Source organism: Hibiscus syriacus, unplaced genomic scaffold (genome assembly GCF_006381635.1).
Source record: "Hibiscus syriacus cultivar Baekdansim isolate YM2019G1 unplaced genomic scaffold, ASM638163v2 tig00110503_pilon, whole genome shotgun sequence".
Lineage (NCBI taxonomy): Eukaryota > Viridiplantae > Streptophyta > Magnoliopsida > Malvales > Malvaceae > Hibiscus > Hibiscus syriacus.
In genome coordinates this window covers 1026905-1171083 of record NW_024062764.1, presented here as the reverse complement: position 1 = coordinate 1171083, position 144179 = coordinate 1026905, and the positions used below count along the sequence as shown (strand labels likewise).

The window sequence follows — 144179 nt, the reverse complement described above, 5'->3', positions numbered from 1 at the left end:
GATGATGGTATCTTGTTAGTTGAACTTCAAGTTAAACCTAACTTGGCAATAAGATCAAGTAGAAGCAACTTCTCGATGTATCCTTACTTCCATTTGTGAAGAGAACTAAGCAGATTTTTTATTTTGAGTAAACCTTTGATGAGGATAATGTATTGTGCTTTCGAGGATGTTCTTTTATACCAAATGTTTGTAAGTTGCGATATGTTATTTTATGATAAACTTATGATAGTCCTTATTCTATACATCCTAGTGAGAATAAAATGTACCAAAATCTTAAAGAAATATGCTATTGGTATGGTTTAAAGAAATTAGTTTATGTCCAGTTTACTTCAATCTGGGTTATTAGTGATCGTCTCACGAAATCATTCTACTCAATACTAGTTCAAACTAATTATACTTTGGACAAATTAGCTCGGTTATATATTTATGAGATTGTTCGCCTTCATGGGGTTTCTTTGTATATTATTTTTATCAAGATTTGAGGTTTACATCATAGTTTTAAAGGGCTTTTTATGATGTTTTAGATACTCGATTGAATTTCATTACGACCTTTCACTTGCAGTCTGAGCGAGTTATTCAGATTTTGAAAGATATACTGAGAGGATGAATTACAGATTTTTGAAGTAGTTGGGAGGATCACATGTTGTTAGCTAAGTCTGTTTACAAAATAGTTATCAGACTAGTATTTAGATGGAACCATATGAGGCCTTGTATGGTCATAGGTTTCATACTCTATTATGTTGGACTTATTTATCTAAAATGTGAGTTATGAGACCTAATCTTATTCAGGGGATCGAAGGTACAATTAAGTTGATTCAAGACAAGCTTAAAGATGTTTTTGATAAACAAAGATCTTATGCTAATCTAAAGAGATGGGATATTGAGTTCAATGCATGTGACTGAGTCTTTCTAAAGGTATCTCATTGGAAGAAGATACTTCGGTTTAGATATAAAAGCAAGCTGAGCTCAAGATTTATTAGATCTTATTAGATTTTTCTTCGAGTTGGATCAGTTACATATCATTTTGAGTTACCACATAATCTTGAGCGCATTCACAATGCCTTTCATGTTTCTATGTTAAGGCGTTATCGTTATGATTCATCTCATATCATTTCTGTTGAGGATGTTGAGCTGAGACTTGATCTTAGTTATGAGGACGAGGTTATTCAGATTCTTGTCTATGAAGATTGAGTTTTGAGAAGCTGACGTATACAAATGATTAAGGTTCTGAAGAGTAGTGTAGCCTTGTGGAGACCACTTGAGAGACAAAACAGTCTATAGGGGAGTAGTTTCCTCATCTTTTTTCATATGGTAAAATTTTGAGGTTAAAATTTTCTTAAGGGGAAAAAGTTACCACACCCTAAAATTTAAGGTTAAATTAAACTACTTATAACATTTTAGTGTTTGTTCATAAATTTCTAAAATTTAGGGTTAAATTAAACTACTTATAAAATTTAGGGTTAACTTGTTTTTTTAAACATTTTTGTCTTTTTTTTCATCGTTTCATCGTCATTTGTTCCGTCGTGTTTCTCATTTCTAGTACCATTGTGTTTGTCTCGTCGTCCTCATCCATTCAATATTATTGGTTTGTCGTTCGCCACCGCCATTAGTAAAACGTAAAGTAGAAATATTCGAGTTTCACAAGAAACCCATATCCATCATTCTTTTTCGTAAATTGACTCCGGTAAGTGACTTGTCGTGTCTTAAAACATAAATCTAAAACTTTTCATTCAATTCTAGCCATAGTAGCATGTTTCATGAGAAACACATGTCACTATGCATGTATGGAGTGTTTTAATAGTCAAACCAGTTTAACTAGCCATGGATCGATCTAACTAAACCAGTTCTTAATCGATCTACTCAAATTGAACCATTTGACCGAACTGAACTGCTGACCGAACTATTGATCGTTAACCATTGACCATTGACTTTGATCGTTGACTTTTTTCATTGACCCCTACCTTTATGTTTTTTGATGTCCTGAGTCTGTTTTCGTAGTTCGTTTTGTCAAATTCTGACCCAAAAGCCCCGTTTTGTATCATTTACCACTTTAAGTTATGATTGTGTTAAGTAAATTATGAGATTTTGTACTCGTTTTTAGTATTATGTTCTGAAGGTGAACATGTGTCTCTGCATCATTCTTTGAAAGGTCTCGACCATCATCGCTTAACTCAGTTTGATTTCGCACGTTCAAATCGAGATACACGTGAGTGTTTTTTAGTGAGTTATTAGTCTATTTTTGTGTATATATATTGTTTCAATACTCATATAGTAGTGTGTTATTTTTAGTTCCTCATTTCGCAAGACCTACTACTACTGATCATGGAAGCGTCAGGCTTAGCTGGTATTATTTAGCTGATATAAGTGTCTCCCCTTGACCCTATAATAAGTTTAATAATTTATACTATTATGATACATATGTTCATATTCTTGTTATATTTATCAATTACGTGTCCAATTTCTAATTATTGTTGTATTAATTTTAATAGTATATTAATGAATTTCTACCATATATATGGGATCCTCTGCGAAGACAATATCCTCATCTTGTTTCTATTTGAGATCATTTTTAGAAGATAATATCTACATTCTGATTTATATTTTTGATCGGGATCCTTTTCAGAGTATAATATCTCCAGCATGATTTTTGTATTCTGATTTGGATACCTCTTCGGAGAGTAACATCCTCATTTTGCATTATTCATGATGAAATGTAAAATTATGTGAATTTTTTATTATAATATTTCAATAATGTCAATATTTTATTGTTGCTTGAGTTTTAATTTGCACTTTATGACATGTATGAATTACTTATGATTTGATATCGATATATGTTGCACTTAGAGGACACATTGAACCTTATATCTCATTTTTAGTTTATGTATTTTTAGATTCCTCAAACCTTTAGGGTTCTGAATGGTACTTGGAGGACCAACTAGAAGCACATTGTCGTAGATATCATATGGACATTTTTGAGCTATACTTTTATTTTTATTTTCACTAATTGTGTGTATGAATGCTCGCATGTGCGTGCATACACGCGTGTGTGAGTGTTAGGGTCAACTTACACTATGTAAAACTAATAAGTTTTACACTAATTTATAGTCATTAGATTTAAATAAATAAATGTATTAGATTTAATTAAAATTTATAACCCATAAATAAATATTTCTTTATCTCACAATAAAATAATGTTATTTTTCTTTTTAGGGTTAGTGTTTTGGGTTTAGAGTTTAAGATTACGATTTTAGGTTTAGTGTTTTGGCTTTGTGCTTTAGGGTTTGTGGCTTAAAGTTTAGGATTTATAGTTTGAGTTTTAGGGTTTGATATTTTATGGTTTAAGATTGAGGATTTAGGTTTAGGGTAAAAAGAGATATTATTTTACTGCAAGTTAAAAGATGTTTGTTTATGAGTTATATATTTTAATTAAATCCAAGTCACTATTATAGTTTTGTAAGCAGCAATCCTCCTCTACATAGAATAACACAAGGAATGGTTTTGATTATGGATCCATTGATGACGTTATTGATCCCACTGATGTAATTATTTAACACCCGTATAAGGTACACTTTTAACAAACCCAATCTCCCACTAATATGATCAAACATGCGAATGTTTTCCGATCCCGATAGTCGCATGGATTTGTTATCGTTCCCGTTGTGGGGCATCAGATCGTAGCTATGTTCGTTATATATGATATTGATTATCGTTTTCGACGCTTTCTTTCGAAAAACAAACTTCAAAAATAGGTTTCCAAGATGAGAACACTAGTGGAACACTTTATTATTCCCACTGAAGCTAGTATGCAATGAAGACAAATTCACAAGCTAACCTATGACATCCAATAGCAGAAACAAAAAGAAGGATAGCAACTGAAGCATAGGAGAACCAATATTGATAAGAAGAATTGCTTATACACTAAACAGTCGCTTATATACGCTTACTAAAATATTGAGTTTCATTCATTCATTAGGCCAGCGTGTCACTAAGAAAGAAAGATGTGCCTAAGATTGCATGCAAGCAAACTATGCACGCTAAGAGAAAGGAGAGATGTTCACAATTACTACCACAAGAGAGCCACCCCTATCCTATCTCTAAAGGGGCTCGTCACTTCTTTTGTACCTTGTTGGCTAAGAGAAACACATGTTATAATCTGAAAATTTCATAATTTATGTTAATTCAAATTATTTTGATCTATGAGATTCGGTAGTAACGTCCAGGCTGAGTTTAGAGGGTTATAGTAAGTCTCGGATCAAGCCATTTTACGTAATTCCCTCGACCAAGGGAGACAAGTGTTGTACCTCCTCCAAATCTCCTCTACTGCTATTCTTATGCCTATCGAACCTTGAAGTCTTTGAGTTTCTCATAGCGTCTAAATCTTCATATCTTTTGGTCATTTATAGTACTTGATATGACCATTCACATAATCTATTGGTTGAATATATTATCAAATCTATTTATCGTATTAACCTATAAATAACCATATATATAATCTTCTTCAACTTTTTTTTGAAAGATGAGTACTTTGTATTGATAAGGATACAAGGTACACCACCCATGGACCTCATTAAAAAACCTCCCTAAACCTATTTGGAGGAAAAAGAGTGAATCATGAGGTGGAAAGAACATGAAGCCAGAGGCAAGCTCCTGAGAAAGCAAACACTGCCTGCGATACAAGAACCTACAAAGACACATCTAACCTGTTGTTATTAAAACAGCTACAAATAGAGACGAAAACCAACAGAAAAGACCACCTAATGAAGAGCAGCAATACAACTTAGCACTTAACCTCCTGCAGAGAGACACCAAAACAGAATTACAACAATAACAACCTAAAAATAGAACGACCTCGAACTTCAAACTAAAACCCAAAAATCAAGGGAGCTACTCCAATATGCTACTCAGGCCACGAATAGATCGACCAAAGCTCCAACATGCTATTCCAACATCTCCAGAACGAACAACAATCGGTCCAGACCCCCTAAGCCAATCGAACAAAGACAGAAACTAAGATGATCTCCAAGACCGAAAGCAATCACCTAAACAACCCCAATAATACTCTGAAAAACGTCAATACGTGACAAACGGCAAAAGCTTCTAAAGAACCACCATTTCAGGACTACCGACCATAAGTCCAAGTTGCCTACCTACAGACACTGCCTCCTGCGCTTCAATAAAAGCTTCACCCCACCTTTGCTTTAAAACAGAATCTGAAATAGATGTACCCGATAATTCAGATAAAAGATCCAATTTATTCAAATTTAATTTCTTCAGCGCTCGATCTCATCTTCTTCTCTCCTCTTTAGATAGTACTTTGCCCTGAATTTCCAGCATTGATCCAAATTTCTTCAACTTTAATTTTTTGGTAAAGGACCGACACGATAATACCAACGACTCCTCAGAATCACGCCTAACATGAGACTTAGAAAAAGTCCCCTTATTTAACGAGCTGTCCAAAGGCATAAAAGGACCCTCGAAAGCATTTTCATCGTGAACAACATCCAAAGCCAATACTGAACCGACATGCATATCCTTAAATTCCTACGCCACGTATGTGTTTCCCTTGTTAACCGACCTGTCGAAAGGTGTGAAAGGTTCCTCGAAAGCATTTACCTCTGGATTCTTCAATAATATTTTACTAATGGAAAGAGATAGTGTCTGACTACGATCAACATCTCTAATAAAATCCAAGCACCTAATACTATCATAAAAAACCTTGAGTTTTATCCCATCACGAGGCGTGTACGGCACATCATGCACCTGCACGATACCTTCGATATCATCACACACTGCCACCTCAGTCCCACCATGCGCCCTATTTCTATCTTCCAGAGCAATTGAAAACCCGTTCCTCAAACAAAAAGAGTCGTGCACAGCTGTCCCACTAGCCAAAGGTGGGAAATTAGAATTAAAAATGAATTCATTTGCCCATAACTCTTCAATATTGGAAACAGCGTGGACATTCTCCTCACGTGGAGACCGCTTTTCACCTTCATCGTGTAAGCCAACAAGAATAGTGGACGACACTTCATGCACCTTCTCATTAGATTCGAGAGTATCACATAATTCCACCATAGACCCAACGTGCTCCCTGTTAACATCCACTAAATCAATATGCGTGCCACTCCCTTGACAAACTAAACCATGCGCATCTACCCCACTATGCAATGTCGAGAAATCAATAACCCCAGCCCATACCTCTTCGAAACAAGGATCTACGCCAACTTTCTCAGCACCACCACCAGCAAACATTCCATCCCTAAACGTTCGATTTTCTACATGATCTACCTCCATTTGAGAAGACAAACCAACACATGCCACCAACTCAAAAGATTTAACTGGCGAGACACCGACGAGGCCCCCACCATGGAAGACGGGGCTGCTACATCCTTTTCCATCAAAGGCAAATCTACCCAAATAGATTCTGGGCTAAAACGAGGTTCAAACTCAGAAACATAAACAGTAAACATTTGTTCCCCTACTTTCAAATTAAAAGATTCTTCCACTCGAGTTTGTAAATTCGTAATAATCTGAATCAACGTCCTATCAAAGGATCCGGGATTTAAAGTCCCTTCATCAATGGAGATAAGAGTTCCCCATTTTTCTGCAATATTTCTGAAAGTTGAATGACTCCATACAAAAGGTGGGATCCCTTTGCATGATAACCATGTCCGACGGCTGCTGTACTGAAAGTTTTCCGACAACACTTCCACTTTATCAAAGCAGTTTTTCAACGCCCCCATCTGATTATTTAGAGTAAAATCCCTACTCTGTTCATCTTCAAAGATGATTAAAATAGCTAAACCACTTAACCTCATAATTCTCAAACCTTAAATGCCTTCTTTATGCATAAAAGCAGCAAACTCTTTTAGTTTTGTAAATTTTCTGCACCAACCAACCAAGCTATCTCTAAGAGTTATTAGCTTATCCTCGTCAACGACACCGACAGTGAAGACCTCTGATAGACAAACATCCTCCTCTCTACGTTTGACCTCAGCTGATTTTGCAACAACACACTTCTTTCTCTAATATGCCTCCCGAGGTTGAAATCTTGCCATGAAAACTCTAACCTTATTTCCTTGAATCCTAGATCTATCAGCACAAGTAATAGCCTTCTTCGCGTCTTCCTTTCTATTGAAACGAACAAAACCGAATCTACTTCCTCCCTTACTTCTTTTTTTAGGGATAAAAGAATCTACCTCCTCGTCATATTTATCGAATATTAACCAAAGACCTTGATAATGAAGGAACTCTGGAATATTGAAAATGATCACCGAAACGCAACTTCTCTCCCTGACATCTCACCTTACTCGCCATAAGATCTATAGATGCCATAATCTTCTTCAACTTGTATATGCTCTTTTTCCTCTCCACTGAATAATTGTATGTGATTATCCGCTTAAACTAGAAGAATAAACAGCCAAATAAAATAACACAATTCTATTTCTCCTATCAATAGACATAATTTGTCTACACCCAAAAAAAAAAAAAAAACTAATTTGTCTGCATGCTTCTATGTTGGAAATATGCATTTGAGTACAGACTGAGGGCCGAATTTTCCATATCTGTCCAGTTCGGGGTTAATTACTTGATAAGATGCAAAGGTATTAGGGAAAATCCCTCCAAAACAGATTTAGACATAAGATTTGAACATTCGAAAAATTAGGTGAATGTTGGTAGTTTTTGTCGGTTTCATAAAAATTGAGCTGTCAATATATGATCAAAACAATGTATGGTTGAATCGATTGCGTCCTTCTCTATTCCAAATAAATATATATATTTAAAGCATAATGTTATCTGTGGAACCTTATTCACTTGAATTCTTTCATATTCACAATTTCACTAAATCTTTTCAAAATGAAAACCGACTAATCACTCACCTCTGCTCTCTTTAGCCACATCATTCTTTGAAGGGGTATGTGTATCATTTAAATTGGAATTGGAATTTTAATTTAATTAACTCGTACAATTATTTTTAAAAATAATATTTATTATAATTAAAAATTATAGTAATATTTTATTCTTATAGATTTAGATTTATTAAACATCAAATGTATAATTATCAGGAGGAAATGCACTAAATCCTTTTAAGAGAATAGGTAATATTTGTTATTTTTTTAAAAAATATTAAATTTAATTTAGTTTGCTGAAGGAAAGAGAATATATATATATATACACCTATTTAAAAATATTTATTTAAATTTTATAACATTTTTTTTAATTTTTGAATTCACCATTATAAAATATATATATTTTCTCTACTAAGAATTACGCATGCAATACGAATGACTATCAAAAGTGACTTTAGACCTATATCTAATAAGTTAATGGTCTAATGACTATTTTAAGTGGGTTTTAAAATTGCGACGCTATATCTAAATATTTGAATTTGGGATGGATATTTGCTAGGACCTGAAGCATTTTGATGTGATTTAATCTTATAGGATCCATTTATGTTTTGAAAATTCGATTTTGGATAAGTTCAGATTGAGGTTTTTATGAAAGATTGAATTAGGTCAGATCAAATTCAGGTTTAGTTGAAAAATATATAACTCGAGCCAATCCGAGAATAATAGTATAATTAATCTTTATATTATAATTACTATAATAACCTTGTTTTATTATTTTTTTCAATTAGATCTCTATTTTATCTATTAAAAATAAGAATTATATATATTTGTATCGGATCAGATCGAGTCGAATGCAAGTTTTTACCTTAAAATTTATGTCGGATGAAGCTTTTCTAAATTTGAATCAGATCAGATAACAAATGAAATATTTTATATTAAAAATCGAATTCGGATGAACTAAAAAATTGATCCAACCAATAATAATCTTTAATCTGAATGTTGTGCGTAATCTCTTTCCCTTTTCTTGAATAGTAGTACCACTTAATTTATAATAGAAGTCAAGAAAATAACTAACAAGCACACTTTGCCACATATAGTTTCTTAATGCATACAAACTATAAGTCTAGTAGGGGTAAGAAAAAGCCCTTAGAAAGTACATTCTGATTGTTAAAAATGCTTGAAAGCAAAGCGTTTCAATTTGTTGTTGTTTTTTAATGTAAACTTCACGTTTAGTACTTAAATCATCAGTTTTGGTTCGTTTTAAAACCTAAACTTTTATTTTTTTTAAATCATACATAAAATTTAGTTTCTGTTTACCCAGTTAAGAACTTAACATCTAGTTTTGAAAAGAAATTGAAAGTTTAGACTCTAAAATAGACCAAAACTAATAGTTTAGGTGTGAAATGTGTTAAGCTTTTACGGCATAATACTAAAATGAAACAAAAACTAATATGACGTTAGGTATGATTCTGAAAAATTGAAAGTTTAGGTACTAAAATAGATCAAAACTGACTGTTTAGGTGCTAAACACATTGTTTAGCCCTTTTTTTAATATAAGTAAACCCAATACTTTAACGTAAAAAATGATACCTTCCCCGATTGGTAGGCAAGAGACAGCTTTCAATAGTTGATGGAAAACAAAACAATTTACCAAATAAACTTTGGTTTCATCTAATAAGTAATCCATTTACCAAAAGACACTAAATATCATCTTCAACCCTAAGTAAAGGAAAAGTCAAAACTTATCTTCTTCTTTTTATTGGATTTGTTTTTAGATATCTTTTTGGCAAATAATGATGAAGCTAAATGATTTTGCCATGTTAATTTGTTGGATTACTTCATAATCCATTTATGTTGCTCCATTATTACTATTATTCATAATCCATTTTGTTGTCATTGGAATGATAACAACCTCTTGGATGAATGAGTGAATAACCCCACAACACATTCTAAGAGTTTAAATAGATTTTAACAAAATAAATATTATGTAGTGATTGATAATTCAAATAATTCTATTGTGTTTCAAAATAAGTAGAGATAACAAATAGATTTTAACAAAATAAATTTAATGTTGATTATCCTTTTGGTTTCATCAAATGATCTCAGTAGTAAAAGTAATATTGTTCTCCTTAAAGGTTTTGGATTCGAACAACTACGTTCGTGTATGTACACGCTGTTAATTTAATTTTTTTTTGAATCAATACTATCTTATAATCACTCAAGATTATTTTAAAAAAATAAGTAGCGATAACTTTATGAAAAATTATTGAGTTACATATTGGGTATAGTTTACATAATTTTATCTATTTTAATGTTATTTATTTTATTCAAGATTTAAAACTAAGTTTTAAATTTTAAGATTTAGAGGTCAAAGTTTAGAGTTTTAAATTTGGCGCAATGTAAAAAAAATGACATAACATTTGATTAAATTTCGGTCCCAACATTTCATTTTAGAAAGAAAAGAACTCTTAATGTTTGAATAAATAGTCAGTTATTATTTTGTTTTTGTTTTTGTTTTAACATTTTGGCTTCTAACGTTTCATTTTAGGATAAAATGAGTGTCTACAATTTTGGAGCGTTAACAATTTGTTACGAATGATTTTTATTCATGAAAAAATCTTTTTACCCTAAAATAAAACGTTGATGATTAAAATATTTAAAAAAAAAAGGAATATGAACTAAAACCATAGTCTAGTCAAAAGTCAAAAAGATTTTATCATTATGCATTTAAATTTTAGGATTTAGAATTAAAATGTATAATATTGTACAAACTAAAGTTTTAAAACTTAATAAAATAATTCCCCTAACTTTATTTTAATAAAATAGTGTTAATATCAAACTATCTATTTCTTGCTCTCGCCTAAAACCAGTATGAGAAAGATTTGTCTTAATATAGTAATTTGGAAATCTTCTTTTAGATAGTAATAATTTCATTTTGGCAACGTCGATTTTTTTCTATAAAGTAATTGCAACAATATTCAAAATTTTGGGGAAAAACTATTTCTTTAAAAAAGAAAAAAATACTTTTAGGCAGAAAGCATATAGTATACTTAAAACAATCATTCTCCCATAGCCAGAGAATTCAACGTTCAAAAAATTCAAATCCTAGGTTCGGTAACCAAACCAATTAGGTTCGTCATCGATCCGGGCCCACATAGGAGCAGCCTTATCGGGTCCCATTGGCCGGCGTTTTTACAATTTATCTATTTTTCAAAATGATCGGAGCTCCTGCTAAAATAACGTCCATCTTAGCTTTGTTTCAAAGACAGACGAATTAGGCGTCGCCGTGTATAGTGTGCGAGCAACGTGGCATGATAATGTTGGCACTTTTTAAAGAAACTCATTTACCTTTTGTTCTTCACGCTTTAACTCGCACCTTTAAGCGCGTGCGGTTCACATTGTTTCGACTTGGACGGCTCGATCATGACCCATAAGCATTCCCACAGTATAAGACGTTAAGCACGGACGGCTTAAATATATATATATTTGATTAGTCACTATTTTGGGTAAATTACATATTTAGTACTCTAATTATTAATTTTGTTCCATTTTAATCACTAAACTATTTTTTAAATCATATCTAATGTTATGTTTTAATCTCATTTTGATCACTCATTGTTAAAAAATAACAGAACTGCTAACGCGATATTTTTCATTTTTCAATGATAATGTGGCATCAGCTTATGGTGACACGTCAACATCACCGTTATTTTTTTAATAACGAGTGACCAAAATAAAACTTAAACTAAATGTTAGGTATGATTTAAAAAAATAGTTGGATGACCAAAATGAAATAAAAGTAATAGTTGGTGTACTAAACATGTAATTTACCAAAATTTAAATTTATATTAAAAATATTATTTAAATTTATCGTAAATTTTATAATTAATAACATCATTTAGTTTACTAGAACCTGAGACCGGTTATTAATAAGAACTTCAGTCATAAAAAAAATTTAGCATTAGACCAATAATTTAATTGAAAATTGAAGGAATTGCTAAAAAATTCAAGCAAATTCAACTCACTGGCAAGAAGGAGAATCATTAATGTGCATCCATTCTAAGTAATAAGAAAAAGGTTCATCTCATTTGGTCCTCTCAAATTGCTTATAACTAATTAAGAAAACTTTCCTAAAAAAGAAACAAAACCTAATTAGGATTAAATTTATAAAAAAATCTTCTATTTATAGAAACAAAACAAATTAATTAAATCTTAGCTGAATTTTTATTATTTTTTAATAGTCTAAGTGATTTCAATGTAATATATGTTCATAACCTTTCTTAACGATTATCAATACACACACACTTTGCTAACATATATACTCGAACCTGAGATCTCAAAAAAGAATAATATTTCATTTGACCATTGAGATTACTCAATGAGTAAGTTGAGAGTTATTGACTCAACATATTTTCTCCAATTTAAGGGATTTACGAATAATTTATTAAATGAGTAAAAGTTATATTTAATATTAGGACATTTCATAATGTAGTCAATAATTTTTTTTTATCTATTGATCCACTAATATATATCGATTATTGTTTAAGTTTTCAATATTTTTTTATTTAACACAAATATTTATTTATTGACCAACTAATCTGCATCAAATATTATAGAGACTCATTTGTGAGGACGATCATTTCAATCTAATTTATTTTATTCATAATATAAGGATTCGAACTTTTAATCTAATTGAATGATGAAATATTTCATCCCATTAAATTACTTTTTGTATGTTGTCAATAAATTGATTACAATAATAACTGATAAAATTTAATATACTTTTAAAGAAAGAATTTAGGTCCAAAATTTTAAAAATAATATCGTTAATCGGACACACTGATAAAATATCTCGACCATAAAATTTTTCGGGGGACGATAAATACAATAAAGGTTCTGACAAAGGTGATGGAAACTGAAAACAATACCATTTGAGGGCCCAATAACTGGACAAAAATGCGAGTATTTTGCAGATTTCAAAGCAAAGTTTTTATCTAATAACAATGCAAAACAAATGATTAATGATTCCAAATTAATAGGTAAACTTAGGGTAAAGTACACAAATGATCCCTAACTATAGGGTATTATTTTATTGAGTCATCTGAGTATTAAAAGTTATAAAATGATCATCTAACTATTCATATGTTCCAAACACGTCCTTTTCCATAAAAAATTGACGGTTGTCTGAGCTAGATATTAACATGTTGATTGAGATATGATAATATCTTATCTCATAAGTTGTACTCTATTAATTGAATCTCCATTTATATTATGTCGTCGAGCCAGTGTTTGAAGCATGATGTCATCGAGCTAGTGCTTGAAACATGATGCCGTCGAGCTAGTGCTTGAAACATGATGTCGTCAAGCTAGTGCTTGAAACATTATGTCGTTGAGCTAGTGCTTGAAAGCAATGTCGGTACCGATAGGCATCATTAAAATATGATTTATAATAGCTCAGTAAACATGTTAACATCCAGCTCATACCACTGTCAACTTTTTAATAGAAAATAACGAGCTTGGAACATATAAATAATCAAATGATCATTTTATAACTTTTAATAGTCATAGGACTTAATAAAATAATACCCTATATTCAGAGATCGTTTTATAAATTTTAATAGTCAGAGACTAAATAAGCAACGCCCAGGGACTAACGTAAGATTTTATGTTAGGGGGGCAAGGTTATAAAATTTTAAGAGGATACGAACTTATAAAATTTCAGGGGATAAAAATAGATTCTCGATAAAAAAATATAAAGAAAATATGTAAAATATATATAATTTTGAAATTTTCATGGATATCTCCACTAGTCCCTCGGTCCATCTCTAAAATATAGATGAAATTTTCTGAAGTTGTGATATTTTCGAGGCCAGTGAATGCCTTTGAACACCTTGAGGTTCACATGGTAAGTGAACCCTACAAAGAGAATGGTGGGATGATTTACATTGATGGGCAGCACCTTTCTGTTGCTGTGAAGATGGGAAGCCACATCATATAATGCACCCACATGCCTCACCTTATCCTCTATGCCCTTAACTTAATTCTTCCATTGATATTTCATGAAATATAAAACTTTTTTTCTCAATCATTTCTTGAGATTTTTTTTTAAAAAAATCTTAAATTCTTCCTTTTGGGGTCGTCTCTTCATCCATGTCCAAAAAGCTGTGAAAAAAGCCTCTTATACAGCTCTAATAATAACACACTCAACTTTTTCAAGAGTAAATTTTAGGGTATCTCTTCCATTGGATGAGAATATATTGAGGTACTTGTAGATTTATGGGTTTATTGTATGAACTGTTGTCAAACCATGGTTTAAGTTTAAATTGGTACAAAAACTTCTGAAAGTTTCAATTAAATTCTTAAATGCGAGCACCATCAGGTTCTTTTATTAGATTAATCATCAATTTAAGTTACTATCATACTTTTAGAGATTATGATCTGAATTTCGTTTGGTGATCCAAAAATCTTGAGGTGAGGTCCATTTGATGTACAAATAAATCAGGAGAAAAAAGATATATAGAATATGATGGCACAATTGAACTAATCTAGGGTTTTGGTGTTTTTATATAACTAGGATTTTTGGGTTTGATATACTTTACAAATTTCTCTTGTATTTCTCGATCACATAGTGAAATTTCTCACTCATTTAGATTTTTTTTACATAATTTTGTGTGTTCTTATTTTACTATCTTGTTTTTTTATTCATTATCTTCTCCATTTATTCGTAACATACATCTGTGTAACAATTACAACTATTAACTATTATGAAGTAATATATCCATACATGACCTACACAGTGACAAATCCAAAAATTTAAAAATGAATGTCTAAACTTTTAATTTTCTTTTTTTTAAACAATGGGTATACAAATTTTTTTTCTTAACATATTAAACTAAATTTAATTATATTTTTAAAATAATGAAATGCATTGGGTTTAGTGCATCCGCCACTGGACCCACATATTGTGAGATTTAGACTAGTAAAACTTGGACTAAATAGAAAAAAATGATATAATTCAAATGGAACATTATTTTGAGGACTCAATCGAAACATTTTGAAATTTAGAAATAAATTTAAAAATTTAGCCCATTATTTTAGAAACCCATAGTGCACCTAGTAAAGGATAAATTGCACCTAGTAAAGGATAAATTAGTCCCCATGTTGTCGGAAAAGTTGAAGTAGGCATGGCCATGGTGATCATCAATATAATGATTGTGGTTGGGTGGACATTGATAATTAATTAAAGACTCTTTTCATTTGGATCAGAAATCCCATCCGGAAAGCAAAATGCAAAACCCTGATTTCTAACCACACAGTAAAAAAAAACTCCATTGGATGGTAAGACTTTAGTTTTAAGAAAAAGGCATAAGTTTGTTATAAAATAAGTGCTTCTTGGTGTTTTTACAAAACATGTTGGGGTTATTAACCTTAATCAATCGAGAAACAAATTATTTTTAGGGTAAATTATATATTTAGTACTTAAACTATCAGTTTTTATTCGTTTTAATACTTAAACTTTTAATTTTTTTTCAATATCATATCTAACGTTTAGTTTTTGTTTCATTTTAGTATCTTGCATTTAAAACTTAACTGCAATTTTTATGGGTAAATTACATCATTCATCACTCAACAATCTTCTCACTCCTATTTTTATGCTAAAGTTTAAAAAAATTCAATTTAACTACTCATCTTTCAAATTTCTCTTATTTTAATCACTCTCATTTATTTTATTAATAATTTTGTGATATGACATTTTTATTATTATTTTCTTAATATATAATTAAAAAAAATTAAATTTGAAAGTTAGTGTGATTAAATTAGGAGTAATTTGAAATTTAAGTATTTAAATTTAAAAAAAACTTTAGTGACCACAATAAGAATGAGAAGATAGTTGATTGATGAATGATGCAATTTAAGTATTTTAATCCCTCTTCTTTTTATTCGGGTGGGGCAGACAATAGTCTGAAAAAAATCATGAAAGCATTACACTCCTATTATATGTGATTTTAATGTCCCAAATACTTTTGATGGAAACGGAAATGATGATAGGTTAAAGTACTGTAGTTGTTTTGTCCTCGTATTCCCTTCCCCTTACATCCATGGTGATGTCTTTAATTAATAGGCATAATGTCAAAAGGTTTTTCATTTAACAGTTATTTTAACTTTATTCTTTTTTTTATTTTGATTTTTTTTGTTCTAATGTTTCATTTTAGATCAAAATAATCATTGGATGGAAGAAAATTATTAATTGACTAACTATCAACGTTTGTCGTTAATATGCTATTGTCACGTGTATATATATGAGGGACAACATGACACATGCATATGTTTAAAGCGATGATATGACAGATGCCATCAATGATAGATTTACATGTACTCGAGTTGAAGTCCAATTTTTCTTCAGTTAGTTACTTATTTTAGTGATGGTACCTACTCTAAAATATTATTTATGTCCTCCTCATTCAAAAATTGTATTATTAAACCTATATGTGTCAACCCTAAAAAAAATATTTCTAGATCTGTCACTACATGCTATATATACATAAGTAATGACATGACTTTTGTCACGTATCCAAATTTATCACGTTAGCGACATGTATTAACCATTAGTTAATTAATTATTTTTATCCAACTAAGTAAAATTTGGTCTTAAAAAATATTAGGGTCAAAATATTTAAAAATATATATATAAGAATTAAAGTGACTATCTTTATCTTATTCAACATTAGAGGTAAATTTTAGGATTATACTTAAATAATAGCATGGATATTGGATAGTGGTGCTTGGTGCGACATTTTTCTGCAGATACAATTTGCAGCTCAAATGTAAAAAAGGAAGTGCTAATCCCACTACACATAAGGCCCCCAATAATCAAAGGAAAAAACTAGAAGGGGGGGGGGATATCTAGAGAGGATTGTAGAAGAAGAAAGTGAGGTCCATGTCCTGGCACCTATCAGAAGTAGGGATTGGGGTATGTTCTTTTGTGTTTTTTGAACCGGAACCGCATGTGTTAAAAGTGATGTGATGAACTGTGTAAATGGCATAAAATGATTTGTCTTGACTTTTTTTTTTGGAGTTATGAATTGTGTTAATGACATAAAGAAAAGAATATGCATGCATGTTAAAAAAAGGTTGTCTTAACCTTTTTTTGTTATGAGAAGATGGAGTTCTTGGGGTTGCTTGTGTTAGGCTAATGGGTTGTCAAATTATGCCCACTTTATGCTTTATTTTACTACACAGTTATAAGTGGCATTGAGATGGAGATGTAAGAGGCGATTGATCATATCAAACACATCATAGTTCTAAAATTGTAGAGTGCGGGGTTATATTTTAAGAGCATTTCCACCATTTCAATCAATAAAATAATATAGATGCTACTATATTTTCTGAGTGATTAGACACATTTATCATCAAGGATAAAACGAAGTAATCAGATCATTGATTAGAATCTTGGCTATGCTAAAACCAAAATCAATTGTTAGTAGTCGGAATTTAAAGCCAAGATTTTTCATTTTGCTTGTGTTGTACTCGGAATTGGGCAGGAGCGTCCATGGCACCATTGCATGCAAATTTAAAGACAAATTTCTGTCGTACTTAAATCTGATTGAACTCTCTCACAACACATACGTATAGGTAAAATATTTAAATCCGGATAGAACAATCTTTTCTTAATCATTTCGGGTTCCGATTTCAAGTCAGCCTCAATTTTAATTTTGGAAATTCATGTTATTATTAGTTTGTATTACTTTGAATTTAACTCATTCAAACAATACCATTACGGTGAAATCCTAATGATAAACTAGAGTTAATTGTATCACATTACGACTCTCATTTTAAGTTAATTTATAAGGTTTTAAATATTTTAATTTCATCCCTAAACTATGACTATCATTCTAAATCTAATTTTTGAATATTTCAATTTCATCCCCAATGTATAACCTTCATCCAAAATTAGTCCCCAAACTTGTTGAACATTCCAATTTTATCCAAACTATATGTATATAGTAATTACATCCCTTGTTAATAAAATCATTAGACCAAGTTATATTATTAAAAGTTTGAAAAAAAGAAGAAATTTAGGTTAAACTATGATTGAAACTAATAACATATATGGATGAATTTGGGGATGAAATTGAAAGATTCAAAACTTTTGAGACCAATTTAAAAATATCATATTTTAAGGATGAAATTCGAATGTTTAAAAGCTTAAAGATCAATTTCAAATGAGAATCATAATTTGAAGATGAAATTAAAATATTCAAAAGTTTAAAGACCAATTAAAAATGAGCATTATTATTTCAGGACATATGATGAAACTAACTATATAAAATAAATAGAAGTTTAACCTCAAATCAAGCCAAACCAAGTCATTGGAAGTTAGCTGTGGAATGATAAAAAAAAAGGCAATAACCAGCAAGGCAAGTAGGGCATGGCAAATAAAGATAAATAATTGTACTTGGCAGCCTATGTTCTTTTTTTATGAATGTATTAATTTAAGCTCACATATATCATTTTCGACATTATCACTGTGAGTATAATTCGTCCACACCTTCCTCGGAAGTCAGAGCCTTTGATCTCACCGGACTAAGATGAGAAGATGAAGGAATGAATTTTGCTAAAACTCTACCAGAAAAAATACAAACTGTGACAATGTATCACTACCAAGATGACGGAATGCTTCCCGGTCTTATGCGGGAGACTGGCTATATCCTTGGTTGAGCATGACGCACCTCATAACGGGTGAGGCTCTGGATCAGAAGGAAAAAGATTGATAAGAAATCGATGAATCATCTCAAAACTGGTGAAGGTGATCACAGCTGCAGGCGTGGTCTGAAAAAATAGAAAACAAATTAACCCACAACTACTATACTATTTTCCAAATGATTTTGTATTTCTTTTTGTTGTATATAAATGAAATCAACAAGGTCCTTTATATAGGCACTAGGTACTACTCTTCCAAAAACAAAAAATAAATTCTATTAAAACTCATAAAAGACAATTAATCTCCTATATCACCCCTTGGCCTTTCACCTACTAAAACTCATAGACCTTTTATTTTCCCATTAACTTCTAAATTTAAAGAAAAACATTAAGGATTACATTTAAGTTTATTCAACAAAACTCCCCCTTAAAACTTAAATGTTTCTACCATCCATCATGCCAATCATCTTCTTGCATTTGTCAAGAAGTACTTTCGGTAGCGGTTTTGTGAAGATATCCGCAACTTGATCCTGACTTGCCACATGCACCAATTCCACACTTCCTTCCTTCACATGATCTCGGATAAAGTGAAAACGAACATCGATGTGTTTGCTTCTTTCATGGTTCACTGGGTTCTTTGCCAACTCAATTGCTGATTTGTTGTCAACATGAATCACAGTTACACCTAGTTGCTTTAGCTCCATCTTGCTCAACAAATTTCTAAGCCATATCGCATGACATACACACCAAGATGCTGCCACATATTCTGCTTCACACGTCGAGAGCGTCACGATCGGCTGCTTCTTTGAAAGCCAAGTAAACGCAGTATCTCCCATAAAAAAACACATATCCCGATGTGCTTTTCCGATCGTCTATGTCTCCGCACCAATCGCTGTCGGAGTACCCAACCAATTTGTAATCTTCTGCTTTCGAGTAGAACAACCCGAGTGACACTGTTCCTTGGATGTATCATAGGATTCGCTTCAACGCCTTCCAATGTGAATAAACCGGCTCCTCCATGAACCGACTTACAATGCCGACACTTAACGAAAGATCCGGCCTTGTGCATGTGAGATATCGAAGGCTTCCTACCAAACTCCGGTATCTACTCGCATCGACACGTTCCCCTCCATCGAACTTTGATAATTTTGCACCTGGTTCCATTGGTGTTGATACCGGGTTGCAATTTTCCATATTGTATTTCTTCAAAATCTCTTTTGCATATGTCTCCTGCGATACAAAAATACCTGTCTCTACTTGTCTAACCTCCAAACCAAGAAAAAACTTCATTAAGCCCAAATCTGTCATCTCAAATTCCCGTGTCATTGTGCCCTTAAACTCTTCTATCATCTCATCATTGTTACCCATAAAAATGAGATCATCAACATAAAGAGCAACAAATAACACGTTACCTCCATTCTTCTTTGCGTAAAGGGCATGCTCGTAGGGACATTTCTTGAACCCGTTCTCCATGAAATATGTATCGATACGTGTATTCCATGCCCGTGGTGCTTGCTTCAACCCGTAAAGAGCCTTCTTCAATTTTAACACCTTTTTATCTTCTTCAACTTTTACGTACCCGGGTGGTTGTTCGATGTAGATATCTTCTTCAAGCACACCATTCAAGAATGCCGACTTGACATCCATTTGAAATATCGGCCATTTGAATTGAGCAGCTTGTGAAATGAGTAATCGAATTGTCTTCATTCTTGCAATAGGAGCAAACACCTCGTCATAGTCAATTCCTGCCTTTTGCTTGTATCCTTTCGCAACAAGTCGCGCTTTGTATCGTTCTATCTCGCCTTGAGCATTCATCTTTTTCTTGAACACCCACTTCACACCAATAGGCTGACTTCCTTTCGGCAATTCTGCTAGCTCCCATGTGTTGTTACGGTCAATCGCTTCAATCTCCTCGTTCATGGCAGTTCGCCACTTCTTGTCTCGCAACGCCTCTTCAAAGCTGATATTTTCAGCATCTGCCAAAAGACATACAAGGTTTACTTCATTTGTCGAATCATACAAATCTTGTAAACTTCGTATTTTGGGTTGTCTTGGTTCATCTTCATCATTGGTAGTTTCAGAGTTTGTTGGTATGCTTTTTGGTGAAACGATTGATGATTCTCCAACTTCGATGATAGCCTCTGTCGAATTGTTCCAGTCCCACTCGCTTGCTTCGTTTATTCGCACATCACGACTCACCATCACCTTCTTGCTTATCGGATCGAATAGCTTGTACCCTTTTGTCTTCTCATCATACCCAATAAAAATATACTTTTTACTTTTGTCTTCGAGCTTCGTTCTTCGTTGATCCGGTACGTGTGCATAAGCAACACTACCGAACACTTTGAGATGAGAAACTGTCGGCTTTTGTCCGCTCCATGTCTCTTGTGGTGTTTGATCATCTAACTTTACATGTGGACATCGATTTTGTACATAGATGGCACATTGCACGGCTTCTACCCAGAATTCCTTCGGCATCTTCTTGCTCTTGAGCATTGATCGAACCATGTCGAGAATGGTCCGGTTCTTCCTCTCGGCCACACCGTTTTGTTGAGGAGAGTATGGTGCAGTTAGAAATCTCCTTATGCCTTGCTCCTCGCAATACTCCATGAAAGCTGTCGAAGTATACTCGCCACCTCTATCGGATCATACGGCTTTGATGTGTCTACCAGTTGCCTTCTCCACCATCACTTTGAACTTTTTGAACACCTCAAATGCCTCGGATTTTTCTTTCAAAAAATGAACCCAAGTTTTTCATGAGAAATCATCGATAAAGGAAATGAAATACCTTTTACTGCTGAAAGATTCGGGGATGATTGGTCCACATATGTCGGTATGAATCAACTCGAGAGGGTGTTTAGCTCGATATTCTGCCTTCTTTTGAAACGAGGTTCTCGATTGCTTGCCAAGCACACATTCTTCACAAAATTTGCCCTCATAATCTATATCCGGCAGCCCGTGCACCATGTTCTTCTTTGCTAACTCTTTTAGACCACCATGATGTAAGTGACCAAAGCGAAGATGCCACAGTGATGCTTTGTCTTCTACGTCGATTCGCAAACATTTTTCTCGCACGCTTCTCAAATTTAGTTTGTACATCCGATTTTTGCCCATCTCGACTCGAGCAACTATACGCCCTTGCTTGTCCTTCAAGTGTAGTATCCGATCTTTCAAAAGTGCCGAGTAACCTTTCTCTGTGAGTTACCCCATACTCAAAATGTTTGTCTTGAGATCTGGTACATAAAAAACATCTTGGATTGACCCTATCAAGCCATCCTTTTGTAAGTAACAAATCGTACCTCGGCCTTTGACCTCCACTTTTGATGCATCTCCAAAAGACACATGACCATCTTCAATCTTTTTCATCTCTTTGAATAGGTACTTGTGACCACACATATATTTGCTTGCGCCCGAGTCGAGGTACCACAGAGTGTCATTGTTGATGTTGAATTCATTTTGAGCCATCAAGAGAAAGCCTTCATTCGCTTCATATTCCAAGGCTAGGTTGATTGTTTCTTCCACCTTTTTATCGTCTCGACAATCTTTTGCAAAATGCCCCACTTTACCACAGTTATAACATTTGTCAGAGTTGCAATCCTTCGCGTAGTGACCATACTTGTAACACTTGTAGCACTCGATATTGGAATAATTTGATCGGCCACCTCTTCCTCGTCCGTGTCCTCTTCCACGCCAATTTGGTTGGCTTGACTGTCCATTCTCCTTATAGTACCCTTCATGACTGTCGCCTTGACCACCGCGACCATATCCACGACCTCCACGGCCACGACCTTTACCTCGAAAATTTTGAGAATAAAATACCTTTTCGTCTTTGATTAACGCCTTGGTTTGAAGTGCTTGCTCAAGTGTCTCCTCCTTCTTTTTCTTTTTACGTTGTTCTTGTGCCTCGAGTGAACCAGTAAGCTCGTTGACTGTGAGTGTCGCAAGGTCTTTTGACTCTTCTATTGCGCACACAACATTCTCAAAATTGTCGGTTAATGATCTCAAAATCTTCTCCACAACTCGTGCCTCGGTTAACGCTTCGCCATTACGATTGAGTTGGTTCACCACGGTTTGTACACGTGTGATGTAGTCGGATACACTTTCCAACTCCTTCATCTTTATGCTTTCCAACTCGCCACGAAGAGTTTGGAGACGCACTTGCTTGACTCGGTCGGCTCCTTTGAAAACTTTTCCTAAAATGTCCCACGCTTCTTTTGAAGTAGCTGCACCAGCAATCTTCTCAAAGCCCGACTCGTCAACGGCTCAGAATAACATGTATAGTGCCGCCTTATCCTTCGATCGCGCCTCTTTCAACGCCTTGGTTTGAGCCGCCGTATATCCCGTGGTTGTTGTTGGTTCTTCGAAACCTTCTTCGACCACCTCCCATGCATCTTGAGATCCGAGAAGAGCTTTCATTTGAATGCTCCAGTTCTCGTAGTTCGCCTTCGTTAGTCGTGGTAGCGACATTTGACCCGTCACATTTGCCATTGACTCTGATACCAATTTGAAAAAATAGAAAACAAATTAACCCACAACTACTATACTATTTTCCAAATGATTTTGTATTTCTTTTTGTTGTATATAAATGAAATCAACAAGGTCCTTTATATAGGCACTAGGTACTACTCTTCCAAAAACAAAAAATAAATTCTATTAAAACTCATAAAAGACAATTAATCTCCTATATCACCCTTTGGCCTTTCACCTACTAAAACTCATAGACCTTTTATTTTCCCATTAACTTCTAAATTTAAAGAAAAACATTAAGGATTACATTTAAGTTTATTCAACATGGTCTTGGTAAGATTCGTTGCGCACCCACGGTAGAATCCAGCAAACCCTTCTTGCTGAAACACTTTTCGGATACAATCCGCCACACCAGAATAGCATTTCTCCGAGTGATGTCCCCGTTCCTGAAACCTTGAACGTACCCACCTATATCGTCCAAGAATAAATAACTAAATGACACTAATGATAAGAAGCACTTTTAAATGCAGTTCTCAAACAATGTTTACGGCTCTGGACAAAATGAAAGCAGTAGGAGAAAAGATACTGGCAAATCCCACATCTTTTACATGTCAAGTGCAATGCAACCTTATTCATAAGAAATTAGTTGCAAACAATTATCCATCATACCTCATGTGGATAAGTCAATGTGGATGCAAATATTTTAGAAACTGATGATGCAACAGTAACGTCCCGTGCACCGAGTTTATCCACCGGAGTGTTATCTGCCAAGGCCCCATTAAGTTAAAATATCTTCAATGAGTAAAAATCTATAGGTTATTAAATTTTTTTTATTATTAACCTTGATTAGCTAAATAGAATTTGATCTTCTTGTATGTTAGAAACTGAATGGCAACATGACTAATACCTGCTAATGCAGGGACGAGTCCACTGTTCATAAGGCAAAAAATGACATCCAGTTCCAGTAAAAAAACTTGGTTCGAAAAACAGAAGAATTTATCAATTTCTTATGAATGGTGCTACAATACCTGTATAGACCCCGAATACCCTCCTCATGAGCTATTATCCTAAAAGCAGAAAGCGTACTCCTATAGGGAACCACTCCTGCTCTCATTCCTGGAGTCTATAAAAAGGTGGCAGATGTCAACGCACAACAGCTCTAAATCTTTTTTTTTTTACAAATAAAAACAAAATGCGGCATCAGAGTACAGTTACAAATAAAAAACCTCAGACCGCATACACGGCACACCTAGACTATAGATACAGAATATATCAGCACAATACAATCTAACAAAATATATCACCCATAAAAGCAAACCAAACAACCTAACAGTAATTAGTCATCCATACACTTAACTATTTACTCTATGTAGACACCTATTCTTGTCCGACTCTAAAAAATATTATTAATTAATATTATTATTATTATTAATAATTTACATTACAGGTCCTAAACCTGAGGCCCAAACTGAGGCCAACCACAAGCCCAACAACAGTACAACCCAATTACAAGTTCCAAGATTCGACTCGGATCTAGACCCGACCCGACCGGGCCAGGATTCAACTTAAAATAGATTAGGTTTCTAAACCCTAATCCATCCGCCATCGCCATTAGCTCAAGCGTCCATCACCGGCGCGTGTGACACATGCGCCCAACGTTCCAGCTCCCCATTGCCGTGTGGACTCCACCGCTCGATTCTCCCACTGCGTGAGCTGTCGACGATTACTCCCGAGCCGCTGTCGTCATCCATAGTGCACCAACAACCCCAAATCAATCAGAAAATCATTCAAAATCCATATACATTTTAAAAGTCAATAAATCCTGAAAAAATCTGGATTTTCACCAACTCATACCAGAGAAATCATGCCTATGCTAGAGGTAATGATATCATCTAAACATGTATGGGAGATAAGAGAGAAGAAGATAACATAAGATAATTCGGGGGGGGGGAGAAAAAAAAAGAAAAAACAAAAACGAACACTCGAAAAACAAAGAAAAAAAACCAATCAAGAAACTAAAAAGGATTTACCTGTTTGAGCAGCTGTCGTCGTGGACTTCGCCGAGACAAACAAGCCACCATCCAGAAGGTAAAATTCTTTTTTCTTTTTGCAAAAGGGGGTGTTTCGTGAGTTTTTTCGGGCTTCAAGTGGAGAGTTTGAGTGGTCTTTGGGGTTTTTAGGATAAATGAGTAAGAAAAAAGGTTTGTTTTGGCCTTTTAGCTGATGCTGGACCACCGACTTGCGGTGGTCGGACGATTTGTTGGGTCCTTGCTCGGCGGAGAAAGGGATGAAAGTTGGGGAAAGGAAGAGAAATTTTGAGAGCATTTTTTGCTCTCGTAGTTTGAGGGGAGAGAGTGAAAAATAACAAATGGGGAGGGTTGGTCAATTTTTGGTACCGTTTTGGTTTTAAATATAGGGCGAAACGGTGACGACAAGGGGAGTAATTATGAGTTTTTAGAAAGGGTATATTAGCAGTTCCGGTCCTTCTCGTGTTTTTCAATTTTTTGGGCAAATTATAGTTTCGATCCTCCTTTGTTTGTAATATATTATTTTAGTCATTAATGAAACTTTGCTTTTCTTTGATTTTGGGCTCTCTATTTGACTTGCATTTTATTATCCTTATTATGTAAAGAACATATTTATGCGTATATTCTTGATTTAACCCCTGTATTTTAATTTGTTTATGTTTGGGTATTACATGTTTGTTTTAATGCGTTCTAGTCATGTTTTATTGGTTGTAGTCTCTTGGTTAAATTGATGTTGGGGGCATGATGTTTTATATCTTTTCATTTTAGTCATATATGTTGACTTGGGTTTTATTTCCAATTTAGTCCTTTCTATTTTGACCACATTAAGTTTTAATTCCTATAATTATTACATAATAGGGTCTGTAATTTATATTTCATTATGTTTTAATCCTTGATGCTGTTATATGTGAAATTTGATTGTTTTTTATTGGCTCTCATATTTTTATGTTTTATATTTCGATCCTTTATTTATGTGCACATTGGTATTATTGCTTCCACCTTATTTTTATATTTCATTTTGTTTTCTAAAATGTGTAAATGGGAAAATTTCGTTGTGAGGGAAATCTAGGAAGACATCTCCCAACTACAAGAGAAGGTGTCTTTACGAGGATTTTTCGCATAAATGTTTGTGTTGTATTCGATAACTTTCTTTGTTTCACGTTTATCTATTTTGATTATTTTTCACCTCTTTTCACTTTTATTTTGTTTTATTTTATCTTTGCAAAAAATTGTAAAATAACGTCTTTTGTGAGGGGAATATATGAAAAAGTCTCCTATCTACAAAGGAAGTGCATTTTCAAGGATTGTTCATACAAAATGAAGTATTTTCTCTTATAAAAATAATATTATAATATATTTTATTCTATAAAAATATTTTTTGGGCCATTTAATCTTTTTGATCCATTGCATTCCTTATTTTAAGTTGTTTTTTTAAATTAACACTTGTTTAAATAAATTTGAATAAATAGAATGATCATAATTTAAATATATTTTTCAAAGTTTGTATTTCCCAATAATTAAACAACATATAATCGTTTAGGTACCAAATTTTGGGCGTTGTGGGGGTGCTTACCCTTCCCTACCCGTAATCGACTCCCAAACTCTAAAAAATGAATCTTTGGTAAAACACATACCATTTTTTGTCGTTTAAGGTTTTCAACCTACCTAACTTAAAGGTTGGTGGCAACTCCAAAACCGAATTGTTTTCGAAAATGAATTTCATCGCCTTACCCGAATCCCAATTTTTCAAGTCTAACGGATCCTCGAGGGAGACGTTATGACAGCTTGGCGACTCCGCTGGGGACTTCGAGAGTCAGGCCATAAACGATTATACGTTGTTTTTATTCTTAAGAATTACAAACTTAAATTGTATTTAATTTATGATCCTTTTGTTTATTTTGAGTTTTAAGATATCATGCATTATTCTATATTTTTAACTAATTGATTTTTGATGTTAGTGGTCTTCAGATTTGAACAGCTTTTTGAAACTTGTGAAAGTGTCATTTTTTGATGTGTTTTCAAAGGTTTGTGAATTTCTCCTCACACACAAAACTTGCATTTACATACCATAAGCTCACTTACGAGCTTCATCCCTTTTAATTTGAGGTGAAAGCTTAGCCTACGTGAGATTATTTGTTTCTCTGTACGGTTTTAGCAAGTAACCTTTGGGGTTCATATACCTTATGTCTACGTGAGATAAATTATTTCTCCGCATGGACGTAAGGGAATGTATCCTCTCGAATTGAACTCGATCAGCATGAGCCTATAATGGGCTAGGATTGAGGGTTTGGCAGCCTAAGGAGGCACCAACATGGACAATTCAAGTACCTTTTCTTTAGAACCCAATATTACTTATAGTGAGCCCTAGTAACCCACCCTAATAAAATTCATATCGAAACTCTGTTCGTTGTTAGACATCCAAATAAGCATACACAAAGGAGAAATGACACTAAGCCTCATTTCTTTCTTTACTCACATTATTTTATTTTCTGAATAAAGCATGTGAATTAGATACCATGCGGTTAGGATCATTTTTTTTAAATAAATTACTTGAGTAGAAAGCATGTCTAGGTAAGAGTACTATTTAATGAAAGCATGCTTGGGTAGATACCGTGATTGGGTAGGTGTTGTATTTATTTTTATATAGCATTTTTTTATTTTATTGATTATCTTGCCGTATTAACTTATTTTGTTTCTTTTGCTTGTGTCATTTTTCATCATTCTTTGCATTACATTTACGGATCAACATTTTTTTTGCATCTGCTTTGCATCATTACATTTTGCATGGCATTCATTTAAGCATTTTACTTGCATTAATCATGGATTCATGGATTTATCTAGTGGAGGACTCTGAGGAAGTGTTTTTAACTGTGCAACATCAATCACACAGTACTAAGCATGGAAGCAAAATTTGAGAAACTAAAGAAAGAATTGGAAGAGAATTTGCAAAGGATGCAAACAGAGTGGGAAGCTAAAATGGAGCAAGCGCAAAAGGCCATTGTGGATCACATCTTCCAAAGACAAAACGACCTAGTTGACCAAATCATAGAATAACTGACTAGACTCAACCAAGAAAGAGGCAAAGAAAATATTTCTTCGACCAGAGAAACCTCTGAATATGTGATGGCACATGCTAATCCACTAATACTCGTTTCTCCCAACAAACTTCCAAGCCACCCAGTAGGCTTCTCCGCCACTAAACTCAAGCAACCTTGTTACATCCTCGAGATAATTATACTGATCCCCACATGTCAAATCCTGATGAGATGAAAAGAGCCAAGAATGAGATCCTGAAGAATTTGAAACAGTGGTACAGAGAGACATTCAAGGGAATGAGAGGAAAAAGCTCTCATAATGAAATGGATGCAAGGGAACTAGTCTTAGTTCCTGAATTGGTCCTCCCACCTAAATTTAAGATGCCTGACTTTGAAAAGTATAATGGAACCAGTTGCCCTAGTGCCCATCTCAAGATGTTTATTCGAAGGATGACTGGAAACACCAACAATGATTAGATGTTGATCCATTTATTTCAAGACAGTTTGACTGGACCTGCTTCTAAGTGGTATAATCAACTGAGTCATACTCAAATCCGCTCTTGGAAGGATTTGGCTTATGCCTTTTTGGGTCAATACAAACACATAACTGATATGGTCCTTGATCGAACAATGCTGTAAAATATGGAGATGAAGAATGATGAGAGCTTTTGACAATATGCGCAACGATGAAGGGATATTGCATCTCAAGTACATCCACCAATGACTAAAAGAGAGTTTATCACTGTATTCATCGACACATTGGAATCACCATATATCAACTACATGATAGGAGCTATAACTATGAGTTTCTCTGACATCATCATATGTGGAGAAATGGTTGAAAGGGCTTTCAAGAATGGTAGGGTAAAAGGCACTAGTAGTACCGATATTGAGGAAAGAGCTGAGATTAACATGGTGGGATCTTATCTAGCTAATCAGGGGACTAAACCTCATAGGGTGTTATGTGAAAGGACTCACATCGATCCAATTCCAATGACGTATGAGGAATTACTTCCAACGTTAGTTGAGATCAACCTTGTGACTCTGGTTCAATCCAAACCAAGGGAGGCCCCATATCCTGAAGGCCATGATATTAATTCCATATGCATCTATCATATTAGGAGCTTAGGGCACATCACTGAGAATTGTGGGGCATTGAAGTGAAATGTCCAAGATATGATCGATTCAGGGGCATTGACCTTCAATGTGTGATGGGGCATCCTGATCGAGAGTCAGTTGGGGCATCCATCAGGAGTTTTGTTGCATTATTATGCATGTCATCTTGTTTGAACTTGTTTTTCTTTTGTACTTCTTATGTTTAAATGTTTGTAACTCACTTGACGTTCAAACATTTTAAATAAAATGCTTCATTCTGAGGAAATGAACAATGAGCAAATTTTAGTCTTGAAATTCCTTGAATATCATTTTAATTAAAAGCTTTTTAATAATTGAGGTTGTAAATATTTGACAAATGAAAGGATTGAACCCTGCAAAACAATGACCCCTTGATCTAAATCTAAGTGTACACCAGACTATATACCCTTCTCTTGTAGGGACTGAGCTAACCCTCTCCTCGTATGTACAACCAATCAAAGGCTTGGCTTTCAGGTATGTGTTAGGAGCGGATAAAATGGGGCAACTAGCCCTTGAGATTACAAAACTAATTGGTTTCTATTTCTGTGGATGACGTTTAATGATGATCATGATATTCACAAATGGGTGAATCTAGTTTGGGTCAGTTGCTTGGGAATTGAACTCTAACGATGAGATTTTTTGACATACAATAAACACCGAGACTATAACAGGTTATCCTTGGCAAGCTTAAGAAATGGAATCTGTATACCCAATATATATATATATATATATATATATATATATATATGTATAAAATAAAGCTGAGTTATTCTGCTAAAGCAATTGGTTATAGAGGAAACTCGAAAGCCCTGACTTTATGAATAGATTATATTCAAACCATGACATTGATTGGGTACTTGGCAATTTGATGTTTGTTCCACTGTGGTTATCAAGTCGAAGACTTTACGATGACATGAATCCTTAAGCTAGCCGAAAAAAGGAAATTATAAAATATATATGTACAATAAAGATGAATTCAGCTAGCCAAACAATAGCAAATTAAATTAAATTTACTAAATATGAAGTTTTAGTGACTATGGACTAAGGGTGTTGAGGAACAACTGTTATAGTTGAATTCACACGAGTACTCAGAAATCTCATTTTTAGACCGATATTTTTGCACTGCCTTGGCTAGAGGAGCCTACGAAGCTTGACCAAATAAAAGATTTTAGAGAACTAAAACAAAAGTGTCCTAAAGAGTTTAGCAATTGACTATGCTAGGTGCGTCATTTTACCCTCCTCTGATCAAAATGCCAACCCAAGAAAGAGAGGCATGCCATGATCTTCACGATGACCGAATCGATGAAACAAACCTTAGACTTTACATAGCTAACCTCAAAACCAACCTTTTGATCTTGATATTTGTCAAAGATTTGCAGCTATGAAAGATTAAAAGAGCAATTGATTCTTTTGATATCCAGTGAACTCCTGTTTTATGATTTGTTTCAATTGTGAAACTTAAAAGGAGATAACCTTTTTTTTTCAAAATTCCTTTTGATAAAATTTTGAAAAAAAAGAAAATATTTTCAAATAAGATAATCTCTTTGGAGGCATAGTTTGGAATTCAACGAATATCTCAGAAGCTCGTGATCGAAATTGGGGAAAAGGAAACCAATTTTTGGGGGCAAATTTTAATGGGGCAAGGAAAATAAATTGTCTCAGGTCGAGGTTTGCAAGAGTACACCCTAGTGGAAATGAAGACAAACTGAATTAGGGATAGAATGAAGACTACTCACACAACCATTCCCCTCACAAATCGAAAATAATACATCAACACATACATACATGATACATGAAATTTGCATCTTTGCATCAAACATTCATCATCATGTGCATTAAAGACATTTTTTCCTTTCTTAAGGACAAACTCAATAATTCATCAAATCAAACACATAAAATAAACTTCATCATGACACCCATTAACATCCAAGATAATCATCCATAAATACATCATCGATTTTTCAGGAAATAAAGGTTTGGAAATGACCAAATGTCTCTAGCTTGAATAAACAATGCCATGTAAAGATTCAACATCCTGAGACGAACGACCAGATCTTCTAAAGCCAGCTAGATCTCATCAACATGCAGGAACAAGCAAACTATCTATCTCCTTTGATGTTGTTTCTCTCGAAACAAAGTGTCTTCTCGCTAGAGACATTTTTTTTCTTAAAAATAAAAGTTGTCTCGCTTGAGACAAGTCCGCTCTAAAAACAAATTTTGTCTCACTTGAAACACTTTCTTTCAAACAATTTTTGTCTCGCTTGAGAAATTTTTCCTTTTAAATGCAAATTTCAAATTTGTTTTTCTTGAAACAAAGTTAATCTCACTTCAGAGTGTTTCTTTTAAAATAGATTCGTCTCGCTTGAGACAATCTTTCCTCAAAACACAAAATTTGGAAATTGTTTCACTTGAAACATAAAACTTCGAGTATGTTTCCTTGAAAACAAAATTTTGTCTCCCTTGAGACAGTTTCTTATGAAACACTAATCTTTGAGTATGTTTCTCTTGAATAAATCCCTAAAGTTGGCCAGTTGTCCTCATCGCGTAGGAACCGTGTCATCCACCGACCATATCTTCTCATCACGTAGGAGCCATGTCACTCTTAAACGACTAGAACTCTTCATCACGTATGAGCAGTATCGTCCCCAACAACAAACATATCAAATCTCAAACCAAAAAAAGAGAACCAGACAAAAAATGACTGTCTTTTTTATCTTTGCCCTATTCTTGTTAACACAAGATGTGCAAAGAGGGGCAGTTGTAGACACCTATTTTTGTCCGGGTCTAAAAACTTATTATTATTATTATTATTTCTAATTACAATTAATTTAAATTACAGGTCCTAAACCCGAGGCCCAACTAAGGCCAACCAAAAGCCCAGCAATAGTACAACCCAATTACAAGACCCAAGATCACCTGACCCGAACTGACCCAGATCAACCCAAAATAGATTAGGGTTTTAAAACCCTAATCCATCCACCACCACCATTAGCTCAAGCGTCCATCATCAGCACGTATGACACATGCGCCCAACGTTTCAGCTCCCCATTGGCGCGTGGACTCCACCGCTCGTTTCCCCCGTCGCATGAGCTGCCCCCGATTACTCTCGAGCCATTATCATCATCCACAGTGCACCAATAACCCCAAATCAATCAAAAAATCATTCAAAATCCAAAAACAATTTAAAAGTCAATAAATCCCATTTTTTTCGGTATTTTCACCAGCTCATACCAGAGAAATCATGCTTATGCTAGAGGTAATGATATCATCTAAACATGCATGAGAGATATAAGAGAGAAGAAGATAACATAAGATCATTCGCGGGGGAGGGGGGAGAAAAAAAGAAAAGAAAAACCAAAAACAAACACTTGAAAAACAAAGAAAAAATAATCAAGAAACTAAAAAGGATTTACCTTTTTGAGCAGCCATCGTCATGGACTTCGTCGAGATAGACAAGCCACCATCCAGAAGGTAAAACTCCTTTTTCTTTTTGGAAAAAAGGGTGTTTCGTGAGTTTTTTCGGGCTTCATGTGGAGAGATTGAGCGGTCTTTGGGGTTTTTAGGATAGATGAGTAAAAAAAGGGTTTGTTTTGGCCTTTTAGCTGTTGTCAAACCATCAACTTATGGTGGCCGGACGGTTTGTTGGGTCCTCGCTCTCCGGAGGAAGGGAGGAAAGTTGGGGAAAGGAATATAAATTTTGAGAGCTTTTTTTGCTCTCTTAGTTTGAGGAGGGAGAGTGTAAAATAACAAATGGGAAGGGTTGGTTAATTTTCGATCCTGTTTTGGTTTTAAATATAGGGCGAAACATCTCCGTTTTGCTAAGGGGAGTAGTTGTGTGTTTTTAGAAAGGGTATACTAGCAGTTTTGGTCCTTCACTCTTTGTAATCTTTTCCCTGTGTTTTTCAAATTTTTTGGGCAAATTATAGTTTCAATCCTCCTTTGTTTGTAATATATTATTTTATTCATTAATGAAACTTTGTTTTTCTTTGATTTTGGGCTCTCTATTTGACTTACATTTTATTATTATCCTTATTATGTAAAGAACATATTTACGCGTATATTCTTGATTTAGCCCATGTATTTTAATTTGTTTATGTTTGGGTATTACATGTTTGTTTTAATGCGTTCTAGTCATGTTTTATTGGTTGTAGTATCTTGGTTAAATTGATGTTGGGGGCATGATATTTTATTTCTTTTCATTTTAGTCATACATGTTGACTTGGGTTTTATTTCTAGTTTAGTCCTTTCTGTTTTGACCACATTAAGTTTTAATTCTGGTAATAATTACATAATAGGGTCTGCAATTTTTATTTCATTATGTTTTAATCCTTAATGCTGCTATATGTGAAATTTGATTTTTTTTTGTTATTGGCTCTCATATTTTTTATGTTTTATATTTTGATCCTTTATTTATGTGCACATTGGTATTATTGCTTCTACCTTATTTTTATATTTCATTTTGTTTTCTAAAATGTGTAAATAGAAAATTTAATTGTGAGAGAAATCTACGAAGACATCTCCCAACTACAAGGGAATGTGTCTTTACGAGGATTTTTCGCATAAATGTTTGTGTTGTATTCGATAATTTTCTTTATTCCACGTTTATTTATTTTGATTATTTTCACCTCTTTTCACTTTTATTTTGTTTTATTTTATTTTATCTTTGAGAAAAATTACGAAATAACATCTTTTGTGAGGGGAATCTATGAAAAAATCTCCTAACTACAAAGGAAGTGCATTTTCAAGGATTGTTCGTACAAAATGAGGTATTTTCTCTTATAAAAATAATTATAATATATTTTATTCTACAAAAATATTTTTTGGTTCATTTAATCTTTTTGATCCATTGCTTTCCTTATTTTAAGTTTTTTTTTAAATTGACACTTATTTAAATAAATAGAATGCTCATAATTTAAATATATTTTCAAAGTTTGTAATTCTCAATAATTAAACAACATATAATAGTTTAGGTACCACAATTTTGGGCGTTGTGGGGGTGCTCTCCATTCCCACACGTAATCGACTGCCCAACTCTTAAAAATGTATCTTTGGTAAAACACATACCATTTTTTTTCGTTTAAGGTTTTCAACCTACCTAACTTAAAGGTTGGTGGCGACTCCAAAATTGAATTGTTTTCGAAATTGAATTTCATCGCCTTCCCCGAATCCCAATTTTTCAAGTCTAACGGATCCTCGAGGGAGACGTTATGACACTCTCTATGATCTTCTTATTCTATTTTTTTCCTTCCGCGTTTTATTTCTGCTGCTAAAATTTTATTACTTGATTCTGGTATGGGCTTCCCAATTCCTTTACATGTTTTAGGGTTGGCGAGCCTTATCAGAACCAACCAAAGCGACAACACAGATGAAATTTTCTATATCCTGTAACAAACTATAGATAGAACAAAATAACAGGCAATATAACTACGAAATTTAATATAAGTCACTATTGTAGTATAAAGCATGCCAATGCTATCTAGAATTTTAATCTTTACCATATGTTAGTACATTAGAAAAATATAAAGTATAAACTTGAGAAACGCACTTGAAGTCTAGTCTTCACAGCCCAAAGAGGATTTGTAAAACAGGTTGTAGCAGCTCCAGCACCAGAAGCAGCTAGCATGTTAGCGCCTACTGAGAGATGTTGCTTCTGATCTACACATGCACACAAAAGGAGAAATATGCCAGAAGCTATAAAGAAAATATTCAGGAAGGTAGTATATAAAAGAAAATCTAATAGGAACAAAAAAGGGTCTAAAATTAAGAGTGAAATTGCAAATCCTATGCACTTGGAACTGACCATTAAAACAAAGATAGTTTTTGAGCTGCTCATACACTGTAAAATATACCTGCAACATCAATTCAAGCAAGCACCAAAAAGTGTGAAAAAGAGAACAAGAAAATACCGAAACTCAACAAACAAGACATGTGTTTCACACTTGTATCAAAAGGAATACTTTAATACATAACAAAAAAAAGCATCCATGGAAATTTAAACAAGTAGCTAGGTTTCCTGTATGTATTACATTAAACCATAAAATCCTAAAAAACCAAATTTGAACCTCTCCAGAAAAGTCTTCTGCATAGTTGGGAACTTGGGATTGGAACCGCAAGTACTAACACATATGCAATAATATCGCCTGGTGGATGAAAACTATGAATGGAGAAGGAATCCATGATTTTTTATTTTGTAACTCAACCTTTTGATTGGATACTGTCATGATGGAAGAGGAATTAGGGTTGGAAAAAGGGGAAATTGAGAGGAATTTATCTTAATTAGGGATTTTGAACGGGGAAGCATTGAGAAATGAGAGGTCTGGGGAGAAAAGAGAGATAATTACCATTGGGGCCAGAGTTGAAGAGGATCTTGGGTCTGCTGAGGAGAAACACGGGTCTGGTTAATGGTGGGCCTCTGGGTGTAATATGCTGAGATGCCCAATATGATACACCTGCATGAGTCAGCAATAAATTAGTTATTTTGTTAGATTTCCAGTATGCTAGCTGTGGTACTTGTAATTATATAAAACGGTACTTGATTCCTTTTGGAATCATCTCTTATGAATGAATCAAATCATTTTCTCCTAAATTCCTTTCTATTCTTTTCTGAAACCTAAATTCTTCATCATAATTCATAACAATTGGTAACCACAGCCTATTTTTGATCCAACTCAAGATGGGTAAGCAGAAAACAACATGGTGGAAAATAAACCTCCAGAAATTCAAGAAACGAGCAGTTGAGAACCATCCAAGACTGCAATGAAATGGTAGGAAGAACAGAAAACTATTTGGGAAAAAAGACTCAGCCAATTGGAAGCCAGATCAGAAGAAACCAGATGGTTCTGAGTGATTCCTGAGTGTCATTCTTGTTTTTCTAGGTTGTAGTATTAAAAATATTCATGTAGTATCGATATTGTTCACAGAGTGTAACCCCCTCAGACCGATGCGGGTAACCTGATCCGATCTGGAGTGTCACATTAGGGCCATCGGAGCGACCCATTGTAAAAATAGTGGAAAATTTAAAACTTTTATTAAAAAATGTAACTTATAAAATCATTTATCAATATTCAGAAATAAAATAGATTTTCTGTCTCGTATTTAAAATAAAATACAATTACATGCTCCCTAATCACATGTACCATACTCTGCAACAACGTCGAAAGAACTCCTTTACTGAAGTCGATAGATGCACTGGTTTAATTCTTCTAACCTGCAACGGTGAGTAATAGAGTGAGCTTCGAAAAAGCTTAGTAATACAGAACTACCAGATGATGCTGAAGAACGTGCAGATACCGATAAACATATATTTCCTTATTAGTTTAGACATCTACAGATCTTTATAGTGAGCAGAGATCTTACGGATATTTCAGGAAGTAACAAATAATAAGCGTTTAGTTCAGGGAAATATATTTCAAATGTTTAGGTTCAGGAGATCAGAATAGGTTATCTAGTGTGTTCCCGTAAAACTAGTGAAAAGATACATATCTTTTAAAACAGTAGCAGTTTAAAACATATTTACCCTGTGCACAAAGTAGAGGAGCATGCAAAAACGATAAGGTCTTATACTTGCACATAGCAAAAGAGCCTGGGGAAACTGTAAGGCTTACCCTTGCACACATTACCCTTGCACACAACAAAGGGACCTGGGGGAACTGTAAGGCTTACCCTTGCACACAGCAAAGGAACCTAGGGGAACTGTAAGGCTTACCCTTGCACACAGCAAAGGGACCTGGGGGAACTGTAAGGCTTACCCTTGCACACAACAAAGGGACCTGGGGGAACTGTAAGGCTTACCCTTGCACACAACAAAAGGACCTGGGGGAACTGTAAGGCTTACCCTTGCACACAGCAAAGGGACCTGGGGGAACTATAAGGCTTACCCTTGTACACAGCAAAGGGACCTGGGAGAACTGTAACGATAATTAATCCATATTTAGAAATCGTGTACAAAAATACTGTAACCAGAAACCATATCAAAATATATGGTAAATCAGATATCAAAATAAACTGTATTCAGAACATCGGGTATTGTCTCATAAAAATATTCAGTATGTGATTTATCAAGATCATATTTTCCAATGAAAATAGAAAACCCGATAACATATTTCAAGTAAACATAGTTCATAAAACCAGTAGATTCCATGATGTCATAAATAAGGAATAATTCATATTTTTCGGTAAAACCCGTAATCGGAAAACATATAACATGTTGTCATGGTTCATAAACCAGTAAATCAATAGTTTCGGTGAAACTCATTTAAAAATATATAAAATCGTCATGTGGTACATGTGGAACACACTAGGATATCCAAGTATTTCTCAGAGACACTTAGTAGTTATCAGAATGAATAACATGAAACTGATGTAATTTGATCAGATTCTAAAAATGAGGTCCTATTGAAGGGAATCGATTGCTAACCAATCTAATCCGACATTTAAGGTTGATACTTTAGAATTCTGATATGATTCATGTGCATCAGGAAAGTGTTCAGAAATCTGTATACAAAATATGTCGTTTGATCTGATTATCGAACAACTCTTAGATGAATAGTTCCTAGAACTAATGCTTATCGATTGGTCAATTCATTGTTCTTCCAGGATATTTACTCTTTAATACCATTATTTCTAGTCCATATATCATCTTCGGAATCATCGCTAAATAAATCTTCCAATGTCTTTATTTCATGTTCACGCTTTCACTATATCATGAAATACTAACGTGCTTGATTTGTAATTCATGATCCATAAGAACATTACATCATGTATGTTCATTAACATTTCCAGATTCATCCAAATCACTTATTTAATCCTCATTCATTGAGGTTACTTGATTTATTTAGCATTCAAGTCCATTCCAGTTACTTCGGGATTTTCCAAAGTAATTCAAATGTTCTTGAATTTCAGATAAATGTTGTACTTCCGTTCCACTCAATCTGGTCTTCGTGGTTGATTTGTCGAACAAACGTCCAATTCTTAGTACTGAATGCGATCTAGAGTTGAGCTGAGCTGAATACTTCCAAAATTTATCATAGAGCCAAACTTGAGAAGATGAACACACATTCCAGTAATATCTATGCCATTCAGGTATTGACATAGCTTTAGGGTTGATTGGCTCACTTAAGTTGTGTTCTATAACTTTTAAAGGTAGTCCCACACTTATGCTTATTTGGATTCCTTAATTAATCCAAGACATTTACTTAGTATATGCTATAAGGATATTTTGGTAATTTTGGAGTTCAGTTTTATTCCATTCATTTCAGAGCTCGAGGATATCCAATCATTCCTGAGCTTGGTGATATTCTTGGATCATTTTCATTACAGGGGTATTTTGGTCATTCTACAGATTCAGTGTATTCTAATCATTTTCTTCCGTCCGATCTTACTATTAAATTCAATCTTATAATTTATTTCAGTTCTTTCGAACAATTCTGACAGTAGAATACCCCCCGATAAATTATTCTTCAGGTATTTACTCATTACTTGAATATTTTCGGCTCAAGTTCCTTCTCAGATTTTACAAACGGAATATCATGAATTTTTCTGCACTAAGTCAGAATCTTAACAAACAATTTCGTACTTAATCAAGTTAAGTACAAATCTTCAAAGTACTTTCTCATTCAAGGTTAACTCAGACTATTTTACCTCTCAAGGGCATTTCCGTAATTTCTTAGCCAGATAATTTCAATATTAACTCTTAACAAAAATAATATAATTTAGAGATTCTATGATTAATTGCTTTCTTGAACATTCTCTGATCTTGAAATGATTCTCTTAACAGACTTATAGTATCATTAACAAACCCTCATAGGATTAAAAACCGGTTATCCATAATTTCCAAGTAAAACTAACATTTCTTATGCACATCAATATTTATATCGGATCAACATGTCTTTTTAGAGTTATTAACCAACTTCCAGGGACAATTCTTGTCATCCTACAACATAAGCGTATTTTTGTAATTTTACCCTACCGAAATATTCTCATAATTTCCCATCCAAGTACCTTTAACATTTAACCTTTGATGATATAAAATATAAGTTACAAATCTATGGTTGATTTCTTTATCACTAATCACAAATTTGTAATTTAATTCTAACAATTCCTAAATCTCTTATATTAGTCATTCGATTCGTATTCAATTACAGAATTTATACCACATTCATATCGAGTTTATAAATTATTCAACTTCACAAAAGTTACCAACATTATCTTATTCATGCATTTATCAATATCAACATATTCTATAAAGCATAAAGAGGTAGTAAAGTATTACCTCGATTTTCGTGTAATACTGATCGACCATATAAAATTCCATTCGAACGCCATCGATCTTGAAATCATCTTCCAATAATTCCTCAAATACATATCAACATAAATTATATAAAAACGGAGCTTAATTGCGATAAACGAATCGAATCGGGTGATAAATCAGTCAAAAACAACTTATCGGGTTCGAGTTTGGCGAAACAGACCCCAAAAGCAGATTCGAGACGTCGAAAACATAAAATATGACTTTTCAAAAATTTGGAATTTTCGGTCAAAATCAAAGTCAACGGGGTTGACTGGAAATTTCAAGGCCTTTGGGTCTGAATTTTGAAAAACGGACTGCGGAATCAGATTCAGAACGTCGAAAAACGTCAGGATAGGTATACTCGGTCAAAGTCAAAGGTCGTTTAATGCTCGGTCAACGCCGGTCAAAGTTCTAGTCAACTGTGGTCAATGCCGGTCAACGGTCAACAGTCGACCATTTTAAACAAATATCACCCTATCAAAAATTAATTACAAAATTAGTCATCTTCTATAAATATTTACGAAACTAACACCTGAATTTTACACAAATAGCACCCAAATAGAAATTAATTACAAAATTATCATCCAGACGATGCCCACTCTCGAGGGTAGTGCATGCAGCGCGTGAACAGTGCTATGGTGTGTCAGAAAATTCCCGGAAAAATTCTTAAAAATTATTTTAAGCAATTTCAAGGCACTTATAGAGCTTGGTTCACAATTTTGAACGACGGAGAGCTCGATTCTGAAACGTCAGAAATTTTGACGGTCTCACCCCTCCAAGCGCCGGCGACGGCAGAGAAATGGAGAACACCGGTGGACTCAGAACGATGCAAGGAACACGATGGTGCGGGAGGTGTCGTAAACGGATGACCGCATCGTCGTGAATCGACGAAAAACCAACTGAAATCGAGTTATTACTGACGATACTTCCGACTGAAATTAACGACAAACGACGACGATTCACGACGAAAGGTTTGAGGGGTTTTGTTGCTCGGTCGACAACGAACACGATGGTGGTTTCGGTTCGTCGAACGGAGGTCGGACGGTGAGTAGATCGGAGTTGAAAGTGGGTTGAGGGGAAGAGGAAAACTGAGAAAATCTCTCTGGAAAACTAACGGGGGAGAGTTTATAATTCTCTCCTATAGGAAATTAGCTAAATTAATAGTTTAGTCACTAAATTTCATGCACTTTATAAAAATGTCTTCCAACTTTGAAATTTTATAATTTAATCCTTAATTTCTTCCAAAAATACCAATTAAATTCACCACTCTATAATTTCTTAAATTTAGCCCGTAAATTGGGGTGTTACAATTCTCCCCTCCTTAAAAGAATTTCGTCCTCGAAATTCATTCATGTCACATAATTGCAGAAATGGAACTTCCATCAGTTCTTCCATATCTTCAAGTAGCTTTTACAGAAGTACGGATCCTCCACTAATCCTTAACCAGTTGAGTACACATTCTTATCAGAACTCTCCCTCATTCCAATAAAAGAATCAGAACAGAAATATCCTTGTAGAATCAATTCAGCCTTGGTTACTAGAATAGGCTCATAATGCAGTAGCATATCCCAATTTCATTTCCGGAGTCGAGTCAGAATTTTTCAGATAAATAACTCTCACATGGCTCGTGAGGTACTTTACAGCGTTTAGACAGATGTTACTCGTATTCCTTTTTATACAAGTATAGCCTTAACGAATAGAAACTTTGGTTTACTCGTTACAGATAGGGACTCAGCCCTGGAGTTCCGACTCAGAGAGATACGATTGTATTCTAGGGACATGTACTGATCAAACATCTTTTTGAAATTCGACCGGCCGGTCTAACTTGAAAATTTTGACTCAAACCATAGCTCTGATACCACTAAATTCTACCCCCTTAGACCAATGTGGGTAACCCGATTCGATCTGGAGTGTCACATTAGAGCCACCAGAGTGACCCATTGTAAAAATAGTGGAAAATTTAAAACTTTTATTAAAAAATGTAACTTATAAAATCATTTATCAATATTCAAAAATAAAATAGATTTTCTGTCTCGTATTTAAAATAAAATACAATTACATGCTCCCTAATCACATGTACCATACTCTGCAACAACGTCGGAAGAACTCCTTTACTGAAGTCGATAGATGCACTGATTTAATTCTTCTAACCTGCAATGGTGAGTAATAGAGTAAGCTTCGAAAAAGCTCAGTAATACAGAACTACCATATGATGCTAAAGAACGTGCAGATACCGATAAACATATATTTTCTTATTAGTTCAGAGATCTACATATCTTTATACTGAGCAGAGATCTTACGGATATTTTAGGTAGTAACAGATAATAAGGGTTTAGTTCAGGAAAATATATTTCGAATGTTTAGGTTCAGGAGATCAGAATAGATTATCTAGTGTGTTCCCGTAAAACTAGTGAAAAGATACATATCTTTTAAAACAGTAGCAATTTAAAACATATTTACCCTGTGCACAAAGTAGAAGAGCATGCAAAAATGATAAGGTCTTATACTTGCACATAGCAAAAGAGTCTGGGGAACGGGGTTGACTGGAAATTCCGAGGCCTTCGGGTATGAATTTTGAAAAACAGACTGCGGAATCAGATTCGGAACGTCGAAAAACATCAGAATAGGTATACTCGATAAAGTCCAAGGTCGTTTAATGCCCGATCAACGCCGATCAAAGTTCTGGTCAACTGTGGTCAACGGTCTACAGTCGACCATTTTACAAAAATATCACCCTAACAGAAATTAATTACAAAATTAGTCACCTTCTGCAAATATTTACGAAACTAACACCTGAATTTTACACAAATAGCACCCAAACAGAATTTAATTACAAAATTAACACCCAGACGATGCCCACTCTCGGGGGTGGCGCGTGCGATGCGTGAACAGTGCTATGGTGTCGGAAAATTTCCGAAAAAATTCCTTAAAATTATTTTAAGCGATTTCAAGGCACTTACAAAGCTTGGTTCATAATTTTGAACAGCGGAGAGCTCGATTCCGAATCGTCAGAAATTTTGACGATCTCACCCCACCACGCACCGGCGACGACGGAGAAACAGAGAACACCGGTGGACTCAGAACGATGCAAGGAACACGATGGTGCGGGAGGTGTCGTAAACGGATGATCGGATCGTCGTGAATCGATGAAAAACAATTGAAATCGAGTTATTACCGACGATACTTCCGACTGAAATTAACGATGAACGGCGACGATTCACGACGAAAGGTTTGAGGGGTTTTGTTCCTCGGTCGACAATGAACACGATGGTGGTTTTGGTTTGTCGATCGGAGGTCAGACAGCGAGTAGATCGGAGTTGAAAGTGGGTTAAGGGAAAGAGGAAAACTGAGAAAATCTCTCTGGAAAACTAACGGGGGAGAGTTTATAATTCTCTCCTATAGGAAATTGGATAAATTAATAGTTTAGTCACTAAATTTCATGCACTTTATAAAACTATCTTCCAAATTTGAAATTTTATAATTTAATCCTTAATTTCTTCCAAAAATACCAATTAAATTCACCACTTTATAATTTCTTAAATTTTGCTCCTAAATTGGGGTGTTACACAGAGTATCGATATGCCCTTTAGTAGTTTTGATACCACTCACTTTGAAGCATTTTGTAGTACCTATGCTCGCCTTTGAGTATATTTACTACTTGATGGAGTACTTATACTACCTGATGGAGTATGTATACTACCTAGTGGAGTATTAATACTCCCTTACATCAAAAGATTTGAAACATCTCTCGTTGCACCTACATGTTTATAGATTGCTATGAAATGTGTAACCAAGATTGAAGAGAGGTCATAATTTATGAAATGACCAAAATACCCTTAACTGACATAAATTATCGAAATGCCCTTGCTGGGTAAGATACTTTAAAGTACCCGTAAACGAACATGTAATGAACAATTATAAAAGATGGATCGTAACAAAGGATATGCCTGCAAGCGAGATGATACACTGTGCAGATAATGATACAATCCAAACTAACTCCAACTTTCTCCATGACTTGAACACACCATGGATGTTATTCAAAGTTGATTATAAAGGAGTTCTTTCTTATCTTATCTTATATTATATCATTTATACATTCTATTCTATCATAATCATGCATTCACATGTTAGTGTAAAGTATCATATTATTCATACCATCCTATGTTTAGTTCATCATGTTTTTCATATCATTCATATCTATGCTATGATTACAAATCATTTCTTGGGATATTATTATTACATGTTTCCATTTATCATTTATTATGAATACCATGATATTCATGCATATAACATATCCACATGTTTATATTAATTACTACACAATGATACTTCAAGCATGTTAAGTATGCTATAATAGTCTTATAATCATATTAAGCATGATTATCACATATACATCAAGGAAGCATAATTATCATTCATTTTATCAGCTCCTAATACATATTATAAGATGATATATTTAGCTCATGATCTTCAATCATAGCTCACATTACCATATTCATGCAAGGCAGCAAGGTATTTAGCTCATATCAACTCAATGCCATGGACTTACCTTGTTTCTTTGCACATGTAGGTACATTGGATCATGGCACACGTTGGGGTAGCTTGGTGGATTATTTGGACATCAAATGCAGCTCAAAAACAGCTCACAAGGTACATGGAAGCTCAAGAAACACTAAGGAAAGCTCAATTCAGCTGGAGGAGCTCAAGGCTAGCTAAACTCAACTAGTTGGACTATTTGAAGCTGAGTTGCCAAAAGTAATATAAATGGTAGCTGAATGTAGCTGAACATACTGATATGAAGGTCACAAGGACTTGGCTAGGAAGCTCATTCACAAACAACCCCTTGCTTGCTAGCTAGCTCCACACTCAAGCTAGCTTGGAGGAGACACATGCATGCCCAAGATGGAGCACATGACCAACCATCATCCCATGCACAAGGTTGCACCACAAGGCTCCCTAGATCACCCATGTGCGTGCCATATTACCAGCCCCCATGTGCCTTGCATGTGGTATCATTTAGGCGCCAATATGAAGAACTCTTTCACTATTCGGCCAAGCAACATCTCTCATCCAATTTAGCGCCAACTTGAATGGACAGAAGAGCTATTCGGCCAAGGGATATTTCCCTCCATTTAAACCGAACCATCATCTTTATTTAGCATTAAATTATGTCATTTTAAAAAGGCACAAGGCCTAGCCGAAACCCCTTGTAATCATTCGGCCATACCCCCTCCATTTCCTATAAATAGAAAAGCATAATTCATTTGTAAGTAGACCTTTTGATTAATTAAAGTGAGATTATTCTCTTTTCTTAAGTCTTGGTGACTTTTATCGACTTATCAAGTATTTTTAATACTTGTGGCATCAACCCCTTCCCCTTGATACTTCTGGTTCCTAGTTCTTATAATTAGTGGGTCAAAGTCCTTCATACCACCCCTTAAAGAAGCAATATAAAGTCTGGGTCTTTGCTCTCTATAGCATTGGTTCTTCTTTGAGACTTCTTTAAGATACTATCCTCACAACCATCCCTTTGTTTCATTAACCATAACCCATAGCCATATCAATCATCTTTTGCTTCCATATCTCATTTATTGAACAACCCACCTATTCAGCTTTACGTCTACCACCCTTAACCATTTCTTTTGATCCATTCACTTGTGCAGGTTGTTTTGCTTCCTTCCTAGATCCATAATCAATTGAAGAGGTACAAGTTTCTTACATCAAGCTGTAATCAGAGCTTTGGTGGAAGAATAACGTGCAATAACAACAACAACAAAAATATCAAAAAGAAGTGCAAGTGAAAGAAAATAAAAAATTAGCAAAGAAAAGTCAAGCACTCCAAAAGAAGAAAAGTCAAGCACTCAAAAAGAAGAAAAAGAAAAAAAAAAGAAATTTTAAGCACTCATCAACAATTCTCATCACCAAGCCATTTAAGTAAGCCTTTAAATTGATTGTGGTGATAGAAGGTTGTAAAGTGACTTTGTGTAAGTAACCCCTTTTGTTCTATTTTTTCTATTTCTAAGCCACCATTTCATTATATTTTGTTTTTCCATTCCTACTAACCCATTTGCAGCCGACGCACAACAAGTAAAATTTACTTGATACGGTTTTGAGTAAAGTCCTCTAGAACTTGGGATAAGAGAATCGAGAGGAAAAATGCTAGATCGTGTGTGAGATCAGAAGAGGACAAGTAAAAGCCATTAAATTCCTAGAGTGCAAACACGAACGGATTGAGTGACATTCAAGTTTCCTTGGAGTGACTCGTGAGGCTTTGAGAAAGTATATTATGGTAAGGTCCTACACACATTTCGTTTTTCCTTATTTGCTAACATGTCTCTTCCATCAAACATCTTTATAGTCAAAAGGACTTTGAACATTAAAAGTCAAGAAGATGAACAAATAGAGAATATGGTGGGAGATAAAGTTTGTGTGGTGATCATTGATGGAGGAAGTTGTACAAACGTAGCAAGTACTCACATGGTGGAAAATTTGGGTCTCAAGACTTCCAAGCATCCTCATCCTTACAAACTTCAGTGGCTCAACGATGTGGGTGAAGCCAAGGTAACCAAACCAGTTGTTGTACCTTTCTCAATTAGAAGATACAATGATGAAGTCCTTTGTGATGTGGTGCCCATGAGTGCAAGCCACCTTATACTAGGACATCCTTGGCAGTTTGACAAGAAGGCTACCCATGACGGATTTTCTAACAAGTATTCTTTCTAACATCAAGGAAAGAAAATCATATTGGCGCCTATACTTCCAAGTCAAGTGTATGAATGCCAAGTGACCCTTAAGTCACGTATAGAGGAATGGGAGAAAACTAAAGCCATGAAGAAAGTTAAAAGAGAAGTCTTGCAAGAGCAACAAGTAGAATGAGTGGAAAATCATATTGATATGAGAAACATTGGAGTTGATGGTTGTAGAAAAGAGCATGATTCACCTAACAATTCTTTTTCCTCCAATTATTTTTTTTGCTTTGCAGGGTAATCCAAGAGACATGTCACTTCAAGTTAAAGATTCAAGAAACATGTCTATTGAGGAACCAATAGTCATGACCTTTGGTGATCCACACGACATGTCTTTTGAAGATCCAATAGTTATGTCCCTTGACGTTCCAAAGGATATACCACTTGAAGTGACAAGGAATGGGATCATTGATAATCCAAGTACATTGCACATATTGAAGGGAATTCAACAACCAATGGAAATTTCCATCATTAAGCAACCAACGCCCATTAAACAGCGTCCCTGGTTTGCTAATTTTATTCATTTTGTTATTAGTTTTTCAATTTATAACTTTGATTCATTTTGCAGCAATATGATAAGTATAAGTGGTGTTATCCAATCAATCTGTGATGGCCATATCATTTTTCATTTTGAGTTTCATTGGTGCATCAAATTCAGCCAGTACGATGGTGTGAAACAAGCAATGTCCACATTTTTAAACGCCATCATCTAGAAGAGCACAAAGCTTAAAGATGTTAACTTTATCCACTTGCTTGAAGGAGATCAAAAGTCAAATTTCTTCACCAACCATCATAATGATTCAAGGAGTAAAACTGAAAAGATACAATGTTTTGAAAGGATACAACCTTTGGAGTACAAGAAACAATTTTTGAATCAAAGGACATGTGATGGTTTCCAAACAATGTGTCATCCTATTAAAGGACGTGAAGTTACCAGATTTGAAGCCAAGAGGTTGAACATTTTTTGTGAATCGTCTATTGGAGGAAAACATAAGGATTCAATCCTTCCTACATCAAGACGGTATTCAATGAGAAACTGCTTCGATTTGAGGACAAATCACAAAAAAGAAGGGGAGGATGATACGATCCAAACTAGCTCCAACTTTCTCCATGACTTGAACACACCATGGATGTTATTCAAAGTTGATTATAAGGGAGTTCTTTCTTATCTTTATATTATCATTTATACATTCTATTCTATCATAATCATGCATTCACATGTTAGTGTAAAGTATCATATCATTCATACCATCCTATGTTTAGTTCATCATGTTTTTCATATCATTCATATCTATGCTATGATTACAAATCATTTCTTGGGATATTATTACAGTTTCCATTTATCATTTATTATGAATACCATGATATTCATGCTAAACATATCCACATGTTTAAATTAATTACTACACAATGATACTTCAAGCATGTTAAGTATGCTATAATAGTCTTATAATCATATTAAGCATGATTATCACATATACATCAAGGCAGCATAATTATCATTCATTTTATCAGCTCCTAATACATATTATAAGATGATATATTTAGCTCATGACATTCAATCATAGCTCACATTACCATATTCATGCAAAGCAGCAAGGTATTTAGCTCATATCAGCTCAATGCCATGGACTTACCTTGTTTCCTTGTACATGTAGGTACATTGGATCATGGCACACGTTGGGGTAGCTTGGTGGATTATTTGGACATCAAATGCAGCTCAAAAAAAGATCACAAGGTACGTGGAAGCTCAAGAAACACTAAGGAAAGATCAATTCAGCTGGAGGAGCTCAAGGCTAGCTAAACTCAGCTAGTTGGACTATTTGAAGCTGAGTTGCCAAAAGTAATATCAATGGTAGCTGAATGTAGCTGAACATACTGATATGAAGATCACAAGGACTTGGCTAGGAAGCTCATTCACAAACAACCCCTTGCTTGCTAGCTAGCTCCACACTAAAGCTAGCTTGGAGGAGACACATGCATGCCCAAGATGGAGCACATGACCAACCATCATCCCATGCACAAGGTTGCACCACAAGGCTCCCTAGATCACCCATGTGCGTGCCATATGACCAGCCCCCATTTTCCTTGCATGCGGTATCATTTAGGCGCCAATATGAGGAACTCTCTCACTAATGGCCAAGCAACATCTCTCATCCAATTTGGCGCCAACTTGAAGGGACACAAGAGCTATTCGGTCAAGGGATATTGCCCTCCATTTAAACCGAACCATCATCTTTATTTAGCATTAAATTATGTCATTTTAAAAAGGCACAAGGCCTGGCCGAAACCCCTTGTAATCATTTCGGCCATACCCCTCCATTTCCTATAAATAGAAAAGTATAATTCATTTGTAAGTAGACCTTTTGATTAATTAAAGTGAGATTATTCTCTTTTCTTAAGTCCTGGTGACTTTTATCGACTTATCAAGTATTTTTAATACTTGTGGCATCAACCCCTTCCCCTTGATACTTCTGGTTCCTAGTTCTTATAACTAGTGGGTCAAAGTCCTTCATACCACCCCTTAAAGAAGCAATATAAAGTATGGGTCTTTTCTCTCTATAGCATTGGTTCTTCTTTGAGTCTTCTTTAAGATATTATCCTCACAATCATCCCTTTGTTTCATTAACCATAACTCATAGCCATATCAATAATCTTTCGCTTCCATCTCTCATTTATTAAACAACCGACCTATTTACCCTTACGTCTACCACCCTTAACCATTTCTTTTGAGTCATTCACCTGTGCAGGTTGTTTTGCTTCCTTCCTAGATCCACAATCAATTGAAGAGGTACAAGTTCCTTACATCAGATAATATGCTAGAGAACCTAGTGCCATGCAAATATTGATAAATTGATGATGTGCAAGTCATCATTTTAATTTAAGGGTGAATTGAGAGAAAATGTGATGAGAGTGACTAATGAATAATTAAATTCGAGTCAAATATCGGGCTAGTAATGATTTACTATGTGGGTAATGATAATGTTAAAGGACTTAATGTTATAAATTAATAAAATTCTATTAGAAGGCTAAAATTATTGAATTAGCCTTATTAGCTTAGGTAAATGAAATTACTTGAACTAGTAAGAGTTTGGGATACAACACAATTGAATAATGATGCTCGAATAATAATATAAACGATAATAATAAGAACATTATGAGGTTATATAATATAAGACTTATACATTTGTATGTCACTTAAAAAAATGAGGACACCCGAGTTTACTTGTGTATGACGATCATCACGTTTGTATGAGATATATCCAAATATATCAAAGTCAATACTAAGGTACTTAAAATGCTAGTATGGTATTGCTATGATGTTGTGTGACCTAGAGACGTCCATAATACTCTAGAGGAGTAGACTAGTGAAGTGTTTGTTTCTGATGCTGAGTGACCCAGATTTTACCCTAGGTACTTAGTAATGAGTGTCATTTGTATAGAAGATTCTAATGTTGTGTGATCTAGATCTTATCCATATTACATATATTATAAACTAAAGGGGAGTAAGTATCATATACTATGTGACCCCCGAACTACATCATGATGCTTACTTATTTTGTATGCTTGGCTTGACACTTATTGTGACACCAAGTCAATTCTATATATTTCGTAAGAATTTTATCGATGTATATGGGACACCAGGTTCTCCAATTATGGTTAGTACCCAACAACTATGGTGACACCATGTGCTATCATCGTGTTGTGCGATGATTATATATTGCATATGATAATGTATGAATTATATGATATTAAGGTTAGAGACCAAATATATTTTCATGTCTAGGCTCTTAATTACAGACTAGGGAAGCCCGAGGCTATTTTACATTGATAGAATTATAGAACCTTAAGAATGTAGCACGATTATGATCATGCATGCATATGCTTCTTATAACCATATCTACTAGCATGCCTATGTTTGTGAGATTCATAATGTTGCTCTAGATTAGTGATTATACTACTAAGCTTTGTAAGCTCAACGCTCTAATATATTTGCTCATAGGTTAGTATCTTGAGCCGTTCGGGGAGCACCATCACAATAGAATTTCTAGCATTTTTAAGAGTATTGAACTGATACTTTTCGAGGGCTTGTGTATTCATAGGAAACTTATGTACTATCTTTATAAACTCTGAGATTATATTATTTTGGTTTAATATATGTCACAGAGTTCTAATTTGTAAAAGTGTTTTGTAAATGTTATGTTTATCTTTCACTAAATATATTGTGTTTCAAATGGAAATATTAAATTTTTAGTGGTTACCTTAGCAGTCCAATGTGTCACTTTAGGCCCATTCAAGTTTAGGGTATTACATTTAATGGTATTGAAGCTTAGGTTAAGTCGGTCATAGGACCCAAAAACTAGTTAGATTAAGGTGTCACTAAATACATGCCCTTAAGTTATGAAAGTACTCATATAAGTATGAAATTATGATGGTGCTTCCCCTTTTTACTGTGTTTACATAAAGTAATATGGTTAATGGTTTTGAACTTAGTCTTGATGGTAGGATAAAGAGTTTTATCTCTCATTCTAATGATGTTAACGATGAGTTCCTACTTAGGGTAGAGGATTTTGGGGTCTTAATAGATGCAAGAGCCATTGAGATGACCTTTTTTTAGATATTTTACTTCTAATCTAAATGAGATAGTGAATGCTATACTTAGAGCACTAATTGCTTAGTTAGATGCTCTGATTGTGACATCGTCGATAGAGTCTCCGGTAGAGAAACTAAGGGATTACAAGATAGTTGAATACAATGGTTTGAGTGATGATGACCCAATTTTAGCTAATTAGTGGTTGAGGGAGACCATAAGGATTCTGAAGCAACTCCACTTTACCCTCGAGGGTAAGTTAGAGTGTGCCATAACTTTGCTCAAGGGTGACACTATCGACTAGTAAGATAATGTGAAAATGGCTTGATAACTCGAGATACATGTGTAGGATCATTTCTTGAGTGAATTAATAGGCAATTATATTGATAATGTGCGTATGAATGGCTTGAGGATGTAGTTCTCCCAGCTAGTCTAGGAAGATCGCACTATGTAAGAGAACAAGAAAAGTTTTCTTCAATTGAGTCGATATGCTTCAGAGCTGGTTCTAATCAAGTCCACGAGGTATTGGTTCCTATATAGGCTTCATATCAATATCTATGTACAATTGGCGACTGGAATTCCTAGAGTATTTTTAGAGTTGACATGACATACCAAGGCCGTTGAGAGGGTGTATAGCACGCGGAAGAGTTTGATGTGCAATACTAGTGTTAATTCACCCCCACCCCAAAAAATATTATTTAGTTTCATTCATTCCAATTCAGGATTCATTTTTGTTCCAAATCATTAAGGAACACGTTCTAAAATAATAAAATTGGCGTACCAAAAACACGTAGTAGAAAAACATAATATAGAAGGAGATAAGGGGAAAATTCAGTTGGAAAAAGAGTGGAAGGAGGGTTCACCGCAAAAGCAACAAAAAAGTAGATAAGGGAAAATTTTAGTGGAAGAAATGGTGGAAAGAGGTAATGAAGACGATGTAAGGGTCAATGTTGAAGATTATAGACAGTGAAATCAATAGATCTCTTTTTGTCGATTTTTTGATATATGAAAGGAAACAAAGATAGGAGTATTGAAATATATTAAGAGAGAAAACATCAGCAGAGAAAGATCAAATTAAATCAAGAAGGACACATAGCAAAGAAGAAGATGAAAGCAATATTGAAACAACGCAATCAAATGAATTCTTTATAACGAAGAATGAGCATGCTAGCAACTATAATGTAGTAATGCATAGATAGATGTGTTGTGCATTTAACAACAAGAGTAAATGCAATGAATCAGACGAGGAACCATCTCACATATCCATATTATGCAAAAAAATGAGCATAATAACAATAAAGAGAATGTAGGCTTTAGACGTTGGGCCTTTCCAACTTAATGCACTTTATATATCCATGTCAATTAATTAAATGTATAAATAAATTATTAAAAAAATTAACAATTAACTATACAAAATATCATCACAAATCATGACCCTAAAATTTGTTCCAAACAAGTCCACCCCCAATGAATTGCAAACGATAAAATTAACGAATTACGATTTCTTACTTGTTTCATAAATCAAAGCAAACCACGAATTAGGTATCACTAAGCTATACCAATCGTCACACCCTGATTTAGGGGTACTTTTTAAATTTTAAAAGTGGGACTAAATTGGTTTTCTTGTGAAACTTTACTGTTTGGTTGCAAGTCTTCAATAATTTAAGGACTTATTATGTAATTAACCCAAGGGTTTGGGTTTTGAATACCCATTTTCTTTTCTTTCTTTTCCTTCTTTTCCTCAGTCGCTAATTGCTCCCATTTCCCTTCTTTTTCTTCATTCACCCATATCATCGGTTGTATATCATTTCATCAATGGCCAAGTCATCACAGAGTGCACCATCGATTCCAACGAGTTCTTCTTGTCATTTCAGTCCAGACGAGCCCTGCAACGTGTCCTAAATCATTATTATTTGAAAGTTGTGGATGAAAAAGCTTTTGACTGATTTCGTGCTCTTCTTTGCCTTATTTCTGTCATTTTTCTCCATGAAATACTGTTGGTAAGTGATTTCTTATCCTCTAAATTAGAAATTTCGAAGTTTTTTTAAGGTTCTAGCCACCAGAAGGGCATTCATGTTCCATACACACCACCGTTCCATGTGTGTGTGTGGGGGGGGGGGGGTTCTAACAGTTCAAACTATTGAACTAGCATCGAACTATATTGATTTGAAGAACCAGTCTAACCATACCGACCCATTGACAAATTAACTCGACCCATTGAATTTGACCATTGACTGTTGAACATTAACTTTGTATATAGACCAATGATTTTGATCGTTGACCATTGACTGTTGACTTTTACCGTAAACTGTTTCTGGTGACCACTATCTTTATGTTTTTCAATGTCCAAAGTCTATTTTCTTGGTCTATTTTGCCAAATTATGATCCAAAAGCCCTATTTTTTTATGTATCACTTTAAGTCATAAATATGTTAAGTAAATTATGGGATTTGGACTCATTTTTTGGTGTTATGTTCTATAGGTGATTGAGTGTCTCCGTATTCCTCTACAGTAGATCCAAACTACTCTCGCTCAGCTCAACTTGATTATGCATGATTGTCTCGAGATACACATAAGTGTTGTTTAGTGTCTTAATATTTTATTTATTTCTAGATATATGTTTTATGTACTTATATAGTAGTGCATTATTGTTAGGTACCCATTCTATAGGATCTAGTACTACCAATCGTAGGAGCCATAAGTCTTAGGTGATATCGTTTAACTGATATAGGTGTGTTCTCTTGACTCGTATGATACATTTAATATTTTTCTACTATTTTGTTAGATGATGTTATCTGTAAGAATGTTCATATTCTGGTTATATATATATATATATATATATATGGATATGACTAATTTCTGGTTATGGTTGTATCATTTTAATCTATGTATTGATGTATTTTTTCATCTGCATGGGGTCTTCTAAATAGGGTAATATCCTTGTTCTATTTTTGCATGTGATCTTTTACGGAGGGCAATATCCCCATTCTATTTATACATGGGATCCTTCGTTGAGGGTAATATACTCATATTGTTTCTATTTGGGATCCTCTGCGGAGGGCTATATTCACATTCTTATTTCTATTCTTCTTGGGATCCTCTCTAAGCGATATTATTTTCCTGTTTTTTACTGGGATCCTCTACGGAGGGTTATATCCCTATCTTAATTTATGTTTTCTATTATAGGCCATCTTCAGAGGTTTCTAGTTCATCTTCGAATGGTAGCATGTTGTATTCTTAATCCAGCACGAAATGTAAGGTTGTGAACTTCTATTGTGACATTCTATTAGTAAAATATTTGAATTTTAATATTGTCTAATTATTATTATTTATTATACTATGCTTGAATTATATGTCTTTTAATATTATTTGATTACATCTACAGGACACATTGAGCTTTATATCTCACTTTGTTTCTATTTTCCTTTTTTGGATTATTTAATGATATGACCAATTTGGCTATCGGAGGTGTAGTCTCGAATGTATACTATAAGAGGTTAAATATTTATTTTAAATCTCTTTAAAATGTGGCATGAGTTAATATTTGATATTTTATTTGGTAAATGTTTTTAAAATGATTTATTAAACAAAATTCGTTTGTGGACTATTTATGTGATTAACGTGGTCACCCTGATTTAGTTGTAACTTTTATTCAGGTCTAGGTTATACATTTCCTATTTTTGCATGGGATCCTCGACGGAGGGTAATATCCTTGTCATGTTTCTATTTGGGATCCTCTTTGGAGGGCTATATTCCTATCTTTTTTTTACTTGGGATCCTCTACGGTAGGCGATACTTCCATCCTATTTCTGACTAGGATCATAAACAAAGGGCTACATCCTTATCTTGTTTTTGACTAGGATCCTCTGTGGAGGGCTACATCCTCATCCTTATTTCTATTTTTTGTTCTAGGTCATCTTCAGAGGTTTCTAGTTCCTCTCCAGATGGTAATGTTCTTTTTTGTTAATCCATAATGAAAGGTAAGGTTGTCAACTTTTGTTACGACATTCTATTGGTAAAATATTCAGATTTTAATATTTTCTTCTTCTTCTTCTTCTTCTTCTTATTATTATTACATTATGATTGAATTATTTAAGTTATAATATTATATGATTATATGTATAGGACATACTAAGCTTTGCAGCTCTTTCTGTTTATGTTTTTACTTTTCAGATTTTCTATTGATAGGAACAATTTAACTATTGGAGACGTAGTCTCAAATGTATACTATAAGAGGTTAAATATTTATTTTCAACCTCTTGAAAATGTGACATGAATTTATTTTTGATATTATATTTGATAAATATTTTAAAAGTTTTATTAAATAGATTACGTTCGCTGACCATATATGTGTTTAATTTGGTTACCCTGATTCAGTTGTAACTTCTAGTCTAAGTTCAGAGGGTTTCATTTAGTGGTATCAGAATCAAATTAAACTCTCAGATTGTGTAGCCCACTATAATTATGAAATTGTTTTAAATAATTTACAAAATGATTTCCAGACAAGTGTGAAAAATTATTTATGAAAAATCATGCTACAAAATTTTCAAGTATTTTTCCTAAACTCTTAAGATTCTGATGTCGTTCTGGATAGTTACTACATTTTTGTAATCTTAGTTTAATATTTGATATGTAGTCATAAGTTTGGTGTGCATATATGAGTCGTTGAGACACCTTAATTGATTACTTCAGTTGTAAGATCTGAACTTTAGTGACTAATCGTTAGTAATTAACGATCGTCATTCAATGTTACAGAATTTTCTTAAGTCGATTTAAGTAAATCAAATTGATAATTATAATTCGACTGATGTGATTTGGTATATCTTAGGTCATCTATTTTACTTAGAAGATGATTTCTTATTCTAATTGATTATTTTTCTAAAAGTTTTTTTGCTTCAAAAGTATGATTTATTTCAGAGCCTGAGTTTGTCAACTAATAAAGACAACAGTCAATATTTTTTAATAGAGGCAACATAATCAACTCCTGAATTAGAAAAGAAATTTATGTATTTTCCTGATATGTTTTTAGCATTCTTTAATCCTTCTCGAATAAACGTTATCAGGTGTTTTGAATTTAATCTTGATTAAACTTTAGTAAAATTTATCATTGGCAGTTTGATGGTCAGTCTGAGTGAGTTATTTTGGTTTTGGGATATATGTTGAGATGTTGTATTCTAGATTTCTGACATAGTAAAAAGGGTTACTTACCATTGGTTGAGGTTTGTTAGCTCTTACGGAATTCAACATTGTGTGAGGCTAGTTGCATTTTAGCTTGAATTACTACTAAAGCTCGACCACATTAGTGGTTCCGTTACGTTTTCTTGTTGAGATTCTACCGTTCAGTCTCATTCCGTATTATTTATGCTAAGGATATTGAGTTAAGGCCTAATGTAACCTATAAGAAGGAGCATATTCGGATTTTGCAAATAAATATCAAGTTTTGGGTTAGTTCTAGCTTGATTAAGGCTATTTCTGGGATTCAAGAGTCAGTATGGATGTTTTCGCCATCTTTTTTTTAGGTCAATTTCGAGGTTGAAATTTTCTTATGGGGAGAGTTGTCACACTTTAATTTTGGGGTAATTTTTTAATTTTAAAAGTGAGACTAAATTCGTGTCCTTGTGAAACTTAGGCGCTTGGCTGCAACTCTTCAAGAATTTGAGGACTTATTCTATAATTAACCCAAGGGTTTGGGTTTTGAAACCCATTTCCTTTCTTTATTTCCCCCAACTACTCTCATTTTTCTTCCCTTTTATTCTTTCACCCATATCATTGGTTTTATGTCATTTCATAAATGGCCAGGTTTTAGTGGAGTGCATTGTCGGTTCTAGCGAGTTCCTCTTGTCATTCTGGTCCAAACGAGCCCTACAAAGCCTCCTACGACATTGATGTTTGCAAGTTGTGGATGAGAAGGATTTCGGATGATTTTATGCTCTTCCCCACCTCATATTTGTCACTTTTCTCCATAAACTAACGTTATTAAGTGATTTCTTATTCTCTAAATTAAAAATCTTGAAGTTTTTGTATGATTCCAACCACTAGAAGAGCCTCCACGCACCACACGCGTTGTCGTTGTGTGTGGGAGGGTTCCAGCAGTTCAAACTGTTGAACCAACACCGAAATGATCTGATTTAAACTGGTCCTAAATCAGTCTGACCGTATCAACTCGTTGACTAGCCCGTAACTTTAATCGTTGATCGTTAATCATTGACTTTGACTATTGAGCGCTGACCGTCGAATTTGACCATTGACCTTTGAATTTTATTGTTGACTTTTTTTTGTTACTTTTTTCAATGATCATCACCTCTATCTTTTTGACATCCTTGAATCCATTTTCGCGGTCTATTTTGCCAAATTTTGATCGAGAAGCCATATTTTGTGTCATTTATTGCTTTAATTCATAAATATTTTATGAACATTATGGGATTTTGGTGTTATGTTTTGAAGTTGTGACAAAGGTCACCCTAACTCCAACGAATATTGTTATTGAAGATAAGACTGCCCTTTGATTGTTTCGATCTAGGAAGACAAGAAGGATCCCTACATAAGAAAGATGGCTTAAAGAGAATGGTTAAATGGAGGTTAATGAATTGGATATAAAGATAAGGTAATAGAATTAAAGAATTGGTTGTGGAGAGATAGATGATATGTTTGATAGGAAATGGTGAAGTATGGTGATGGAAGTAAGATAATGGTAATGTTGATGGAAATGGAATTTGAAGATCATATCTCAAAGTATCCAAGGAAGAACCAAATATATATATTAAAGCTGAGATCTAGACCTTATAAGGTTTTTTTGAGGGGTGGTGTTTAAGGACTTTGACCCACTAGATATAAAGTTCTAGGAACTAGAAGTATCAGGGTGGAAATAGATAGGTTGATACCACAAGCTAACCTTGATAAGTCGATAAAGTTCACATAAAAACTAAAGAGAGAAATTCTCAAATAAATTTGTTAAAACAAAGTTGATTGATTTGTTACAAATGAAGGCTTTATTTATAAGCCTTAGAATGCCTAGGATACATGCCTTAATGAGTGAACATTTATGGATGAATGTTCATCCTTTAATTTTATGCAATGCACACCTAATATGAACAAGGATAATGTTTTGAATGAATGCATGTTTTATCCTTTAGATGAATTAAGTCACCTTGGTCGAATTCATTCCCTCTTGGTGTGAACAAGATGTTTCGACTTCTTTGCATGAATTAGGCTCCCATGTGAACATTATGGTTGGGTTACCTTCATGAATTTGGCTCCCATGTGAACTTGATGGTTTGATTACCTTCATGAGCTTGATCTACACATTTTGGATGAATGTACTTGAATTAAAGAAAATTAATCCTCCTTGTTTTTACATGCCATTCATGCTTGATTCTTGATTGTTCATACATGAATGATGATATTCATTTCTCTTAGAGTGTGAACAAGACTCTTGAGTTTCATTGGATGAATGTGTTTCTTATTTATAAATATGTTGAATCGTTTAAATTATCTTTTCTGGTCCATGCATATATTCATCAATTTCCATCCATTCGTAAATTTAAGGAAGGTGATGAATGATGTTAAATCCCGTATGAATTTATAGACTGCACTGTCTTTGTTAATCTAGGCATATCTCGAGATCCAGATGTCGAACAGTTAAGAGACGAGGGATTAAATGTCAAGAAGACTTCATAACCCAAAGATGTTTGGAGCCTGTTCAAAATGGGCGATCAATCTAACTGACGTGAATTGTCACTTGGATTGCCTTAAATTGTACCTTGCACAAAACACATATTTATATAAATCATAGTTCTTGAATATTTAACATTTAAAGAAAATAAGTAACATTCTAATGCAACACATGATTCCATGCCTAATATAATAATGCAAATGATATGATAACATAAGTAAGGAATGTGTAACATAGCATATGCATGAATTAAGCTTAGTAAAGATGTGATTTAATAAGTTATGCATGAACATCATATGTTACACAGTACATGATAGCATATAATACTCAAGCATAGTCTAAAGCATATTCACGATAATGACATCCTACTATTGATATGATTTCTAGTTGACATGTATACTTACAATAAGTTTCTGCAATATCTTAATATGGTTATATTATGAAATGGGTTAGAAAAGCTCTATAATATTTTTATTTCTTAAAAGGATTGTTATAACTTATACGTGTGAATTTTAGTAAGTAATATGTACAGTTATAAAAGTGGTTTTTGAATATATGTTATGATAAAATTTCATATGTTAATTTTATTAAATAAAATATGATTGTAAATCTAGATTTTTATTTTTATGTTTTTAATAAAGTTATATTTTATTAGCGTAAAGATGAATTTTAATTGAAGTAATTTTCAGGCAGTTTCATTATTAATATGAAATAGTGTTGAACTACCAAGTTGCTGCCAGAAATCGAACTCGATGTGAATATTAAAATATTATATTTTTATTTTTACGCGATTAAATATTTTACCGGTTTCGAATAAGAAATGTTTTACAAGTGTTGTGTGACATCTCTAACTCGTATTCGGGTACGGATACGAGAAAAGGGTGTTACATTTATTATTAGCATTAGTTCCAATGAGTGAATTGAGAGGCCACTATGAACTTCAGCAAGCAACATCAATGCTATCACGCATTGTCCGAGAGGAACTCCTACGTAGTTATTATATCCAATATTTGATTGAAAACTCGCTTGGTTTTAACTTTGATTTAATTTGAATGTTTAGTTCATTTATTTCTTTTGTTGTGAAAGTTTCTGCTTCTATTGATTGTATCGAGCTGATGGCGTGCACTTTTATTTGTTGAAGCATTTACTAAGAGATTAGACTTGCTTTAGCTCAGTTCTGTATCGAGAGATCGTTGGTACATTAGGAGAACATCAGTTGTAACGAGAGTTACTTGATAGTGTAAAGATCTAACTTTCCCGAGTGTTTTGACAATCGCTAGGTTAAACATTACTGAGGCTAGGTATTTTTTATTGAGATGGCATCGAGAGAGTCATTTCCCTAGATAGTTTGTTGAGATCATTGGTTCTGCAGATGTCGATAAGTTAGATCCTTTCTTGGAACTATTAGATTCATTTTATTTCCAACTCTTTAGCCGTTGTGAGTTACAAATTAGGTACTGAAATCATGTTATCTTTCGATTACCACTTATTTTGTTTGTTACAAAGAATCTATCCCGATCTATTAATGTTACTATTGCAAAGGCGTTATCGATGTCTAATCCAATGTGATTTTATTACGATGAAGTTGATTGTATCAAAAACAATGTATTACTTGATTTTTTGATATTTAAATGATTTGTATTAATTTAAAAAAAAATAATATAATACTTTTATTTTCCGTGTGATACAATACTCGATACACATATGTATATCCATTTTATTACTTGAGCACCACAATGTATGCTTCCACTTTTGTCCATACTTTTCCATCACATCAAAATTCTAAGAAAGTAACTTAGATTTTAGAGGATATTCTCTAATGTTGTATCATTGATTTTAAGAGCAGAAGAGAAAGATAATCTTTCATATATAAAGTTTTCCTATAATAATAGCTATAATAATAGTTATTAGTTGAGTATTATTAAACTAACTTTTGATTTTGATGTAACATGAACTTTTAAATGATTTAAGTTGTTAAAATTTTCGTTTCACAATTTTATAAAGAATTTGTCATAATAGATTTTAATGTGTTTTTAAGTTGAAAAATAATCATAAGTGTTCTTGGGTATTTTCAAAATTTGTAAGTTTTGTTTTAAAGCTTAAAACACTTGTATTCTAGTCAAAACCCCTCCAAGTCTCGAGACTAGTGTGATAGTCTCGATACCAAAGTCCCAGAAGGATTCTTAATCTCGAGACCATGGTCCTATTATCGAGACTGGTGGTTGAGTATCAATACTCATTCAAACAGTATCGATATCAAGGGTTCAACAACTATAAATTTGACTATTAGGATACTTGATCTCGATACCAACTTCTCAGTATCAATACCAAATGTACAATTGAGTATTAAATATTCAAAATTAATTATTCTAACGGCTCAAATCAATCCCCAACGGCTTCAAACAGCTAGATTGATGTTAAAAGACATAAAAGGGATCAAGATTCAATTGGAGAATAATAAGAAAATCAATTGCAAAATCAAACCAACATCAATAGAGTTTTATAGAAAAATTGCCAAATTCATTTATAACACACTTATGAGCTACATTGTTAAATTTGCTCAAGTGTGATTTTTGGTGAGTGCTTAATTTGTGCAAACATATTTTCCTTTGTGAGATTTCTCTTTTGTTTGCAAAATTTGTAACTACTCTTAGGGAGAGTGTGTATTCAAGGTTTTGGGGGTATAAACCTTGGAGTGTTTGTAAGGTTACACCTTGTCCTTAAAGGTTTGCAAATCTAGTGGATTCGAGAAATCCTTAGTGTGAATGCTAAGGTATTGGATGTAGACTATAGTTTAGAAAGTCAAGCCACTCTAAATTCCTTGTGCATAAGTTTAATTTTTGATAGCTTCCATCACAAAGTTTTTAAAGGAAAATTAACCCCATTTGTACAAAAAAAATAACAATTAGTATCAGAGTGGGTCCCAATCAACTGTTTAACAACCTTATGAAGATCTAGAAGAGTTCTATCAACTTATTCTATCAACCAATAAAGATGGCTTCAACTTTCAACTCCTACATTGTTGAAGACTCCCAATCCATTTCAAGACCTTCATACTTCAATAGTGTAAACTACTCATATTGGAATAATAGGACGAGTTTGTTCATTCAAGCCACTGATCTTGATGTTTGTGATGCAATCATCGACGGTTCTCTTAACCCTAAAAAAATTGATCAGAGTGGACCAACGAAGATAAAAAGCTCACCCAACTCAATGTTAAAGTCATGGACATTCTCTTTTATGCACTTGGCCCAGATGAATATAGTAGAGTATCCTCATGCTCTAATGCTAAGGAGATAAGTTGGAGGTGACTCATGAAGGAACAAACCAAGTTAAGAAATCCAAGATTGACATTCACACTCTCAATTACGAGAACTTCAAGATGAAGCCCGATGAAGACATAAAGACGATGTCTGATAGATTCACTTTAATAATCAACAATTTTGAAGAACTTGGGGAAGGTTTATCCCAATGAATAAGTAGTGAGAAGATGTTTGCCTCATTGCCTACATCTTGGGAAGGTAAAGCAACTACTATCGAAGAAGCAAAGGATTTGGAGTTGTATACCCTCGATGAGCTAATTGGGTCCTTGCTTACTCATGAAATGAAACTTCAAAGAAAAGAAGAAGAGGGAGAAAAGGAGAATAAGAAAAAGGATGTTGACATTTCTTTCAAATCCACCAATGAACACAAAGAAGATTCAAGTGAAGAGGTCGATGATGAAGATGAAGAGATGGCCAAACTCTTCAAGAAATTCATTTCATCCAAACAAAAAGAAATGAAGCATGAATCGAAAAAGGAGGATCCTATCATATGCTACTATTACCAAAAACTGGGAAACTTTAAGTATGATTATCCCCACTTAAAGAAGAAAGGACCAAGCAAGCCAAAGAATAAGGCATTTGTGGCTACATGGAGTGGTGAAGATGATGAAGTAGCCAATCTTTGCCTCATGGCCATCCAAGAAGATTCAAAGGTATCATCTAACTCATCTAATTCAAATTCATATACATTTTATTAGTTGCAAGATACCTATGATGAGTTATTTTTAGAATGTGAAGTTGTGATCTCAAAACACAAAAAGATTCATTCAAAATTGAAAATCGAAAAAGAACTCACATTCTAAGACTAATAGTGAACTTGAATGCCAAGTCGATGATTTGCAAGAAAAAATAAATGCTTTTTAGAAAAAGATTTTAGACTTGCAAAACTTGCTTTCCAAAGTTCATTAGGATCATCAAAGGAAAATTGATGATCTTAAGAAAGAAAATGCTAATTTTGACGAAATTATTAAAAGTAAATTTGAAAGAGGAGATTGCTCCAAATGAAATTTTGTCAATAATGGATTTTACAATAAATATACTTATTCCCTCAAATTTTATAAAGAAAAAATGGTTAGGAGTAAATGGGTCCCTAAAGAACTCATTACTATCGAAAATTTGGATATCCTATCTTTATGGATACATAAGGGGACTAGATTGTTCAAAACTAACATGAATGAACCCAAAAAGATTTGGGTACCAAAAATTGCATAATTTTCTATTGTAGGTGTGTTGCAACTATGGTGAGAAAAGTCAAGCTATTTTAGAGCCCCAAAACACACTATGGAAGAAAACTTTAAGAAAGCAAGACTTAGCCAATCAACCTTACTTCAAGTGATAAAATGTTTCAATTTCATGCAATTTTATATTTTTATGTGATTATACTTATTTTGTGCTTGATTGTATGTCTCCTCCCGGTGACTTATTACAGTTAATATTGCATGAAGTGGATTATTGTGGCATTATATGATTAATTTGATATCTTATGGCCTTAAATTCTTTTTGGTATGTTTTGGACCTTGTTTAATATAGCTAATAATTTCTTCAAAAATCCATAACATACACTTTAGTAAAATACCTAGTAAAACATTAAATTTAGTATCAAATCTTTATCTATATTGCCTAAATAAGTTTCTAGTACTTTTTATAGTCTTAAAATCAGTAGGTGCTTATTCCGGAATGTCTTAAAGGTTTAAAATGTCATTTTTGGCATTTCCAGGCTGTTGGTATCGAGACCATTCTATTGGTATCGAGACCACAATTCCAATAGCCAAAATTAGTATCGATATCATTTTTCAGTATCGATACCCATCGAAGAGTATCGAGACCTCTTGTCTCAGTATCGATACTAGGGCCCCTGTACGCGCGTAATCAAGTTTTTTATTTAAAAAATGGCCAAATTCTTCATTATTTTTTAAAACCTTAACCACCCTTTATCAAAATCCTCTCAAATCAACCTTATAAAATTTCAATTTCACTCAAATTTTCACTCGCATTCATCATCCTTGCATAGTATTAAGTGGATTTGCATCAAGGGACTTATCAAAATCCATTTTTGGTCAAAATTTTGAGGTATTTTCGAATGAACTAATTTACACAATTTTTTGAATTAGTTTATTTTTTAATGGCTCTAATTGTCACACACCCGAATGTCAACTTAAAATTTATTAGATAAATTAATTGATTTTAGGGATTAAATTGTAAGTTTTCAAAGTTTTTGGGATAGTTTCAAAAATATAGAAAGTTTAAGGACTTAACCCTAAATTTTCCCAATTTTCTGGTTAGTTAATACCCAATCTCCCCCCGGTTCGGAAGTAAAACCCCCCAATTTCCAAACCTATATGTCTCCCCACCGCAATTCACCCTGCTCCGACCAGCATTGTGGTGTTTCTCCCAGCTAGTCGAACCGGCATCCTCTGACTACTATCCCCAATTGTCAACGACCCCAATCAATCGTCAAGCGTTGTTAATTGAAGAGAGGAAACTCATTGCATCACCACTACTTTTCTCTTCGATTCTGGTTGTTCCAGTTGTCGGCTCGCCTCACTGCCACCACGGTTGAGATCCCTATGCACTTCCGGTCAGAACCCAGGTAGAATCGTTGCTCCACCATTGCCCATTCTCCGTCCATCATGGTAAACACACCGATTTCATTTCTTGCTCAACTTTTATCGTTTTGAATCGTATTTTATGTTGTTTTGGACTATTTTGTGTTAGGCTACCTTGTAAGTAATCGACCGACCGCCCCGAGCCCGTTCATCATCGTAACGCACTGTCGTATACATGTGGGGATCATCCCCCAGCTCTGGTTTCTTCTAGTAACGATCCAGGTGGACTGAACCGGCTTAACCCGGTCTGAACCGGGTATGTTTGACCTGATTGAGTCAACCAGAACCGATCAAGTTGAGCCAACTCGTCCGAGTAAAATCATTTGAGTCAACTCATTTGAGTCAACCCTTTGACTTTGACCCGTTAACATTGACTGTTGACCTTTGATTTTGACCAGAGTCGACTGTTGACTGTTAACTATGACCTAGAAAGTAAATTTTTTTTAAAATTCATATTTTATTTTTTTCGACGTCTTGAGTCTGAATTCGAAGCCTATTTCCCCAAATTCAAACTTAGTAAGTTGTTTTTCAGCATTTTACCTTCCGAATCAATCAGTTTTCTGCAATTAAGCCATGTTTCTGATGTAATTTCTATTTATATGTATATGAGATACTATTGGACGTTTGATTCAAGTTCAAAAGTGATTGAATGGAGTTTAAATGTTCAATCAATGGAGCACAAAAATTGAGGTAATATATTACTATCTTATGTATGCTTTATGGAACATGTTGGCATTGGTTAATGCATAGATGAATAAGTTTGGTTACATGTGTTTAATTAATACATGTCTAAACTCGTTCCAAATGCGATGAAAAGTAATTAAACTGAATAATACTCATATTACACGTATAGGACACTAGAAGACTGATAAGAAATCATTTCAGGTTCAGTGATTAACCAATAATACAATCAACCTCAAATTTTTTAAATTCTAATTATTTTCGTTGAAAGGTTTAATACTAGAATCATTGGTTAAGAAATTATAAAATTACCCCTATGGGGTAAAAATGGGTCGGACTGACCCTGATAGTGATAATACCCTGAGAACTCATATTTAATATCACAAACTACTGATTCACCTATTAAATTCCTGATATGTTCGAAAGTCGTTGATAATCAGATCTTAACATCCGATAAGGTACAAGACCTTGAATTATTTATTCATCAACAAACATCTAAAGACTAAAACATCGGGAGCATTATTTATGTTTGAATTGTTTAGAAAATTGAATTAAATGGAAAGATTGGATTGAAGGAAATGACCAAAATGCCTCCGAAGTGTAAAATGACCCAAAGTACCTACAAGCCCTTAAATGACTAAATAATCTCAAGCTTCGAAATTAATAAATCAACCTTGAATACCAAAATGGCCTAGAATTTCTATTTCCTGAGCTAACACCCAGAGACTAAATTACCAAAGGTACTTTACACGTTTAAATTTCTCAAAATGACTATATTATATGACCAAGTTGAACTGAATGAAAGTACTATATGTATATGAATTGTGAAAACGAATGAATTACTCTGGAAACTCCGAAGTGACAGGGATAAATTTGACTACTAAATGACCTAAGTACCCTAAATGATCTAGAATTAAGCGAATGACTTGGATAAGTCTCGAAATGCTGATGAACTTATATGTTGTATCGTCCATAAGGCTTTTGAACCACGAATAGAGCACGTCGATATTTCTTGATACCTTTGCAATATAGAAATGAAATAAATACCATTGGAATACCTATTTGTATCCCTAAGATCCATTCAACGATGATTCTGAAGATGATCAGTTCGACTAGTGATATCAGTATTAAAGTGTGAATATCCTTGAAGTGCATCGATTTGAATGATTGACATGTATCATAGTGTTGGGATTTGTTCAGTTTGAGTTGACTCGATATCCTAATAAATCAACATGAATCTTAAATACAATGAATCATTGTTTCACTCTTACTAGATTAAATTACTAAGAATTCTACAAAAACCAAATGTCCAAAATGCCCCTGATTTATTGAATAATGGAATCACTCCTGTCATACCTGAAATCTCAAGTATCTCTGATGCAAAAGATTATGAATACCTTCCTGATTACTTAGTGTCTCTGAAAAATATCTGAATAATATATGATCTTGATAAATCACTTCTCGAATGATTGATGAATCCGTTAGCTATCAAACTCCCTTTTTAAAGGGATTTTGATTCTGAAATCCTATTAAATTACAAAAGTTTCATTGTTCCGTACCTAATAAATACCAAGTACCTCTGAAGAATAACTGGATCCTCTAGTGTGTTACCCGTGTGACATGTAATTGTTTTACCTGTTTTAAAACATGATTTTCTGAAATTATGGATTTGTTGATGTTTTGATTTTCTGTTAATGAACCATGGCTACATGATATGTGTTCTCTGATTTCTTATTTTCACTAGAAAATATAATTGTTCCTGATTTGTGGATCATAAGATCTACTGGGTACTACTTGAACTGTTTTATTGGGACATTATCTAGGTAGGCTAGAGTATGGAGGTTCAGCTCTGATCAAGCTGGTAATTCCTTACAGACCTAACGTGACCTTGGGTAGGCATTAATGCCCCAAGACACTCCCTTGGGTAAATCATGGGGTTGTATATGTTGTATGGGTGGAGGGCAATTATGTGTTATAAATAGCTTCATTGTCACTCTTACGATATTATACTGGATCATGATTTTGATATTAAAGTTACTGATCAATCTGATTTCTACTGGATACTATGGTAGGATTATGGAGTTTAGAGGTTCATCTATGATCAAGCTGGTAATTCCTTACGGACCTAAAGAGACCCTTGGGTAGGCCCATAGGCCCCAAGGTATTCCCTTAGGGTGGCTCCTTTGCTATGTACTTATGGTAAGTCCTTATGGATGCAGTTATGAGGAAAAGTGCATAAAGGTGTTTGGTTGGAGGGTATTACTGTGGTTTTAAATTATGTTTTAAACTACTATGTTTTTAAAGGATCTATATACATTACTTTGTTTTGTTGGAACACACTAGACATCCTATTTCGATCTCCTAAACTTGGTCCTCTGAATGTTTCCTCTAAACTAAAATCTCCATGTCTTTTACTCGAAGAAATATCAGTGGAACCTCAGCTCTTCCCGAAAACCTGTAGATGTCTGAATTAATACTGAAAATTTATGTTTTTCCATTTATCTGCATGTCCTTTAACATCACTTGGTAGTTCTGTATTACTGAGCTTCCCAAAGCTCACTATTTTACTCTTTATTTCAGGTTAAAAGAATTTATCCAGTGCATATATCGACATCTGTAATGGGAGTTCATTTGGCTTGGGTTGAAGAGTATAGTAGAAGTGTAATTATGGGGCATATATGTCACATTTGATTTTTTTTATACTTGGTATTAACTTGTATGATTTTAATTCTGTCTGTAATACATGAATGGTTTTTTGAACTTTTTTTTTAATTATAAATTGTTTTATGATTTTATGCGCTTTAACAAAAATTTTAATTTTTTTTTCTGGAATTTTTACTATGGGTTGCTTTGGTGGCCTTTGTGACATCTCGAATCAGATCGGATCACCCGCATTGGTCCGAGGGTTTTACACTAATCATGCTTTTATGATGATTCTTGCTACTAATAATTATTACATATCGTTTGATCACATTTTCCCGCTAAGCATGATTGTGAAATATATGAAACAACATCAAAGGAAAACATTAAAAGCATCAAAGGAATAAAATTATAAGCTCAATCATTGAGTCTTGCCCAAAGATATTACGCTACCAATAGAAAGAAACAAGGGGTTTATTTTTGCTTAGCCACATAATTTACTTTTCCAATTGACATGAAATCTATTACTTTACAATGCAAAAGAGAACATATAATTTACATAAAAGTAATTGATGGTAAAACATTTTTGTTTTTGAGGTAAAATGCTGCTAGCACCACCTTTAGAAGCCTTTCTTAGCACGACAATCATTTTATTACTATTAAAATTACCACATGATTATGCATTTACAAACAGAGTTCGTCAAGTCCCATTCATTTATAGCCCTAGAAGGAATGAGGTTGTGCAAGATGCAGCATCACGAAGGAACAAATAGAGTTATAACAGAAACTTTAAAGCCATAACTTTAACTTACTTGTCCACAATTACTAAATAAGCCAGCGAGTTGCTCTTCAGTAACTTGAAAGAAATGATTTTCAAAAGTTACTTCACCAAATCATAATGAAACCCGAAAAAAGAAATGATGTCACTAGTTAAACTTACATTCTGATCAATATCAGAAACATATATTGTTACCTAATACTATCATCTCCTTAAGCTCGAAAAGCTTTACCATTAAGCGTTCTCCTACCTTGGCTGGAGTTGTTTCTTCTCCAAATGCAAGCATTTTAATTTTGACAAAAATAAAAAAAACCCACATACTAAAACACCACAAGAATTCAAATCATGTGGAGATTAAAAAATTGACTAAAAAAGGAAATCAGATTTACAAAGAGCCTTAGGACCGAGGAAGAAAAATGTAGACCGACTGCTTTTATCCTTCAATAACGCAAACGAAAATGATGCTAGAGTTGAGGATAGCTGGATTGATTCAGAATAGTATTGAGATCTTGATGGGCGTGACGGTGAAGGCCACAATGATGTCAAATAGGGTCAAGCTACGACTTCATGAAAGAGAGATAGAGTTTTGAGGAAAATAAACATATTGGGGAAAAATAATTGAAAAAGGGATTAGAAGTTTAGGGAAATAGAAAATTAAACCTTTGACTTACAAAACCCACTAAGGTAATCAAAATTACAATGATTTTAATTTAAATGCCATTAAAGTACAAGTTTATCGTAGGGTTTTTATACAAACACCACCATTTAACAATCTATAGTGACATTTTTACCATAAACGCCACTATATGAAAAAACTTAACAACATTTAATATTAAACGCTGCTAAAAGTGCCGCTATGTCTATTTTGTTGTAGTGGTAATTCAAAGAAGATTACACAACACTTAGAATCCTTGAAATGTTTACTTATATGTAGGAGATTATAGGCGAGTTTGGGAACATGAAGAACATATATAAGACCTATTCTTCTAGAAATTTTAATTGAATCTTTGCCTGCAATATGAGAAAAAGTTAATTATGCCATTCTAACTTTTTTATTACCTTGATAAAGAGAATATTATCCAAATAATTTTGAGAAATTCGTTATATGATCAAATGCTCCTGAATCTATTATCCATGGAGTAGAGGAATTTAGGAAACAAGATAAAGCATTTATTTCCTTACCAGCTTATGCCACAAACACACTAGGAGTACCATAAGACGTCGAATTATACTTTAGCATAGTGAGAATATGATGAACGCATTATTTGGTGAAATGACTGCTTGCTTCAACATCATTTGTGGTAGGAACAATCCAACCAAACTTATTATTCTTCAAATTGGTTAGTTTCACATCGATTTTCCAACATGTCTCCCAAATATGGTGGGGTTTTATTGTGGAATACGACTATCGGATAGAGCAAAATCACAACTGATAATTTGAGAAAATAAAAATATAGATAAAGAAGACACAAATTTTACATGGAAAACCCCTAAATAATATAGGGTAAAAACCACGGGCAACGATAGAAGAATTTCACTATAAGAAAATAGGAAGTACAACTTCTCTCGATCTAACAAGGAGAAAACAATAACAATTCTATCTTGATAAAAAAGAGAAAACAACTCTCAAGAAAACTCTCTAAATTCTCTAGTATTGAGAGAAAGCTAGAATGATTTGGGATGGTTTTGAAGTTTAATGGGTTTGGGTATTTATAGTTGAAGGTTAAGGACTAATCTTATAAATACCCTAAAGTATAGGGACTAAATTTACAATTTTCCCATTACCAAATTGTCAACAAAAGTTGGTTGCTTTTGACCATGCACCATTCGGTGCCAAACTTTTATTTTCATGCACCATTTGGTGCCAACCTTTGATTTTCAACAATTGTTCTTTCAAACAAGGTTTTATTCATCCGCTCTGCCACTCCATTTTGTTAATGAGTGTTCGCCACTGTGAACTGTCTTTTGATGCCTTTTTTCCAACAAAAGTCATCAAATTCTTCACTTGCGTATTCTCTTCCATTATCTTTTCTGAAACACTTGATTTTATTTCCAGAATCAAGTTTCACCCGAGCTTTGAAGTTTATGAAAGTTGAAAGCACATCTAACTTCTTCTTAATAGGATACACCCAACATCTCCTGGAGTAGTCATCGATAAATGTGACAAAGTATTTTGCTCCGCCTAGGGATTTAACTGGTGCTTGCCATACGTCAGAATGAACCAATTCTAGAACACTTTTTCCTCTAGAATTTAAAGTGTTGAATTTCATCTGGTGCTACTTACTTGTTATACAATGCTCACACAAAGTAAGTGATACCTTTGTTAAGCCTGTAAGTAGCTTTTGCTCCACAAGGACTTTCATTCCTTGTTCTGACATGTGTCCAAGTTTCTGATGCCATAACATTGCAGAATCTGAACTACAAGAGGCAATAGAGGCTTCAGCTTCTAGCAAAGTCTCTCCCTTCAGCATGTACAATTTTGCTACTATCTTTTCGCCTTTCATCACCATAAGCGCTCCACGGAACACCTTCATGATTCCTTTCCGTGTTTTAATCTTGATTGTATTATTATCCAACAATCCGTAGGATAATAAATTTTTATTTAGGCCTTTCACGTGCCGCACATCTCGAACAACTTTAACTGTTCCATCATACATCTTCAATTTGATGGTTTCAATGCCAACGATCTCTAAGGCATAATCATTGTAACTATACATAGATACTCCTGATACAGGTTCATAATGATGGAACCATTCTCTTCTTGAGGTCATGTGATATGTTGCTCCTGAATCAATGAGCCATATATTTACAAATCTTTTTCTGCCTTCCATGGTGGTTGACGCTTCACAACATAGAGCATCTCTATCATCTGAAGTGTCTACGGTATTGCCTTGCGGATTAGAGTTTTTACCTAGACTCCAAAAATACTTCTTCAAGTGACCCTTCTTTCCATAGTTGTAGCACTTTAAATTATTTTTGCTTCTCATCTTTTATCTACCATGTTTGTGACTGCTACTTTGGCCACGTTCTGTTGATCTCCATCTCATCGTTGTCAACGCTTCTGCTTGTTGAAGATTTACTTGTCTGTTTTCCTTGCTCTTGCTCCGATTTTCTTCTTGTAGAACAGCAGCTGCAACGTCATCAAAGACTAGACTGGTGACATTACTGTTTGTCAAGTTGATGATAAGTTGATCATACGGATCAGGCAGACTTTGAAGTAGAAGTTCAGCACGTTCTTGTTCTCCTATTGTACATCTTAAATATGTAAGCTGAGAAAATAAAGTGTTCAATGTGTTTAAGTGCTCCATCAGTGAAGTAGATTCTTTCATCTGGAGAGTATACAATTTCATCTTAAGGAAAATTTTATTATGTAACGATGTGGCCTCGTACAGTTTAGTGAGATGATCTCATATCTCCTTAGGTGTCTTCTTCTCCTTGATGCTTGACAATACTTCATCTTCTAATGCTAGATGAAAGTTTGTCACAGCATTCTCGTCTATCTCGTTCCATTTGTTGTCATCGTGAATAGTTTTTTGGAACCTTCAAAGAATGGGTAATAACTTCTTACTTTCTTGTGTTAGAGGATCCACCTTTTGGTGACAACAACAAAGATAATAAATAGATATTACACACTCTAATCTGGCTCTTGATACCAATTGTTGTGGAATATGACTATCGGATAGAGCAAAATCGCAATTGATAATTTGAGAAAATAAAAATGAAGATAAAGAAGATACAAATTTTACGTGGAAAACCCCTAAATAATATAGGGTAAAAACCACGAGCAACGATAGAAGAATTTTAATATGAGAAAATAATAATTACAACTTCTCTCGATCTAACAAGGAGAAAATAACAACAATTCTCTCTTGATAAAAAGGAGAAAACAACTCTCAAGAAAACTCTCTAAAGTCTCTAGTATTGGGAGAAAGCTAGAATGATTTGGGATAGTTTTGAAGCTTAATGGGTTAGGGTATTTATAGTTGAAGCTTAAGGACTAATCTTATAAATACCCTAAAGTATAGGGACTAAATTTACAATTTTCCCATTACCAAATTGTCAACAAAAGTTGGCTGCTTTTGACCATGCACCATTCTGTGCCAACCTTTGATTTTCATGCACCATTCGGTGCCAACCTTTTATTTTCAACAAGTTTTTTGTAGTAGTCACATAAAATCTGAAAGTTCCCATCATTATGATGATGGTTCTCATTATTCTATTTATGGTTTGAGAAATTTTTTTCCAGCACCTGATCTTGCAGTGAGAGCTGAGCTTTCAACGACCGTGCTTTGCCCTTTTTTGTCGAGCATTACATTCCTCCAACTTTCCTCTCTTTTAACCTTTGAAAACACTTCTTCAATTGAGGGAAAAAGTTATCTTTCGATTATTATCCCACTCACCTCATCAAATTCCACGCCTACGAGGAATTTGAAAATTCAGTTATCCTCTACTAGCTTCACGTGATATTGAGCATCATTTGCACACTTTTATTCATAGGTATATAACAGATCCAAGTCTTGCCATACATGCTTGAAGAGTTGAAGTATTTTGTGACATTTTCATCTCATTGTCAGATTTCACCGAGCTTCATGATCAGTTTTAATATTCGCGATTGATTTCCCAAATTATAATACATTTGATTGATGTTATCCCACAATTCTTTTGTTGTTGGATAGCACATGCATTTAGAACTGATATACTCCTCCATAGAATTTACTAACAAGGTCATAACCTTCGAATTTTTGGCATCCCAAGTGACATACGCAACATCATCTTCTACTGAAGGCTTCTTTTCACCAGTAAGATAGCCTATCTTCTCAACCCCCCGAATATACATATGAACAACTTGAGACCATCGCAAAAAATTATCACCATTTAAGCGAATAGTAGTAATCTAAACAGAGTGAGATTTAGTGTTGCTTTCACTTATTTTTAATGGAGCAATTACAGAGGTATTGTCTGAGTTGGGTTATGGGTAGAAGTCTTATTTGATACTTCTGGCATGGTGCTTGGAGAGGTCAAACAAAAATAGAGGTAGAATGACTCTGATACCAAGTTGAAAGAAATAAATGTCAAAATAAATGCCTTTGTTCTATTTCTGAATGATTTATACACGATACAAAGACTCTAAACTAGGAAAAATGTCTAAATTTCAAGAAATAATTACTAATTTTTAGTTTACATATTTGAAAATTATTAGCATAATTGACAACCAATGTACCAAAAATATATACACCTATATTTGGTGAAAAACACTCCCCTTGATTTCTGTAATATTTCTAACACTTTCATTTTACTGATATGACTGACCGTCATAATCTAAAGTTGAAGATTTATACATGGAAAATGGTTGATATGCTTAAGATTTCTTCCCAATTTCCTTGGTTTGTTAGGGGTGACTCAATGCTATTATGTTAGATAGTAAGAAATATGAGGGTTGTCATAAACCTAGTGTTCAGCTCGATGATTTTAGAATTTCTCTGGATAGAAACAAACTCTTTGATTGTAAGCCTTTGCGAAGGTGGTTTACGTGGATTTTTTACTCTTATGATAACTCTTCTATTTGTGAAAGGTTGGAGAGATACGTTGCTACCCGAGATCGGTTGTTAGTTATGCGAACACTTTTGACCATTACTATTTGCTAACGAACACTAATTGGCAGCAAATGGATGTTTCTACTAAGCATTATGGTGGTTATTTCAGGTTTGATAGCTGTTGGTTTCGAGAAGATGATTGCATTTATCGGGCTAAATATGCATGGTGCTACACGAGGGGAAATGCTCTTGATAAGATAACAGTTGTTAGTTCCTCTCTGAAAGATTGACAGGTCAACTGTACTGCTAACTTTTGTGCTGAGTTTGTGGAACTTCGAAAGATAATCAACGAGTGCCTTTCTAAGAATCCTAATGGGTTTGATATGGATAGTTTCCTTACTTCTATATTTGAGTTGTAGAAACTTTTGAAAAAAGAATATATGTTTTGGGCCTAAAAATCGATAGTAAACTGGTTAGTCTTTGGAGATCGTAATACCGTCTTTTTCTATGTTCGTTCGAGTGATAAAAGGAAGAAAAACAAGCTTAAAGATTTGTTTAATAGTATGGGAACTTGGAATGAAAAATGTGAGGATCTTAATAATACTATGGATTGTGGTTGAGTTCTTTGAAGACTTATTTTGTTCTTCACATCCTTCCCTTGATGCTCGCATTCTCGGTGCCATTGATTTGGTAGTGTCTCCTGCTATTAACAACAAACTCTCTAATCCACTTAAGGTTGCTTTGTTTCCAGGAGTTCTATTTAAAAAAAAAATTGTTTCCAAGAGTTGGATCTTCTAACCGGTGAATTTGATTGTGCAAGCCCCCTAAAAAGAAAGAAAGAAGAGTTTGGAGATCATCTAAATTACATTGTCATTCGATACCCATCTCATATGTGAAACTGTCAATGAGCCATTGTCCATCACCGATATGATCAGGGATGAGCATAGAAATTTATGTTCGGGGTGAACTTGAACTTATAAAAGTTTAGAGGGTAGATTTTAATAGAAAATATATATAAAAAAATCTAAAATATATGGTAATTTTATATTTTAGGGGGTGACCACTTTCACTCGCCCCGCCTAGGTCCATCCCTGGGTAAGATGGTGAGATTGTCAAGGGTGAAGATATGATAGGGTTGTAATTTGAGGTTTAGGGGTATAATTTAAAATTTCAAGGTTTGAATCTAAATTTTAAGGGTGTTATTTAAAACTTTAAATTTTTATTTTTTTAGTATGATCTTTAAGTGTTATTAAAATATTAATAATATATGACATGTCATATAAAAGCAGTAATGAAATAATTAATGTTATCGTGAAGTAATAGAAATTAATGTATTAAATTTAATTATTAAATTTTAAAAATAAAAAAATATAATGAGTAATTTTAAAGATTAAAATTACAACGAGGGAAGTAAGAGAAAAATAAAATTCAGCAAAGAAATTTATACATTGTTAAGTAATTTACCCAAAGATTGCATATCTATTAATACAAACTTACAAAGATTGCATATTTATTACGTTGTTTGATCTTGTTAAGTAAATTTAAATTCTACGACATCGGAATGGTAATGTTGTTTTATCCAATAATTTTACCTTGTTATTACCAATTGTTTACTGGGTATTCACTTCTTATCCAAGTTTATGCTTCAGCTTTGCCTTTCGTATTTTTTGTTATAGATATTTTTGAAACTGGCAAATTCCCCAACGAAATACCCTAAAAAGACAAAGCACAAAGCCGAAAGATTCTCTGAAATCCTACATGGAGAAGATAGAGCACTCCACGGTGACCACCAACGGCATAAAAATGCACGTGGCATCGCTCGGCTCCGGCCCCGAAATCCTCTTCTTGCACGGCTTCCCTGAGCTCTGGTACTCGTGGCAGCACCAGCTCGTATCGCAGGTATCCCTCGGCTACCTTTGCTTGGCTCCCGACCTCCGTGGCTACGCTGACACCGCTGCGCCTCCCTAGGCGGATTCCTACACCGTTCTCCACATCGTGGGGGATCTGATGGGCCTCCTCGACGCCCTTGGCGTGGAAAAGGTGTTCTTGGTCGGGAAAGGTTAGGGTGCGATCATCGCTTGGCATTTTTGCCAGTTGAGGCCTGATAAAGTCAAAGCTTTGGTCAACATGAGCGTCGGTTATCGTCCTCGGCACCCCATGGTGAAGCCTGTGGAAGGGATGAGGGCTCTGTTTGGTGACGATTTTTATGTTTGCAGGTTTCAGGTAATCTTTTAACTGGCTTTCTGAATTGATGACGGAATTGCTTGAATTATTGGGAATTTGGTCTTCTTGTTAGTAGTTGAGAAGCATCGATTTTCTGATTTTGGAATAATTGGGGTCCCCTTTCTGTTTCTGGGTAATGGAGATCTTAGCATTTAAGTGACCACCAACCAACAACGAAGTGATTTAAATAGTAAAATAGTTATTATTAGGTATTAGGTTTAACTCATCCATAAGAGTAGAGGTGGGTATACGGGCTACCCGCCCGTTTAGTCCGCGGGTTTTGACGGTGCGGGCTTAAACGGTACGGGCTAAAAAGCCCGCATTCATAAACGGTTTTGAATTTTAAGGCCCGCGGCCCGTCCATTTAACCCGCGGGCTAAACGGGCTTACCCGAGGCCCGTTTAATAAAAATAATTTTAAATGCTTTAAATACAATAAAAAATAATGTTTTAACTTACTACACCTTTAAAAATGATCGAGCAACTTGAAAAGGAAGGTAGCACTGTCAAAATAATAAATAATATTTAAATTTTATTTTAAATAGCCGGAAATGATTATAAAATAATATTTTTTTTAATTTTTTAATCATTAATATATATATATATATATAATGATATAATTACTTAAACTCGAATTAAAAAAACAATATTCACTTATATCACCAAATTGAAAAACAAATAAAACAATAACCACATTATACTTTTATAAAACACAATTATTCAAGGCTATACTATGAATACACAGAAGTGTCTGAAAGTAGAAATTCAAACTTAAAAATTTAACAAAGTCAAACATTATACAAATCTAACAAGAAAGTTGTCAAGTGTTTCTAATAATTGTATTTTATGGATACTTTAGAGAAATACTAAAACATAATATGAAAATATAAAATAAAATACTTACAGTATAAGAGCAAATTTGAAAGATACAATTATACTAAAATTGATAAAATATAAGTATTAATTTGTTAAAATATATTTATTTTGTAAAAGTCTTTAAAAGTTGAAAAGTATATTTTTAATTTTTAATTTTACTTTTCTTTCTTATTTTTAATCCAAATATTACGTGTCATGTGATATATTATTAGAATATCACGTGACTTTTTATAATTAAAGAACAAAATGGATAACATACTTCATGAAAAAAAATAAAGGTCATAATTAAATAAAAAAACTTTAAATACCAAAATGATAATGTATATTTAAATGAAAAAAATATCAAGCAACGGTAAAATTATGACAAACACCCTAATAAATTTAAGAACTACAATAGTTATAAGTAACATCATATTTATAAGTAATTTATTTTCTTTTTCTATAAAATTCTTTAAGTTTATTTTTTCTAAAATTTTATAAATTTTAAATTAAGCGGGCTTTAGCGGGTTTAACGGGTAGCCCGCGGTTATACCCATTAAACCCGCGGGTTTAACGGTCCGGGCTAAAAAGCCCGCAATTTAAACGGTCTTCAATTTTTGAGACCCGAAGCCCGCACGGGTCGCGGGTTAAATGGGTAGCCCGCGGGCCTTAGCCCATATACCCAGCTCTACATAAGAGCATTAATTGTTAAATAATTGAGTATCACATTTAAATATATAGTATCTTATGATCATCTCAAAATAATTAAAAAAAAATGACTTTATGCAACTCCAATTAATTTTACCTTATAGATTGTTGGTGTGGTATCTTTTTCAATTTTGTTGTGTGTATCTTGATTACGATCTTAGTTTTAAAAGGTGTGCATCGGGTGCGCTTAGGCGCGAGGCGTAGCCAGGCACTGAATATGACGCTCGCCTGGGACGAGGCGAGACGAGATACAAGAGGCGCGCGCCTCTGGGCGTTAGGAACAAGGAGCAACGTCTTTGTGCCTTTCGCATTTTTTTAAAGATATTAATAGCAAGTAGAACAGATTAAAGAAAAAAAAAGAATTACAGTAGCAAGAAAGGAAGAAGATGGTTAAAGAAGAATTGAAAACTCTTTCTTTTATCATATATACCTTATAGCCTAGTAACTCTAATATTTATTTATTTATAACAAATTATTATAAATTCTTCCTCCATTTGTTGCTTTTAACCCAAAATATATGTTTTTTTAAATTAATTATTTAATAATACATTATTAATTTTAATTTTTAAAGTAATAAAATATTAAATTAAATATTAATTAGTTAATAAATTTTTTTAAATATAAAATTTATTTTTTTTATAATAATTACAAATTTTAAATTGATAATAAAATAAATTTGTATCATTTAAAAATAAATGAAATAATAGTTTTAAATATTAAAAACATTAAGTATAAATCAATAACAATTTAGATTTTGGTGAAAGAGAATTAAAATATATTTATAAAAATAAATAAAATAATAGTTTTAAATATTAAAAACTTTAAGTATAAATCAATACATTGTAGACAAGTATTTTGGGAGTTAATCGATGGGTAATGAGTATAAATATACTCATACAATTAATTTATAAACTTTTTAACATAGATATGTTTATAATATTGTTTTAAGTATAAAATATGTTTCATAACTAATTTGTAGGTTTTTTAGTATAAAAGTGCGCCTCGTTTAGGAAAGGCGTATGCCTGCGCCTTGTGCCTAGGATCCAGAGACCTTTTGCGCCTAGGCTCCAGAGACCTTTTGCGCCTGGTGCGTCTTTTAAAACCAAGATTACGATAATAGAAGGTGCTGCTACGATCACTGCAGGTATCATGGTGGTATAATAATAATTTCGAGTGACACCTTTACTATTTATAACAATCACTATTCCTATAACGGATCAATATTTAAATCCTTGATTGGAAGTTAAATGTAACATGTCGTAACCGGTTTTTTGTTCAAGCACGCATTTTTTTTACTTGGCGGGAAAATTAAAATGAATGAATAAATGATTTTGATTTAAAAAATGTTTTGGGAGTCGCCATCGACCTTTTTGGTTTAGGTAGGTCGAATACCTAAAAATTATCTTTTAAAAGAGTTTTTAAGAAAACACCAATTAAAAGATAAACTGATCTGCGTTTAACCAAAAATTCATTCTTTTTAGAAATAAAAAGGGATTCGTGGTCGATTACGTTTAGGGAAGGATTAGCACTCTTATAATGCCCAAAATTGGTACTTATTAATTATAACTTGTCTCTATTATTGAAAATTGAAAAATTGAAAAATATATTTAATTTATAATAATGATATTTCAAATTTGTTAATATAATAAAAATATATATTAATATATATATATCTTTATTTTTATAAATAATATATTTATATGCTTAAAAATATCAGAAAATGACTTCTAGGTGGTTTAAGACAGCCCATTTCTTAATATTAAAAAATAAATAAATAGTAATAAAACATTAAAATAAATTAGTATATATAATTTATAAAAATATGATATTTATTTATCAGAAAAAGACTTCTAGGTGCTTTAAGAAATCCCATTTTTTAATATTAAAAAATATATAAATATTAAAATATGATTATTTTTCTAAGAAAATAATTTAAATAAAACAATATGTATTTTCTGGTTTTTATAAGTAAGATATTAATTTATTTAAAATACTAGAATATGACATCTACTTGCTTTAAGACTGTCATTTTCTTTGATATTAAAAATAAATAAATATTATTATTTAAACATATATATATATTTATAAGACTAAGATAATAATAATAAAATAATAATTAAAGTAATAATTAAAATATAAAAGTAATAATAAAATAATATTGTAATTAAATAATGATTAAAATAAAAGAAATTAAAAGAAATAATACTAACTTGCAAAATATAAAAAAAATCAGGGTCAAAATGAAAAGAAACAAAATATTGGTGAATAAAAAGTAAAATATCAAAATTAAAGGACATAATTCAAATTATTATAAAATATAATTACTAATAGTGTAATTAACCCTAATTATTAATAGGTGATTAAAATAAAAATAAATAAAATTATGAGGGACTAAATATGGTATTTAACCTAAAATGTATATAATTAGGTCAAGGACTAAATTATAAATAAATAAAATTTGAAGACTAAATTAAATATGCAAAAATGTAATTCCAGTGACTAAAATGGAAGTTTATAAAATCTGAAGGACCGCGGATAGGATTTGACCATTGGTGAAATTACACACATACCTCTCCCCAAAACGATGTCATTTGGGAAGGGGTATTTAAACCCCAAATGGCCAGCCCTCATGGCCATTTTCTCATTTGTTTCTTTTCTTCTTCTCTCTCTAGACGAGAGAGATATAAATCTCTCTCGCTTCTCTCTTGATTCGCTCGTCGGAGATATGCCAGCGAACGACCTACCACCACCGTCGAAGTCTTCCGCCGTCGTCGGCCACCAGGTATAGAGGCCGAAAATTACAAAACTTCCCCAAATTAAAGCCTATTCCACCCTAAACACAAATCCAAACTTATTTTCTTCTAAAAACTCACCGAAATCGCTAGATCTACAATTTTTACCTTTGAACCAACGGTGGTTCGTCATCAGTTTAGCTTCCAACGAAGCTTAGTAAGTCACTTCCCTCTTCTCTCGGTTGTTTTTCGTTATTTTCTGTCGTTGGTGTTGCTGTGGTTGTGCTTGTTGCTGTGTGGTTTTGGTGGTTGTCGATGTTGCTGTTTATTTTTGGTTCTCCGTTCTTGCCTTCTCTGTTCTTTTTCTCCTCCTCTTTGCAGGTGTGGTCATATAGCCTCGATGAGGCTCTCGTCAGACCGGTCAATAGAGGAGGCTTTGGTGAGTCACCAAACTATGGTGGTGACTCACCATATAGCAGAGACGTGGACGACCGACGTAGAGCTTCTGGAGACTTCGGTTGGGCGGCAACAGCTGGAACGTCGGCGTGGAGACAACAGAAGCAGCGGCTGGGACGTGGCTCTAGGGTATCATACCCTAGGGTTTGCATTTGGAAGCATCAAGATCGTTGGATCAGGGTAGATCCAATGGTTGTTAATTGATGACGGTTGGAGAAGATGTTGTAACCTTAGGAGGGTGTTCTAGATCGGGTCAAGTGTCTGGACCGAGTTGTAATTGGGTCTGGGCTTGTAATAGTATTAATAATATTAATAATATAAAAATAAAAATAACAGTATAATTAAAATAATATTAATAATAATATAATAATAAAAAAACAAATGGATAAAAAAATTAGTATCTTCAGTTGCCCCTCTTTTCTCATTCTTGTGTTAACAAGAATAGGGCAAAGACGAAAAGATAATAATTTTTTTTATCCATTTGACTTCACTTGATTATGATGGCAATGTTGAAAAAATTCTTCTTTGGGATTAGTTCTTCTCATTATGAACTTTTCCACTGGGGATGACAATTTATCTCATTCTGTGATGTAATCTAGCAAAAAGTTGAACAAATTCTTCTCATTAGGAACTTCTTCTTCTTTTTCAGATGAGTTCTTCTCATTATGAACTTCTTCTGTAAATATCGATCTTCAAAAGAGGGGTTGTTAATTTGGCTTCATATGTGATGAATTAAGGCAAGGTTGAACAAGTTCTTCTCATTATGAACTTCTTCTCCTTCTTCAGATGAGTTTTTCTCATTATGAACACTTCTGGAAATGTTGATGTTGATCTATCCCCTTCTGTGATAGAGTCATGCAAAAGGTTGAACAAGTTTTTCTCATTATGAACTTCTTCTTCCTCTTCATATAAGTTCTTCTCATTATGAACTCTTCTGGAAATGTTGAAAACATTCTGCCCAAAGGTCTTATGAATGGCCTTGAGGTCTTATCATTTTTCACTGTAAGTCTTACAGATGACCCTGGGGCTTTAGATATCAAAAAGTTCCCGAAGGATTTTTGAAAACATCATGCACTGTAGGTCTTACAGATGACCCAGAGACTTTAAAAACATCAAAAAGCTCCCGGAGGTTTTTTGAAAACATCCTACACTGCAGGTCTTACAGATGTGGGGAATAGTTTACTAAGTAAGAAACTATGGAAATTATTTTCTTACTATTCAACAATTTCATTTTTAGAAAAGATTAAATGAGAAACTTTAAAAATTGTTTTCTCATTATTTTTCCAAAGAACATGTTGATTGGGTAACATGCCCCAATCTCAAGATAATGCTCATTCTTGTGGATTGCGTCCATCTCTTCTTCAGATGTTTGTGTGATTCATGTATTTGAGGTTTTAAATTCTACCTTCTTCTTGTAAGGTATTGTTCATCATGAATCTTCTTTTTTCATATGAAAATCTGCAAAACCTTATGTTTGAATGCAATTAAATGTAGCAATGTAATGCATTTTCTATTATGCAAATGATGTTCTTATGAATGCATGAATGTTGATGCAATCTTCATTTGACTTCAAAGTAGTGAACTTGGTCTTCCTTCACTTCATTATTTATTTCCAGGGTTACCTTCGGATAACAACTTATTCTATAAAGCTTGCATTTCTGAAGAACCATCTGATCAACTTGTATCTTTGTATCTTCTTTGCTTGCATGAAAGTCTCAGAATAAATGTTTCATTTATAGAACTCTTGCAGTAATCATAATTATGACCTTGATGCCCCATTTTTATCTTTGATAACATCAACTTTCTTCGTCTGGACTTGTGTAGAAATCCAATAAAGCTTTCATCTTTGAAAAGAGAATCTATCATCTTTGAAGAGAGAATCTATCATCTTTGGAAGAATGTAGATGTAGATGTGCCTAATTCAGCAGTAATTAATTAGGAGAGTAAAGTTTGTTTTGATTTTACTCTTGAAACACATCACAAGGAGGATTTATCCTGATTATTTTCATGTCTCCATATATAATTGGATCTCGAACAAAGCAACTCAGACTATATCATGTCGAGATGCTTAACAACAACCTGTCGTTCAACCTTAGTTGGATCCACTAGTTTCTTGTTCTTAAAATTTCTGCTTCCCTTCTGTGAAAATAAATCTTCATCATATCTCATTTCTAACCTTGAGGTTGAAGAAGACAGACTTCATCTTGGATTGATAAATAGAAATACCATATGATTGCAATATTGGTTCAGTACTAGAATAACTGGTTCGTAAAACATTTGACAACACTATCATCTTTTCCTATGGCTTCTGCCCAGATGTTCGTAAAGCATTTGACAAACATTCATCCTTTCCTGTGAATTCTGCACAGATTTCTAGTTAATGAAGCTCTTTTCATAGTGTTCAGAACTTTTGTATGATGTCATAAGACCACTTGAGAACAAAACTTAATGGGATTACAAGTGATATGTCGATATGACCAAAAAGTTGGTCAAATTCACGAGATATGCTAGTGTCGAATTGAATAAGAGATACCAACTGCTTTTGATATCATCTCTGCCAAGGTCAAGTGTGATATGGATCACATTTTCTTCCATAATGAGTGTTGTAGGAAGTAGAAACACATCAGCTATAGGAGCCATGTACATAAGGGAGTTCATGGAATTCTTGCTGATAAACCAAATAGATGAAAACTCAGTTCACCCTGACTAGCAATGATAACCCCAGTAACAACGGGAATAAGGGTAATATACATAAGTCAAGCCTCCCTCTTCAATGTCATCAAGTAAGTAAAAACTGATGTGAAAAACGATTTTGTAGCCTCAACAGCATGACCTTGAAACTAATTGCCATGAATCTTAAAGAAATATTTCCAATCATCACCGACACACATAATACAAAATTCAAAGCCGAGATTTTGAGGAACTGAACTCTGGATCGAGTAGTCTGCCTGAGGACCATCTTTATCCATGCAACCATGATGTATCTTAACAAAGAACACGCTGTCATATGGCACATGGTTAAGAAGATTGGGTTTTTGAAACCATACTTGCTGAGTAGGCATTTGTTCAACAATATGATCATAATGTAACTGCCTGATGAACGAAGCAATTATGTATAGTCAGCTCGACTGTCACTGTTTCACCATTTTCATTCTTCATATCTTTCTGTCTTATTGGAAATATTTGCTCAAGTCAATGATCTTTTCATATAATATGGGCCTTCAGCATGCCCCAGCGTTTGTTGATACAAGCATTCAGAATACATTCAAAATTGTTGATTCTTATTGAAATGGGTTTCAGCATGCCCCAGCATTCAAATGCGTTAACATTCCTGATTCTGATTGAAATGGGCTTTCAGTGTGCCCCAGCATTTGCTGATACAAATGTTCAAAATGCATTAATATTCCAATTTCTGATTGAAATGAGCTTTCAGCATGCCCCATCATTTGCTTCTTGTTGATGTGAGCTTTCAAAATGCCCAAATATTCATTTTGACTCGGGCCTTCAAAATGCCCCACATGGATCATTTTTGTCTGAAATGGGCTTTCGAGATGCCCTGATATTCTATTTCTGGTTCACTCTCAATGTCTGCTTGACTTGAATATCATGATCCCCACGAGGTCCAATTTTGATAATGCACTATTGTGGGTACTTGTGGCTTTATTCGTGCCCCAAATCTGTTTATCTTGAATACTCTTATTCTGGTGTTACAAAACAACAATGTTGTCAAGTAATTTGAGAAATTCTCTTAATGTTGTCACATACTTAAGGAGTAATCAATCATTCTGACAGAAACGTCTGAGATATGTGCCTCTTCTGAATGAGGTGCCCATTTTATTGGATCTGGAGGGATCTAGTCGGACAGAGTGGTATAAATCACTTGGTAATTCATTCCAGGCTGACACAGTGAACCTTGTTTTCAGTGAACGCTATTTCTAGAATATACTTTTCTCTGATTATGAAGCAATCTTTCAGGATGATTTCACATATATTAATAGTTCTTCTGATACAGAGGAAATCCTGAATTCTGATTCTGATGAGGAGAATAAACTGTTATACTTGACAAACATGGGGTACTTAGAGGCGAGGCTTCAATAGCCATGGAGAGATGTGGTCCGGATTCATCAATTGCAGAGTTGAAAGATTTTATATATGCTGCTCAAATGGCTAAGGTTGCTGATGTACTTCTTCCGGTAGAAGATAGGAAGTCATTATGTAATGACCCAAATTACAAGAAAATGAGAAACTCGGGCTATGATTTTTGGAAAAAGGAAGAAGTAGAGGAAGCTTGAAAACAAGCTTCTTAATGAAGACGATCATGCAATTCATCTTCCAAATCCAATGATTGGTTTTGGGGTTCTTACCGAACCAGATCAGATAACTCAAAGAACACTTCCAGAAGATGCTATTGGGCCTCCTTATTTCTACTACGAGAACATGGAACTTGCTCTAGTTGGTATTTGGACTGAAATGTCACGGTACTTATACCATGTAGAGCCATAATTTGTATATTCGAAGTATTTTTGTGCTGTTGCATGGAAAAAGGACTATATTCATAATCTACCTATTGAGAACATATTTCCTCTTATTCCGCTTCCTCCACGCACCATACATGATGCTTTTCCATTGACAACAAAATGGTGGCCTTCCTGGGATCCAATAACAAAGTTGAACTATTTATGTACAGGAAGTGCCAAATTGACAGAAAGGATTCATAAGGCTCTTGAAGCTTATGACGATGAGCCACCTTTGAGTGTCCAGAAGTATGTTTGTGATGAGTACCGAATTAGAATCTGGTATGGGTTGGAAGGAATAAAGTTGTTCCACTTGAACCTGATGAGGTGGAAATGCTTATAGGTTTCCCTAAAAACCATACATGAGGAGGAGGATCTACTAGAGACATGTTCCCCGGTGGTATCAATGTCATGTCTCTTTTCTTTGAGATCAGTAATGCAGAGGTCGCCTTCTACTGTCTTGGCATACCTTTGGAGATAGATGCGCAAGAACTGAATGGCGATTGGTTAGAGTAATTAATGAGTAGATTTGGCGAATTCAACCCTGTTTTCAGTGGCATCCAGTGTAACAACCTTATCGGAAGAAATAAACATCACTGGGATGGACTTGAAGATATTTGTTGGTGCATTTACTTGGAATGACTGCTACAACGACTGTCTCTTCTGCTGCTCCAAGATATATCACTCTCTTACCGAACCATGGAAAGGTTTAATTGATGGTAAAACTGATTATCTTTACTTTTGGAATCTTGTAACCAATGTTACCCCATATGAAAGGCCTACAAATGTATAATCTGTTCCAATATCTTATTCTGTGCCATAAGTTCTCAAATTCAAGTTCCGCAGTCTTCTGAAAGACATAATGGATATAATCCTGACAAGGAAAATGATTGACGTGGAAGAAGCAACAATGATGTATTAAAACTTGAGCCAGTATCACGGTATAACCAGAGTTCAGATGGGGGACTTGTTCATTCCCATAATACACTTAATGGGACTTATAGCTATGTGATGTAATCTTCTAGAGAACATGGATTGATGGTTGGGGAAAATAATTTGTTTGGTGATTCTTACTGCCCTCAACATGAGATAAGTGATAATCTTTCTTGATAAATTACCAATAATGTCACAGAGGAGTGTCACAAGTTCAATTCTCCAAACTTTCTGATTTCTTGGACCACTTGCTTTTGTGAAATGCTTCATCATTCTGGTCTCGTTTATTCTTTTTCTATAATAGAGGTAGAATAAACAACTTGCTTCAAGTACTTTCCTCATTTGAGACTGTCCTGTTTGAAAATGTTTTTCTTCCTTTCTTTATCGAAGAATGAAAGAATTTTGTAAAATGTTGCTTATCACAGGTTAACAATAAAATCAAATCATAAGCATGAATTTAAAGAATATCAAAAGAATCAACAACTCAGAAATGTTTGAGAAGTATAGCTCTTTGATAAGTATCAAAATTTGGTTTAGTTTCAGGATGACTTTCCTATTTTCTATGGTTACATCTATTTAAAATGTCACTCCTCTCTCGCTCTTTGTGAACTTTGTCACATGCCTCACTTTAAAGACTTGGTAATTTAACTGGATGCGTACAAAATGACACAATCTAGCATAACGATTACTAGACCTTCTAGAATACTTCAATTTCAATTCTCTGAAATCCCTGATAAAGCAATGTGAAAACACCGATCTAAAAATGAAATTTCTGAGTGCTTGTGTGAAGGTGACTATAACAGGTGTTTCGCAACTCCCTTAGTCCATTTTTTATTTAGTGACTTTTTTGTCAATTTGGCTAGCTGAATTCAACTTTATTGTATATAATAATATAATCACCTTTATCAGGTTAATTGAAACTTATCTATAAAGCCGGGGCGATTAACCAATTGCTCTAGAGGGACAGTTTTATTGCATATAATATAATAGGTTAGCTGAATATTATCCATAAAGTCGGGGCGATTAACCAATTGCTTTAGGGGGACAACTCAAGCATAACAAACTAGCTGAATATTATCCATAAAGTTGGGGCTATTAACCAATTGCTTTAGGGGGATAATTCAAGCTTTATTGTATATATAATAATATAAACACGGGTATCCAAATCCAATTTCTTAAGCTTGTTAAGAAGAACCTGTTATAATCTAGGTGTTTTGGTGGAATTCAGAAAATCTCATTATCAAATGACTTTAGACTAGATTTGTCAAAGTTTCATCGTCGAACTTCATTAATAGAAAAGTAATCTAGTCAGTTTTGCAATGTTACACCAACGATGCCCCACGTAAGTCTTTTTGTAATTTCTTTCAATAGGAGAAGGCTATCTCATATTTGTGGAAAGGGTAATGTTTGGGTTTATTTCTTCTGAGGTAAGGTCAAGGGTCCATGTTTTTCTGGTTTTCAATCTTGATATTCTGTCAAAGATTATAACTCTAATCATGAAGAGCTTTTTAATCTAGTTGATATACAAAGAACTACAAGATTGCAAAATTGATTCAATGCTCATAACATTAAAAGCAACACAAATATATTTATTGCACAAAAGGCGGAGAAATGAACAAAAAACATGTGCAATCAAGATGCTGAAAAAGAAAGGTACTACATTGGTAGATAATAACTTCCACTTGTTTTGTTTAGTCTACCCCATCATTCCAGTAATGTTGGGTGTGTACTTGACCTAGGATTTTCATCTTTTATTTGCCCCCCATTTCTTGATCATTTATTGTGTCAAGACTCCCTTGTCAACAAGCGACTCTATTTCTTTTAACAGAGGCCAATAACTCCCTATTGAATGCCCCATCACCCCCAAGTGAAAATTACATAAGCTATTTTGATCATAGCAATGGGCAGAAGGGTTTGGTGGTACTTTTGTTGGTCTTGGCGTGATGTATCGACCTTTAACAAAATGACGGTACAAGTCTGAAATGGAAGTTTGGAACACTTCCAAAGTTTTTCTTGATCGTATGACTTTCTTTGATCGATCCGAACAACTACTTGCTCTTTTTCTTTTGCAATGGTGGGGATTTTGGATACGACGTTCATTCACATCATCTACTTTCGCTTTTTGATCCGTTGGGCTTTTAAATGTGACTTTGGAGTTTCCTTTGTTGATTACATTTTCAATTAATTCTCCATTTGTCACAAGATTCTCAAATTCTTTCGTCGGATTTTCCAGCATTAACTCGAAGAAATGAGCGGGTAGGGAATCCCAAAACATACGTGATATCTCTTTTTCTAACATGGGAGGTTGAACTTGTGCTACCACTCTTCTCCATCTTAAAGCATACTTCTTAAACCCTTCATTGGCTTTCATTTTTACTCCATGAAGATCCATACATGTTGGAGCTAAGCCTTTAACATACCGATATTGTCCTAAAAATATATCAACTAGATCAGCCCATCTCTTGATCTATTCTTGGGTTAACTGATTGTACCAGACTACTGTTGGGCCAATGAGGCAATCATGGAAAGAGTAAATTAAAAAATCATCAAAACTTAAATATCCTTCCATTTTTCTGCAAAACATTCTCAGGTAGATGAGGGGACAACTGGTGCCATCATATTTCTCAAAATCAGGCATTTTGAATTCATAGGGAATAACCAAGTCTGGAACCAAGCTGAGATCTCTTGCTTCTAATTCTTTGTGGTAGGTATTAACACCTTTCATATTTCTGATTGCTGCATCCATCCTCTTGAATCTCTCCTCATATTGTGAATAATTATAAATGTTATTCTTTGAGTTCGAGTAGGATGCCACAGGGTATGTTATCATTCTCGACTCTTCAATCTGACAGCATGGTTGCTCTTTATTAGTTATCTCTTCTTTATCAGATGCCATCATCTAACTAATTTGATTTGATCCATCTGGTACTTCTTTCCTTGTATACTGAGGTAACCATGTCAATTGTTCTAACCACTGATCTTGTAGTCCCTCAAAAGATTGCTCCATTGTTTTCATGATGATGATATAATAATATAAATAAATGATCTCATTTTACTGTTACAGAAACCTTTCATGAATTATTTCCATGTTTTTATAATTAATGTATATAACAATACTTAAATAAAACTGTAATGTAAATGTGAAAATGCATAAATGCAAAAATAAGAATGCAAACTGTGCAATACAAAAGTAAACATAAAAGTATGAATACAAAATGAAGTTAAAAATGCAAAGATGCAAAATGAAAATGCATGTATGAAAAGGTGTTACTCAAGAGTGATCATCTTAGAACAGATTTCATTAAACACAAAAGTTTCAGTGCATCAAACAAAACTTTTACATGTAGGGGATAGCTTTTACTCCTAATTTCTCTATTTCCCTTAAAAGCCAAATTAACTTCCACTCACGCTCAGGTGTGGAGTTATCAATCTCCTTTAATTCTCTCGTGAAGCCAGCTAAATCTACCAGCTTATGAGACACATTCCTTGCTTGAGCAGCAACTTTCTTTATGACATTGTCTTCTTCCTTCATCTTCTGTGTCAATTCTCGAAATTATAGACAATGTTGTTCATTTTTTCTTGTGAAAGAATCTTTATGTTCAAGAAGTTCTCGTACAAGATCTCCATAATCATCTGAACATTTCATCAATGTCTTGTTTCTGGTCTTAGTGACATCTATCTAACATTGATGAATCTGATATGATGTTTCCTTGTTGGCTATGACCCTTCTTAACATTTGATTTTCAGCTTGATATTTTCTCGATTCAAAGACAGATGTATTGTATCTTTCTTTTGCAACTCGTGAATCATGATAAAACTTTTTGGCTCGACCTTCATATATGTTACAGTTCTTTTTCAGTTTGGTGACCCCTGCTATCCACTCTTCTGGGGTGTTTCCTATGCTAGTATTTTGAAAGACTTGACTGACCTTCTGGAAATCTTCATTCACGGTTTCCATTTTGGTGCTTAATTTATTGTTTTCAATCTTTAAATGACATATTTGAGCCTCAGACCTCAGCAAATCGTCTTCCTTCTGGACGCCCCTACTAATGTTCTTACCTTTGACCACTTTTGGTATTAATCTAGCAGGATCTTCAGTTACCAAACTAGATTGACCATTTATCATAAATTGTAAGGTTCCATGATCCAAAATACTTTGGACTCAACGTTTGAAGGCAAGACAATTCTCAATGGTATGTCCTTGAGCTCCGACATGATATTCACAATAAGCGTTGATGTAATACCAAATCAGATACGGGGGTTGGAACGGTTTTATGTAGTACAGAACCATTTCTCGCGCTTCTAGTAGCTTTTCATACAACTCTTTATATGATTTAGGGATAGCATTAAAATGAGAACTGCCTTTTGTCTTGGATTGAAACTAAGTTTTAGACGTCGGGAGCAGACTAAACTTCGACGATTTCTGATTACATGATTTCGTCTCATCTCTGGGAGCTTTTACAGTTGTCATTATTTCTTTAGTATCTCCAGACAATTTGTGAATACGAATGATGACTGTCTGTAATTTCTCAAATTAGTTAGGATCAGAAGTCTCTTGAATATATGAGATTACAGATTTATCTTCATTGAGCTCTCTCTCTTTCTGTGCATGAATCTCTTTTCCTTTGGCTAAAACAGATATTCTAACCATCATCTTGGACATATGCCCTCTTATTTCTAGTATCTCTTTTTACTCTTTAATTTGCATATGATCTTTGGGTGCATAGCTCCCCTCTATCCTTAGAGTTCCCTCAGGATGCCATTCCATGATTGCGTCATGTTTTGTTCGATCCTAAAACTTTTTGTCCATTTATGATTTCTTTCCAATTTGATGAACAATCTTTCAAGTCAACACCTTTTAGATTATGCTATGATCATGCAATGCAAACAAAAGAAATCAATATAAACGAATTAGAGCAAAATGTATGAAAAATGAAAATGAGAAAGGAAAAACTAAATTGGTTGGTACCAAGAAAAGGTTCTATCTATCATGGTATATAATATATCTTAACCTCATGCTTTCTAGTTCCATGATTTGTTTGGAAAAATTAACCTAACTGCATGATTTCTAGTTCGCATGCATTTATTCAGGAAAAGGGGAAAATCAAATAAATTAAAAAGACAAAAAGTTAGAACTTATTTCTCCTTTGTGTACACCTATAGAGGTTCAGTGTTGTCTTAGATCGGGTGAATTGCTTTGGTTTATTATATGTAGGATTTCAGTTCTAGAAGTCAAGGTACTCGAACTATCCTTGTTGGTGCCCCCTTGGGTTGCCAAACCCTCAATCTTAGTCCACCACAGACTTAAGCGGATTGAGTTCAATTCGAGGGGACACATTTCTCTATGCCTGACACGGAGAATAAATTCTCATGAAGACATAGAGAATATAAACCCCGAAAGTTACTTGCTAGGTCTAACACGGAGAATAAATTCTCACGAAGACGTCGCTTTCACTCCCACTTAACAAGGACAAGCTTGATTATAAAGCTTATGTTATGCAAATGCAAGTGTTGTGTGTAAGGAGAAATGTTCAAACCTCTGACAAACAAATAAATAATGAAATTTAAATACTTGAAAATAAAATAAAAACATTAATAAAATATAAAATAATACATATATAAATATTATAAAAATAATAAGTATATATAAAAATTTTGAAAGAAAAGAATTATAAATTAAATATATGAATTTTAAATTTCTAATTAATAGAGACAATTTATAATTGATTTTAAAGCTTGACTAGGTCCCCAGCGGAGTCGCCAAGCTGTCGTAACCGGTTTTCGCCCGGGCACGAAATTTTTTTACTTGGCGGAAAAACTAAAATGAATAAATAAATGATTTTGATTTAAAAAATATTTTGGGAGTCGCGATCGACCTTTTTTGTTTAGGTAGGTCGAATACCTAAAAATTATATTTTAAAAGAGTTTTTAAGAAAACATAAATTAAAAGATAAACCGATATGCGTTTAACCAAAAATTCATTCTTTTTAGAAATAAAAAAGGATTTGTGGTCGATTACGTTTAGGGAATGATTAGCACCACTATAACGCCCAAAATTGGTACTTATTAATTATAACTTGTCTCTATTATTGGAAATTTAAAAATTTGAAAATATATTTAATTTATAATATTGTTATTTCAAATTTGTTAATAATAAAAAATATATTAATATATATATATATATATATATATATATATATATATATATATATATATATATATATATCTTTATTTTTATAAATAAGATATTTATTTACTTAGAAATATCAAAAAATGACTTCTAGGTGCTTTAAGACAGTCTATTTCTTAATATTAAAAAATAAATAAATATTAATAAAAAATTAAAATAAATTAGTATATATAATTTATAAAAATAGGATATTTATTTATCAGAAAATGACTTCTAGGTTCTTTAAGAGAGCTCATTTCTTAATATTAAAAAATATATAAATATTAAAATATGATTATTTTTCTAAGAAAATAATTTAAATAAAACAATATGTATTTTCTGCTTTTTATAAGTAAGATAATTATTTATTTAAAATACCAGAATAGAACATCTAGTTGCTTTAAGACTGCCATTTTCTTTGATATTAAAAATAAAAAAAATATTATTATTTAAACAAATATATATATATATATATATGACTAAGATAATAATAATAAAATAATAATTAAAGAAATAATTAAAATATAAAAGTAATAATAAAATAATATTGTAAATAAATAATAATTAAAATAATAATTAAAATATAAAAGTAATAACAAAATATTGGTGAATAAAAAGTAAAATATCAAAAATTAAAGGACATAATTCAAATTATTATAAAATATAATTACTAATAGTGTAATTGACCTTAATTATTAATAGGTGATTAAAATAAAAATAAATAAAATTATGAGGGACTAAATATGGTATTTAACCTAAAATGTATATAATTAGGTCAAGGACTAAATTATAAATAAATAAAATTAGAAGACTAAATTAAATATGCAGAAATGTAATTCCAGTGACTAAAATGGAAGTTTATAAAATCTGAAAGACCGCGGACAGGATTTGACCATTGGTGAAATTACACACATACCCCTCCCCAAAACGACATCGTTTGGGAATGGGTATTTAAACCCCAAATGGCCGGCCCTCATGGCCATTTTCTCATTTGTTTCTTTTTTTCTTCTCTCTCTAGACGAGAGAGATATAAATCTCTCTCGCTTCTCTCTTACTTCGCTCGCCGGAGAGATGCCGGCGACCGACCTACCACCGCCGTCGAAGTCTTCCGCCGTCGCCGACCACCAGGTATGGTGGCCGAAAATTACAAAACTTCCCCAAATTAAAGTCTATTCCACCCTAAACACAAATCCAAACTTATTTTCTTCTAAAAACTCACCAAAATCGCTAGATCTACAATTTTTACCTTCGAACCAACGGTGGTTTGACATTGATTTGGCTTCCAACGAAGCTTAGTAAGTCACTTCCCTCTTCTCTCGATTGTTTTTCGTTGTTTTCTTTCGTTGATATTGCTGTGGTTGTGCTTGCTGATGTGTGGTTTTGGTGGCTGTCGATGTTGCTGTTTATTTTTGGTTCTCCGTTCTTGCCTTCTCTGTTCTTTTTCTCCTCCTCTTTGCAGGTGTGGTCATATAGCCTCGATGAGGCTCTCGTCGGACCGGTCAATAGAGGAAGCTTTGGTGAGTCACCAAACTATGGTGGTGACTCACCATATAGAAGAGACGTGGACGACCGACATAGAGCTTCTGGAGACTTTGGTTGGGCGGCAACAGCTGGAACGTCGGCGTGGAGACAACAGAAGCGGCGGCTGGGACTTGGCCCTAGGGTATCATACCCTAGGGTTTGCATCTGGAAGCATCAAGATCGTTGGATCAGGGTAGATCCAACGGCTGTTAATTGACGACGGCTGGAGAAGGTGTTGTAACCCTAGGAGGGTGTTCTAGACCGGGTCAAGTGTCTGGACCAGGTTGTAATTGGGTCTGGGCTTGTAATAGTATTAATAATATTAATAATAATATTAATAATATAAAAATAAAAATAACAGTATAATTAAAATAATATTAATAATATAAAAATAAAAATAACAGTATAATTAAAATAATATTAATAATAATGTAATAAAAAAACAAATGGATAAAAAAAATTAGTATCTTCATAACACATCTTGTTTCCCTACAAACTTAAATGAAAATCAAATGCTCTCTTTTCGTATTTTCATTTAATAAAGGAACTCTTATATGTTATATATCTGTTCAATTTGATTTTCATCTTTTCTTTCTTTTTTGCTGTAGGAACCCGGTGAGATGGAAGAGGATTTTGCGCAGATGGATACTGCAAAACTGTTCCAGATAACTCTCGGATCTCGCGATCCACGACCACCTTGTATACCAAAAGAAATAGGGTTTATATGGATGCCTGTTTCTCCATTGCCCTCTTGTCTTTTACAAGATGACATCAATTACTTTGCCTCCAAATTCAATCACAAGGGATTTACTGGACCACTCAACTACTATCGAGCTTTGAATCTGTACGTGTACATTGTGCAGCCTTTGATTGTTGAACTCTTTTACTTCTTTTTCCTTTCCTTCGAATCTGTAGTTGAAGGTAGTGACGATACTCCGATATTTTCTTGTTGCAGAAACTGGGAATTGATGGCACCATGGAGTGGAGTACAAATCCGAGTAGCAGTTAAATTCATCGTCAGCCACCTGGACATTACCTACAACCTCCCCGCATGAAGGACTACCTACAGAACGGTGGGTTCAAGCAAGATGTGCCTTTCTTGGAGGAATTAGTTGTGATGGAAGTAGTAGCCCATTTTATGAACCAAGAGAAACCTGAGGAGATTAGCATGCACATTTATGACTTCATTAGAAGTTCTGACTATTATAAGGTAGGGTGTAAAGCAATTACACGGAGAAATTATTTCATGAACCCTCGTTATATCTATAATCTCATCCAGTAAAAATCACTCACCTCACCCTTTTTTTCATGTCATTAATTTAAATGAGTGGTTTTTAGTGGGTGGGATCGTGAATGGCGTGATGAGAATGGTTCATATAATAATTTTTTCATTGCGAGGAACCTACTTTTGCTACATTTGATGCTTTCCATGCTTTCCTTGAATTACCATTTCTGCAATGCTTTGTTTATGCTTATATGCTTATGGAACTCGATGTTGGTTTTGATTAAATATAAGCATGGTTTAGGTTCAGCTAATAACGAAATAAATGAAACAGTTTATTGATCTCTATTTAGTTTAAAAGAGATCAAAATGTCGTTGCGGACATTTTGGCCAAAATGAGTTATGGTGAACCTATTGGTGAAGATTGATTATTGTCATCCCGTCAGAAGTTACAGCTATGGTTCTTAAAGGGAAAAACTCTAGTGATTAATTTGTAATTCATGTCCCCTATTAAAAAATGTAAAATATTTAATACTTTAACTATCACTTTATTTCTGTTTTGGTCACCTAACTGTTTCTTTTTCTTTAAAATCATACCAATGTTATGTTACGGCTTCATTTTGGTCATCTATGTTAAAAAATTAACAACGATTCTAACATGTAACCATAAAGTAATACCATATCATCAATAAAAAAAATTAAAAAAGTTGACACACCAGCAATTTTACTACTTTAAAAAAAAATTGACACACCAACAATTATACCAATTTCAAAATGAAATGAAAACATAAAGTTACGTATAATTTAAAAAAATAATTAGGTGAGCAAAATGAAATAAAAGTGTTACTTGAGATACTAAAGGTGTAGTTTACCCAAAAAGTTCTCGCTTTAGATTATCAAATATGAAATTCATTCTTGCGCAAATTAAATTCTCGGAAAAATAATCACTTTCCACAAGCGTTCCTAGATTGGAAGTGTAGTCGTGACCAACCACGTCATAGAAATATCAACTCATCATTACATGATTCATTGCAGTAATGAGGCAATGCATCTCTTTGATATTTAATCTTCATACATATCCAACCACAAAAACCGACGTTCAATCACTCTAAAATATCCATAAAAATTTACAAAAGAATCCCAACTACAACCATGGATGAGAAAAGTGAGGGAAAATTTCTCATTTTCATGATGATAGGTTGAAAAGTCCTATTCAGGGCATTTGGAATCTCAAACCCTGAAGCCTTTGCTGTTTCTTCTTCCTCTAGCCCTCTCGAATTTCCTTCCCTTTGACCGCACATAGGGCTTGGTGTGGCCGTGTGGCACACCGGGAGCTGGTCCGAAGTGCTTCACAGCCTCACGACCATTCTTAGGACCTCGGAGGAGAACCTGCAGATTTTCAGCATATAATTGAAGTCAATTTTCACCATTCAGGTATGTTTAATCAGTATATGAAAGCAATTCTTTTTTGTCAAAACCTCGGTGAAAATGTTAAACCAAAAGAGAAGCAGAGAAATGGTTTTGAACTAAATCAAAGGGTAGTCTTGAAAAAACAAAGCATGCTATAAAGGAGGATTGCATATATAAAAAGTTCACAAAAACAGTTCTTCAACCTAACCAATATGGTCTATGCCACTATGACCATAATTATAAAGCACAGATCGATTAATAATCGCTGGTAAAAGAAACAAAAAAAAGTAATATAGATTGAGCATACCAATGATTTTAAAATGTTTTCTAAGTAAAATGTTTTCTAAGTAAAATTGACATATATAAAAAGTTCACAAAAACAGTTCATACCAATGATTTTAAAATGTTTTCTAAGTAAAATTGACATATATATAATATAGTTTAACCAAATAGTTTTTCTTTGTCTAATTTCAGTTTCACTTTTCATCTTCCATGAAATGAGCATCTATATTTATGATAGTTTTTCTAGTTTGCACTTGATATACGTTATAAATTTTTGTAGTTGTGTAATTGCCGATAGAAACATATGTAAGTGTTTTTTTACTTAATTTATCTCTCTTGATTTACGAAACACGAGTGAATCACAAATAATCAAATATTTTAACAAAAAATAAATAAAGATGGTTTATGACCATGCCAAGTCTTAGGGTGTCTGGCCCTTGACTTTTTTTTGTGGGCAATCTATTGTAGAAGAAAACCATAATATGACATGCCTCTGCCTATAATTGTTTGGATAAATTCTTCTTTGTAACGTAAACTTATTCATTTCTAAGATTCATTTGTTTCTTGTTTTACTAACTTCATTTGTTGTGGAGTGTTAGGTTGTTAATTGATGCTTAATGTCAAATTCTTCGTAAAATGCATTAAAAGATTTTAAGGTATACTACTTATCATGATCAGATCTCAATATTTAAATTGGGTTCCCACTTTGATTTTCACAATGTTTTTTAATATTTGGAATACTCTAGTCACTTTTGACTTAAACTTTAAGAAAAATCTCAACACATTCTTGTAAAATAATTAATAAAAATAACATAACATCGACTAATGAGGAAGTTTTTTAAGGTACATAAATGTTTGTGTGGACTAAACAAACTTACATTTGGCTCTTCATATTGTCTTTTGAAATGGCTTTATCATTTTCTTTCCAAAATCACAAGCCTTACAGGTTGATACGTGATCATCAAACTCTAGAATATTAATTTTCATCCTTTTGTACTTCATATACAATATATCTTGATAGTGATAATGTCTGAGCCTTTTGTTCCATGCCAGTGAGAGGGTTCTGTTCTTAGAAAAACTAATTGCTCTTCCTATGATGAATTTATTGAAAAAATCCTCTCAGCCATCTTAACTTTAAACATCTTCTAACATGTAGCATTCTCTATCACACATGCTTTCTTCATAAACTTCATTTTGACTATGATGTAGTCGTTCCCAATTCTTTGAACAATTCTTGGTCATGTATTATAAGTGTAACATCCATAACCGTATACGTACTCAAATACGAGTTAAAAATATCACATTGACCTTTTATAACATTTCATACTCAAAAACTTGTAAAATTGTGTTTCTTTTAAAAAACATCAAATTTATTTTAATCACTAAAACATTTAATCGTGTAAAAATCAAAAAGAAATATTTTATCATTCATTTCAACCAGACTTTAGGCAATAATATAGCCATTCGATGTTGTTTCATATAACGTTTAAAACTATCTAAAATCTGCAAAGTATAAAATCCATACTAATAACATTTTAAACATAACTTAGTAGACTACTATTCATGCATCTACTCATTATTATACTTAGCAGTGTCCATTTGTAATCTATATTTTTAAAAGTTTACTTTCCAGTTTATAACTATCATTTCATATCAACATAATACTCATACAATATACATGCCAACTAGAAAATTCAAATCATTAGAAAATAACATATTGATACTAGAGAGCTAATACGATCTTCAAATATGATGCCAAACCACGCTCCTTACAAAAACAATCACACGCTAATTTTCCACTTAGTGAGGCATATAAACTAAGGTAAGACATTTTAAATTTTGAAAAGATCATAAATAACCAGAGTGTTACTACCATCATATAAAAATATATAAAACTGATAATTCAAACCTTTTTCCTTTTAATGAAATTAAACCTGAAAAATAATTCTTTAGCACATGTATAAACATATAGTTCTAAATCCGAATACTCAGTAAACAATTGTTTTCTTTCGACTCATATCACATATATGAACACTTTATTACATAAAAGGCATATTATGCCAAAAATCACCATATCATGATTTTATAAAAATCAATATCAATCACAATAATCATTTCATATTCTTTTCCATTCAATCACATTTCATTTTCATAGCCCGATGTATATTTTAAGAGAATGCAATGTATACGAGTCAGAAGAGTGCGCAAGAAGCACTCCATATGCTATCATCAATAAACAGAAATATGCACCCCAAGTACTTCGGATAATTTGCACCAACAACACCTTTCTTTAATGTACACAAATGTACTAGATCAGATAACAGATATCACTCTGTTTCATGGCATGCCAATTGCACCTAAGACTCTCTATGCACATACAATGGGCTTTTGTGTCATATTCATAACTTATTCATTTATCAAATGTATATATATATCAACATGTTTAACTATTCTTTATAAAAAATTATTGCATTTGGCAGTTCATACTCGAAATAATTCATATTCATTTTCAAATTTCTTATAAAATATTTTAAATACTGCATACCCTATAATCCTTTCAAAATCATTTCCATAAATTATTTAAACATTGTTTAAATAAAATATCACATAAAATGTATATTTGTAATTTATACTCAAATTATCGACACATCATTTTTGTAAATAGTATACAAATAATTCATTATATAATTTAAATATTTTCTTTCAAAATCATTTGAGGTTCACTTATCACAAATTGTCCTCATATCATATACGATAATATAAAAACCATAATGCACTCACCTGGTAATGCCTTACTAATGAACCTTTTACTCTCATACTTGATCTTTTGATTTCAATTCGATTTGATTACAAGATTTATCACAATATTGACAAAATCATATACAACAAAAATATTCAAAGCATATGTTAGTATCATACTAACATAAGCAAAATCTAATAATAAAAATCCATAAAATATATTCTATACTTGTTCGATATAAAAACTTCAATATATCCAAAATAATTCTTCAATTCCAAATAATTTCACATTCATCACCAAACTGCCTAATTTTTAGAAGTTTACATTTCAATCACCATATAAATTCTTTTAGAATTCATCCTAACTTTCCCAATTTATTCAAAATGGTCCATTACCATTTTACTATATTTAAACCCAAATTCTAAAATCCCAACATTGTAGTACTATACTCTATCTAGTACCTTCACATTCATAAACATGCAAATAAATCCCCAAATTTCAATCTTATTTTAATTGACTACTAAACTTCCCAAAATTTGCAATTTTATCCAAAACAATAGTCCAACTTCAAATTCAGCATTTATACATAAAATTCCAGAAATGAACACTAATAATTGAACAATTACACATCAATGTATCGTAATTTCCAAAACTTGCAATATGGTCCTTTTACTATCTCAAGGTTCTAAATTGATCCAATTCAATCTCCAAAGCATGTAGAACTCATCTAACATCAAATTCAATCAAAATTCAACCAATATCCATGAACCCTACCATGGCTAAAACTTATATATGCTTTTATACTTGTTTATAATCATCACTCATAGTTGAAAATTAATCTACAACATCTATATAATAAAAATCATCTAATAACTTTTCAAAATCCAACATGTTCTTCAACCACCCAATTCATGAAATTCATCATCCATGCATTATTTCCATGAAATTTTTTATACCAAAGGATAGAGAATTTCAAGAGGATTAATTCTTTATATAATAGCTTAATCCAATAATCAACAACAGAAGCTTAAAAAAATCAAATTGAAAACCTTACCTTTGTAGCTATGGAGTTCACGGCAGCCTTGAACAAGAATGGCTGAATTATTCTTGATTTTTCTTGATATTATCATTTAATACATTTGGCACCATTCTAATATAATTGGATTTTAAATTCAATTAATGAAAAATTCTAATTTCGTCCTTCAAAAATTCTTAATAATTTTAACTTGCCACCAAAATATCTTCTAATTTAATATTCAAAAGTCAATTATGAACAAACAAAAATTGAATTACCACTTTTTCCCATATAATTTCTGAAATTTGCAATTTAGTCACCAAATTCATAATTTCGGGTTGACATGAAAAATCAACCTTAATTCCACTTATCTATGTTAAATTTCATTGTTATAAATTATGAAAATAATATTTGCAAACGTTTTCTATCATACTTCAAATTTTCGTAAAATACTGGTTCTATCTAATTACCTGAATTCTTATCGGACTTTACTGCTTTATAGCTTTTAATATGAATCCCGAATCAAAATTCTGATTCCCATGAAAAACATCAAATATTCAATAAAATTTAATTTATGGGCCAAAATATATAAATTTAAAAATTAAATTTTTATCCCTAAACTTTTCCAAATTTATACTTTGACCACTAAACTTTCAAAATATACATTTTGGTCACTAGCTAAAATTTTGGGGTATGTAATTTCTTCCCCCCTAAATAAAATTTGTCCTTGAAATTTCAACACATACCATAATAGAACAATAAGGAAACTGCATTCTCATATTCTCTTCCTTTTTCCAAACTTCCTCGATCTTATGCTTTATTAAGGAAAAAAACTTTAACAAACGAGTTCATTTTATTCCTTACTCCATTGAATTTATGTGCTAATATATTTACTAATTTTTATTCGTATATCAAATCCATTTGAATCTACTGTGAATTAATAATTCTCAAGCTCGGTTTCCCTTTTTGATCAACTTATAATATATTTTCCCAAAATGATACTTTAAGAACCCTTTTATCACCAACTTGGTAATTGATCCCTTTTCCTTTTCAAATTTGAATAAGGCTTCTATCAATCGATAACTATATTAAGATCATCTTAAATAATCTTTACTTTATCTTCTATCTCTTTAATCAATCAGGGCCAACTATGATTTGATCCTTAAGCTAGAACTAGTTCAATGATATTCAACATTTTCTTCTTTATAAGGTTTTGTATCAACTCATCTTAACACTTTCTTGATAACTATTATTATATGCAAATTCTGCTAAAGGTAAATACTTTTTCCATAATCCTTTGAATTCAATCACACTCACGCCCTTAGCATATCTTCTAAAAATCTGAATAGTCCACTCTGACTTCTTTCTGTTTAAGGATGAAAAATAACACTGAAATTCAGTTGAATCCCCATAATTAATAAAGAGACTTTCAAATTATCTAAGTAAACTTTGGATCTTTATCAGTTACTATCAATATAAGTAGTTCTTGTAATTAAATAACTTAATTTTGATACCATTCATCATACATATCCATAAAGTAGTCAATTCAAACTAAGGTGAAGTGCACAACTTACTTAGTTTATCCAAAATCACTTAGAATGAACTTCTCTTGTCGGGCATTCAAGAAAATCTTATGGCAATACCCATCATACTTTTCTTCTATTTCTTCCGAAGAATAGAAATTGGTTGTCATAATTCCGAGAACAATTAATACTTTGCTTTAACTTGTCATATCAGAACTTTAGAAAAAAACTAAGTTATATCTCTTATTATGCCTGACCACCAACACCGACTCTTTAAATCTATATACATCTTAGTTCCTTTAGAGTACACAATCAAAAGAATACAATGCACCTTGTAGCAAATTCTTTCTTCAATTCTTTGTTATTTTGTATATACTCTACCTCTATAGTACAAACATCCCCTCTACTTAACTTTAAAGTCTTTAGCTTCACCTTTGTCATCTTGTTCCTTCCTTAATAAGCATTTCTTATCCTTTCTTTAAAGATTCTTTATTTAATCTAACAGAGTAGGCTTTAACCTTAATTCTTCAACTTATACACCATCTTCTTCCATTGATAATCAAGCATTCTCAAAACTTTCAATGCAAACAAAGTCTTCTGACGTACACGTAAGCTTTCACTTTAGCCTTTACTGGATAATAATTGATAATTAAATTATAATCCTTAAGAAGTTTGATCTATCTCCTTTGCTTCAAGTTCTACTTCTTCGGTTCGATAAATACTTCAAACTTTCTATTTTTTGAACAATGTAGTTGTATTATCGCTCACCACAAGTATAGAGACACTATATCTTTAAAGTAACAAAACAATTATTAACTCCAACACATAAATTGGATAATTTCCTTTATGATTCTTATCATTCCTTGAAACATAAGTCACCACTTTTACTTTTTGTATTAATACTCATCCCAAACCATCATGAAATGTATCACTATAAGATTGCATGATTTATCACAATTTTCTTTCTGAGGCAGTCCGTGCAACCCAAAAAGAAGTAACATTTTCTATTAATCCATGCACTCAAAAATTAATTCATTTGTACCATAAGAAACTATACTCGAATATGAATCTAACCATATTAAGCATTCGTTCTAGTTAAACTTATACAATTTATGGCGAATTTTCTGACCCAACTTATTGAATCTATTTTGAGCAGAATCTATTGCCCCTCTTTCTGTCCTATCTCCAATTAAAAATTAATATATTCTAGCATACAGTTTGGAATCAACTTCCGTTTGTTTTAGACAAAACTATATTGAATTATAAATCCAACGGTATAATATTCACTTTCTAGTACTTTCTATAGAATTTATGGAAATTTTCAAAAATAGCTTCAATATCATAATATTTTGTGTGGGTTTTACTATTCCACATCTTTAACTTTCTTAGCACTTATAAATCCATAGAACGACACATCTTTTCTCCTAATACTTGATCAAAGGGGAGGAAATCATCGAGAAGTTCTTCATGAACTTTCGATAATATCCAACAATTCTCAAGAAATTTCAAACTTCGGAGACATTCGTAGAAATTTTCCACTCCACTATAGTCTATACTATCGCAAGATCAACTTTTATCTCTTCTACGAAAATCAAATGACTAAGAGAAACAACTTTGATTAATTAGAATTTGCACTTTGATGATTTATCCTATATTTTTTTATCCCAAATAATCTGAAGTACAATGCGCTTCTTATGACCTTACCTTGTCATTATAATAGACCCAAATATAATATATACATAATACCACGAAATAAGGTACGACTAAAATACCCAATTTATCAGATTCAAGTTTACTACAAAAGCTCGTTAATCCCAATAACATTACCATAACTCATAGTGACAATATCAAATTTTGGAAATTGTTTTAGAAATGTCTTCCTTTTTTTCTTTAACTAATGATAACCAGATCGAATATCAATCTTAGAAAATATCGATACATCCTTTAATTAATCAAAGAGGTCATCGATCTTCGAAAGAAGACATTTACTTATAACAATCACTTTATTCAACTGAGCATAATCTATGCATAATCACATAGGTCCATACTTCTTTTGCACAACCAACACCTATGCACCTTAGAGTGACACATTTGATTTAATAAAATTCCAATCTTATAATTCTTATAATTGAATCTTTAATTCTTTGAACTCGGTCAGAACTATTCAATACAACATAAAAATAGACGTGGTACCAAGAAATGCTTCTACTTTAACTCTATCAAGTTTTACCAAAAATCAATTTGTTGTATCTTTAACAGGTAATTTTTATACTCTAGATTAACTGTCTCACTTCTGTCTAAAGAATTAATCATAACTACATCACTAGAAGTAATCTTCAAAGAAATACCTTTTCTTTGATCACTTAGTACTTAAATACGAGTGAGCAAAATTAGAGTAAATCAAAACAATATAAGTTTATCAAGAGATAAACATATCTATATGGATCTCAAAATCTTCTTCATAGTCTTAAGACACTTAGGAGTAGACTTCTCTACATAATAATATCTTTATTCTTCAAAGAGGTAAATAGTTTAATATGTTCCTTATCGCTAAGAAGTAGGAGATTTATTCTATAAGATGAAGGAAAATCTCTTACGACATTAGCCCCTTTTTCTGGAATAATGTGCTAATATTTTTCCACTTACTTCACTCATACACAATATTCTTCTTCTTAACATTTTCCTATTCTAATGCTGACATTAACACAATTTTTTTTGTCATGCCAGCTCGTTAGCATGATCGAGCTGGACAGAGGATTTATTATTAGACTTGCTACTTTTATTATCAATTTCATCAGGAAACATCCTGATCTATCTCTCAAGGCGATCCTTCCATTTCTGACATCTAATATAAACACATTTTAAAATACATTAGTAAGGAGGACATCAATCAAATCATATAAATGCTCACACCAAATTAGTAATTTTGACATCCTAGTAGTGTGTACACACTTTTCAACATAAAATAACTTGTTTAAGCCGATAATTGACCAAATATATAGCTCTGATACCAATAAATGTAACACCTTTAACCCATATACGTACTCAAATATGACTTAAAGATGTCACACTGACCTTTTATATCATTTCCTACTCAAAAACCTCTAAAATTTTGTTTCTTTTAAAAACATCAAATTTACTTTAAACACTAAAACATTTAATCGAGTAAAAATCGAAAAGAAATATTTTAACATTCATTTCAACCTAATTTTAGGTAGTAATATAACCATTCGATACTGTTTCATATAACATTTAAAACTGGCTAAAATCTACATACTATAAAATCCATATTGATAACATTTTAAACCTAACTTAGTAGACTACTATTCATGCATATACTCTTTATTATACTTAGTGGTGTCCATTTGTAATTTGTATATTTAATAGTTTACGTTTTGGTTTATGACTATCATATCATAGCAGCATAATACTCATACAATATACATACCAACTAGAAAAGTCAAATCATTAGAAAATAACATACTGGTACTGGAGAGCTGATTCAATATTCAAATGTGATGACAAACCACGCTCCTTACTTCAATCCATTTCTTTTTACCTACGTGTTAAACAATCACATGCTAAGTTTCCACTTAGTGAGGCATATAAACCAAGGTAAGACATTTTAAATTGTGAAAAGATCATAAATAACCAAAGTGCTACTACCATTGTATAAAAATATATAAAATTGATAATTCAAACCTTTTTCCTTTCAATGAAATTGAACTTGAAAAATCATTATATATCACATGTATAAGCATATAGTTCCAAATCCGAATAATTAGTAAACAATAGTTTTCTTTCAACTCATATCGCATATATAAACACTTTATTAGATAAAAGGCATATCATGCCAAAAATTATCATTTCATGATTTTATAAAAATAATGGTAATCAATATTAGTCACAATAATCATTTCATATTCTTTTTCATTCAATCACATTTCATGAATTTCACTTTTCATTTTCATAGTCCAATGCATATTTTAAAAGAATGCAAGGTACATGAGTAAGAAGAGTGTGCGCAATAAGTACTTCAGGTGCTATCATCAATAAACATATATATGCACTCCAAGTGCATCAGATAATTTGCACCAACGGTGCCATTCTTTAATGTACTCGAATGTTCCAGATTAGATAACATATACTACTCTACCTCATGCCCTGCTAATTGTACCTACGACTCTCTAGCACATACAATGGGCTTTTGTCTCATATTCATATCTTATTCATTTATATATATATATATATATATCAACATGTTCAATTATTCTTTATCAAAAATCATTGCAATGGGCAGTTCATACCCGAAATCATTCAAATTTATTTATAAAATTATGTGAAACTATTTTAAATACTTCATACAACATAATCTTTTCAAACTCATTTCCAGAAATTATTCAAACATTGTTTGAATAAAATATCACATAAAATGTATTGAGTAATTTATACTCAAATTATCGACACATCATTTTGTAAACATTATTGTCGCAACCGTCTTTTGGGTGGGCCTGGAATTGGGCTTCGACTTAAATAAATGGGTTAGAGTCGCCATCGATCATTTATCTTTAAAAATAAAAACTAGGTAGATTGGACACCTCGATTTATTTTCTTACCTGATATGCGTCTTACAAAAAATATATCGAGCTCGGGAGTCAGTTACAGTCAATGAAGGATTAACACCCTTGTACTGCCCTTTCGGTATTAATTTAATTTCCAGTTGTCTTAATTACGAAAATTGAAAGTTAAATTAAAAGTAAAAATTTGATCCAAATTCGATTAAAGAGTACCCTTGAAAGGTCAAAAAGATGTTAAAAAATGAAGTACTAAATTGATCAAAAGAAAAAGAAACACAAGTTAAATTATAATACTTTAAACAAAATAGAAAAAAGAAATATATACATGCCGAGAAATAGAAATTAACATAATGAAAATAGAAATAAATAGAACCAAAACGAATCACACATATCGGAAAAACAAAGTAATAATAAAAAATAACGTAAAGAAAAAGTCAATTAAATTAAAAATAAAAAAGAAATGTCAATTGCAAAATTAAACGCAAACAAAGACAAAAATTACTGAAATAAAAATAAAAGAAATAATAAAAAATGATTATTGTTGAATTAACGACTCGTGAAGCGTGGTAGTCTTTTAAATATAATTAAGGAAAACATGAAATAAATAAAAAAGGACCATATTGAAAAAATAAAATAAAGTGAGGGGTGAATTTAAATGAAAAATCTTAACTAAAATCAAATTTAAGGCGCAAAACGGGTTATAGAAATAAATTAGGGACTAGCCCCACATATACCCCCTACTCATGTGAAAACACGCGGATCCTTAGGGGATCTGGTCGGGTTTTCAGGTCGGCTATAAAGCCCAATAATCACAAACAAACTTCATTTTCCCCTTCCCCAAAAACTGATCATTTTTTTTTCAAATGCTCTGAAATGTTCTTCGTAAGATGAAGAACACACGGTCAGTGTTCATAGTCGGTGAAACCCAAAAAACTTGTTGTTTTTCGAAAGCTCTCGATTTTCTTTGTTCAAAAATACCATTTGTTTTTACAAAAAAGCCTCAAGAAGGGCAAGATCTGAGAAAGACTTCTCAAAAGCCCCCGATCATCAGCTGTTCCTCTTCGCATAAGAGTTTCGAAGAAAAAAAAACCAAATAAAAAGCCACATTTAAATGCCAAACCGAGAGGTGAAAAAATACATTTTTTATTTCATATTTACTTTCACAATTCACAAGTACTTTTTGCTTTGATTTCTAACCTCTTTTTTGTTTTAACTTTGTATGGATTTATAGACTTAGTAATCCATTATTTTCGGTTTGATACTAGACTCCTAGTTGAACTGAAACACTAATTGTTTTGATGCTTTTGGCTTGACTTCCATTGTGTTTTGAATGATTCGAGTTGTGTTGTTGTTGCTGGAACGAGGACTCTCCAAGAGTCCTCAAGCTAACCGACGGTTCCCCCTGAATGTGCGGTGCTAAAACCCAAGCATCTGGCACATGTAAACCGTTGGATTGGTTCATATCCAACGTATCTGGTGCTACAGCACTGATATCAAAAGGGTAAAACCCTAAGATCTTGCATGTATGGACCATTGGATTGGTTCAGATCCAATGGATCTGATGATGTAGCGTGGGTCCCAAAAGGGAAAACCCTAAACGTGTGGGCCAGGTAGACTTGGGCCTCTGTCTGATGGACTCTTTGTTGGGTCGGTTTGTTGGGTCATGCTTGCCACCCGGTTGGGCTCCTTCATGCCCTTATTCTAGACTTAACTTGGACTCCGTGTTGGACCAAATAACATAAAAAGAAAGAAAAGAAAATGAAAAATGAAAATGAAAATAATAAATAGTAAATAATAAACCACAATAATATAATAAATAATATATAAATATAATACTATAATATATTATATAATATACATATAAATATAAATATTTTCCAAAACAATATAATATATATATTTTCAAAAAATTTCAAAAACTATATATTATATATATGTTTTCAAAATGTTTTCAAAAACTATATTTTATATATATATTTTTCAAAATGTTTTCAAAAACTATTTATTATATATATGTTTTCAAAATGTTTTCAAAAACTATATATTATATATATGTTTTCAAAATATTTTCAAAAACTATATTATATATATATATGTTTTCAAAATGTTTTAAAAAACTATATATTATATATATATATATATATTCAAAATGATTATATATATATATTATATATATTAAATAGAACCCCGGGTGAAAATGAGTGACAACACCTGCCCCTCTTTGCCCATAGTCGTGCAACGAAAATAGGGCAAAGATAAAAAGGCACAAATTTTCATTCGGTGCATATGGGCTTGGAAATAAGCCTGCTTTTGTGAGAGTTGTTGACTTCTGAGCTTGAAATCCAACTTAAGGTTGCTGTTGAATTCTTATCAACTACCCTCCGCTGTGGAGTTGAGATTCAAAAAATAAAAGAGCCCTACTATGGGTGACTCTCGAGTAGTCTTTAAATATGATATCCTTCGTTTTGAAGTTGAAATCATAGTTCAGAATTTAAATCGAAAGGTGGCTCTTGTTGCCAAATCGTAGTCAACCTTGGTCTTCTTCTTTGTTTAAAGAGCTCGGTTTAAAAATTTAACCGGAAAGTAGTTCCTCGATGTTACCTTGTGGTTGATATTCCCTCAAGCTGAATGAAATCGAACTTGAAGGTTTTCGTTGACATATAGCTCTTCTAGCCTTGAGCTATGATGTAAATTTGACTGGGATATAGTTCCTTGTTGCTAAATCACAACCAACCCAGGTCTTCTTCTTGACTTAAAGACCTCAGTTTAAACTTCAATTGTAAAGTAGTTCATAGCTACTACCATGCAGTTGATATGTCATCGAGCTGAATGGAATCGAACTCGAAGGTTTTTGTTCAAAGATAACCCTTCTCGCCTTGAGCTATGCTGTAAATTTGACTAGGATATAGTTCCTTGTTGCTAAATCGTAGCCAACCCGACTCTTATTCTTGACTTAAAGGCCTCAGTTTAAACTACAACCAGAAAGTAGTTCCTCGCTTCTACCATGCGGTTGATATGTCATCGAGCTGAATGGAATCGAACTCAAAAGTTTTTATGGACAGATAACCCTTCTCGCCTTGAGCTATGCTGCAAACATTTCCGTTAAGTAAAAAATGAATCCCTTTCGCGGGTCTAAGCCGACCATAATTCTTTAGATGACTACCCTTCATGTGAAAGCCAAATGGTATATTCTTCAGGTGGTTCCTCTTCGCGGGTCTGAACCAAGTGAGATGATCTTTAGATGACCCAGCCTCACGGAAAAGTCATGCGAGTGACATTGAAATTTGGCTTGAAACATTTAACTGGAAACTATCCACTCACCGTTGAGTTAAGCTAAATTGGATCCGCTCTAAATTAGATCTTAAACCCGTCTAAATTGGCTCTCGAATCCGATTTGAAGTTGATTCTAAGACTCGTTGATCTTTTTAATGGTCAAGTTGGTTTAGGTGTAGGTCCTCTCCGCTGAGTTAAGAAACCACCATCAATTTTTTTGAAGGTGCTTTTTGAATCGAGTATCTTCTGTCTTGAAGTTGAAACTTGACTCTAAAGCTAGAAAATATATGTTATTTGCTCATTTGTTATCTCAATCTAGTGATCTTGCCCTCTTGATTGAATGGATCAATTTTAATAAAAAGATTCTTAAACTTTTTTTTAGCCTTTGTTTCTCGATAGAGTAAGACTTTTTTGTATTTCTGTCGATGATCAACTACTGGAACTAGTTGAATCATCATCAAAGTTGACACATCAATATCCAGTAAAAGGCTTCCTTACGTGGCCTAGAAAATCAAATGGCCACTTCTTCAGCCAAGGCTACCTCCTCCAATGTCCGTAAAATTATTCTTATTGTCCAATAAAAAGACTGGTGAACAAGAAGGCATATTTCCTTGAAGTCAAGCAACCTCAGTGCTTCTTGTGAGCTCTCTGCTTCTTGTACTCGCAGAGTACTTTGAATTTATTACATGGGAATCTTGACAACAAATTTTGTCTTTAAACGTCGTTGAGCTATAAGTGTCTCGCTGTCTTTCTTTCGCGCTCATTTGGGCTATCATTAAACAGTAGTGTTGTCAAATAGCTTGAGGGCTTCTCTTCATGTTGCCAACACTTAAGAAGTGATCAATTCTCTTAACAGAAATGTCTCACATTTTTTATATGATCTGAGATATGTGCCCTTTTCCGAATAAGGTGATCATCTTCTTCTCGATTGATCGCACTCTTGAATTTTTGCTATACACTAGATATGTGCCCCTTTCACATAGGGTGATCATTTTCTTCTCGGGTTGTTGACAATGTCACAAGGGAGTGTTACAAGTTCTATTCTTCAGTCCTTCTGATCTCTCGGACTATTTGTTTTCAAGAATGTAAAATGCTCCATTATTTTGGCATTGTTTATTCTTTCTTCAATAGAGGCAAAATGAGCCTCACCAGCTTCAAGGACCTTTCATATTTTAGATTGTCCTATTTGAAATTCTTTTTCTTATTTCTTTTATTTTATGAATCAAAAAAGTATTTTATAAAGTATTGACCCTTAATTTAGACTCACAATCATCATAAACATGAGTTCGCAGAATATCAAAAGAATCAATAGCTCTTTAATTCTTTCAAAGTTATAGCTCTTTAACAAGTATCTAAATTGATGAGTTGGCTTCAGGTTGGCTTCCTATTTTCTAATGTTTCGGCCACAAAAATATCACTTCTTTCTCGGTCCTTTTGAACATTGCAACATGCCCCTCTTTCTTGGCTTGGTATCGGATTTGGACAAAATGACGCAACTAGCATAATCAATTACTAGACTTTCTAGAACACTTCTATTTCGGTTCTCTGCTTTATTCCACTTGTTTAATCTTCGTAGAGTCCTCTAAGAAAGGCAGTGTAGCAATATCGATCTAGAAATGAAATTCCTGAGTGCTAGTGCGAAATCAACTATAACAGGTGTTCCTTAACTCCCATAGTCCATTTTTACCAAAACTCCTTATTGAGATAAATTTGATTTAATTTGCCATTGTCTAGCTAGCTGAATTCAGTTTTATTATAATTTTCCTTAATCAGGCTAGGTGAATCTTATCCATAAAGTTTAGGCGTTTAACCAATTGCTCTAGAGGGACAACTCAAGCTTTATTGTATATATATTATAATCACCTTTATCAGGTTAGCTAAATCTTATCCATAAAGCTGGGGCGTTTAACCAATTGATAAAGAGGGACAACTCAAGCTTTAATGTATATATATTATAATCGCCTTTTTTAGGCTAGCTGAATCTTATCCATAAAGTCGGGGCGTTTAACCAATTGCTCTAGAGGGACAACTCAAGCTTTATTGTATATATATTATAATAACCTTTATCAGGCTAGCTGAATCTTATCCATAAAGTTAGAGCGTTTAACCAATTGCTCTAGAGGGACAACTCAAGCTTTATATATATATATATATATATATATATATATATATATATATATATATATATATATATATATATATATATATATTATAATCACCTTTATCATGCTAGCTGAATCTTATCCACAAAGTTGGGGCGTTCAACCAACTACCCTAGAGGGACATCTCAAGCTTTATTGTATACATATAATAGTATAATCTGGGTATACAGATCCAATTTCTTAAGTTTGTCAAGAAGAACCTGTTATAGTCTAGGTGTTGTTGAAAGTCAAGAAATATCATCTTTAGAGTTCAATTTCCAAGCAACTGACCTAAACTAGATTCACCTACTCGACTATTCCATCTATGAAGATCATCATAATCATTGAACGTCCTCAACAAAAGTATAGTAATGTCATACGCAAGAGATGCTCCATGTTGTTCGCTCCCATGCATACCTACTACCAAGCCTCTTGTTTATTCCCTTATGAGAGGAAAAGGCTATATCGATCTCTGCAAGAAAAGGATATGGTGTTTGAGTGTATCTTATGGGGCAAATTCATGTGTCATTGTTTTATCAGTTTTTAATCATGTCACTTTGTCAAAGATTTATAACTCCGATCATTTACAGAGTTTTTTTAATTTAGTTGATATTCAAAGAATTTCAAGTTGTAAATTTGATTCAATGCTCACCATCTTTAAAGTAGCATGAATTCATTTAAATATCCTTACAAAAAAAAGATGAGAAAATTCAAAAAACAAGTTCAAACAAAATGCTGCAAATAGAATAAAGCTTCATCATATAATGGAATGATCTCTTTCTAATTAGGATGCCCCATTACTCCTATAATGTTGTGTGTCTAATTAGATTAATGTCTTCATCAGCATTTGCTCCCCATTTCTCAATCATTTCACTTGAAATGGCTCCTTTTGATTTACCCTCAGACGCATAAATTTTTGTTTCCTCCTGAGTAGATTCTTGCTAAAATCCCACTTCCTTGTTATTCATCAACTTTTCCTTCACTGGTTGGAAATTGGACCCAAATTTATATCCAAAATGATTTTCCTTGGTGATGATAGTTTTGGCCATATTCTGAAAGCATATTGTAGCTTTGATTGGCGTAATATTCGTTAGGCCTTCTAAACTTCTCAAAGCCCCACTTACCCTCAGGAAATCTGATATAGGTGTTTGAGGTGTCTTCAAAGCTACATCTACCCCATTCATTATAAACCTATGGGCCAGTCTCGGATTACATCCATGGAAGCCCTTTAGCTTGGATTTTATTTCCCATCCTCTTACGCCCTGTGTTATTCATAGGAATTGACTGTATTAATCTCTGTTGAAGCAACGACTTTCGAGTATTGGATCTTAACCTTTTTCTCTTGTACCTTGTACCTATGAATTACTTGCTCTAAAGGATCCTGGAATTTTCCCTAAAGGTTGCTAAGAAACTTAACTGAATAATATAGGGTTCTATTCTAGTTTATCCAAGAAATCTCATTATAGATCCACTTCTCATTCGGGGTCATTGTGGCTGGACATATCCCGGTGTAACCAATCCGGTTGTGAGCATTTTTTAATGTAAATTTTCAAGAGAAAAGTGGAAGGGAGGGAATTGAAAACCCTGCACTTTTTTTTCTTCTCATCTAATCCTCATGACGAGAGACTACTTAGTGATGGCTTTATAGATAGAACTTGATTGTCTTGACTGGATGATTGTAAAGGGTTAAAACCTCTAATCATGAAAGATTGATCCTTCTTAGCTTTTTTGATCAACATTTGGTCCTCTTCTATGCCCCTCCTCTTTGAGTAAATCTTATCTCTAACAAGGGAAACTTTATCCCTTATTAGCTCTTCGTTCATTGTTGGTCCGATGGAACCCTCTACAACCATATTTGATTTTTGGAGCTGACCTTAAATATATGGCTCCTTAAAAGGTCCTCGATCACTTATCACTGTTATTTCAGTTTCAACAGTAGCAATCATAATTCCATCCAAAACGGGATCCTCTAGTGGTTTCTCTCCATGGATCACAACATTCAATATGTCCATTAATTTGGTCATTTTTTCTCTTGATTCATTCTGAAACCTTTTTGCTTGATCGATCATCTCCTATTGGGTCTTTACAAGTTTCTCTTGAATTTTCTCAATCCTACCAACATGTGCTAATATCTCATTCATCGCTTTTGATCTTTTTATAGACACGCTCCAGGTAACTTCAATTTGATTTCAAAGCTTCTCTTTTATTTGCCTTTTATTTTTGAAAGATAAAAGTGTTCTTTACTTCGATCTCATTCTTCTTTGAAATGATGTTATGAGGATGAGGTGTGTCCAATGCTTAAGGTGGAATGTCCAGTGTTTGTTCCTTTTTTTATGAGACATTTTCTGTTAGTTAATGTGAATGTAATGAAAAGAAAAAGAAAAATAATGCGAAATATGAAAGAATGCATAATGCATGAAGTTTCGAGGCACTGATCCAAAAACGTGTTTATAATTATATATACTTTATTGGGACAAAAGTGTTATTTGTAAGAGGTCCAAAACAACTTAAAGGTACATTTTGACTAAATCCTATAGACCCTGAACAACTTCTAACATCTATCACCGATTGAATACCCTGTCGAACCACTCCAACTTCTCTCGCTAAACCGTGCAAGTGACGAGCTATTTTTTGTACTCGTTCCAAGAAATCATGAATCACTGCATTTCTAGCTTTCATCTTTTTCTAAGCCTACTCCCAACAAAAACACCATTGAAATCCTGCATCAAAGGGAACTACCTGAAGCTCACTTGCTTTCTCTTGAATCCGTCCACAATGGCCTCTAACTCAGCTATGGTTTTGACATCATGTTTTTGTTATCCTTGAACAGACTTCTCCAGATCAACTACCTTGGTTTTTAGACGTTTGTTCTGGTGCTGGTTGTCTAACAAACGTCTTTGGGAAGCCTTTACTTGTTCTTTTAGGGTCATATTTTCATCTTGTCCTTCGGTCTTCACTTTTCTAGTATTCAGAAGATCTTTTCAGTCTGGAATTGTTCTGACTTGTTCTTGATACCCCTTTCTCAAATCTTCTAATTCAGAATAGACTTCCTTTTGTACTTTTTCTAATATGTCTGCTCGATCCTTCTGAGTCTTTTATGACCATAGCCAGACCTCTACGTTTTTTACCTCTTGCATTACAACCCCTTTTTCCATTAATGCAAATTATATATGTTTAACGAACACATTTTTGTGGATCAACACCTATTTTGAATGATGTAAATGATAAAAAAAAGAAAACAAAAATAAAAGGAAAAAAGTTAGTGAGATAAAGATAATAATCAAAATAATAATGAGAATAAAAAGTTCTACCCCACATGATATCTACCCAATATGCTTATTATTCCTATCTGGACATGATCTCTATCCTGCATGAACAAGACCTAACTACATAAACTTCTAGTTCACATGCTCTGAACAAAAAAATAAAGAAGGAAATGACTCAAGATAACCTAGGTTTTTAAATGAAGTTTTGGGGTTGGCTCTAATTCCTTATACTCTCCCAGTTTTGGTTCTAAAGAAAGGTACCCGAGTTCTCCTTGCTGGTGCCCTCTTGGGCTTGCCAGACCCTCATTCCTAAGCCCATTACAAGCTTATGTGGATCAAGTTAAACTCGAGAGAATATAATCCCTTATGTCTATACGTAGAATAAATTCACACTAAGATATAAGGTATATGAATCCTGAAGGTTACTTGCTAGGCATATACGGAGAATAAATTCCCACGAAGGCGTTTCTTTTACCTCCACTTATAAAAGAGGTTTGGAGCTCAGGTATAGAGTTTTCACCTCCAAGCTGTCGCAACCATCTTTCGGGTGGGCCCAAAATTGGGCTTCGACTTAAATAAATGGGTTTGAGTCACCATCGATCATTTATCTTTAAAAATAAAAACTAGGTTGATCAGACACCTCAGTTTATTTTCTTACATGATCTGCGCTTTACCAAAAATATATCGGGCTTGGGAGTCGGTTAAAGTCAAGGAATGATTAACTCCCTTGTACTACCCTTTCGGTACTAATTTAATTTTCAATTGTCTTAATTACGAAAAGTGCAAGTTAAATTATAAGTAAAAATTCAATCCAAATTACTTACCTTCAATCGATTAAAGAGTACCCTTAAAGGTAAAAAAATATGTTAAAAAATGAAGTATTGGATTGATCAAAAGAAAAACAAACACAAGTTAAATTATAATATATTAAACAAAACAGAAAAAATAAATATATACATACCGAGAAATATAAATTAACAGAATGGAAAATAGAAATAAATAGAACAAAAACGAATCACACATATTGGAAACACAAAATAAAAATAAAAATAACATAAATAAAAAGTCAATTAAATTTAAAATAAAAAAGAAATGCCAATTGCAAAATTAAATACAAATAAAGACAAAAATTACTGAAATTAAAATAATAATAAAAGAAATAATAAAAAATGATTGTTTTTGGATTAACGACTCGTGAAGTGTGATAGTATTTTAAATATAATTAAGTAAAACATGAAATAAATAAAAAAGGACCATATTGAAAAAAATAAAATAAAGTGAGGGGTGAATTTAAAAGAAAAATAGAAACTAAAATCAAATTTAAGGCGCAAAATAGGTTTTAGAAATAAATTAGGGACTAGCTCCACAATTACCCCCTACCCGTGTGAAAACACGCGGATCCTTAGGGGATCTGATCGGGTTTTCGGGTCGGCTATAAAGCCCAATAATCATAAACAAACTTCATTTTTCCCCTTCCCCAAAATCGATCGAATTTTTGTTTTCAAATGCTCTGAAATGTCCTTCACAAGATAAAGAACACACGACCGGTGTTCATAGTGAACCTAGAATCCGATCGTGCTCCACCTCTCCTGCCGTCGTGGATCGGCACCGACCTCCATTCATTGGTGGTGAAACCAAAAAAACTTTTTGTTTTTCGAAAGCTCTTGATCTCCTTTGTTAAAAAATACCCTTTGTTTTACAAAAAAAATATCGGGAAGGGCTAGATATGAGAAATACTTCTCGAATCCCCCCCGATCATCGGCCATTCCTCTTTGTACAAGATTTAAAAAAATAGAAAAATAAACCAAACAAAAAGCCACATACAAGTGTCAAGCCGAGAGAGGTGAAAAATACATTTTTTATTTTATATTTCCTTTCGCAATTTACAAGTACTTTTGCTTTGATTTCTAACCTTTTTTTTTTGTTTTAACTTCGCATGGATTTATAAACTTAATAATCCATTATTTTCAGTTTGATTCTAGACTCCTAGTTGGACTAAAACACTAATTGTTTTGTTGTTTTTTGCTAGACTTCCATTATGCGCCGAATGATTCGGGTTGTGTTATTGTTTTTGTTGGAACGAGGACTCTCCAAGAGTCCTCAGGCTGACAAGTAGTTCCCCTTGAACGTGCGACGCTAAAACCCTAGCATCTGGCACATGTAGTCCGTTAGATTGGTTCAGATCCAACGGATCTGGTGCTACGGTACTGATATCAAAAGAGTAAAAGCCTAAGATCTTTCATGTATGGACCGTTGGATTGATTCAGATCCAACGGATATGATAATGCGACGCGAGTACCAAAAGGGAAAATCCTAAACACGTGGGTCAGGCAGACTTGGGCCTCTGTCTGTTGAACTCTTAGTTGAGTTTGTTTGTTGGGTCAGGCCTGCCACCCGGTTGGGCTCCTTCATGCCCTTACTTTGGACATAATTTGGACTCCATGTTAGACCAAATAACATAAAAAGAAAGAAAATGAAAAATAAAAATGAAAATGAAAATAATAAATAATAGACCACAATAATATAATAAATAATATATATATAATATAATACTATATTATAATATATAATATACATATAAATATTTTCAAAAACTATATAATATATATTTTCAAAATGTTTTCAAAAACTATATATTATATATATTTTTTTCAAAATGTTTTCAAAAACTATATATTATATATATTTTTTCAAAATGATTTTATATATATTATATATGTTAAATAGAACCCCGGGAGAAAATGAGTGACTACAATTATACAAATAATTCATGATATAATTTAAAAAAAAATCAAAATCATTTGAGGTTCTCACAAGTCATCCTCATATCGTATATGATAGCATAAAAAAGCATAATGCACTCATCTGGTAATGCCTCATTAGTGAACCTTTTACTCTCGTACTTAATCTTTTGCTTTCAATTCGTTTTGATTACAAGATTTATCACAGTCTAGACAAAATCATATACAAGAAAAATATTCAAAACATATGTTAGTATCGTACTAGCATAAGCGATATATAATAATAAAAGTCCATAAAATATATTCGATACTTGATCGATATATAAATTACTTCACTTTTCCATAACAAATTCAACATTTTCAAAATAATTCTTCAATTCCAAATAATTTCACATTCATCACCAAACTACCTAATTTTCAGAACTTTACCATTTCAGTCACCATTTATAAGTTCTTTTAGAATTCATTCTAATCTTTCCAATTTAATCAAAATGGTATGTTACCATTTTACTTAATTTAAACCCAAATTCTAAAATTCCAACATTGTAGCAATATAATCAATCTAGTACCTTAATATTTGCAAACACGCAATTAAATTCCCAAATTTCAAGCTTATTCTAATTGACTACTAAACTTCCCCAAATTTTGTAATTTGATCCAAAACAATAATCTAACTTCAAATTCAACATTTAAATATAAAATTCCAGAAATTAATACCCATAATTGTACAATTACACATCAATGTCTCATAATTTCCAAAACTTGCAATATTGTCCTTTTACTATCCAAGGTTCCAAATTAATCTAATTCGATCTCCAAAGCATGTAGAACTCATCTAACATCAAATTCAATCAAAATTTATACAATATCCAAAAACCCTACCAAGGATGAAACTTATATATGCCTTTATACTTATTTTTAATCATCACTCATACATGAAAATTAATCTACAATATCTGTAACATAAAAATCATCCATTAACTTTTCAAAATCCAACATGTTCTTCAACTACCCAATTCATGAAATTCAATATCCAAGCATTATTTCCATGAAATTTTTATACCAAATGATAGAGAATTTCAACAGGATTAATTCTCTATCTAATAGCTTAATCCAAAAATCAACCATGGAAGCTTAAAAAATCAAATTGAAAACTTTAACTTTTTAGCTATGGAGTTCACGGCAACCTTGAAGAATAATGGCTGAATTATTCTTGGTTTTTCTTTCCATTATCAATGAATACACTTGGCATCATTCTAATATAATTAATTTTAAATTCAATTAATGAGAAATTCTAATTTTTTCCTTAACAATTCTTTATAATTTTAACTTGCCACAAAAATATATTATAATTTAATATTCAAAAGTCAATTATGAACAAACAAAAATGAAATTTCCACTTTTTCCCATACAATTTCTGAAATTTGTAATTTAGTCACCAAAATTCACAATTTCGGTTTAACATGGAAAATCAACCTCAATTCTATTGATCTATGTTAAATTTCACTGTTCTAAATTATGGAAATAATATTTCCAACCTTTTTGTAAAATGCTTCAATTTTTTGTAAAATTCCAGTCCGATCCAATTACTCGAATTCTTATCGGACTTTACTGCGTTATAGCTTTTAATACGAATCCCAAATCAAAATTTCAATTCCCATGAAAACGTTAATTTTTCAATAAAATTTAATTTAAGGGCAAAAATTTATAAATTTTAAAACTACATTTTTATCCCTAACTTTTCCAAATTTATACTTTAACCACTAAACTTTTAAAATTTACATTTTGGTCACTAGCCAAAATTTTGGAGTATTACAATAATATTAGTTCATCCGTTATCAATGAGATATTTTCACTAATTTTCATGACTCGTGAAATAAGATACAACAAAAAATTGATATTCTTCTTCTTGATCTACCACTTGTGATTCATTTTCTTGCTATTGATTTTTATTCCTGCAAAAGAAATAGCTTAATGTCCATATTGATTGCACTTATTCCACTTTGCATATGGAATTCTCCAACACTTGAAAAAAGAATGACCTTTCTTATCATATGTTGACATGATTTATAGTTATTATTTACTCATAATACCATATAGGAGTGTTTTCCAATTTTAACTTGCAGCTTCTTGTTCTTGAACTTCATGTTATTTCTATCATCACGATGTTTGGCTGGTATATCTCCTTCAACAACTATTTTTTCCTCATTAAACGTATCTACTCTTGTAACGACTCAATTTTTTCTGATTCAACGTTCAAGCGTTGACCCAAGAATTTATTGAATAAATTTATTATAGTATAGATGACCATCAAGTTGAATTTATGTGGGTGAGAAATTAGTTTTATTAAATTTTATCTTATAATGAAAATAAAGAAACCTAGAGTGTAGTTTTCCCATGACTTTGGAAGCATGAGGCAGACCATATTTTTATCTTATCTCTAAAATCTTCACATTCTCCTTCTCTTCATATGATATCCTTCTTCTTTTCTTCAACTACGAATGACAGCTAGAGAAAGGCTTCACCTTTCTTTATCTTATTGTTTCATCAAAAAATTTAATGAAAATATTTGTAATCTAGATATCATTGGCTTCATGGTGAGCTCACCATATTCTTTAATGGTATTCTTGAGCCTACATGGGTTTTTGGTAGGATTTGAGCACAAAATGTTCTCTCTTATAATTTCCGTCATATTTCTTACTGATTGGTTGTTGTTTAACAATCGATATTCTTCCTTTTTATGCTGGAATCATTTATTGGGTTTTGGTTGACAGAAGAGTAATATAAACCCACCAAAGACCAAGGTCAAGGAAATGTTAGTTCTTAGGTAAGCTAGATATGTTTTTGGGTTGGTAGGAGCTGAGGTAACACGTTCTAACTTTTTTCTACTACTTGTATGTCATTTACATGGGGTTTTCTTGTGTGTATGGCAGTGAAAAAGTATTTGGGGGTTTGGGTTTTTGGAAATTATTCTGAACAATGTAGAAGTTGTATGGTGTAAAAATGATGTATACTAAACCCTAATGACTTCCATAAGCTTTTATAACCAATATAGATCTTAAAAAAAATGTTTGGGTGAGTTTGGGGCGTTTTATGAGTAAACTAGTGTATTGTTGGGTTGTAGTATCGGTATTAGAATAATTGTATTGATACTAGATGGAACAACGATAATTTGGAAATTTTACAATGGTAGTACCGATACTGCATAAGGTAGTATCGATATTACTCCTGTGAAAAATACAAAGGGTGATTTTTAGGTTATTTCGAAGCTAAATTTGGTTCTGATACTCAAGGGAGTATCAACACTAATTGAAAGGGTATCAATACTAATGGTTTTTGAGGGACTTTTGGGGCTATTTTTTTTTACCAATACTCAGGAAAATTATTGATACCCTAGGGTAGGCATTGACACCCATGTAAAGGCACCAATATCAACAATGATGATTGTTTGTGGACTTTGAGATGTCGAATAGACTTGAGAGTGATGATTTTAATAACAATTAATTTCGATCATTTAGTTTGACTGTGATAAATTACTAAAATGCCCCTAAGGGGCTAATATTACTATATTATCCTTATGTGCCTAGTAAATAAATTAATGTATGCTAGTAAGAGTTTAAGTTGCAAAGTGATTGAATAATGATCTGAGACTTGAGTGAGAAGTCTAGAAACTTTGTAATTGACTAATATAGAAATATTAATAGTACTCGAATAATAATATGAATTACTGGTAATGTGATAGTTAATGATGTGAGATGAGACGTTTAGCTCTATAGCGAGAGCTTGATAAAGAAGACCCAAAAATAATATTTTAATGATAACATCATGTGTGTGATAATCATAAAAACCTTATGAGGTAAGATTTCATAAGACTTATACCTTTGTTTGACACTTGAGAAACGACAATGATATTTGAGTTAATTATGTTTGAAAATCGTTGGTTATATTTGATGGGTTATCAGAATATCGTAAGAGTCATATCAAGGCACTAAAATATGATATTTGAATGTTTCTCTAATACTCTTAGGACCTAGCCTCATCATTTACTCTAAAGGAGTAGGCTAGTTGGGTGTACGTTCTTGATGCGAGAGTAAGTCTGGTCTCACCCAAGGTATTGGCCATGTAGGGCCATTTGATGTACGTTCATGATGCGAGAGTGACCCATGTTTTATCCAATGTACCTAATTCATATACTAGAGGGATGTGAGTCTAATGATATGCATGTGACTCCTGACTACACTATGACACCTACTTGTGTGTTGTTAATGAGCATTTGAGCTTCGTGGTCTGAGCCTTATTTTTTGTAAGTGATTGAGCTCCACAACATGAACCACATCATTGGTATGGTATTGTGTTTGGATGGGTGTTTGAGCTATGTGTCCCAAGACTCATCCTTATTTTTGTGTTGTGATTGAGATTATGATATGGATATACATGAGATAGATGGATATACAATATTAATAACATTGATGGTATCACTTCTCTAACTACAATTGTAATGCTTATTTTATGAATGTATATAGTATAATAGGGATTTTGTGTGGTGCTGAACTTGTTAGCTTAGCATTCGAAATGTGTTTCCATTTCAGGTTTCATGTTAGATGGAATACAATAGGACAACGATTTCATCGGAGGAATCTTAGTGGAGTATTAAAGTACATCAATGACATCTTAGTGAGCATGTAGAGGTTATGATTTGAAAATGTGTCAACTTATGATATTTTATTTATTTATTTATGTATTGAGATTTTCTTAAATTGAGGCCATCTTTTTCTAAATTATTATGTTTTCATACTTAGTGTAAATATTTTAAAAGTTGAGTAGATTTAAAAAAATGGTTAGTCATTTCGATGATTTCATGTTTCATTATAATATGTGAGATTAGGGTGTTACAACACTTGTGTCTGCAAAGCACTTAAGAGTTTTTCCAAAGTAATGTTTCACATAACCTTGATATTTTATAAAAATCTCTCAAACACTATTACAAGGATTTTCTCCACATTCCTTCAATCTTATATAGAATAACCTAGAAATCTAACCTTGTTGGATATGTTAAGGAGTCTATCGGAATACTTTTTAATTGTCTCAATCTCTTTTATATTTTATAAAATCAAAATTTATTATAATATTAAACTTTTACATCCAATGAATCCTCTCACCTCCTTTGTACTCGATTTTAAGATAATCTTACATCTTCTTTGTTGACTTTAGAGACATAATTCAGGTAAAAATGGTTGTAACACCCTAAACGTGAATGAGCCTAAGGTGTTACATTGGGTTGCTAAGGCAACCCTTGATTTTAGAAACCTATTTATTTTCTAATCAAATATATTGAATGGTATCAATAATAAACATAAATGACAGTGATAAAACATTTTATAAACTGGAGCTCCATGGCACATAGTTTATATCAAAATAGGTCAAAAGCCCTAATCAAACCAATCATATATATCTTTTTCGGTTGAAATCAACTCAGTGTAATTTACTCAACTTATTAAACCCACACTTTTATTCATACACATTACTATTTCACTGTTTCAAACTCGTAAACTATGGCTTCATTTGTCTTATAAACTTGTCATCGATGTACTTATTCTTGAACTCTTCCATAAATTCTAACCACATCACTTGATCTTTTAGTGCTCTTACAGTGACATTTGTCCAACATATTCTATCTTATCCACATAGTAACGAAACTACTCCATATAAATTCTCCGATTCAAAGCATTGGAGACCCTATAACGCTATTCTAACATATTTTCAACTTTTTGAAAACAACCATTGCTCTCACAAGGCACTTCCTGAGGTGTTCGCTCTTCATCCTATCTGGCCAGGGCAGGTGAATAGCTACCACCATCAGGTTTATCACCTTTCACTTACTCTGAAACTTTTATTACTATACTTCAAATATAACATAATAATCTTACTCTATTAACAAGACAACTCACTCCTTACTTTATCATATCAGAAAATTTTCACTTTGTGTTGGCATATTCATATTTTAAAAATCGTTTGACTTCGGTTTAAGCCTAGAATCGGCTAAATCTTAGCTCTGATACCATTAAATGTAACACCCCCAATCTGTACCCGACCCGAATACGAGTCTGAGGTGTCACATTGACTTTTTAAATCATTTATTTTTTCAAAATAACTAAAGAATTTCAATTTCAACTTTAACTCAAAACAAAATAATTTGCATTAATTCAAATTAATTGGTTTTACAAAACATATCAGAGCACAACTAACTCAAATCTCTTATTACATGCCAACTATATTCAACATAACCAAAATACATATAATTCAAATTCTTTTATGATATGATATTTTGGAAAGAAGAGGGTGACATGTCTTGCCTATCTTTGCTCCTCTTGTAACTCGGAACCTATGTATGAAACATTCACATGCTAAGTCGATGACTTAGTGAGACATATAAAACTTGTAATGAAAACTTTAATACTAAAATACAAAACATTTCATATCATCATATCATATAATATTACATATAAAGAAATGCATACACACACATAGATCATCATTAACAACTTATCATTATCTAGATTATTATCATTAATTCCTTTTATCATATAATCTTGTACTTATCATTTCTATATATCACATGTAAAGTATTCAATATATACTTTCGAAACATCGATACATGAAACTCATTATAAATTTTATCCATCTCCGAGATTATGCCAACTGGTAAATTATCAAACTAACTCTTTTTACAATCTGATATAACTGATAAATCTCATACATTACTTTCTTTTATGCTCAAATCTAATAACCTTTTTCTAAGGTGAAACTTTGAGAAATACTTTATCATCTCTTTGATATTCGATTTCCTTTCTTTGCCTTTTCAATCCTTTCTGAATATATTTTATTTGTTGGGAATATATTTAATCAAATTTGACAATATAGGTCTCAACATCAACTCTACAACAAATACACCATCATTTTTCCTTGAAAATCAAGTATTTAAAGCTTTCAAAACAAAGAAGATCTGTAATGCCCAAAATATTGAATTATTGACTTTATTGAAAGGATTCAAAATTTTAAGGTTTAATTAGTTTAAATGATAAAAGATGAGAATGATTTGGATTAGTGGTTTAGACTAAATTATAACAATTGATGATTAAGAGGGCATTTTGGTCCTTTAAAGGAAAATGAATTTAAAATTCATTATTAGTAAGGTATTAAAGTAGGGGAAAATAGGAAAGTAGATAACAAAAGCTATTTCCCTTTTTCTTCTTCTTTCACATGGTTAAGCTCTCCTCCACAGCTCAAATGTGAGTTTTCAAATTGCTAGTTTATCATTTCATTTTTGGTTGGTTATTGAAGCCTTGAGTATGATAGAAGCTTGAGGAAGGATTAGATGGGATTAAAACTATGAGAAAGAGGAAATAATGGAGATTTTAGAAAATGGGTTTTGAAATGATATGTTAATATATGAGTGTTTGTTGATGTTTACTGGTAGATTTGATTTGTCAAAGTGGTAAATAATATATTAGAAGCATTGGATAGAATTAAGAACATATTACAAAAAGTGGTGTGAATATTAGAATTGAACGTTCTTGGAAATTTTAGATGTTTTAAGAGACTAAATGAAGGAAAACTAGTATGGATAGGTAAAGAAGAGTTTAATAATATTGTTGGGTGTAAACATAACAAAATTTGATGCCATTTGGGTAATAATCGGGTTGAAAATTGTAAATTCTGGGCACGAGTATCGGTAATGATAGAACAATATCAATACTATAGGTTTAAAATCAAAAGAATATACCAAGTAGTATCGATACATATTCAATTGGTATTGATACAAAGAGGGGAGTATCGATACCATTGATCGCATAATGCAAAAATGGTATCGGTACCATAATAGAGTATCGGTATTATAGTATAGTAGTATCGATACCATGGTGGTGGTATCGATACTATTGAGCCATAAATGTTAAAAATAGGTTGACATTGTTATATAAATTTAATGATATGTCCTTTTGAGTAGGGGTGTATTCGGCTCGGTTTGGTTTTTACTAAAAATTGAACCGAACAGAAATAAACGATTTTTTAAAATTTAAACTGAAATTGAATGGTTGAAAAACCGAATTATATGAAACCAATTTTTTCGGTTTGGTTTGGTTCAATAATGTGGTTTTTTGGTTCGGTTCGATTCGTCAGTTTTTCAATGAAAAATTCACTTGAAACTATAAATTTAAAAAAATTGTCTGTTCGGTTCAATATGAAACAAGTGGGTTCTATATGGAAAACTCGAACCGAATAGAATTGTTTCTTTAAATCAACCCGAAACTGAACTGTTTAAAGGTAAGCTTGAACCGAACCGTTTTACTTGGTTCGTGTCAGTTTTTCGGTTTTCTCGGTTTCCTTTCTTAGCCATACTGTTGAGTATTGTTTAAGTATAATTGTTAGGAAATATACTAACAATATAAATTTTACGTGTCTTTAATGGATGCATGAGTAGATCGAAATCAAGCTCTCGAGACAAGAAAAACGAAGGGCAAAGGTTAAGTACCTGATTAATCAACTTTGTATTTTCGATACAGTAGCGAGGAAAGCCAGGTGAGTGCATTTGACAGTGTAACTATATGTTATACTAGTCATATATGTATGATGGATTAATATGTGTGTGGTGATTACCAAATAGGCACTAAATGTGAAAATTCACGAAATTCATCATATGTTGATGAATAACCGTTTCGACACTAAGTGTGTAATTCACGAAATTTATCATATGTTGATGAATAACTGTTTCGACACTAACTGTGCAATTCACGAAATTCATCATAAGTTGATGAATAATCGTTTTGGCACTAAGTGTGCAATTTACGGAATTCATCATAAGTTAATGAATAACAGTTTCGACACTAAGTGTGTTATTCACGGAATTCATCATATGTTGATGAATAACCATTTCGGCACTAAGTGTGCAATTCACGAAATTCATCATATGTTGATGAATAACCATTTCGGCACTAAGTGTGCAATTCACGAAATTCACGAGTGCATTACAAAGAAATGATAATGATTGAAAAAATAATGAATTGGTATTTGATCGATAATAAATAACGATATAATGATTTAATTGTATGGTTAGTTTTTGCCTCACTAAGTAATACTTACCATATGTTTATTTCACGTGTAGATTTAATACAAGCTGAGTAAGGAGATCATCGGACATCAAAGCCAGAGTCACCTCGTCAGTAACAGTATGACATACATGTCTACTTTTGATGTATTTTAGTTAGCATATAATAGGTTTAGTAAAAACGCTCTAAAAAGTATTTGAATTAAATTGTTGTAAAACGATGAAATGTTAAACATTTTTTTTGTTGTAGTCTAATGCATGTTTTATTATAAGTAAATTAAAATGTTTTATAAAAAGAAACAAAATTTCACGGGTTTTCAAATGATGAACTTTTTGAAAGTGATGTGACATCTGTATCTCGTATACGGAAAGGCATACGGGAGATGGATGTTATATTTATTGGTATCAGAGCTACATGTTTAGTCGATTCTAAGTCGAATCAAGTATAATTTTGATGTAAAAAGAGTTTACATGCCACTAAGATGTCAAAGTTACTGATAGGGTATAGAATAAATATGATAGATGTCTCTCCTTACTAACTTAAGTATTATCTTTATGTATGTTGCAATAGATGTCGGATTCTACGAATTCAAGAAGATCGGCTGGATAAGAGAGTAGAGATGGATCACGTAGTGAAAGCTATGAGGACAATAGCGAACATCCGATTCCGTCTAAGAATGCCAGTGCACCGGCACCCCAGGGTATGACTGTTCCAGAGTTTGGAGCTTTTATGAAATCTCTCGATGCTATTTTGACAAGGTTCCAACCTCCTCCGCCTCCCTCTGCTCCTCTAGCACCACGAATGTTAATTCATAAGGAATTAAGAAGTTTGAGAGCTCCTAAGTTCCGGGGAGAATAAGGTGAAGGTCCAATAGATATGGACTTATGATTGAATGATGTTATGATGATGTTGGAAAGTCTACAGTGCTTCGATCATGAAAAATTAGGCAGATATGTATCGTTACACCGAGGTTCAACTCGGGTGCGGTGGAAAAATACAACGATGTATGCGTAACCTGTATAAGTGAATTGGCAATTCTTCCAAGATGAGTTTAAGAACAAGTATATCGGGGAGCAGTTTATGAGATCAATGCTACTGAAGTTTCTTAACTTGAAACAAGGTAATCGAGCGGTGCACGAGTATGAGGCCGAATACAATAAGCTTAGCTGGTATGCTACCCAGGTGGTTCCTAATGATAAAGCTCGACGAGATTGGTTCATTGAGGATATGAGGCTTAAGTTAAAAGAGATGATGTTGGCCTTAAACTTGCCTAGCCTACAAGAAGTTATAAATAGAGCTAAGGCTATTGAAATAGCTCAAGAGGAGACGTTGGCAGCAGAGCAGAGTATGCAGACACGAAAAATGATTTGGATGTCTTCCTTTGCATCTCATGCTAAAAAAAGGTAAGGGCTCACCGTCCCGATATACTAATAGGGTTGATTCTACTGTAGCTATACATAAAACTAAGTAATCTCATTCTTTTGATGCTAGCTCGGGTAGAGCTTTTGGAGAAAGAGGTAACCCATATCAGACATGTGAAAAATTTGACTGGGGATTATGTAGAGTGCTCTATGGATCTTGCTTTATTTGTGGAGGAACGGGTCATTATGCTAGGAGCTTTCCACAGAGATCTGGAGATAAAAAAAGTACAATTTGATAGATCAGTAGCAACACCTAGTAGAAGTAGAGGAAGAGTAAAATCAGGCAGTCAATCTGAGGTAAGCCAAAGATAAGAGACTCGGAGAGTGGCCCGAGTTTATAATATAAAGACCAGTGATGATCGAGATGATCTACAGATCATAACAGGTACATTTCAACTTTTTGATGAGCCTGTCTTTGTTTTAGTTAATCCTGGTTCTATGCATTCGTATATTAGTACCAAGTTGGTTAGAACTAGAGGAATTCCTTTAGAACCAATTTCTAGTGAAATGATAACGATAAATCATTTTGGGCATGGATTGGTTGTGTTATTTGCAAACTTAATGGAGTTTCCCTTTGATGAGTTTGAAATCATTTTGGGCATGGATTGGTTGTCTCCACATCATGGATGGGTAAATTGTCGTTGGAAACAATTGTTTTTAAAGGATGCGGAAGGATCCGAGATTATAGTGAATGGTGATAAAGCGAAATTTCCCTTCAATGTGATCTCAGCCCTAACTGTAAAGAAAATTATATCAAAAGGATGTATAGCTTTTCTAGCTAATATGATAGACACTCGAGTGCCGGAAGTGAGATTAAATGATATCCTTGCAGTTAAGGAGTTTCTGGAGGTTTTTCCGGAAGAGTTACCAGGTTTACCCCCAGATCATGAAGTAGAGTTCAGGATTGAGGTTTATCCAAGTACCAAACCTGTTTCTATGGCACCATATTGAATGGCTCTAACGGAGTTAAGGGAATTGAAAGCATAGTTGCAAGAGCTACTTGATAAAGGATTTATTAGACCCATTGTTTCTCCTTGGGGAGCACCTGTGCTATGTTTGAAAAAGAATGACGAGTCTTTGCGGTTATGTATTGATTATCTAGCTAAATAAAGTAACGATAAAGAATAAGTATCCTCTTTCGAGGATTGATGACCTGTTTGATCAGTTGAAAGGCGCAACAATATTCTCTAAGATAGACCTAAGGTCTGGGTACCATCAGTTAAAGATTGACAAGGATGATATTTTAAAGACCACTTTTTGGACTCGGTCCGGACATTACGAATTCATGGTAATGTCGTTTGGATTAAAAAATGCACCTGTAGCATTTATGGATTTAATGAACAGAGTATTTCAACCATATTTGGATCAGTTCATGGTAGTATTTATAAATGATATCTTGGTATATTCCATGTCAAGGGAGGAACATGATGCTTATCTTCGAGTGGTTCTTCAGACACTTCGTGAAAATAAATTGTATGCAAAATTGTCTAAAAGCGAATTTTGGTTGGTGGAGATTGCTTTCCTTGTTCATATAGTCTCTGCAGAAGGCGTAAGAGTCGATCCTAAAAATATTCAAGGCATAGTGGATTGGCAACCCCCAAAGAATATTTCTAAAGTTCAGAGTTTTTTGGGGCTTGCTGGTTACTATAGACGATTTGTGAAAATTTTCTCAATGTTAGCTCTACCGCTAACTAAGTTGTTACGGAAGGATGTGCCTTTTGTTTGGAAAGAAAGATGTCAATAAAGTTTTGAAATGCTAAAGATAATTTTAACGGAGGCTCCCGTTCTTGTGCAACCTGAGTCAGGTAAGAACTATGTCGTTTCAATGATGCATCCCATAACGGGTTGGGATATGTGCTGATACAAGAGGGGAAAGTTATTGCTTATGCCTCAAGACAGCTGAAGAATCATGAGAGAAATTACCCAACACATGACTTGGAATTGGCAGCTGTAGTGCTTGCTTTGAAAATTTGGAAAAATTATCTGTACGATAAACGTTGTGAGGTGTACACGGATCACAAGAGTTTAAAATAAATGCTGACTCAGAAAGAGCTTAATATAAGACAGAGAAGATGGATTGATCTTTTAAAAGATTATGATTTGGTTTTTTACTATCATCCGGGAAAAGCTAATGTGGTAGTCGATGCGCTCAATCGAAAGACTTTTGCGGCCTTAAGGACTTTAGATGCACGTATGTCTTTAAAGGAAGATGGTGCTTTGATTGTTGAATTAAAGTTAAAACCGATACTTTTGAATCGGGTAAAAGAACTGCAAGGTCAATATAAGAAATACTAGATGAGATTGGCACAAGTTAAAAAAGAAGAGGCCAAAAATTTCGAAATAAGGGATAATGGATGTTTATATTACCGTGGAAGACTTTACATTCCCGATGATGAAGAATTGAGGAAATATATTCTTTATGAGATGCATTATAACCCTTTGACGATGCACCCAGGTGGAAATAAGATGTATCAGGATTTGAAAAGTCGTTATTGGTGGCCTGGCATGAAAAGAGCAGTCACGGAGTTTGTGTCAAAATGTTTAACATGTCAACAAGTAAAAGCTGAACATCAAGTGTCTTCTGGATTACTGTAGCCAATAACGATTCCTGAGTGGAAGTGGGAGCGAGTTATAATGGATTTTGTTTCAGGGCTACCTTTTTCATTGGGTAAGAAGGACTCGATATGGATAATAGTGGACAGATTGACCAAGAGGGCTCATTTTATTCCTATTTGCGTATATTATTCAATTAATAAGTATGTGGAGCTGTATATAAATGAGATAGTTAGACTACACGGAGTGCCGATATCGATAGTGTCCGATCAAGACCCAATGTTTACTTCAAGATTTTGGAAGTCCTTACATGAGTCAATGGGTACTCGATTGGACTTCAATATAGCTTTTCATCCGCAGACAGATGGGCCGTCAGAGCGAGTTATTCAGATACTAGAGGATATGTTGAGGGCATTTGTGATTGAGTTTATGGGATCATGGGAAAGGTATTTGCCTTTAGTAGAATTTACGTATAAAAACAGTTATCAATCAAGTATTAAGATGGCCCCGTACGAAGCTTTGTATAGGAGGAAATGTAGAACACCATTAAATTGATTTGAAATGAAAGATCGAGACCTAGTTGGCCTGGAATTGATGAAAGATATGGAGGAAAAAGTGAAAGTTATTCAGAGCAACTTAAGATAGCCTCATATCACCAAAAGTTGTATGCTGATTTGAAAAGAAAAGAAAATGAATTTTGAGAGGGAGACAGTATTTTTGAAAGTATCACCCTGGAAGAAGGTATTGCGTTTCGGGTAAAAAGGAAAGCTGAGATTAAAATTCATTGGACCGTATGAGATATTAAAAAGGGTAGGACCCGTAGCTTATCAATTAGCTTTGCCTCCAGATGTGGAAAAGATCCACAATGTTTTTCACGTATCAATGATTAGAAGGTACAGATCATATACATCTTATGTTATCACTCCTAAAGAAATAGGGATCCGATCGGATTTAACTTATGAGGAAGAACCAGTGCGGATCTTCGCTAAGGAAATCAAGGAATTACGTAACAAAATGATTTCGTTGGTTAAAGTGCTTTGGCATAATCATAAGGTAGAAAAGGATACCTGGGAAAGAGAGGAGGATATGAAAAAGCAGTTTCCACATCTCTTTGTTTCAATTACTTCTTTAAATTCGAGGACGAATTTTCTTAAGGGTGAGAATTGTAATGTCCCAAATATCAAATTAGGGACTTTTTTGAAAGGATTCAAAAAATTGAGGATTATAAGTTTAAATGATAAAAGATGATAATGATTTGGATTAATGGTTTAGACTAAATTGTAACAATTGATGATTAAGAGGGCATTTTGGTCCTTTAAAGGAAAATGAATTTAAAATTCATTATTAGTAAGGTATTAAAGTAGGGGAAAAGAGATAAGTAGATAACAAAAGCTATTTCCCTTTTTCTTCTTCTTTCATGTGGTTAAGCTCTCCTTCATAGCTCAAATGTGAGTTTTCAAATTGCTAGTTTATTCTTTCGTTTTTGGTTGGTTATTGAAGCCTTGAATATGATAGAAGCTTAAGGAAGGATTAGATGGGATTAAACTATGAGAAAGAAGAAATAATGGAGATTTTAGAAAATGGGTTTTGAAATGATATGTTAATATATGAGTGTTTTTTATGTTTACTGGTAGATTTGACTTGTCAAAGTGGTAAATGAGTGATTAGAAACATTCGATAGGATTAAGAACATATTAGAAAAATGGTGCGATTCTTAGAATTGAATGTTCTTGGAAGGTTTTAGATGTTTTAAGAGGCTAAATGAAGAAAAATTAGTATGGATAGGTAAATAAGAGTTTAATAGTATTGTTGGGTGTAAACATAACGAAATTTTATCCCATTTGGGTAATAATCGAGTTGAAAACTAAAAATTTTGGGCACGTGTATCGATACTGATAGAACAGTACCGATACAATAGGTTTAAAATCAGTAAAATTTACTGAGAAGTATCGATACCTATTCAAGTGGTATCGATACCAAGAGGGGAGCATCGATACCATGAGGATGGTATCAATGCCATTGATCAAAGAATGCAAAAATGGTATTGGTACTGTAATAGAGTAATGGTACCATATTATAGTAGTATCGATACCATGGTGGGGGTATCGATACAATTGAGCCAGAAATGTTAAAAATAGGTTGATATTGTTATAGAAAGTTAATGATAGGTTCTTTTGAATATTGTTTAAGTATAATTGTTAGGAAATATACTAACAATTGACATTGTATGTATCTTTAATGGATACCTGAGTAAATCAAAATCAAGCTCCTGAGAAAAGCAAAACGAAGGGCAAAGGTCAAGTATCGGAGTAATCAGCTTTCCATTTTGGATACAGTAGCAAGGAAAGCCAGGTGAGTGCATCTAATTGTGTAACTATATGTTATACTAGTCATATATGTATGATGGATTAATATGTGTGTGGTGATTACCAAATAGGCACTAAATGTGCAAATTCATGGAATTCATCATATGTTGATGAATAACTATTTTAGCACTAAGTGTGCAATTCACAAAATTCATCATATGTTGATGAATAACCGTTTAGGCACTAAGTGTGCAATTCATGGAATTCATCATATGTTGATGAATAAATGTTTCGGTACTAAGTGTGCAATTCACGGAATTCATCATATATTGATGAATAAACGTTTCGACACTAAGTGTGCAATTCACAGAATTCATCATAAGTTGATGAATAACAGTTTCGGCACTAAGTGTGCAATTCACGAAATTCATCATATGTTGATGAATAATTGTTTTGGCACTAAGTGTGCAATTCACGGAATTCATCATATGTTGATGAATGACTATTTTGACACTAAGTGTGCAAATCACGGAATTTATAATATGTTTTTGAATGACCGTATAGGCACTACGGGTGCATTACAAATAAATGATAATGACTGAAAAAAATAATGAATTGGTATTTGATCGATAATAAATAACGATATAATGATTTCATTGTATGGTTAGTTTTTTCCTCACTAAGTAATATTTAACGTGTGTTTATTTCACGTATAGGTTTAATACAAGCTGAGTAAGGAGATCATCGTACATCAAAGCCAGAGTCGCCTCGTCAGTAACAATATGACATACATGTCTATTTTTTTGTATTTTAGTTATCATGTAATAAGTTTAGTAAAAATGCTCTAAAAAGCATTTGAATTAAACTGTTGTAAAACGATGAAATGTTAAACATATCTTTTTGTTGTTTATTTAAGTTTAATGCATGTTTTATTATAAGTAAATTAAAATGTTTTATAAAAAGAAACAAAATTTCAAGGGTTTTCAAATGTGGGTGTTACAAGATCTTTGACTATGTGTGTCAACTACCATATTAAATTTTTCCAAGATGATAATCAAAAATCATATCAATCTCTTAGAAGTTCGATCCATCTTCTTTGCCTTATATCCAATTCTTTCTGAATAAACAAATACTTCAAACTTTTATGATATGTTTAAATATAGCATCATTCACCATATGGATAGTGGTGTCATATTTTCAAAGTAAACACCACAACCATTAACTCTAAATTCAGAGTCAAATAATTTTGTTCATGCATCTTTAGTTATCTTGATGTATAAACTATTACTTTACCTTCATGCATCAAGACACATCTCAAACCATTAAGGGATGCATCATTGCAAATCACATATTATTTACCTGATTCTAACTGCGCTAAAATTTATGTTTTTGTTAAAATTATCTTAAGTGTATCGAAGTTTTATTGTCATTTTTTAGTCCAAACGATCGGTACATCATTTCTAAGTGAATTTATAAATAGAAAAGTAATCATCGAGAAATTTTTCATGAATCCTTGATAACCGCCTATTAATCCCAATAATTTACGAACTTCGAATACATTCTTTAAGGTTTTCCATTCTATTATAACTTGTACTTTATTGGAATCTACTCAGATTCCCTCTGCATAAATCATGGGGCCAAGGAAAGAAATTTCTGATAACCAGAATTCACATTTTAATAATTTAACATATAACTTTTTATTCGACAACGTCTGAAGTACAATGTGAAGATATGCGTAGTGCTACTCATTAATCTTAAAATGAATCAAAATATCATTAATGAATATGACTATGGACTAGTCTAATTATGACAAAAACACTTGATTTAATAAATATATAAATATTGTTGGAACATTAATCAGTCCAAATGACATCACTACAAACTTAAAATATCCATATCGGGTTCTAGAAATCATCTTCAAAATATCTTTACTCTTTAATCTTTAACTAATGATACCCTGATCAAAGATCAATCTTAAAAGATTCTGATGTACCTTTGAGCTGATCGAATGTATCATCTATCCTTGAAAGGGGGTACTTATTTCTTTTTGTCACTTTATTCAGCTGACGATAATTTTATATATAGCCAAACCTATTGATTTTTCTTTTACCAAAGAGTACCAGTATACCACATAGAGATACTTTCAGTCTGATAAAATTGTGGTTAAATAGCTCTTGTAGTTGTACCTTTAACTTTCTGAATTCTGTCGGAGCTATCCAACACGGGACCATCAAAATTGGCAATGTACCTAGAAAATATAAAGTTTAAACTCCACTTCTTGTCAAGAGGTAATCCAGATAATTCTCAGGGTTACATCTAGAATTTCCCAATCTATCAGAATATCCTATAATCTAACTTCAGCTGTTCAGCTGTCAATTGCACTTACCGTGATGATCTCAAATTCATTAAATGGTAATTCCATTAAATTTGCTGGAAATATCATTCCTTGAATTTTATTAGGAAATTCCTACTTATCTATTTTATTCTTACACTAAGACCCATCGGTTTTGTTACTATAAATAAATTCTAAGAGAATGCTTGTTTAAGGAAATTATACAAGGTTGTTGTGCGCTAGGGGAGGCATCTAGGTCCAGATCGACATCTCTAAGCCAAAGGTGTTTAGTGAGACTAGAATTTCTTAGGATTCTGACAATTTTGTCTAGAGCATGGACCGGTTATTCCGAGATAGTGGCATCGAGGATGAGACCACCAAGTTAAATATTGTTTCCAATTATCTTACTGATGTTTCTAATTTATGGTGGCGACGTAACTATTCCAAGGTGAAATACAAGTCACTTCCGGTCGTAACATAGGATGAGTTTATGGGAGAACTCAAGGAGCATTTCAATTGAATGAATGCTCACCTCGAGGCTCGAGCAAAGTTAAAATAGTTCAAGCATGATTGTTCTCTCTTAAAATACATCAATAACTTCACTGAGATCTTGTTGCAAATTCCATACTTAGATGATTCAGAGGGTTATTTTGCCTTCATCTATGGGTGAAGTTTGAGATCCAGCGAAGATGAGTGAAGGAACTATCCGAGGCCATGGATGTGGCTAAGTCTTCGGCCCTGTTTGAAGTCAAAAAGACCAACTATTCCAAGCTAAAGCAAAAATGCAAGGGTAATGGTGGGGGAAAGAAGGCCAAAGAATGATCCAACAAGCCATCAGGAAGTAATGGGAGACAAAACGACAAAGCCAAGAAGGGTAAAAAGTTGGGTGAATTTGCATGTTTCAATTATGAATGAAATCACATAAAGAGGGATTGTCCTCAACGTGTGAAAGTTGCTTCCATTAATAATGATGATGGGGAAGAAAAAGAGACCTTGAAGCTTGGGTCCATTCTGAGTTCCATGGGAGTCAAGAAGGGTCATGGAAAGAAGGGGTTGATATTTGTGGACATTACTCTGGATGGCCATAATATGAGTGCATTAGTTGATACATGTGCCTTAAAATTGTTCATGTCTGAACAGGCCGCCAAAAGACTTGACCTTCCGGTGGAGAAGTCAAGTGGGTCTATCAAGACCGTCAATTCTAAGAATGCTTCGATTGCAGGGAAAACAAAAGGAGTAGAGATCGACATTGGGGGCTGGAATGATAAAAAAAGTATCAAGATAATTCCACTCGATGACTTTGACTTTGTGATTGAAATTAGTTTCGTTGACCGGATTAGTACCTTAGTGGCACCGTTTGCAAATTATTTATGCATTCTTGACCCGAGGCATCAATGAATTGTTCTTGTGAATCAAAATGTTGGAATTGGGGCCAAGATATTGTCTGCAATTCGACTCTCGAATGGGATATGCAATGAGGAACCCACATACTTGGTCATGTCGGTGGAAGATGAGCCTACAATGACCGAGAGAGTCCCGACTGATGTAGGACAAATGTTGGTGGAGTTTAGGGATATTATGCCAACGGAGTTACCGAAGTAATTGCCACCTAAGAAGGAGGTTGATCAGAATATCGAGCTTATGTTAGATGTAGAGTTGTACGCTAAAACACCTTCCCGCATGGATCCACCCGAATTAGAGGAGTTATGCAGACAGTTAAAAGAGCTATTGGATACGGGTATATCCAACCGTCTAAGGCACCCTTTGGTGCACCGGTGTTGTTCCAAAAAAAGCATGATGGCTCTCTTACGATGTACATCAACTATCGGGCTTTGAAGAATCTTATTCTGAAGAACAAGTACCTGATCCAATTTATTTCTAACTTATTTGATCAGCTTGGTGGTACAACGTGTTTCACCAAGTTGGATTTACGGTCCGAATATTACCAAGTCAAGACAGCCGAAGGTGATGAACCGAAGACAACTTGTGTGACTCACTATGGTTCGTACGAGTTCCTTGTGATGCCCTTTGGCCTCATGAATGCTACCACTCTGTTTTTCACATTGATGAATAAGGTACTACAACCCTTTCTTGATCAATTCATTTTAGTTTACCTTGATGACATTGTGGTGTATAGTAAGACCCTCAAGGAACATGTTGAGCATTTAAGAAAGGTGTTCCAAGTCTTACATGAGAATGAGCTCCATGTCAAAGAGGATAAATGCTCATTCGCCCAAAAGGAAGTCGCTTTCTTTGGTCATGTTGTCAGAGGAGGCAAGCTTCGCATAGATGGGGACAATGTTTGGGCATTAATGAGTGGAAGTTTCCCACCAAGGTGTCCGAGTTGAGAGCATTCTTGGGACTACTGATCACTTGTGAATGTATATGCTAAGGCAAGCAAATATGTGCAAGTTTACACAATCAATGCAAGTAATATAGTAGTAAATAGACATATCGTCTCCTCAGGGATTAGTGGGAGTTATTGATATTTTGCTATAGCTAGAACTAGGTATTACGAACTAGTCCTGAAATTCTTATCAAAACAAACAAATAAAACTAAAGGAAATAAACGAATGGGAAAGTATTGTCTAAGCAAGAAATATTGTGAAGTATGGTGTGCATAAAAGTATAGTCGAGGCAAGGAAAAATTGCAAAAGCAAATGAATAAAAATTATTAAAGCAATTAAAAGTGTTGGGTTCAATATATTCAAAGAAACCTCACACAGGCAAACTTCTTTACGGAACACTTAGGTTGGTTTTGCTAATATAAAAAATTATGCTATATCTAGAATGAATCAGTGTGCTATACTTAATTTGCCAGACATGATTACTGGAGTATTCAAGAACGGTTGCTACAGTAATACTACTCGGCGTGAACTACAACCCTTGGTTTGTCAAACTATTGTTGATGTGATACCCCTCAGCGTAAACTGCTTTCGTTGCCTAACCTAATCAAGTAACTACCTCTTTTAGTCGAATGAAACACTCTCCTTATCTCTAAGGTGGATTAGAACCTCACCATTCCGGACCAGTCCCATTGTTCACGTAGATATTTCCTAACTCCCTTGATATTAGGCATCTATTCTTAAAAGAATGGCAATCTCTCGAATGCTCTTACAAAGTTTAGGAATGTTTTGTCTAGGCACCAGGAAATCTCTCAAAAGCTCTTATAGTTTCAAGGCAAAATATTAAAATGATGAACAAAACAATATTAAGCATAAACAAACTTCTTTCATTCAAAAACATCCAATAACGTTTCATCAAAACCATAACCAACACCAAGTAAAGCAATTCATGGTGTGGAAAATATCATCCAAGAGTTAAACGTTAAGTACAAGCCCTTTTAAGTGAATCAGAAATTAAGAACAAAGGAAGAAATACTCCCAAACAGAGCTCTGCCGTGACATTCTGACCACCACCACACTTGCTCCAACAGCTAGCCTCTCTCGAGGACCAAGCCGCTGCTCCGATGAAGTTCGGCTATGGAGGGCACCAAGGATGGTCGAGTGGGGGAAATGTGGAAAACAAGGTGCTACAGCTTCTTACTCTATGACAAAGGTAAATCCTCTCCTTGCTTCCTCTTACTTGGATGCTATAATGAGGTATTTATAATGGGAATTTATAGGGTTTTGTGTCCTTGGAAATTCCCTAAGTACCTTCGTTGACTTGCCTATGTTATGAATGTAAAGGTAATTGAAAGTGGTCAATTTCTTGAAGGACGTTATTGCACATGAAGATGAAGTTGGGCAAATGACATCAGTAATTGTTGGGCCACGTCAGATCTACAAGATAAAACTTGCCTCAGTAAAATAAATATGTTCCTCACTGTCGTCTTCTTATGTTCCTCTAGCCCTGGGAAATAGTTTCTGTTTCGGAAAATAAATTCTTCCTTTTTTATTTCCTGCATCAAGACAGCCAACAAAGAACCATCTTCCTCAACAGTATTAGTTAAGCCAAATAAATCTTTCCTAGGAAAAACTTATCCACCAAATGCAAATATGACCTAAATGCAATTAAATGCAACTAAAATATTATGACAACAGCTTTTAGACACACAATAACTTAAGTAAAAAGATAGAAAACATAGTCTTTTTACGGAGTTATCACACCCCCAAACTTAAGCTATTATTTTTCCTCAAGCAATGAATAATAAGTAGTAGAAAAATAAATTGACATGGCAAAGTAAACAAGTTAGGACATTCATGTGGTTTAAAATTTCAGCCCTCGACAAAAAGTTTAGCATCAACATGGTAGACTGTACGAGAAGTCAAGTTTCTTTCCTAAGTCAATACTCTTTGTGTGCGTGATTGTATAGAACTCTATGCCTTAACGTGGTTAGAAAATTCCTAAGTAAGCACTTATGTTTTTCCAATGTATCAAATTATTTATCACGCATAATTTCGCTCCTATTTATTCAACATGTGTTTCACTTTTTTAGCATAAGCAAGGGGAATCAATTCATCACAACTACCATCTCACATTCTAAGTGAAAGGGAGCATACCTTCCACCCACATGCTAGTCATGCAGAGTCATCCCGTGATTGCTTTCATTCACTCATATGCTGAGGCAACCATTTATTTAAGGGATTTTTCCAGGTCATGCCGTCGTACAGAGGAGTGTCCCTCTATAGTTATGCCGAGGTAATTATTTACTATTCAACACAACTCAAAACAATAAGGATCTCAATTTAGCTTTCTAAACATTTAATGTCATGGCGCGCAAAAGTTATTTCCTAAAACTTTTCTAAACACCTTAAGCAAAGAAAACATACATTCATGTTTAAAAAATCACAAAGACTCAAGTCCTAGGGTCAGTTCTAGCCTTCAACAGTCATGTAAAATAATTATGGCCTCGACAATAAAATTTTCTTTCATCATCTGGCATCATCAATTTTTTCCAACATTATCCTAATAAAACTCATGCCATGAGAACAAATATTTCAACCAATTATTCTCACAAAAAACTAAAACTAAGTACAGAGTACAACACCTCCCCTAAACTCGAGGGATGAATTTTCCTCAATGCATGATAACGAATGCAAATGCAAATGAAAGTTACTCTAAAATTCTAATGTTAATGCAATTGAAAGAAAACTTACCTTATTGTGGTGGAGAGGCTTGACTGGACGCGCGGTTTTACATCGTTTGAGATGAGGGGGTTGTCGAATCCAATATCTTCTGAAGGAATTGAAGAGGAATACGTCTTTGTAATATATTAGTTATTCTCTTGATGTGACGTCTTGTTCTCAGGGAACTAGCTGGTGATGACCTCTCCACAGTGTGGGTGAGCTCCGCATGGGTGTTTTGAGACTGGCTTACTTTAGGGTCACGAATTGGTGTAGTATGGAAATCCGAGGACTGTTCAGATACTTGTTCACTTGTGGGCTAGTCAGAGACCGGAATGAAATCATCATCATCAAAGAATTCTAGCGGGATTTCTTGGGTGTTCTTGGAGGAAGAGGAAGAGGATCTTAGATATTCATTTGTCTCGCCGTGACCTTCTTCATGTATAGGAGAGACATGTGTGGCAAGAGGAGAGACATCAATGGAGAACTCGGGTGGAACATTTTGTGCCGAGGCATGAAATCTACTATCGCCTGAAGGTGTAGTGTGTTTCAGGATTTTATTCGAAAAAGGCGGCAAGTCCTCTTGAGCAGCTCATTGAAGAAAGCATTCAGTTGTGCATCTCGTGCCTTGACATAGCTGAAGAAGGTATGTATGTGACCTTCCAAACGCTCCAACCGCTATCGTTTCTCTCATAGATATGACCACAGCTATTATTCTTGTCGCGACAACTTATTTTACTACTCGCTCTAGGCCCTCATATGGAGCATTGTCATTGAAACTCATAAGTTCGGGTACCTTCTTTTTGCTGATGCCTTTCTTCTATTGATAAAGTCGTCAAACGGCACATCATGTACTTTTTACTTCCTGCACAGAGCAATTATCAAGTTAGGAAAAAGAAGGTTACCTCGGTTCTTCTTTGCATAGTCATGAATCTGCTAGAAAATTATCTCACCGACATCAATCGCGAGCCCGTAGATGATTGAGTATAGCATCATCAATCCTCTCACCAATAATGTCGTATTGTAGGAAGTAGGCATCAACTTGCCTTTCAAAAAATGACTTTACAGCTTTGTAATTAGCTTAAGGACTCAGCGATCCACACGCTTACAGGTTGGCGCATTCCCTTTAAACTTTTCCCATCTGAAACACAGATCTTCCAGTACACCATCATATGTTTCTTGATCAGTTTATGGTAGAGAGAGAGAACCGGATAGATTTTCTTCTCACATACACAGTGTGTTGGAATGGGTCACCCAAGTGAGCATAAAATTCTCAAACCATTGTCGGTGCCACTACCTTTGGATGTCGGGCAAATTTCTCCCATTTATGCTTTCATACAATGTCCATTACCTCCACTCCAAATGGTTCTTTTCTAGCCCCCAGAAAGATAAAGTCGTCCTCCAAATAAACTTGTCATTTTTGTAGGGTTTTGAACTTCTCCTCAGCCTCGGGAGTTTGGAAACGTTCAAATCTTAAAGCTATGGAAGAGGATGTAGACGCACCTGGATTTTTCTTGGATCTGACCATGGTGTTTGCTGTGACAGCTTTTAAGGAGAAGCTGAGGATTCTTACGGTAGAAAAAGTTGCAAAAGCAAAGGGAAGAAATGTGGAAGAAAAAGTTGAAAGAAAAAAAGGAAACGGGGAGGAGAAAAACGAAACGGGTGGTTTTGAAGAAAAATAGTGGGTAATGGGTGGTTTTTAGGGGGTAAAACTATAAAAATGGGAAGAAAATGGAGATATAGTATTAATTATGAGATATTTGATTTGACTTAAAGAATAAATAAAATAAAGGGAATATATTTTTCCCTCTTTAAAAGTGTCACCAAAACTAATTAGATTAGGGTTTCTCTCTCTCCCACGCATAAGCTTCCTCCCTAAGTTGACATGTGTACCCTAATTACAAAAAAAATAAAGAATAAAATAAAAATAAATAACTCGTGCAGAATAAAATAACATAGATTATTTATGTACAAAATGCAAAATTTGGTTACCTAGGCAACCAAATTTGTTCATGAAAGAAGGGCAAACTCTTGGGCGTCGTGAGGTAACGATGTCAGTTTATCACGCAAGACATGTTCTCCATTGTATGCCTTCATTCGTTGACCATTCACCTTAAAGGTGGACCCATCATCTAAGTTCTTAATTTCTATTACTCCATTGCTATGGACTTGATGTATGATGAACGGTCCTGACCATCTAAATTTCAGTTTGTCTAGGAATATTTGAGTCATGAATTGTAGAGCAATACTTGTTATCTAGGAAAAAATTGCCTTGGAAAAAGTTTTTTTTTCATGCCATCTTTTCGTTTTTCTTTGTAGAGGTGGGCATTTTCATACGCTTGAGCTCTAAATTCATCCATTTCATTCAGCTCCAACAATTTTCTTTCTCCAACGAGTTGTGCGTCCATATTGAGTTTATTTATTGCCCAAAATTATTTGTGTTCCAATTCCACGAGCAAATGGCACGCCTTGCCATATACTAGCATGAATGGTGACATTCCAAGTGGTGTTTTGATTGTTGTTTGATAGGCCCACAGTGCCTCATCAAGCTTTGGTGACTAGTTTATTCGTTTGGGGTTGACCACTTTCTCAAGAATCTATTTAATCTCTCGATTAGAAACCTCAGCTTGCCCATTAGTTTGTGGATGGTATGCCATAACAATTATATGACACACTACGTATATTTTTAACGCATTGGCATAATTTATTGTTGAAGTAAGTACATTTATCGCTGATAATTGCTTGTGGTATTCCAAAATATGTTAATATATTCTTGTGTAAGAATTTCAATACGGTCTTGGAATCATTACGAGGTGTAGCCACGACTTCAACCCATTTGGAAACGTAGTCTACTGCCAAGAGTATATATAGATCACCAAAGGATGAGGGGAAAGGTCCCATAAAATTGATCCCCCATACATCAAAGAGCTCAACTTCCATAATGTTTTTCCATTGCATCTCATTTCTCTTCGATATGCTCCCAGTGCGCTGACAACGATCACATGACTTATTGAATTTATGTGCA

General features: G+C 33.5%; 1 protein-coding gene and 1 pseudogene across 1 annotated transcript; one reads left to right on the top strand and one right to left on the bottom strand.

Moving 5' to 3' along the window:
- Positions 1-18401: 18401 nt before the first annotated feature.
- LOC120129744 (nicotinamide adenine dinucleotide transporter 1, chloroplastic-like) lies at positions 18402-35118 on the bottom strand. Its single transcript, XM_039147174.1, has 7 exons — positions 35015-35118; positions 34760-34869; positions 24047-24141; positions 23860-23948; positions 23686-23782; positions 23353-23483; positions 18402-18685 (listed from the first exon to the last, which is right to left on the bottom strand). The coding sequence occupies exons 1-7, from the start codon at positions 35070-35072 to the stop codon at positions 18582-18584; spliced, it is 684 nt and encodes a 227-aa protein (XP_039003105.1). The 5' UTR covers positions 35073-35118; the 3' UTR covers positions 18402-18581.
- Positions 35119-75740: 40622 nt separating this feature from the next.
- Positions 75741-129848, top strand: LOC120129675 (annotated as a pseudogene).
- The last annotated feature ends 14331 nt before the right edge of the window (positions 129849-144179 follow it).

Excerpts from the sequence above, each read along its gene's own strand:
- LOC120129744 (XM_039147174.1), bottom strand. The coding sequence starts at position 35,072 with ATGTTGCAGGTATATTTTACAGTGTATGAGCAGCTCAAAAACTATCTT. Across the intron at positions 23,783-23,859 it reads ATTCTATTTAGCTAATCAAG|ATAACACTCCGGTGGATAAA; the intron begins GTTAATAATAAA and ends GGGCCTTGGCAG. Across the intron at positions 23,484-23,685 it reads TTGACTTATCCACATGAGGT|GGTACGTTCAAGGTTTCAGG; the intron begins ATGATGGATAAT and ends ACGATATAGGTG.